At 44.5% G+C, this 108720-nt stretch overlaps 4 protein-coding genes across 7 annotated transcripts; 3 read left to right on the top strand and 1 right to left on the bottom strand.

Annotated features, from left to right (window-relative positions):
• The first annotated feature begins 28610 nt into the window (after window positions 1-28610).
• LOC135911290 (degenerin-like protein unc-105) lies at window positions 28611-64703 on the top strand. Of its 3 annotated transcripts, XR_010567268.1 has the most exons (14): window positions 28611-28906; window positions 29752-29848; window positions 35100-35201; window positions 37050-37204; window positions 38084-38190; window positions 39419-39576; window positions 42375-42479; window positions 44759-44879; window positions 45223-45295; window positions 52082-52133; window positions 53547-53581; window positions 54086-54115; window positions 60420-60501; window positions 61743-61774. XR_010567268.1 is itself a non-coding variant. In XM_065443486.2 (13 exons), the coding sequence occupies exons 1-13, from the start codon at window positions 28644-28646 to the stop codon at window positions 61998-62000; spliced, it is 1608 nt and encodes a 535-aa protein (XP_065299558.1). In that variant the 5' UTR covers window positions 28611-28643; the 3' UTR covers window positions 62001-64703. The 3 variants fall into 3 exon arrangements, 1 of the variants encoding a protein (XP_065299558.1); XM_065443486.2 differs by lacking the exon at window positions 54086-54115 and having other exon boundaries at window positions 61743-64703; XR_011511356.1 differs by lacking the exons at window positions 52082-52133; window positions 54086-54115 and having other exon boundaries at window positions 61743-61804.
• A 1839-nt stretch (window positions 64704-66542) lies between these two features.
• LOC135911291 (uncharacterized) lies at window positions 66543-69228 on the bottom strand. Its single transcript, XM_065443487.2, has 2 exons — window positions 68807-69228; window positions 66543-68318 (listed from the first exon to the last, which is right to left on the bottom strand). The coding sequence occupies exons 1-2, from the start codon at window positions 69060-69062 to the stop codon at window positions 67075-67077; spliced, it is 1500 nt and encodes a 499-aa protein (XP_065299559.1). The 5' UTR covers window positions 69063-69228; the 3' UTR covers window positions 66543-67074.
• A 324-nt stretch (window positions 69229-69552) lies between these two features.
• On the top strand, window positions 69553-100681 carry ssp6 (short spindle 6). Of its 2 annotated transcripts, none has more exons than XM_065443484.2 (6): window positions 69553-69850; window positions 77083-77202; window positions 79466-79568; window positions 85068-85228; window positions 91369-91670; window positions 96981-100681. In XM_065443484.2, the coding sequence occupies exons 1-6, from the start codon at window positions 69725-69727 to the stop codon at window positions 97369-97371; spliced, it is 1203 nt and encodes a 400-aa protein (XP_065299556.1). In that variant the 5' UTR covers window positions 69553-69724; the 3' UTR covers window positions 97372-100681. The 2 variants fall into 2 exon arrangements, with proteins under 2 accessions (XP_065299556.1, XP_065299557.1); XM_065443485.2 differs by lacking the exon at window positions 96981-100681 and adding an exon at window positions 94171-94468 and having other exon boundaries at window positions 69554-69850.
• A 5527-nt stretch (window positions 100682-106208) lies between these two features.
• LOC135911272 (4-hydroxy-2-oxoglutarate aldolase, mitochondrial-like) lies at window positions 106209-108227 on the top strand. The gene has a single exon (XM_065443470.2). The coding sequence runs from the start codon at window positions 107155-107157 to the stop codon at window positions 108148-108150; it is 996 nt and encodes a 331-aa protein (XP_065299542.2). The 5' UTR covers window positions 106209-107154; the 3' UTR covers window positions 108151-108227.
• Window positions 108228-108720: the final 493 nt, after the last annotated feature.

The raw sequence follows: 108720 nt of genomic DNA, 5'->3' as shown, positions 1-108720 counted from the left end.
GCCGCGAGAGCAACTGCCCCGGAGGCGGACTCCGTGGACGCGACAAGCGGCGGCAGCTTGCGAGATGATGCTTTGCGCCTCTTTCTTCCCTGCCTGTGTGTGTCTTTGCCGGCCTCCTTTCATAGTGCCATCGCGACGGCGCATTTTATTTGATCGCTTCTGTAGCCAGAGGGTATATATATATAGATACATATATATATTAGCTCCTAGGATCTGGACTTTTGCCTGGAGACTGGGCTCAGGCTGTTACGTGTGGGCATTGAATGCAGAGAGTGAGAGATCGGCATGCAAAGTGTAGTTGGTTTTCGGAGCATGCAGAATCATTTATTTTAAAACGTATGGATCGATATACTGTGCTAGCTGGTTCCTCGCTAAAGCTCCCGTGACTCCCGTGATTTCCTGTATGTCAGACATCGCGCCAACGACAACAACAACTTAGGCGCGTGTATTTGACGATAACATTATTTGAGGGTATAGGGGGGGGGTTCATTCTTCATGTTTCAATGAGCAGGGTAATTCTTCGAATCGATGAGTTCCCTCTGATGGCTTGGATGGAAAAGTGCGAGAAGCGTCAATAACGGTTTCACTTTGTCGATTTATACCGTTTAAATCACATATCGACATACCTACATTCCAAAAAAATTTGCACCCTTTGGGGTGTATATTTGCCTCACAACGATAATCCTCATCTGTCTTGCCCGCCTTCCCTTTCTTTAACGCTGCGAGCACGATACTACCAAGTCACGAAGGGTCCGCGCTTTATCAGCATGACAGAGCATTCTTGACAAGAACGTAACGAGCGCGGCGTTTTCAAGAAAAGAAACGCAAGCGAGGCAGATTGCGATTATTGTTGCGAGCCAAATGTACACCCCAAAGGGTACAATTGTTTTAAAACTGTACAGGAGGCCCGCATGAGGGTTACGATCTTGACGAGGACTTGGTGCTCTTCTATAGGGAAAGGTCGGTCCGAACTCACGTGCACGTAAGTAAAGCTGTCCACACGCACGCACGAGCGCGCGCGAGCGAGCGCACGCATAATGTAGGAGAGTGAACCGTCATACAACCACGTTATTAACCCCAGTGCGCCGTGCTTCAATGATTATAATGACAACTGTGTCGCGACACTGCACTGTGAAACCACTGCAGAAAAATTCCTCATCATCATCATCATTTATTATACTCTAAAGCTCTCCTCGCGGGGTATACTACATAAGGGAAGGGCAATGTTCGAAGATACTTGCATTTATTGGTCGGGGGATTTATTACATAATATGATAGTTTGAATGAACATGCTCTGACACAGTAAACAAAAAAGTGCAAAAAGCACGAAATGGAAGAGTTGAAAATAGAAATAGGTTGACCTGTTTGAAATAGGTTGATCTTTTATTACTTTTTCTACTATTTTCAAGAGGGCTTTCTTACTTTTTGGACCTAGTTCATTAATCAGCCTAACGGGAACCTCGTCTAGCCCTGTGGCTGTGCGCCTCAGCATTTTCTCTTCGGCTTTCTTCCAGTTGAATTTTCTCAGCACCAGCTCCTTTTCCGTCTGGCTCTCTTTCATGCTCTTTTTTCTTCAAGTAAATCTTCGTCATTGCCTTGGAAAGACTCGGCTGTTACTTCTCGGATGCAATACACTGCAACCTCTAAAGCTGCAATGTAACACTGCAACATTTAAAGAAACCACCTATGAGGAGCATTCTACCCCGAACTTTTTTTCGTAAATCGTTTGCCAAAAGAGAATACAGACGCAAATTAAACGTTTCAAAGGTGTGAAACCAGCGTGCGCAAGTGTGATTTCATCCTCTTCCTTGTTTCATGTTGGAGCCAAGAGCGCAGGTCACACTTACGTCATGAACCCCGCCTCAATCTCTTTTTCTTTCTTTATGTTTATTTCTGTCACGCGGTGAATTTTCGGTGGCATCTTTGTACGCTCAACATTTCATGAGAATTTCCATCCTCGCGTGGGTGCTGGCTGCTCGGGCGCTGCTGGAAATTTGCGTATTGTAGTTGGCGAGATTTGTGACGTCGTCGGTTGCTGGCGGAGACACTGACTGTCCTTAAATAGCATCGGCGCGGGGTACTCTGCCTTTACATTCAGCTGGTCTCGCCGCGGACGTGCAAACGCAATCGCCACCGCGTGACCTACACACCGGGTTTGCTTGATCTCTATGCCTGAAAAACATGAACAGCCTTTTAAAGCAACGACAAAACATGTGCGTTCTCATGGTATGTGCGCACATCTTGCGGGGGCGTGAACGTGAGCAGAAACGGCGCAAAATAAGGACGCGAGGATAAGACAACGGCGCTGACTGTCAGCGCCGTTGCGTGCCCGTTTCTCACGTTCTGTTATTTTGAGCTGTATCTGCTCAAGTCATGAACCAACCAGCGCGAATGCGCACCCTTCACAGTGGCAGTCAAAGAGTGTTCACTGTGTGTTTTTCTACCATGAAGCCTTAACTTACTGATTGAAACATGCTGTTTGTCTCTGTACACTTTGTTAATGTAGGGTATAACTTGCGTAGCAGATATACTCCCCATATCTTTGGTTAATATACTAGCTCAGCCAACAATGTTTGCGCATGACAGACTGTACCTCCACGTCCACATGCTTAATTGTACGAATGTTATTCGAAGCTTAAACGACAGGCGAAAAAGAAATCACCACCCAAGCACTTCGTACAGACGTTTAACCAGCGAAGCTGAAACGTGCGGCCCCAGTGTCTGTCACTGCACGAATCTCGACGGTTCATTAAACGACGCCTTTGTAGGCTGCCGGATCCTCGGTACGCAGTTGCTTCTTGCGCTTGGCTGCACGGGCCTGTTCTTGTGCCCGGGCTGCATCATCAGCACGGCGTAGACGAGCTCGCTCCCGGTTCTGCCCATGGCGTTGCTGATCGAAAGCTGCCTGCTCCCAGGAGTACGCATGACGCGTGGCCTACCATTTCGGAGCTGCAGGAGAGAAACTGCTGCGCGCGGGCTCGGTTGCGACGGAAAGTAATGACATCGCTACTGGTGCAGCTAATCCAACGCCCCCTAGATAGCACAAGGCCTTTTCACTCCGATCCATGACGCTATGTTACCTGGCCCGACTGCCATAGTTAAAGGGAAGCTGAAGAGTCTGTCGAATTCAATAAGACGCTCATATACGGATGCGGGAACCTTATAAACCATGTAGGTAAAATTTGGGGGGTTTTTTTTCAATTAGGAGCGACGTAATCGTCGGTTGAAATTGCGCTTTAGCTCCGCCCACCTTTGAGTGAACAAGCGGAGCGGAGACCGGAAACCGCGGTTTTGTGACGTCAACTCTGCTTCGTTCCTTCGCAGTGTCCGCGACCGTGCCTGACCGGGCTTGTTTCTGCGTGCGTGCCATCGTAATCTGCTTCGATCGACCCTGCATTCCTTTGTTGGTGCGTCTGCGTGTATGTAGAGTGGTAGTCAACGTGCATGGTAGTCAACGTGAGTGGTAATCATCGTGAGTGGTAGTCAACATGAGTGGTAGTCAACAGATGAAGGTCACTACACGTACTGAATGAACCGGGAAGCTTTTCACGCGTTTAAACCGTCTTTGTAGATTGCCAACAGCTTTGGACAGCGCACAAATGCTGACGATCGCATCCCCGCTTACGTTCCACGAGGAGGCATGCAGGAACACAACACTACAGTTGTTTGACCGGAAACGAGCTCACTAGATCGACGAAAGATCGGCGAGATCACTAGATCGCTTTGCAAAAAACTTACTCACCAAAGAGCATTTCCAACACGAGCAGATCCCAAGACTTTGCTTTCATTCGCGTCGAAAGCACCGCTCGCACCAGCACCGTTTGCATCTTCGAGAGGCCGGCTCTTCGCAATCGGCTCGTACATGTAGGGAGTAACGCCGAAGTCCTCAGAAAAACGCGGTCTCTCTAAATTTTCCATTACCGTCTCAGAAAAACAGCACCAAACTACCTGGCACCGCGCTTCATGTGTAGCGGCAGCGGTCGGCAGCGGCAGAGTTGACGTCACGAAGCGCACCGACCAATCACAGGTGGAAACGAGACGCGCGAGCTGGGCGTGTCCGCTACTGCACTTTTAGTCAAAATAAAATATATTTGCGCTTTTTTTCGCTCAATTTCAATACGATATTCGAATTCGGAGGGTTGAAAACCATTATGTACAGATGTTCACTCATTTTTTCTGGAAAACCTTTCAGCTTCCCTTTAATGCGGATGCTCCCGAGTAGGCAACAGTAATTTTGACGTCATCGCTTTCATCACGCCAGCCTTGTCAAAGGAAATTTCGGGCCAGGTAGACTGACGTCGTGGATCGGAGTAAACAGGCCTTGTGCTATCTAGGTCATCATCATCAGCCTGGTTACGCCCACTGCAGGGCAAAGGCCTCTCCCATATTTCTCCAACAACCCCGGTCATGTACTAATTGTGGCCATGCCGTCCCTGCAAACTTCTTAATATCATCCGCCCACCTAACGTTCTGCCGTCCCCTGCTACGCTTCCCTTCCCTTAGAATCCAGTCCGTAACCCTTAATGACCATCGGTTATCTTCCCTCCTCATTACATGTCCTGCCCATGCCCATTTCTTTTTCTTGATTTCAACTAAGATATCATTAACTCGTGTTTGTTCCCTCACCCAATCTGCTCTTTTCTTATCCCTTAACGTTACACCTATCATTCTTCTTTCCATAGCTCGTTGCGTCGTCCTCAATTTAAGTAGAACCCTTTTCGTAAGCCTCCAGGTTTCTGCCCCGTACGTGAGTACTGGTAAGACACAGCTGTTATAAACTTTCCTCTTGAGGGATAATGGCAATCTGCTGTTCATGATCTGAGAATGCCTGCCAAACGCACCCCAGCCCATTCTTATTCTTCTGATTATTTCAGTCTCATGATCCGGATCCGCAGTCACTACCTGCCCTAAGTAGATGTATTCCCTTACCACTTCCAGTGCCTCACTACCTATCGTAAACTGCTGTTCTCTTCCGAGACTGTTAAACATTACTTTAGTTTTCAGCAGATTAATTTTTAGACCCACTCTTCAGCTTTGCCTCTCCAGGTCAGTGAGCATGCATGCATTGCAGTTGGTCCCCTGAGTTACTAAGCAAGGCAATATCATCAGCGAATCGCAAGTTACTAAGGTATTCTCCATTAACTCTTATCCCCATTTCTTCCCAATCCAGGTCTCTGAATACCTCGTGTAAACACGCTGTGAATAGCATTGGAGGGATCGTATCGCCCTGCCTGACGCCTTTCTTTATTGGGATTTTGTTGCTTTCTTTATGGAGGACTACGGTGGCTGTGGAGCCGCTATAGATATCTTTCAGTATTTTTACATACGGCTCGTCTACACCCTGATTCCGTAATGCCTCCATGACTGCTGAACATCTAGGTGGTGTTGGCTAATCGCGCGCCTCTCTTTCTCTTCTTTTTTTTCGCGCATGCGCATGGGGTTATGCCGGGGGAGTTTTCAGCGTACACGCGACCGACAGACGGACGGACGAACGGAGGGACGAACCACCTAGCCATGTACAGCTTCACTGTAAAAAGTAGTATCGCAAAACAAATATCATCTTACGCCAACGCAGAACTCTGTGCATGTTATACCATGCCATTCTTGGCGAGAAGAGGAGCACAAGTCACCTGGATGTTTATCTGTGACTGGTGTACAAACGTGCTTAGTGCCAGCTTTTATGAGTTATTTCAAGCAGCGGAAAGTGATGATGTAGCTTCACAAGAAGTGTTCCTCGTGTACTTTTACGTGAAGGAGCTATCCGATGCTGTATTTTACGGTACGGCGCGCTACTGTACGGTACGGCACGAGGTAGGATGCAGGGAGTCTAGATGAGCATCGAGGACGTGTATCTGAACTTCCAGCAATCGTATGCGGTTGCTTTTGCATCCTAACTAATCGGAATACGCACTTAAGGAACTCTGCGCAGAAGACACAGGAAGTTGTATGTCGTATGTCGCCCACAAAGAAGAACGCCAACATGAAGGGTGTCTTCACTCGCAAAGGGGGTGCTTTAATTCTGCTGTTTAGGTGCTGATAAAGTGAAAAATTCAAGAGGAGAGCAGTGCGTTCCGCTTGGTAATCGAGCTCGCAACCTCCTCCTGTAGTCCTGCAGTGCTCTACAAATTGCGCTACCAGCGCGGTTGTCCGCACCCTTTGAAAGGGCCCTGTGAACGCCATGCGTATACACTGCATGCTATTCCCTTTCTTCCCTGGTCTAAATAAAAACATAGCACCGTCGTCCTGAAATTCGAACACAATTGTCATGTGGTTTGCTCTCTCCTGGTCTCTATGGTAGTTTTTTTTTTTTCGTTTTTCCTGGTAACCACAGGAGATGGTGAGTCGGCGGGCCCCAGCTCTTCTCGAGCCAACGAGTGCCGACAGCGGGCGTGCGCCGGGATTCCTTGGCGCTGCGCACAGTGATCGATGTTTCTTTCTCTCAGGCGTCCCGCGCACGGAGGCTGCACCACACGACGTCGTTGTGATTCCGCCCGTCGCCCGGCGCACCGCTCAACCGGCAGCGCAGATAGAGAAGGGGGCAACAAGCGAGCAACCAGGAACAGGGCCAAGTTTCCGCGTCTAGTCGAGCTGCTCCACAAAGGGGAAGCGCGCGGCGGCTTTGTCTGCCAAGCTGTTGCCGATGATTCGCGTCGCTGAACAGCGCGGCGCCCAATTCTCCAGGGACGGGAGGCCGATGGCGCATCCGCAAGCGCGCCCATTCGGGTGGTACGGAGACGCAGTTTTTCTGGTAATGTTGACCACGCATTATTCCGGTGGACGTAACCTCTACAATACAGGACCTGCAGGGTAGGCTGCATGCTCTGTTAACAGGACGTTTCGGCGAACGATTGCTTTTGACAGACAAGCGGATGTGAATTATCGCGTTTGCGCCTAACGATAATAGAAAAAGAGGACAATACAAAGAAGGGTCGAAAGGGCATGCCTCTGGCCAGCTCCGAGAAAGATATCAGAGATGGCGAAGAACTGCTACAAAGGGCGTCAGTTATCCTTCCAATAGGCAACCTGCGCACTGTAACATTCGGTTCGTGTACACCTGCACGAAACTAGTGTACCGAGACATGTCGCATGCAATAGCAGTTTCGCACTTGCAAGTTCCGGTTCTAGAAAATATTGACGATGATACACATCAATGAGTGTCCAGTGCTTGATATGTACAGGACATTCATATAGTATACTTGCACGGCGAGCGAGCGCAACTATGTTCGTTGCAGAGAGAATACGTCAAGCTCGGTGATTGTGTAGCCTGTATGTAACCTGTTCGTACACATATCCATCACGTGTGTCAGATCCAAGTGTCCGAGCCTGAACGTCTTATTTTTAGCGTTATTGTTGGCATCGTCGAACGCATACAGTATCACATCACTTTCATATCTTTACTCAACCCTAAAGAAGCGTCAATGTTAACCTAACAGTATAACTAAGCCAATCAAGGGAATGAAACGCGAAGTGCCGTAACATCACTCAGGCCACACGAAGCCCACCACTTTCGAGTACCCCAAAGCAGATATTACCCGAAATCTTGTCACCGCGCTGGCGCTTGCCATTATAATTCTAAAATAATCGTCATCTAAGTTTTACATTGCCTATATTTTACAAACGTGTCAGCGTACGATCTCACTGGAGGAATGGAAGCTGCCCACATCCACGTTAGGCAACTGTGTTTTAGCAGATCGTCACTGCTAAATCATCAGCAAGATTTCGATTACCATTCGGCAGCCACACTCCACTTTCTTTCCGCAAACAATGTCGCGGCATCTCCCACCTTGTACGTAATTCGTTAGAGAAAAACAGTAAATGCGTGTGTTTGGCGCGGGCTGAACGCACCTTCTTTGCATCACTGAACAAATAAACGATTCGCGACAATAGCAAAAAGCATAACAGAGACAGAAGCTGTGTTCCTGTTATCTAATCTTTTTTTTTTTCGTTCATCCTTAAAAATCCCTATACGAAATCCTACACGTTATGTCGCATGGGTGTAATCTTTACGGCCATGACCAACCAATTTTAAAACACCGCTAAGAACGCTCTCGAAAGAAGGCGTCAATGAGAGTTGGCACGAAAGATGGATTTGGTCAATATCGTTAAGCGCTGACGTGTATCCACATACCGCAGAGGAGACGCCCAGAAGAGCCGTAAGAAGAAAGTAAACTAATTTATGAAAGGACAAAGTTCCCATCAACATAAGCCAAGGGGACCTTTAGAAGTTCAAATGCAAATTTCTTGGTACTAAAGAATCAGCGCCACGTGTCCTGCAGAGAAATAAAAGAAGGGCCCTCTAATCAGCGTGTCGTAACAGGGTGCAATTGCAGAGCAAGTATATGGGTTCAAATTAGCACCTAACTTATTGGAACCCGATTTTCGCAAGTTCGGACCAAACGACGTCTGTCGGAACGACTTCGCCTTCGAGACCTTCGAAGGAAAGCACGTAGCAAATGGTAAGCCAAAGCCCGCCAAGCTGGAAGGACAAAGACAAATTCGTTGAAGAAAGTTCCCAGAGTCGAGAAACCTACACCCAGGAAGCAACGGCGTATCTTTGTTTCTTTCTCCTCGCTTGGCTTTTCCGCGAGAACTATCGGCAATGGCCGAGCGTCGAAAGGCCGAGAGAGCCTCCACAGGAGCCAAACCACTCGTCGCCAGCTTCTTGATTGCCTTGTCGGAAACGAGTTTAATTGAAATTGGGAACCGGAGAGAATTGGATTTCTCTCTCCTGCTGCGCGTCCATTCGTCAAGCTGCCCTTCAACGCTCCTACTCTCGCATTTATATATATTTTTTCTTCGACGAAGCTACAATCGCGAAACGTTATTTATCGCCAGACACGCTAATTACGTTGACGTTATACCTTTATGTCATTTTTTTTCTCCTTTCTTTCTTTTTGATGACCTCTACACGCTTGATAAATTGCAATGCCATAGAGTGAGTCGTATTGCCATACGGGTTACGAAGGAGTGCGTCTTTCACCCACGAAGAGCTATTCTGCAGCGTAGCTTTTTGACACACAATCCATCGCCTATTAACCTGAAACGATAAAGTGGCCCTCCATGATTCTTGGAACGACCCTTCGCTTTTATGTTCAGGTACACTTTCACCGACGAGCTACATTCTTTTCTTCCTTTCACTTGAGTAACTAAATGCATGGTGGAGTTTTCTCATTTCGTTTGCTCACATTACTTCAGCCTTAACTTCTCTCACTTGGGCTTTTTGTAAACATTCAACGCGAACGTAACTTTTCAGGGCATGCGAGACCTGTATTCATTTTTTTTTTTTGGCAGAGTAGTAACCCCGTTTTTGTAAATACACATGTGAGTGTCTTGGAAACGAACTACTTTCTGCCTGCTTTCTGCGGTGGCACGAGAGGTGGTCTGAATACTCCACCACTGGCTGTTGCTTGTAAACGCTACAGGCGCACCACTAACTTGGATGGCTCTTGTGAGGGCCTCAGCAAGCTGGCCTTCGCTTTCTGTGCCATACGATCAAGGTAAAGGCTCATAAAAGTTTAATATTTCCCTTTACTTTCACTTTATATGGAATTCTTCATGCTGTCATGCTTTTCGATGAGGGGTCGTTCGGCGGCGCAACTTGTACTGGTATACAAGACCAGATTTAACAAGAACGCTTTACAATACATAACGCAAAGAAAGAGGGCAGAAATAACGGAATCTAATGATTGTTGGTCCTTTACCGTTCATAATTTCATTCGAGTTTGCCCAGACAGTCGACGTAGGTATCACCATGGCGAAACCGCAACATGAAATTTACCGTGTAGCAATGCGCAAGTTACATCCGTACAATAATCTGTACCGAAAAAGCTTAAGTGGGGGAACCGAAGTCAAGCCAAATAAAAGGACCAAGTAAAACACTCGGTAAAGCTTTTCATATCCCTGCTGCTTCCGTCAGAATTATTCGAACGACCGATGTGTCACCTGAAAAGGTGTGTATTAAAAAAAAGAAACCTAAAGTCTTGCGAGCCCGAGGCACAAGTGTCTTTTGAACGTGCCTAATCACTACACCGATTTTATTTTTTTTAGCCGCAACGTGTTAATCCGTCGGGCAAATTTTCCGCGGGAGGTTCTCCTGTAGAGGAGACCACCGTCTGCACCATCAGCGACACGTGCAAGCACACACTCAAAGGCTTGTCATGGCTTGTCAAAGGCCCTCCATAAGACCGCCCTCATACGCGAGGGCTCCACGGTGGCGGTAGCGCTTTCGCCATCCACCCGCACTTTGGCTTAATTAACGAAGCGTGAATGTCCGCGACCCGGCAGTCCGACATGTCCCTTGCGCGAGAGCTCCGCACACAGCGCCTGCCTTCGCCGAGAGACGGAGATCGTGTGTGCGCGTCGCCCGTTGAGCCTCGCCGAAGGGCCGGCAAGCGTTGGTCGACAGCCGATTTCTGCTCACTAAGCTCATTTTAATACCAGTCCACCTCAAGACGACGGTAGGCTGGCAGTTTTGGCCACCGCAGCTGGAACGACATCGGTGGTCGTGCATACGCGTCACTAGTCTTGGGATAAAAGCAATCTTCCAGTGTTCGTTCAGCTATTAGAATTAAAGAAATAAAGGGGAAGGATGGTAGGTCACGTGACGCTGTATATTATCTAAATTCAACCCGTGTTTTTTTTTTTATGAGGCCAAAGTACTTACTGTGAGCATTCAAGTCTGCTCAGAATGTCAACCGCAACGCGACAATCTTCACCCCTCACACTTCTCCTGCCCACCGCAACGCGACCGTTCGACATAGGCGGCCGACAACCACTCCTGTACTTAGTCAAAACATCCGCGCAAGACAGGCCTGCGAAACGTCGACGAGCGATTTCTGGTCACTGAGCTCATTTTAATTCCGATCAATCTCAATATGTTGATCATCAGCCGCCTTAGTCGCAATGGACGGAGTGATGGATCGATGGGGCCCCAATCTCGTTAGATCACTTTTGAGAATCTCATTCAGTGCACGCTGATTGGCTAAGCCAGAGAATGGGGCGCCCGTTGCTCAAGTGAGGCGCCGCGCAGGGCGTTACGTCACGAAAAAGTGAAAGTACGCCGAAAGCGACCGACCTAAAATAGGAACCGAGATGTTCTCGACGCAGAATCTACGGAAGCCCAGATGCGCGGACTGCTGTACTTGATTTTGTTGTCGACACTAAGCGTTGCACGTATGCCAAGTCCTCAACAAATTGAAAACTTAAGGTTTCATTTGTGTCACAAACGGACGATGTCATTCTCCTAGTTTTCTCAGGTGTGAAAAGAAAAAAAGAAAGCCAGGGGTTCCACCAAGTAATGCTTGGCCGTTCGTACAAGCTTTTAAGCGTCAAGAGCCCATCGATCCCATTCGTGCACTGGAGACGGGAAACTGTTTCAGATTTCCTCTCACATCTGTCATAATTAGCAGTCTGTGTTTGGCTCATGGCCAAATATTCGTCCGAACTGTCCTCGGGCACTATACCGGAAGGCTATAAGATCAATTTAATTATCTTCTACAAGTGAGATTACGGACTCAGCTTGATAATACCAGCGTTAACGCATGAACAGCTGAAGAGAAATGTGTCCAAAGTACAAGGCTGTATACTGACGCCGCTGAACATCGGATGCAACGACGCGAAAAGATACCCACCCGGCCGTGGCGTTCTTTTAAAAGGGCAATAAAGCATAGTGATAAACCAGCAGAATGTTTAAAGTATTCTTTCAAAACTCCGCATTTATATGGCGCCGGAGGGGGCATACAAACTAAGAAAATAAAGTCCAAAGTTTCGCTTTCCCGTACTCCACGCCCACACCGGAGCGTTATAAGTTGTTGTGACGCCAGGAATTTCAATGTACGAACGCGCATTCCCTTCTTTGCGGTCGTTTCTAGTGTACAAAATGTTCTCATAGCTGGTTAGGGTCTAGTCTTTGATTCTTTCGAAATGAAGCGTAATCCTTGTTTATCAACAAACGATTAGCTATATTTCCCAGGAAGAGCTGTTGAAATGTTTGACATCACGAAAGGCTCATGCGGGAACTTCAATGCGGTGCCGAGAAGCATCTTTCATTTATGCGTCACTTTCTTGACACACCGAGCCTCGCACACATCGTAAGAGTGACTTTTCCGACATTTCGCAAGCGTTATTTACTAATCCTGTTTAGCCTCACAGTTCTCATTAGTGTTCTTTTAATTACTGAGCCACCTTCCTGGCCCTTACTGGAAAAGGCCGCGTCAACAGACACAGGAGTGATCTTCGTACGTGATGGTTTTCACAGAGCAGGCCGAACTCGTTGCCGGCTTTCAAGGCTAAAAGAAAAAAAATTAAAAGGATCTTGGGCGGTTAAACTTTCTACGAAAGGCATCACTGTAATGTATCCCGTTAAATTTGGTGCTTCTTATGCTTCTTTGGAGACTTCTGGGCAGATCTTCTCCACATGGGTAAGCACCATAATCAAGTTCGTAACGACCAAAGGCGAGAACAAGGAACTTTCCGCCTCCTTAGCACCTTCCATCTTCCTCCCAGCCTCCGTTCCTTGGTCAAGGTATATCTTGCGCACCGGGTGATTCGCGCAGCGACTTCCCTTATCCGTCGGCCCGGAACGGCGTGGGATCAATAATAACGGACGCATCGACGGGCAGAAGCCCGCGGCGAATGCCGCTGGGAATCTACCCGGATGTTCCCATGGTCAAAAAGCCGTAAAGAAAGCCGAAGACAATGCCTTATTCCACCACAGCAAGGCAAAGAAACGAGAAAGCACTAGAATTTGGGCAAATGATAAAGGGGGAAAAGAGGAATGGCTCAACGCGGGAACCAACACCGTGTTTAAGACCAACCAGATGAGTGAGCCTTCTTGTAATTACAGGTCCGGGACGTGCGAAACGCTGGAGGATGAGTCGTTGGCTGATATTGCGCTGCAGCGGAGAGAAGCTCGCCTTTCCTTTCGTCTCACTTCGCCGTCTGGGTTCAGAGGCGTAAGCCGGTTGCGGAAATTAAAGACGACACGTCTGAGCTCCTGAGGTTTGAGGATCATGGTCGTAAATCAGAGGCCACGTATTTCATTGTAATGATATCGATGAAGCACGACCTTGCGCGCCGTTCCTTTGCGTATTACAGAGGTCCAGCTCGGCTGCTGTTGATGCGAGTGGTCCGTACTGCTGTAGAAGGTTTAATCGCTCAAGCAAGAGTTTCTAATTAACGCTTCCAACTATTTTTCATTGACACGAAACTCTTAACCTAGGTGGTTTACCGAATTAGAGCCATTTCAGTAGCAATGTACGTTTCAAAATAGAGAAGGAACATATTTGATTTCGGCCGGAGCACATTTGTTTAATTTCGGCTTCCCAGACAATAGAAAACATCCAAGGTGCCTTCAAGTGGTCATAACGTGCGAGTTTCGTAGATGACGTACTCAGTACGTCCCCAGCAAGAACTTAAACTTTAGTCCAGAAAATTATAAATTAGACGTCTTTAAAAAATCACTAATAAGGCATCTTTTTCCATATTGTATTCTACTGCGGCGATGAAATTTTTAACTGTAGTACCGGTATGTTGCGCCGCATATTTACGTGAATATGTAATTCCTGAAACTTGTCCAACGTTCCCACTTTCTAGCAAATGAGCATGTTTTACCCACTGGCTTCGATCCCTTCTTCAATTACAACATGCCCCGAAATTTCGTTAAAAAAATTATTGAATATTTTTTCTTTATGCATGCAATGAGTTATGCCAAATTCTGCAAGGAAGAGGAAGTTTCAAGGAAGAAAAATAATATTGCCCGTCCAAGAGTAGCACGAAGCTACAAAGCCAACCCATTCGGGTTTCTTCGAAAGAAAAAAAAAAATTCGCGGTTGAAGGTAGAGTCGTCCTGGCCTAGGCAGGAATGATTTTGAAAGCGGACGTCATGAATCAGCGCTGCACATCAACAACACTGATTATTACCACGCAAAGTAACGCAGTTAGTTCCAGTTATACTTTTCGTTATAGTAAAGCACACTATTTCAGTGCTATTTCTTGCGCCTATAGGTCGCGATAACAACAGCTGTCGTGAAGACTCCCCCTATCAAGTTGGAGTAAGTCAAGCCTCCTACTTTGTTGTAGGAGGCTTGACAGGGGCCCACAAAGGCGCATTAGACAAACACACAGCGTTGTGTCTTTGTCTAATATGCCTTTTTATGTCCCTGTCGTTCTGCTCGCGCTACAACAAAGTAGAAGATGTCTAACCGACAAGGGGGCGGGGGGAGGGGGGGGGGGGGGCATGTAGCTACCCTTAAAAGTCAAGTCTCCAAGTCTGAAGAAGCATCGCACGCCTTTCTCTAGCTTTACCGTGGTTTATCCATTGTCATCACTTACCACACTTCCTCCGCCTTGATTAAGTTATCCCCGATTGGCACGCTCTTGCAGAGCTTACTGCAACACAAGGCCATTTTGCATATCATCTTATGTCCGGCAGCGTAAATTCTCAACCCTGCGATAGCAATGAGTAGTGTTTGTGGGGCACTTCGGATGCGTCAGCTTAAGACTCCGGTGAGAGGAGACTGGGAATATCGCCACGTGAAAAGCTCCTAAGCAAGAAATGGTAAATTAGAAATTAAATTTTGAGGTTTTACGTACTACGACCTGATTATACTGAACGCTGCAGTCGGAGACTCCGGAATAATTTTGACCACCTGGTATTCTTTAACGGGCACCCAATACGCGGTACACGGAGGTTTTTGCATTTCTCCCCCATCGAAATGCGGCCGCTGTGGCCAGGATGTGATCCCACGAAACTGTATCCATACAGAAGCACTCTGATGTAGACGACGTCTCGTATTTCTGTGAGAAGCATGGGCAATTCACTTCGGCCGCTCTCACATCTCGGTTACGGCAGTCGTGCGCGTCTTCCGTCACCGCCACCACTTTGTTACATCGCACCCATGATCGGAAATAGCATTGTTGAGGTGAGTAGGAAGTACAGCTGGAGGGAAGTACTGCCACTGTGGTATTGCAGAACGTAATGATACACAGATTTCAGAGATAAGCAGGCACTGTTGTCATGGTCTCCAAAAGTGCACTAATGCCAACGGGATAAGGTTTACGATACTGAACACTCTTTAATGAAGTGCGTAGATTCCAACGATAAGCAAAAACTGCCTTCATGGTCCCGGAAAGTGTACCTATGCCCACGTGATCAGGTTTACGAGAGTGAACACTTTTTAATAAAGCACGTGAATGTAAATTATAGACATGAACATGTGCTGTTTCATTTGTGTTGCCTGCCTAGATTCAGCTTGAGGATTCAGCCTGGGAAGACCTGAGGATGCAGACACGTCCCCAATTGCACGTGATGTGTACTAGCCCAAGCTATCATTGCTTTGTCTGTGCTTTACCACGAACGCCGCTATCTCCATGAATGAACGTTTAGCAACAGGTGGTAACGTGCTTTTAAAGTTTTGAACGAAACTGGGATGTTTAGTTCTTTGTTTTATTCGATAATAATTTTCATAATACCATTTGGTCACTATGTCACGCAGTCTTTCCGTTGTTGCTTCTTACTTACCTCTATATTGTGCACCTCCGTTTAACTTTCCTTCTGCAGAAATCACTGCTAATTGAATTTCCGCTCAATTGTGCTCCCATTTCACGGGAACTGGTGTTTGAATGTACACAGAACACGTTTTCATGTGCGCGGCATTTGCTGAGACTTGCATATACAGAGATATTTGGAGCGCAGGCTGAATGACAAGATGAGACGTCTCAATCAGCCAAATATTTGCGGCACGGGCCAAAATAAAGCGCTTTAATTGTATTTTTTTTCCATGATCCGCCATTCAATCTTTCAAATTTTTTGTCAACGGTCCACGTTTCATAAATGGATGTAAGAAAGGAGAATTTTAATATTAATACACAATGCGCACAGGTCTTGCGAATTTTCTTTCTTTTTCTTTCATTACTTCTTTGTTTGTTTGTTTCTTTCTTTCTTTCTTTCCAGCCGTTTTACACTAGGAAAATTCAAACCTTGAGCACCCATTCGCGTAAATAGGTCCAGATATGTCTGCTAATACCAAACCCGTCAACTGAGCGAATTACGCCTTTGGTCTTCAGTGTTTACGAAGCATTAACTCGCCCCACAAGCACGGGGGAAGGAAAAACTGCCCACAGCCGCTTGGGTCAAAGCCGCGCGGCACTTCGGGTGCTTCGGAGCCAGCAGTGTCGCTGCGCCATCTCCGCCTCTTTGCCCCAACAAGCCTCTAGCTCCTCCGATCACCAAAGCCAGATGGCGCTCCGGGTGCTTCCAAACTCGCTTCGAAATGGGGATTGAAGGGCACGTTGGGCGGTCTTCCTTATTCTACCAGCCACAGTCAGCACACTGTGTTTCACGAGATTGGCGTAGAACACGGAAGTGTATACTGTCGAATAAGTTCTAGTGGACTTACGTGCCACAGCAGCGCATGCTCTAGTACCACACATGTGAGTCATACAGGAAGGAATGTTGGTGGAGAACTTGCCCTTAATTGAAAGCGGTAAATGTTAGATAAAATTAAGTGGTGAGAAAAATGCTTCGTTTCGGACAAACGCTACCAAGAAATGCTGAATTCCCGCCCAGCACTCACTAGGGGAAACGAATCAAGGTCATTAAAAACAACTCAGGGGGAAAATATGTGTGAATCGGGCGCGATGCATGCGGGATATTATTTTGATGCATTCAAAAGAAGCTACATTCCTTGTAAGTGAGCATAATTAAATCCTATCTCTTTCTTTTCAAAACACAGAGATGTAGGAATGCTCGATAGTATCTGGCACAGATGCTGGTTCGGCTTAGTGCACGCCATGTTTTCAGATATCAAATTTTTCGGCTCGGGAACATGTATCTTCAGACTTCAGTGAACATTCTCTCTCTCTCTCTCTCTCTCTCTCTCTCTCTCTCTCTCTCTATATATATATATATATATATATATATATATATATATATATATATATATATATTACGAATTACTATAGGGACCTATTTATATCACACATGGTGAACCTTGCAGGCCCGCAAAATGATCTGAATTTGCATTTATCTCTTGCAATTATATAACACCTCAAGATGATATATGGACAAAAGGCAATAAGTGCCCGACAGGGGTCCTGGATCCCGTCCAGTAACAGCAGCACAGCGCACATGAAAAATGCATATTTGCTACAAAGAATTTGAATAATTAAACAAAGCATTGTACTTGCTGTGTAAGTCTACAGCATAAATGTATCACTAGTTTAGGTAATAGCGACCGGTGTACTTGTTTGTCTTTATCGGGTGACACGTTTCATCGCCTAACAAATGTTATCGCACAGCGCAGGACGCGCCTGCATGTATCGAAAGTTTCTGGAATGTTACCTATGGTTCCATCCTCTGTCTGCGACCGAACCTTGTTTGTGTGCGCGACGTGAATAATGTAGAACTTTGTGGAAGGCACGCGGGTCTCAGCGATTACTCTGGAACATTCGACGACTGATGTATAAAAGTCGACGCGCTTGACCCGCTGATCAGATTTACGGCGATCGCCGACTGTGTTCGCCGCTGTCGCCGTTCTTTGAATGTAGCCTGTTCTTGAGGGCCACAAGTTCGTCCAATAAAACGCTAGTTTCATCTTTCCCAGTTTGTCTGATCTCTTCACCGTCACTACCACGCGACAACAGTATTGCCGAGTTATATACATTGACGTACAATCAACATAAATCACTTGCAATATTCAGACAAAAAAAAGTTGGCTCGCCATCCCAGCCCTGCTACAACGTATGTCCAGCAAATCTGTTGAAAACCACCACTACAAATGCTGAGGGGGGTATGCAATGCTTTATTGCATTATAACGCCGTCCCCCTCCTCCTCAATTTCCGCTAGATTTGATATCTTTTGAGTTCACAGTTGTTCGAGGGCAACGGGATAAATTCTGGTTCGCAAAACTTATTCCGGATAGCTTACATACGTAATTTACTACAAATGTCATATTCAGTCCTCTATCTTTGAATTTACCTATACATTGCCCATAACGTGCACTTTATTGTCGCCAAGTATAAAGAAAATTACTTGTTCAGTTCACCGAGGACATCTCTGAAACTAAGATGGAACGTGTTATGAAGCCTGAAAATAGGGAAAGGAAGACAACGGTGCATTAATTATTTGCAAAGCCTTTAAAAGGACTAGGAACATAAAAAGAATTGTCGCACATTGAACTTCCCAAGCCTCCCCTCTCATTTCCACAAAATATAAACCTGTTGTAAACTACAGCTATGTCGGGACATATATAGCGTCCATATATCACACAGTCTAACACTTGGATGAGAACTTTTTTTACAAACGATGTGTTTGATCCAAGCGCGTTTCGCGATCTTCGCTAAATTCTGTTTTGGCGACCTGTATTGTTCTGCCAGGACAGCGGGCTCAGTTCCTCCCCGCTCGTTAGACACGCTTAAACACTCTGGAGCGCTTGCATACATACTTTATTGCGGAAGCCCCACTTACCCATTTAATTTGAACTTAACCTCCACAACACCCATTAACTTGTCCTTACAGTCACAAAATATAACGAAATTGGCTCCTTCAGTTCAGTGAAGACACCAGGCGAAACTAATGCACAACGCATGAAAAGCAAAAAAAAGAAAAGATGAGGGTTGAATAGTTATTCATAATGCTTCTAAATAAGGCAAAAAGGTTAGAAGTACGCGACAAATTGCGCTTTATGTTGCCGATTCTTTTAAAGCATAACGTATCCGAAACGCAGAGTTCTCTTGGGACATTGGGAAACCTAGCTGATAGCAGTAGCGTGACGCTTTCGAACACTTGCTTAGAATTTTTTAACACTGTATTTTATCAACACGTATTTACCATAGCACAAAAACTTGGCGTATTGTTCCCCTTACGTTCGCAAAACTTGAACTCAGTTGTGGTAATTATGCCAGCGCAGCCGTCTTAGTCTTACACCGCCCGTAAAACAGGCTAATAATGCTATGGACCGCTTGCATACGTATTCTACGGGAAAAAGAGCATTTAAACCACCCATTTCGAACATTGCCTACATCTGTTCCATACCGTCCTCCTAATTTTCCCTAGATATAAACAAGATGCCTTGTTCAGCTCACCGAGGACACCGGAGAAACAAACTACGAATGTCGTAATATCCTTTTCAATCACGGCATCATGTTTGTGAACGCGACTTATTTTTGTCATTCCTGCGCAGTGGTAAAGAAACGTAGCATGACTGACAGTACAATAAATTAATATTAAATTACTTTGTAATTAAGATGGGTCACTATAAAATGCACGAGGTCACCTTGACTTGCTTTCTATATGGAGTCTCCAGTCACCTTGGGATAAAATTATTTAAATTTCACACATGTATAGACAGTCGATCGCAATCCATGACTGAAGGTATTTTACGAAAATACATGAAAAAACGAAGGTTTAGTAATAATCTGCGACACTTGCATTTAAAGCAGGAAAGCGAAAGCCTCGCAATGCATGGCGCTTAAAATTTTCCTATTTTCGCGGAATTTCACGTCCGTATCTTGTGCACTGTTTTAGCAGTCTAGGAAACCTGTATATCAGCGGCAGTACGGTACCCTGGAACGCTTCAATAAGTAACTTTCTACAAAGGCTGTGATGAACCTACACAGAATAAACTGATATTGCTCGCCACTCGGAACATTGTGTCGTACGTCGAATAAATATGAACACCGTGCCCCGCATATTTTACCGAGGATACCCGGGGAAACAAACCAAATGTCGTGGGGTAAAGCGACAAGTCACTTACTGTTTTCAGAGTACATAAAGCAACCTACACAGTGTAAATTTCGATACACATCTCCAAGAAGTAGCCCTCATTTTTTTTAAAATACGAAATATGTACTGAGTTTGTTCATGCAAGGAAGTAAGTAATAGTGTAGCTCTCATTTAGAAACAACCTAAAAATGAAATTCTCAGTCAAAAGTGACAAATGTCACTTCTGACTTCTGGCCGGTATTGAAATGGCTCTGCGAGTTCAACCAAGGTCATTTTCACGAGCATATCTACGATAAGTCATGATTACACAATGTAATTCGACCGGTATACCTGTAAGAGACTTGATTAGATTTCTGATCGGGATAAGACACTTCGACTGCAACGCTGCAACAGACAGATATTAAACAGCTCCAGCATTTGATAATCTTACGATTTCATGCCGTAGTGAACACCAGTCGTAGAGCGCGGCTGATTATGTGACTTTATCCAGACTTCCCCTCCCCCGCAGATTAAATGTAACAAGCTGATTGCGTTCTAGGATACGGATGTAGCGGTCCCAACTGGACATGATATAAGTTGCCCAAGTTGGCAGTTCGTTAGGGCGGGAACTGCCCAGGGCCAGGCGTTATCCGCAACGCGAGCATGTATGGCGAATCCCGCGCGTCGTCCGCTAAAGGGCGTCCCGAGAAGGGAAAAAAGACAATCGTCGTGTAGAACCGGGTATATGCGTAGTAAAAAAAAAGCATCACTTATGGGGTCACTCTACTAAGACAGAAAATTTAGCTTTAGCTTTAATTTTGATGGACTTTCCAAAGTCCAGCCGAAAGTTCCAGTGCCCGCTTTCAAAAGGGGGGGGACAATTGCCACCACCACCCCACTTTTGACAGTGGGGAAGCAAGTGCAGCCCTTGCCCCGCCCCCCAACCCGGTAGATACGCCTATGTTTTTAGACATCATACCGACAATTATAATAGCACTCCGCCGATTTAAACTACTACCGATGGAACTTTGAAGTTGTCGCCGGCCCTACATCGACTGCGTATAAAGGCTCCACTTTACAGTCGACGTCCACTGGCACACTGGAAGGTAAGACACCATTTAACTGACTGGCGAGAACCTAGGCAATAAAATGAAGGGAGGAGCGATAGTAAGCTTTACTGAAGTCGTCCCTTAGGTGGGAGCTCTACGGGAGCCATATCTGGTGCTACGATGAAAGCAGAACGCACCCTTAGTCAAAGTGAACCTTTGCTTGCTTTAGTGCAAGGCACATGCAAATATCACTGACATTGAACTATATTTGTGGCCGCAAAGCGAAGACATGTGCTTGCTGTGCTTCAAGAAGCGTTGAACCTGAGGCCGCTGACGTAAAAAGCATCTTATTCCTGTGCATTTTTAACTCCTGCGCAGCAGCAGTAATGTTTGTTTGTTAAGTTCTCTTTATGTTGGCAAAACGAAGGATTTATGACTATTTGATTTGTGATCGAACCAAACTAGGTTACCGTAGAAGTGGCGGGCGCTGAATGCCATAGGAACAGTGAAAGTAATAAAAGATAGGTTTGCAGGTATAGTGGCAAGGAAATGTATATTAGAGATGGAAAAACACTACGACGTGCCCAATAATCATATCGTGGTTTCAGCACCTAAAGCCTCAAAATATTTTTTTAGTAAGTACAATGCTAGAGAGCGTGAACATGAAGTAATAAGATGTTTATTTAGGCAAAGAAGTGTTTGTATTATCATTTGTTCATTGAACAAGTATCAATAACGCAATCACATGCCTTGGAGAAGAAATTAACGATATATATAGTTATTGAGCAGCTGCTAACAGCGCCTCCTGAACCAAGCAGGCAGGCTCATCACATATGCTACTGAATCACATAATGAAGTTTAGTCGCGAGAAGCGCAGTCGCTTAAATGGCGGAAAAGGAAACGTTGGTTCCACTTCGACGTTTCCCTTATTCGCCCATAGTAAATCGCTTCCAACCTCCAATTAAATAGAAACTTTGTAGGCGAACCCTCCCTGACTCGGCTGACAATGGCGGAGGCGACGTATGTGCAGCCCTTCCTGTACTGCCGCTACAGAAGTGTCCGATGTTTTTTTTTTTTTTCTGAGGAAAAGTTTTTCTTTGGACCAGATCGCTTAGGGGCCATGGGATCTGAGTTTCTGGCCACTTACGTCTACTAAATTAGAGGAATCTAGGCCTTCTAGTTCACGTAGGGCTACAAAATGGAAGTAAAAATTAAGCCTGCAAGAAAGAAGACGCTCCAAATGGCTAGCGTAGAGCTGTGTATACGGAACAGTAATGTGTAATTAGCGCAGAGAGGCTGAAATCAAACACAGGTGGGTCCGATGGGCCGATGCCGGAGATAGTGCACTCTGAGCAAACCACATGGTTGACCTAATGCGGCCTTAGAAAACCTAATCTATCTTCGATATCAACCTCTGTTGAGTCGCCTTTTTCTCTACGGAATTTCGCAGTGAAACAACGAACGGTACCTAAATATCCAGAGTGCAACGAGTAGACGCCTTCAAGCGCATAATTCCTGTTTATTATAACAAAGTTGTTTTTTATGCCTTCCTTCACGGGTTTAGGGGGTCTGCTCGGTCGGCTTCTTGCTGAGTAAAGGGTCCTGGAGATAACGCTGTAGTATACTGGGCTGCTCCAACAACATCCACGAGGTGTTGGCTGATCACGGAGATGGACATGGCGAAAAGCGGGCCGAACCTGGAGACAATGCAAATTGTGGATGCGTGGATCAAGTGGGTCACGTGATGGGGTGCTTCTGCGTCTTGCTTATTGCCGGGAAGGCACGTAATATCTGTTCCGCTAAGCGGGTTGCAGAAGATGAACATTTGATGAACCAAACCCCTTCATAAAAGCTTCATATCACATAGAATCAAAAATGTGCATTGTATCTGCATTTCCTTTCTGCGACCCATCTGCCTTGTTTGGCCATCACTTGCAATTAGTAATTGTGGACATAGCCACTGACGACTCTTTTGTGCGAGTAAGTCGACCTGGTTTACACTAAAGTAAGCGCGCAATGTGAAGCAGCAAAACAGCAAGTTTAAGAGATCCAGTTTTCGAACTTTTTTTGCAAAAAGAAAACATCTACGCGAAGAAATTAGCTCTAAATCTATCATCTTGAAATTTGTCCAGGCCCAGCGTATGCAAATTTTTCTACTGCCGTTTTAGAGAGGCCGTGTATTGATCCCACGACAAAAAACACGCGCATCGATTTTCCTCGGTGACAGGGAATGGCTGTTCTGTACAGAACTAAAAGTAAAAGGTACGGGGCCTCTATCATGTTGCAGCTTATATGCAGCTTTTCGGAGAGCATTAGCCGCTGCCTGCTTAAATGTTCCGAACCACGCCCACACAGCCAAAAGCAAAATTCAAGGCTACTTCCTGACCTACCACATTTACACGTGCACAAAGCAAGACTTTGCCATCAAGTTTTCAACAAAATAACAGCATAATATGCCGATAGCTGCTACATGCAAATGAACCGCTGGCCATTGGAGAAAGGGTAGAAGGCACGCCTCTACGTCCTCCTGCATGAATGTTTATCGATCTGGAACGGTGGTAACGATACCGGCGGTTTCGCACTTTTCGAACTTTGCCAGAGCTCGCACTTCATCGCATCAAACGAGGTTCATCGCTGCTATTGACTGTCAAGGCAAGTTTTCACGTAATCAGCTGCGCTTATTATTATTGCCGAGATAATAATTAAGTTCAAGGGCTTTGCTTGCTAAACCCAACATATTTTGCGGGGAGATCTACAGAAAAGGGGGTTTCTTTAGACCATGTGCAAGGAGACTGAAAATGGGGTGGCAACAACAACAAAAGTGGCAGACTATAGAACTCACTTCGTCCTCCTCGTACGTGCTCTACACTTCAGCATCTTCTTCTACGTCCGTAGGACAAATGGCCCCATGACAATATGGCAATGAGGCACACTGTAGTGGGTGACTCCGAGTTCATTTTGACCACCTCATGGGTTAGTAAACGTAAACCCAACGCACAGTATCCGAGCGTTCTTGCATTCCATCCCTGTGGTGGTGGCCGCTGCAGCCGGGATCGGACTCATGACCTTGGGCTCAACAGCGCAACGCCATAGAATTCCGAGACATGATTAGACCAGTGTCACTGCATGTGCGCTGTTCTTTCGCTTTTACATCGTGAATATTTGGCAAGCAAGTGGTTTGTGTTCCATATGACCGCAAGTTTTTACAGAAAAGCTGTTTACCTCTAGCCCCCGTATTCATACCCCGCGTGCGTTCCCAGGAAGGGGAGAGGGGGGGGGGGCTGCCCTGGCCGGCTTACATCCGTATCATGGCGTGTGGAGAGGAATGCGTGAGCTGATCCCGGAGATAGTTGCAATACATGGCACGCGTTCTCGGAGGGGGACGTACCCTGGCCGGCTCACGTCCATGTCACGCCGCGCGACTGGCCTCTCGAGGCATTTTGCGCGTATTGCGGGCTTCTTTCACATTCGGAAAAACACTTTCATGTAGCACGTATTGAGGAACAAAAAGCTGTATGGGGAGTTTTTCATGTCGCTCGACAATTTTCTCACTAGCACTTTTCATCTACTTAAAATATTTGAGAAGTTGATTGAATAATTAAGCCTAATTACCTAATTAGACGGAATTAAAAAAATTGTTTGTTTCTCCAAGCGACGGCAAACAACATTACTCTCGTACTGTCCAGCTACGTGGCATCTGCACATTTTTAAACTCTGGCTAAAGGCAGCTGGGACACCCTGTATATATATATATATATATATATATATATACATATATGCTTAGTGTAGCAAGTTGACCTTCATGCTCTTTATATGTGTTATCACCTGTGTGACGAACAATGACAAGGGGGAAGAGTGCGGCGACGGCGCCTGCGCACGTGGCCTGCGCTTCTGTGGTTATAAAGTCAGCAGCATCGGAGGTGCGGGCGCGGCTACAGCAGCGGTTGCGGCAGATTCATGGGAGGTGCGGTGAACGCGGTGGTGCATGTGTTGGCGTAATGTGGCGCCGTATGAAAAAAATGCACGATGTCATAATGTGTGCAGCCCACGTATGCAGCCTAAACAGCTTCGCTGGTAATCCGGCCCCACGAATTTTTTGAACTGCTTCTTCGGTATACTCGTTTACTTGGTCCCAATTACCTGTCATTTAAACGGTTGGTAGTTACCCCTTATCCACCTTTTTTGCCCTTTCTTTCACGTTCTTCGTGTCGCGCCTAAAAGAAGAACGTGCATCAAACCTAAACACCAACTTGCTTAAGATCGAGTTCTGAACGGGAGAGATATGCTGTCGGCAATAGGTTCCATTAGCTCGCTGTGCTCTCTCCCTTGTCTTGTAGATTATTATTGTATGCGTTACCAACTCTGGTAAATACTGTACTTCAGCCTCATTTTTCTTTATTTTTTAATGAGCCAAATCTGCTTTAGGCAGAATGGAACAAAACGCGATTATTTGCTACAGACGATATGGTCGAGCCTACATCAAAAGTTTTTTGTCAGAGCACACGTGCTCATGTTATCAATGCATCTCAAAACTTCAACGCAGTTTAAAGTGTAGATAGCCTACTATAATCGGTATTAAAGAGTGAAATTAGGATTTGGCACTCGTACATGTGTCGCGCAGTAACTGACGCATTTGGATTGGAACATTCGATTAGGGCTTGGCTTGGCTACGCAGGAAAAGTCTAAATGGCAGCGCACGAACGATTTCGCATTACATTTCGACAGCCTTGACACCCTAGAAGTTATTTCCTAGTTACCGTCCTCTGCTGCATGTAAGAAGAGTGGCGAGTGTGTGTAGCAATGACGACGACTAGATGTATAGAGCGGGTGCTTCTTCCTGGCACAAGGTGCACTCTTCTCGATAGTCGGCAGTGTTTTCTTAGTTTTGTAGCTCTATTGAAAGCCTCTGACGAGGTGTTCACGGATCAGACCGATTGGTTAAGCGGATCTCGGTCAATTTGATTCAGCAGTTGTCTCATGCTTTATACTAAACAGTTTTTTTAGTCGGCCTTCCAATCCATGAATGACCCAGTATGATTAAAAATGTATTTATTAGGAAAGAGACCTAAGGTGGTGCTTTAGGCTCCTGTCAAAGTTAGCCCAGTTTCGGTTTCTGGATATGGCTCTTTTAGTAAAAAAAAAAACTTGTCGCTTGTGCTCAGGAACCATGAAAACAGATGGAAAAAACTCACTATCGCCTATTCAGTTCAAGGTTATTGGCACTTCACAAATCTCTTGTTAGAGCATAGCGATCAGTTTAACAAAAAAGGTATCAATCACTAACATGACAACGTAGGCAATCAGGAAGAAACCGCAAGCAAGGCGCTTTAGCAACACAAATAGTATCGCTTTAAATGTAGTAAGGTGATTCCGATTTCTACACTTTATATGTGCGAGTGCGAGGAACCTTGAAAGCATGAGTGTCAAAACTTTCTTTTAATGTTACTTGTTTCTTTCAAAGAGTAATTGTTGAGCTTTTGTAAGTGGAATATTCGCTCTCTTCCTTTTCATCGTACACTGGCATGTGACAACAAATGGCAAGGCGAGAGTGAGGCACAACGGTTGTAGTTATTCTGCTGCTGGCTGTGGTTGTGAAGGGATGGTCGTCTCTGCCCAAAAATTTAGAACATTGTACACGCTTGGTCCAGGAACTAGACCTTAAATTCATGTGAGCGAGGAACACTGTTATCACTGCGGGCTTCTCGGGCATGTTTGACCGCATTTAGAACATATTTTTATTATTATTATTGATATGACATAACGAGATGTTGAAGCACAATTTAAGGCACCGGCTACTCCTTAGCTCTTGAATGGGTCTAACCTACAACATACAGGGTTCTAGATTACATATCAAACAACCTTTTCATACAAGCACCAAATCTTCTCAAGCAACGTTTTCACAGTAACACTATGACGTAAAATATACATGGTACATACAATATACAAGTTAAATAACTCCACAGCACTGTGGAAGAAAGTCTCAAAAATACAATTGTTACTGACTATCCCCCCCCCCCCCCTGCCAAAAAACATGCACCCGGAACATAGCAAAGACAGGAGGCATAAACGAGCCGAAGCATTAAAAATTAGATTCGGTAATATCCCGGAACATGAGGTGGCCTATGTAGACGCGGCGGGAGGTAGCGGCAGTTTTACGGTGGCAACGGCCGTCAGCGGCCGGGGTATTCCCGTGACCGCTGCCACTCTGCGCGGGCGCAACATAGAAGTTGCCGAGGAAATTGCGATCGCATTAGCTTGCGCTGGAACGGACGCGAAATTTGTGATCAGTGACAGCAAAACTGCCATACAAAATTTTAGCAAGGGAAGGATCTCGGCCTTAGCGGCCAGAATCCTAGGCCAGAAAAAGCTAAATAGAAAAATTCAAATAATTTGGACTCCGGCGCACGAAGCCGTCCCCGGCAACGAGGTGGCCCACGAGCTGGCTCGAGATCTCTACCGCCGAGCCGCTACGGGGCCCCTCGATGACCGAGGGAGTGGAGAGCGCATGCTAAAATATGGGGAGATCACGCAGCATTACAGATTGGCTCGTAGACTGGTATCCCCGCCTGACCCAAAATTAAACAACAGACAAGCAGTCGCGTGGAGACGACTCCAAACTTATACATATCCGCACCCGGTTATGGCGAACCACATGTTCCCCGAGGCCAGGAGCGATAAATGTAATCTTTGTGGGGCGAGAGGGACCCTCGACCACATAATATGGGAATGTCCGTACTCTCCCAGGGGAACGCACAAAATAGATAGTAGAGACACCTGGGAGACCCTGCTGCGCAGCTCGGACTCTGAGCTCCAGCTCCGGCTCGTCCAACTGGCTGAAGAGGCTGCTGGGACCCAAGACCTCCCAGCCTGCATCTGAGGCGGTGGCACTCGCCCCCTGACCTGCGTGTCGGGGGGGTGGGTGGATCGCCTTTTCTGTTGGACATTAAAGTTTATTCTATCTCTATCTACTGTCGCCTGATAATTCAGTCTCTAATCATCGGTTGGTGCATACATCGTGGAAATGCAAATAATACTGTCACCTAATAAAACAGTCACTAGTCGGTGGGTGGTGCAGGCATTGTGTGAATGCATTATCACATAGTCAGAACAGAACAGTCAATATACGACACTCCACAAACACAAACATATATACAGCGATATTGAAATAAAAGGAACATTAAAAGTGTCAAATAACGGCAAAAGGAAAATAATACTGTCACCTAACAATACAATAATCTTTCGTCCTTCCAACGTCTTCTCCTGTTGAATATGGGGTTTACTAGCGATGCTGTACGATGGGTGTTCCGCTCGCATGTTTATCCTCACTTCGACGGAGTATGCCCTCGTTCCGTTAAGAACAAGGTCCCTGATAAGACAGGTGAGTCGGGGACAGCCCTGCTGTTTTCGTTCTCTTAGCTCCTGTGACCACAGTGCAGTTGTTTAGATGCTAACAGTCTTGTCATACTGTGGTTATTGTTCTTACCTTCCTCTTTTTGCTATTTTTACATTTCTGTGTTTTTATTTGTTCCTTAATGAAGAGTAGGCAGGCGTTCTACACCGTTCGGTGGCAGCTGTGAGCCTGATACTTCCGTTCTCGCTTTTTTTTTTCTTTGTTTTACTTGATATACGGAGACGATTGCGCAAAAATACGGCGGCGGCTACTCCTTGGCTCTCTAACAGATGGTACAGTTACGTATATAATATTGTCTACTGTTGGCGACCAAGTTTTATAGAAGAATGTCCAAATAGTAATTATGCACACAAAGCGACGTTATTCCACGGCAGTTAAAACAACAGCGCAAAATTACGAATAAATACCTTTCTTTTTCTCGCTGTTAATTGTGTGGATGCTTGCAGACCAAACAACACTAGGTCGCGCTACGTTGACCAGATGACCACTCGGACACAGCGGGTGGATGCCTTGTTGGCCCAGGCCCTCGAGTCTTCGGGTGCCCGAGCTCGTGGGGGCGGTGGCGAGAATCAGAGCACGGGCATGCAGGTGCTGCTGCGACTGCGACCCATGTTTGCCAAGTCGGCCATCCCCGGCCTGCGCGTCATCCTCGGCTTGTCTCACCCGATGCGACGGCTCGCCTGGACGGCAGCCCTGGCGGCGCTAGTGTGCATAGGTCTCAACGACCTGTACATCGTGTTCAGGTATCTCTCCTCTTTCAGAGACATATTGAGCAATTACTTTGCGGACGGATGCGCAGTAGCGTATCGGTGACCACCGAAAAGTACAGACTGAGCTACCCAATGCATTTCCCGTATTCGGCCACGTCTCCGCGGCAGCAGCTATACCTTCGGCAAAGTTTAAAGTGACATTTTGGGCAATTAGCGCGCCTACTACTAGATGAATATTGACTGAAAACGTACATTCTGTTCGCCGCACACAGCTCCGATGCCAGGAGATTTTTCTTGTGTGTGTGTGTGTGTGTGTGTGTGTGTGTGTGTGTGTGTGTGTGTGTGTGTGTGTGTGTGTGTGTGTGTGTGTGTGTGTGTGTGTGTGTGTGTGTGTGTGTGTGTGTGTGTGTGTGTGTGTGTGTGTGTGTGTGTGTGTGTGTGTGTGTGTGTGTGTGTGTGTGTGTGTGTGTGTGTGTGTGTGTGTGTGTGTGTGTGTGTGTGTGTGTTTGTGTGTGTGTGTGTGGTGTGAACCTTTTCCACGCGGCATCGAAGTTAATATGACATCGCGTATCACAGTCCTGACTTTAATAATAATATTTGGGGTTTTACGTGCCAAAACCACTTTCTGATTATGAGGAACGCCGTAGTGGAGGACTCCGGAAATTTTGACCACCTGGGGTTCTTTAACGTGCACCTAAATCTAAGCACACGGGTGTTTTCGCATTTCGCCCCCATCGAAATGCGGCCGCCGTGGCCGGGATTCGATCCCGCGACCTCGTGCTCAGTAGCCCAACACCATAGCCACTGAGCAACCACGGCGGGTTATCACAGTCCTGACTTTATGTTCATGCTACAACTAATTTGCACTTCTCTCACAGAGAGTATTTCGAGTATGCCGACACGGTCGACGTCAAGTGGGCAAGATCGCCGGAAGGAATGGCGCTGCCAGCCGTTACATTCTGCAACTTGAATCAGGTGTGTGTCAGCGATATCTTTCATGGAGCTTCGACGTGATGTATATAACTGGCTGTACGGCCATAAAAATGCGTTAGTTTAATATTGATTCTGTTTTTCCCATTATATTTGCAGACTTATACATGTTATGACAAGTAACTTCGCATTGTATTTCAATTCTGTCAAATAATAGGATATTTAGGAAGCATAGAAAAACACACAAAAAATATCACTGATAGCATTCTGCTACGCGCTTGCACCTCGTGGAACTTTACTCTTAATGTCTTACATATTGAAACATGTGCAGGAAGCTTCAAGGATTTCTCGTGCAAACTGTTGCAAAATTGAATTACTCAAGTGTCCGATGGCAGTAATTAACGATTACTTCCTCAACACCAGGGCCTTCAATACGGGCAGTCGCATGCACCAGCGTAAAACATATATCCTCTGCGTCCGATAGCAATCTGTCATGGGAAGTTCCGCATGTATGCTGCAGGCTGGTATTGTTTTTTTTTTCTCTTGGCTTACCGTTGTGCACAATGAGCACAGAAAATCTCAATTTGAATTTTAGTCAATAGTAATGAAAGGTATCCTTGTTGCATAAGTTGAAGGATATCACTGTCGCAGACGCGACTTCAGCAACGCGATTTAAAAAATGAAATTATCGGGTTTAACGTGCCACAACCACTTTGGGATTACGAGGCACGCCTTAGCGGAGGGCTCCGGAAATTTAAACCTCCTGGGGTTCTTTACTGTGCACCTAAATCTGAGTTCACGGGTGTTTTCGCATTTCACCCCCATCGAAATGCGGCCGCCGTGGCCGGGATTCGATCGCGCGACCTCGTGCTCAGCAGCCCAACACGATAGCCACTGAGCAACCATGCCGGGTAGAAACGCGATTTCTGTTCCATAGCTATATGGTCAATGCAACAACGCAAACTGTCAAGTGCTTTATTCCGACAAAAAGTGTGACCGCTTATAATAAAACATCCACACCAACCCTCTGAATTTAGTATTACTACCGCTCGACGCCTGGCAATTACATTTCGTTCCTCACACAGTGAAATTCAAGTGAGCTTAAGCTGCATAACCAGTGATCACAAACTGACTGCCTATTCAGTGCGCTGAAATTATGGTAAGCACGAAACGGTGGTAACTGCAGTAACACACCCGGCCTCTTCCCCCGTCTTCCTGTGATGTTACCAAGATGTTGACGCGGAAGTGGGTTTTCAAGGTAGCCAGCGGACACGGCAGTGTCACGCTTGCCTCAAATATGGGTGGAAATACCTTCTGGAAAAAAGCTACGACATCAATTGCCGGGGGTGTTACATTCTCAACATTGTCGAATTCCGCCATGTTGTCAAATTCGCTATATCTGGTCAGATTGGCTGCGAGAGCTGCTGTGGTCTCTCTGGTTGGCTCAAAATGCCGCCATTACAATACTTCATAAATATGGCAGAGTTTCACGAGATCCAGATTAACACCCCGGGTCCCTACTTAATCCACCTCCAGTTAAGCCCCCCCCCCCCCCCCCACACACACACACACAAGTTGCCTGCTCCCTCCACTGCTAGTTGTTATCGACGCCGCCTGACTTCCGCTTAGAGAAGTGTTGAGTCACTCGCCTCTGGATACTTCACGTTCACTGCTGGGATGTTTTTTATTTTAACTTCTTTGCAATTTTCAACTGCCGTGGGGTTTAGAAGCTCGTTCTAACATATTCTGGCCCCGGAGAGACGATATTCGGAAAAGCACTGTGTGCGCGATCACGATGTCCTGATTCCATTTTTTGTTTACGTTGTGTTGTTACCTGATTATCGACGATGAGCGGTATTTGAGGCATCGGTGGAATCAGCTACATCGACGAGGTTCTGTGAGACCGGTGATACTTGGTGAAGCTCCATGAGCCCGGTCATCACGCATCGACAAGCACTACACCTGTAGAAGGTGACACCCTGCAAGAGCTATTGTAGCTGTTGGTTCGCCTTAGATAATGACTGTTGATGCGTGAAGCCCTGAGTATTTATTCAATGCGATATACTTAGTGAGTTAACCTTATTATCTAGTCCCTGATGGCAGGTCAAAATGAGACTATAGAATAAAGTAGATACTTTTCAGAGATACTGGAAACGTTTTGTAGAAAACAATGGAAAAAGAACTGTCGGCGGAAATATAAAAACATGAAATAATCGAAGTATTTGCAGGGTATTGCAAAGTATTTGCACAAAGCTTCAAATTATAGCCGTGAACACATACAAATCAAATCAGAATAAAACTGCAGAAATTGCATGACACCGCACCGCATCTGTTGTTAAAACTTGATAGGTATGCCTCCGCTACGGTATGGACAATAAGCTAAGAGTACACCGTGCAGTTCTCTAAGCGCCTCTTAAAGTAATGAAATTAATATTCAGGACTATGGCTATAAGAAGCGGAATAAAGATTTTGTGCGCACACTTTGCCCGCTTATAGCTGAAATCATCTACCACCCAAATTGCACGTTGAAGACTGCGTCACAAAAAACAGAAATATTTAATTGATGGGTTAATCAATGCGGAGCGGAGGAGGAGGAGCGATCACACGAGCATTGCGTGCCGCAGGAACGAAATATTACGCAGGGTCGCGTAGGGACGACGACGACGACGACGACGACGACGACGATGATGATGATGATGATGATGATGATGATGATGATGATGATGATGATGATGATAAAGCCTCAATTAATGGCGCAAACCCACTATGGGGGATGGGCCACGAATCAGGTGCTAATATGACTGCAAAATAAAATAAATTAGTTTATAAATAAATAACACAAAAAAGGGAAGTAAATTAATAACCCAAGATGAAAAATAAACTGTTAATACATCAGATATTGTCATGTCATGTATCTAACACTTCATTCCCATCAAAACAAAAAAGAAAAATACTAAAATTCCTTGGATGAACCGAGATATACTACATCTTTCACGTCGTGTTCGCAGGCTTCGACGCTTGAAGGACTCCCATAACCCCGTACACACTGCTAGGTTAGCTAAGGCGAAGGAGGATCTTTGTACAAAAACCAAATCAGCCAAAGATTTTTTTTATAGCGTGCAGCTACCGCTTCTGTTGAAAAGTAACCCGCGTAAATTCTGGGGATCCATTCTTCCTCGTGACACCTCTTGTACATCCTTATGTGTGAAGAACGAAATGACTAGTGATTCACTATTAATCTCGAACGCCTTCAACGCATACTTTAAGTCCGTTTTTACTTGCGATAATCATGTTGTTCCTCCTTTTCCAAACATTCATCCGACTTGCCCCATTAATGATGTCTTGGTTAGCGCAGAAGGTGTCTTAAACCTCATACTAAATCTTGATACAAAGAAAAGTGAAGGGCCTGATGGAATCCCGAATTTGTTTCTCGTTCGGTATGCCTTATGGACTTCACGATACCTCACTCTTATCTTCAATAAATCGCTAACTTCCGGCATAGTACCTTCATCATGGAAGATGGCTAAGGTGCTTCCGTTACATAAGTCAGGTAGTAAGCAGCATCTTTCTAACTACCGGCCAATATCTTTAACACCATATTCATGCAAAATACTAGAGCATATAATATACAAACACATCATGGAATTCCTTGAATCAAATAACATTCTCTCTAATGTGCAACATGGATTCAGACGCGGTTTTAGCACCATAACACAACTTGTCGAGTTCACGCATGACATAGCTTCTAACCTGGATAAGGGATTTCAAATTGACGCTATATTCATAGATTTTTCCAAAGCTTTCGATACCGTACTTCACTCAAAACTACTGTCCAAACTAAATGCCATTCTTAACAACCCTCAATTAGTGAACTGGATAGAAAGTTTTTTGTCTCACCGCACTCAATTCGTAAGCTTTAACTCCATTAATTCTTCGGTGGTGGATGTGTCATCGGGCGTCCCGCAAGGCTCGGTCCTAGGACCTCTACTTTTCTTACTATTTATTAATGATTTGCCACACGAGATATCATCTAAAATTCGAATGTATGCAGATGACTGCGTATTGTATGACATCATTTCATCTCCCTCTGAGCATGTTCGCCTTAGTGAATCATTCCTCAGATTTGCTAAATGGTGTGAAACATGGCAAATGAATATTAACTTCCGTAAGACTGTCGTTATGTCCTTCTCTAATAAAGCTAACCCGTTCCTTTTCAGCTACGGATTTAATGATAATTTAATTCAACGGGTTTCTGAATATAAATATCTTGGTCTCACGCTCACCACTAACCTGTCCTGGTCAAAGCACATTGATTCCATTACGACTAAAGCTCTACAAAAACTCGGTTATTTACGTCGTACTCTGTCTAATTCTCCGCGCGACACTAAATTACTGTTATATAAAACTATTGTTCGCCCTATACTTGAGTATGGTAGTATCGTTTGGAATCCCTACAAGCAGTACGAAATAGACAGAGTTGAGGCCATACAAAGGAAAGCGATCAGATTTGTCTACCGACGTTATGACCACCAGTTCTCGCCATCGTCAGTCATGTCTTCACTCAACCTGACATCTCTCGCCGAACAGCGACACGTTCATTCCTTAAAATTTTTTCATGGCATTATTCACTCATCTTGTCGCCTCTCCAGTAATGAATATATCACCTTTGCAAAAATCTCTTCTAGTAGGAGACATCACGCGCTTAACATTACACCATTTTTTGCACGCACTAATACTTTTAAGTATAGCTTTTTCCCTAAAACAATTGAAGCCTGGAATTCGCTACCAGGAACCAACTGTTCTCTCCCATTAAATGAATTCTTGTCTGTACTCCCTCAACACTGCGCCTAAACTTTCTTTGTTGCCTATTGTATTTCTTTCATGTATTGTATTATCCACTCCTGCTATAGCCCCAGCAGGGGCTGCAGTATGTGTAAATAAATAAATAAAAAATAAAGCAGTGATCACTACGATAGTCGCCTTGCATTGATAGGAATGCTAACAAAAACTTGTTACTGTAATAGCTAAAGTAAAGGATATACTTAGACATTAGCAAGTTAAATTTTGATTAATAATATTATTAAGATAATAACTATGAATTTGTGTTCTATACTTTTTAAATTTTCTAAATTGAGGTAGAAGTAAATCAATTGTAAAAACTGCGACATATATAGATAAGGGAGCGGAGGGACAGTAAAAGAGCTTCGCTGTCCTACGTTTCTTTTCTTTCTTGCTTTTTTTATTTCTGTCTTCCTATTTTCATGAACTTCCTGCGTTTCTGTTGCTCTCTCCGTAGGTGCGGAAGAACGTCTTCTGTGGAGATATAGAGCTCAACCGAAGCACCGCTACCGAATGGCAGCAGAGAATTTGCGGGGGCAATTCGATACTGCCCATTTGGGTGAGCTTATGACTGCACCCCCTTTTATTTATTGCTCGCACCTAAAAGGGGCCTCATGCTGTAGCTTGTGCAATAAGATAAAGCAGATGCTTCACAAAACATTTATGCAGTATTAATTTTTGTGCAGAGCTACAACTGCTCGTATTGTATGCTCGTTTATGTATGTCTGCAAGTGTCTTTTCATCCATGTTCGTGTGCGTCTACGCTAGCAGTAATGCAAACGCATCTGAAAAAGTCTTAATGAAGACCAATTAAGTGGTTGTTGTTGTTGTTGTTGTTGTTGTCGTTGTCGTTGTTGTTGTTGTTGTTGTTGTTGTTGTTGTTGTTGTTGTTGTTGTTGTTGTTGTTGTTGTTGTTGTTGTTGTTGTTGTTGTTGTTGTTGTTGTTGTTGTTGTTGTTGTTGTTGTTGTTGTTGTTGTTGTTGTTGTTGTTGTTGTTGTTGTTGTTGTTGTTGTTGTTGTTGTTGTTGTTGTTGTTGTTGTTGTTGTTGTTAAATTTGTTGTTGTTGTTGTTGTTGTTGTTTGTGCTCATATTGGGGTTTCTTATTGCATGTAAGCGAAGTAAAACTTTATCGCTTGGGTGGAGTGCAACTGTAATGACAGCTAATGTGACGAACGCTGAGCCCTCTCGTATTGTAACTATCAAAACGATTAAAATTAGCGCCTGTCAGCTTTTTACTTATCTACATCTCGCCGAAGAAGGCGGAACCGCAGACGACGCTACAGTCCAGCACCCCGCTCTCATATGCTTTCTTCCGAAAAGGCTTAGAATTGTTTAGTGTTGACAAAGCAAATGACTCTCATGACGTAAATCGAGACACCACGCTCATTAAAAACAAAAGATGACAATTCCAACCATTTCATAACCACTTTGATGACCTTTAGTAATATGACTGAATGTGCTTGATGCAATGGCATTATTTCGTGTGTCGCACGTCATTTGATATTATTTCCAAACGTCAAAGCCGTCGAACCAGAAGGCAGTTTTCCTTCTGCGTCAACTTACTCCAATAAGGCTGATTTCAAGGAGGATCTTTAAATAATTACATTACCATTGAAATCATCTAATCATTCCTACGTTCGCGGAAACATCAAATGTACCCCGCAATTTTGGCTGGAGGTAAGCAGAACAGTTGCTCTTTTTTTTCTGCTATCTGCCACATCGCCCTGATTTTTCGCAATTAACGGGCTTCAATGCTATGATAAAGCAGCTTATAGTTGACTAAAGATGTCGATTAGGAAATAAATTATTGAATTAAACATGCACGTCAAATTTTCATCGACCCCGATTACAGTGCCTCCCGACCGTTTTAATGTTTAATGTTTTCAATAATACTCTAGAACTCCGTACCAGATAACCATTTATCACTGGCGGTTACAGACACAAGGCATCATCAAGCAAACATGAAATCCCCTAATAAATTTCAGTAATTTTTGAAGGCTCTTGTACATATATGCATAGCTCACAAATGCGCATTACTGCACCATGTCACTGCGCAAATAAATAGATGTAGTATTCGTTCAATCATTTATTAGAATTACTCAATGTCGACTCTAATAAACAAAATCTTAAGTACGCATTACAATGTGTGGCATTGTATGGCGTTGGTTCTTTTGTACACCAGCGGTTAGCCTTCAGTAATATTAGTTGAATAATTGTTTTTTGATCATGCGTGTAGTGTTCATTTACCATAATTGGAATGCGCCTGACGTTCCTATGGTAAAGGATCTGCTGCTGAAGATAACCATATGAGATTGGGAAATATGGTATGGCCTGCCTGCTGCTAGGATAGCGTCCCGGTTGTGGGATCATTAAGCAACACATCTATCTCTCCACGTGGATCCGTAGTTGCGCGAGAACGACGCCGCGCGGCGCGATGAGTTCCACAAGTGGATCACCGAACTGCAACGGCGAAACGAGACCACGGCCAAGTTCCTGGGTCACCAGTGGGAAGACATGGTGCAAATCTGCCTCGTCAATGGGAAAGACTGCAAAACCCCCGAGTAAGGGACTCTATTCTGCCCGCTTTCGTTTCCCCATCACCAGATGCACCTATCAGGATTACTCCAAACCGGAAATCCAGTCCCGCTATAAAAATGCCTGTGAACTGAGGCTACAGGTCAACTCGATTTGCCTGTAGTGTTCTCAGATGAGTTCAGGAGCCTTTGCACTTCTCTGTTCGTTTCATCACATACAACGCTGCGGCACCAGTCACCAGTCATTTGTTTCGCACAATGCAATCTCCATGAACAGCGACTTCGGAGTATCCGCTGCTCTTACACGGGAGAAAGAGAGAGAGAGAGAGAGCAGGTTTTCACGATCAGAAAATTTGCACTGAAGTAAGCTTTGCAGAATAGAAGCAGTACAGGGCGACTCAGGTGAGCCTTATACGCTTTATGCAAGCGAAAAGCACATATCTGAGCTGAAGAGAACGACGACGCACATGACCTGTTCACGGATAGTGTAATGTATATAGCCTCGGCCGCAACCAACTAGCCTATATATATTTAGCCTTACCGCTTGCGCAGTTTCCATTGGCGTGCGCATGCGCGCATCTTATGGTGGCCGATCCACGCACGTGTAATGCCTCTGGGCCTGTACTATATATATACCCACCACTTCTAAGATGGATTCCAGTTTTGTGGTAACTTTTGATTGCTTTGCGGACCCATTCGCCTTGCTACGAGTCTTAGCAGGTGCATCAGCAGGCGGACGTAAACATATGGCTTTTCGCGTAACTACATAAGGTGATGGGGAAGAAAGTGACCTTTTTCGACTTCACTGTACTGTCTTCATATATTTTGAAATATAGTCAACCTGATTCTTTCGCGTTGTGACTGTCCTGTTGCACTTGGCTTTTCCTTTTTTTTTCTTCTTTAAAGGCATCTCCAAGTGAATGTTTACGGTCGCTACGGCAACTGCTTTTGTCTGGGCTGCAATCTCAGTGCAGAAAGAGAGAAGATACAGACGGCCTACAGCCCTAACCAAGGTATCCTGTTAATCATATGCACTACAAGGACGCACTACAATAGTTCGGGAGGGTGGCTGATGAACTGTCAGCCACCATCAACGAAATCGGCAATAATCAAACTCAGCTTGCAAGGCAAAAAGAAATTTCCGGTACTGGAACACCTTGTGGGGGCTTGGGTGATCAGAAAACATAACAGCTTAATGCAGTGTGTGAGAAGCCGACCGTTGTGTGTGTAGCGCTAAGGTAACAGGCGCGTCGCGTAGTCAAAATTAGCTTAGTAGCAGCGTTGCGTCTAAGTTACAGTGAAAACAGGAAGGCATTGCCATGCACATGACAGTGCAGTGAAACATATTGACAGAAGGGACTAAAAGTACTGCAAAACACTAAGCATTCGCGCAATGACCTCAGGCGTAGAACGTACTGCCTCCGTCGTGCTTAACACAAGCACGCTTGTAATGCCCTTTCGCTTCCCCGACGAGCAGTGACGAAAATTTCTGCTTAGGTGCCTTGAAGCTGCTACCTTCGTCCAAAGCAATCAATAGTTCCACCTTTCAGCCTGCGCTTGCTAAAATAAAGCCACTGGAGATGCGTCCTGAGTTAAGTCTGACGGCGGCTGTACGTACCAAAATACACTGAACGCGCGTAAGCCGTATTTTTATATGATGCCTCGCCAAGAAGGATCTGACTGACTTGTATCAAATTGGACATGGTTTTAGTTGTCTGTTTTGTTTAAGCCACGTACAAAACCCGATGTCCACATTTTTCCGCCCCAGTTCTCTTTGTTGTCTGATTTTTTCTTTCTGTGCTTCCTCTACGGAGTCCGTCCTCTCAATTAAATTAATATTCATCTAGCGCTTGGTTGTCTATTCATTCACAGCTGCATTTGTATTCATTGCACCGTTTGGCCCATCTTCAAAGTAATATTCAATGAAATCGCTGACGAACGCGTAATAATCCACCTAAGTAGTCATCTCAACGTCCTTGGTATGTTGCGTTACGAACCCTCTGGGTGCCATTTTTCTTTTGCATTTCTTTCGTGACCGTATGCATCTCGATAGCAGCTATTTTGCATGTTCCTATAGACATCTTCCTTCGCACTTACGAAGCCGAACGTCATGTTGGTCATTATCCTTTTTTCCCAGCACAGCCTATCCAAACGAATATAAGCCTTTCTTAAAATCCGTGTCGTTGCTTTACAATGCTCGTCTTCCTTGTGTTCCCTCTCGTTAAAAACTACGTCCCAAAGGAGTCCGCCTGCTACTGGACCTGGAGATCCACCAATACATGTCTCACTCGACAGAAGCGGGCTTCGTCGTCAACGTCCACCAGCCAGGAGTGCAGGTGGATTTTCGCGACAGCATCTTTCTGCTGCCTCGTCGAACGACGATGATCAGCGTTATGCAGGTTGAGTTTGATGTTTCATTGCTTGCAATTTCCCGTAATCGTATCCTGCACGGGCCTTGATGAGCGTGCAGCGTCTTCGGAGTGATAGAGGCTATGCTAATATATTTTGATAATTGTTAACAGTCAGAAACGCTGCGAAGCTGTAAAAAGATAACTGGATCTTTTTGTAAAACGCTTCCAGGACTCGTCCTCAGAAAAAAAAAAAATCATTCTTTTTCGTAAGTGCTGTTTGCCATTGGCAGGCCGCCTTTGTATGTACGATATCGTGATCAGAGTTCCCCGAAGTGGAGCCTTCCATTTCATTCCCACTCCATACCGGAGAGTGAAAATCGCTCGTTAATTCCACTAAATTTAATTAGCTAATCGGAATGGTGAGAGTTGTACCATTCCTACTATTTATTTATTTATTTATTTATTTATTTATTTATTTATTTATTTATTTATTTATTTATTTATTTATTTATTGTACCAAGTAAGTTATACAGCATTGTAGAGGAGAGGGGCATAGAAAGAACACTTAGAAATTTGATAGGAGCACATTACATAAAACAGAAAATCAGAAAAAGCAACAAAAATATTGTAAAAGATAATAACATGTCCTAAGGTACGCGGAATGACAAAGATAGTGACACACAGGTACTTAATTGCGCTATGCACGCATGCACACTCAGAAGAAAAATGGCCAGGCTTAGCTTGGTTAAGCCAAGAATGCGTTGTATATTGCGCGAGTTGGGGCCCAGCTTTTCCTCCGGCTGTCGTGACGTCACGTCACGTGGTTGCTCTAAAGGTCAGTGGTGGCTGCCCGGCCGCGCCCAAGGGCTGAACTGAGTGATTGCAATATGCAACGCATAAAAATAGAAGCAACTTAATAACAAACATAGCAAACTTAAAAGAGAATAGACCCACATATGAGACGCGCAGCAATGAACAATGGCTCATACCCTCAATGGTGGCTGCCCGGCCACGCCCAAGGGCTGAACTGAGTGATTTCAAAATGCACCGCATAAAACTCAGTGCCCTTACACTCTGTGAAGAAGGATGACCAGCGAAGCTGTGTATGCGGGCCCCTTAATGGCGAATTGCACAACCACCGCGGGTCGGCTCGGCATTGCACTGTCTTCGGGAGCGGCCCACTTATGGGGAGTTATCGGAATTCACAGGTTAGAAGCCGCAGATATGATTCCTAAATATATTAAGTTGTTGCGACCAAATATCTCCAAAACATGCCCATTTGTGGGGACAGCCGGAATGACAGTCCCCTTTTCGAAGCCCCTGCTTTCTTAAATCAAATTAAGCATAGAGACAGATCAAAGGCTCACTCACTAGGCTTCTTCAAAGCCATAATTTCGATGTTGCTCTGTAATAATGGAGAACATCATAAGTTAACTTACGTTTCGTCATGTTTACTCGGTTTTTATTCAATTTAGGACTAACCCAAACACGGCACTAATTTCTGACATCATGGTGCACTAGTTCTACAAATACTGTACTGTACAGCTGCCAGCTTGTCACCGCGTAAGCTAGCTTCGCTTTAGTTGCGCATACGTTAGGCGGTTCTCGACCACATAGCAAGCTGCGACACAGGCGAGGCTAGCGTTTTAAATATGATCCACAATTTCCAAAAATCTGTAATCCACCCAAAACGCATTCGCTTGAAGCAAAGGAGAAAATGGTCTTGCATAGAAGTGTATGTCACGCATCCAGCTAAAGTATTCTGTCACTTTGAGCACTAACATGAAGGCGAAACGCATCGATATGTTTTGTAGAGTGATCTTTTTTTGTTTAGCCTCTACGGGTGTATTAAGGGCACAATACTTTTTTTTTCAGAACACCTCTTTGACCTTTTGTTATTGCGCTTTCTCTATACTCTGCTGTGTACCAAGAAATATGACCGGTATTCTAAATCACCGCAAATTTTTGTAGGGTACAATCGTTTGCAACGTCATTTTTTAGCCTTCATCATTGTGTTTTAGGTCAAGCGTGACCTTACTAAACCGAATCATATTTCTTGGCATGTAGAAATTGCTGTAAATAAACGTGCTTCATTCTTTTAAGGCAGAAAGGTTTTCACGTCTTCAGAAGTGTAGAATTTGCAGAACATAGCGTCTATAATTACGGCTCCAGAGGTAGTCACATATAGGTTGATAGTCAAAGAATCGGTATACTACAATATATTGGCCAAATCAAGTTTAGTCGGAATGACCCAATTAGCGGTTTGATTTTCTCGCTCAAAATCAACAATTAGCATTACTTGACTTTTGCTCATTTCATTTCCATTCCATCTGTGCGACTGATGTAATCATGCAATTCCCATGCCATTGAATGTGTTTAAAAATATGGAATGATTCCTGAACAATTTAACTCCGAAGTTTCCACTCCACAAATCTGGTCGTGATTGGCTGGCACATCTTAGAAACAGCCTTAACGTGAAAAGTTTTTGAATTACAGCACTGAATTCGGGCATTGAATTGGCCGCGAAACAGAGCATCTCATATCGTCCCCTTAGGGGTCTCCAAGATAGGTTTGGTACATCTGTAATTGTGCATCTATTGTCACCCAGTTTTTCTACGTTATATGAATAGCCATTGGAGGCAATTCAAGCGCCGCATTTCGCCACACAGCACCACGTTTTTCCGTACAATGCATCGCGAAAGTGTTATATTACCTTGATTGCAAAGATCCCCTACAATGACAGAGTAGATGGCTGAAAATAGTCTCATCAACATGTACTGCCGCTGTTCGCGGAAAGAACAGTAGTTGACTTTTCTTTTTTTTTTTCGCTCCTACTGTGCTCACAGTCTACTTACTTTCGGCTGGAGCCGCCGTACAGGAACCCATGCCAGCGGGATTTCCCAGAGAAATACCGCGATCACATTTCTCCGGATCGAGTGTATACAAGGAAGGTGAGCTGCACAAGTCGCTGCTTTCACTTTCTTTATCTTCTTCTTTATTTTCTTCTTTATTCTTTATTTCTTTATTTTTTCTTTATTTGATGCGTACAAGTCATTCTTCAGATTTGCCCTTCGCATGTGTAACACATTAAACCTTTTCAAGTCAAACAAGGAATGGCGTTTCCTTACTTATGAGGTCTACTCAAGAAAACATCAGCAGTCAGAGCAATGCAGGGTGGTGTCCATAATACTTTATTTATTTCGCTTTTATAAATCACGCTCCATTGGCCTCAATTAACAGACCACTGCTAAATCATTATGGTCAGCCAGCGAAGCTAGCTCTACACGTTCACTCGCGGCTAACAGCCACTGCTGTAGCCTACGTAATGAACGAGGCAAGAAACGGTAGTAGTAATGTTTGCGTATACCTTCACGCCGTCTTCAGTGCTACCAAGAATGAACAAAATATGTCATCAGTCTTTAGCAACAAGGGAGGCACAGTTGGGAGCAATATGAAAGGGAGCGTAGAATTTATTTTAACGGAGATTATTAGGACGTGTGGATTAATACGTATCACCTGTATATATGTTCGATTCCCGGCTCAAACATTTTTTTCGTACAACACTTTTATGTGTGGCCCTAACTTGAAGTCACTGTGTAATATCTATCTGAATGTAACTCTACTTTTTCTACTTGTGCTCGCCGGCGTATATAGCTGAGACGTGCAGGCCGTTAGGTGCAAGAGCATAAATCAGATTTAGGGTATGAAGCTTGCGGTGATCCACAACAAGGCCTGAGAATTTGGCAGCGTACTGCTAGTGGGAGCCGCACTCGCAACCCTCTCATGGCCGCGTGTGGCCCGAAAAATGGCCTGAGCTTAACAAAGTCATGAACACGGCTTACAGGTGTCGTGGTTTTCTGCACATGACTTACACACTGTAAAAAATAATATAGTACAGGCAACTTCCTTGTAGATTAACTGTCCAGAGTTCATTTTTACCTTCATTTCAAAATTTCTTGAAATGAATTTTAAGGTTTCTGGTTCTCTATGGGAAAGTACGTTTACTCTCCTTGCGAAGCACCGAGGTGAACGTGTACTGTACTGAGCGACTAAAATGCGAACAACGCATTTCGTAGTTATTGCACCGCTCGTGACATATCGCAGTATATCGTAGATCTCCGGCCCCATCGCTTATCGCGAGGCTACGCAAAAAAGCGGGCACTCCGTTGATCGCATTTCAATAGGTTCGTGTAATGTAACCCGCGGAGGAGGACGAGAATTCTCAAAATTGAATTCGAAATGGATCAAGTAGTTTACTAGGAACAGTGTACTGCCCTATACATCCCCTCTCTCACCACCCAGTTCCCCCGCAGCTTATTCCTAGCGTCAAGTTTCTGATCTCGTCCTGCCCTCTAAGAATGTTGTTTTCCCACCTTAAAGACTCGTTCAATTACATGTTGCCAAAACTTCAGAACCAGGAGTAGTAATGAGACAAAAAATCTGGCTGCAGTCCTTGTAGGCTGGAGGAGATCTCAAATCCTTACTAAAAAGTTCCTCCTACTCAGCCGTCTCCTGCAGCCAACTACGTCATGAGGACTACTCTGTGGACCACCACTCACTATATTTGAGGCCTGTGGGCTCTGGTGCGACTGCCCTCGCACTGGTATCGAGCACAAATGCCGGCTTTCCCCTTCGATATATGTGTTATTCCTTCTACTCTTGCATTTTAATTTTCTTCGTTGTTCTACCTCCTGTCCACGGTTTGAAAGGAAATGACCGCAGGTGCTGGAAGAGCTTTACTATGTATTAACATGTTAAGTCACGTCTGGGAAAACCAGGCGCTCTGTCCGGAGACCCTAGTGAATCACAGGAAAACCCACCTTTTATCGGCCGCGGCGGCAGTTGGCCTCGAAATCAGCTGCTGCCTCATACGGAGCACCTGCTCCTTAGCTATAGGCTATTGCTGTCCTTTCTGCGTCTCTTACGAGAAGACAAGAATACCAGCAGGACAGAGCCTAAATAAGGGAACACAAGTATAACGAACGTATAGTTGGCGGCTCGCAGACCCAGAATTTCATGAAATCTCACTGCGGTAATGTCGCACGCGCCAACCTGCGCAGGCTCTGTGCTTCCTTGATTCCTGATTATTTCAAAGAGAGGGAGAGCAGGGCTACCGTGCGGCAAAAAGCACGTTACTGCTGACTGTCTTAGAATTCTAGACTTCTTTTCGCCATAACTTTCTCCTGCCTGTTGGTCAATACTGTTACAACCGGTTCCTTCTTTTCGTTAGGCCTGCAGGCACATTTGTGCCCAACTGCACGTCATCGCCGCCTGCGGATGCCAGTCGCATGATTACGACACAGTCGACAGGTCTCTGGCCGAAATATGCAACGAAGACGACGAGGAACTCAGTAAGCGAAACCGACAGCCCCCGATGACGCGAAAGAAGAACTATAAATGCAATACAAGGAGCTGCCCACAGCGCATAGGATACTATAAATGACAAAACAATATTAAATACAGACTAAAATAAATATATTATGAGGCGCTGACTGAGTTAACGACTTATCCATTGCAACTGTTCGAGATAGAACACGGTGAGAAGCGATGATGATGTGTATATAAACAGGACAACAATGGAGTGCGCTCATAGGACTCACGATGAAACAGCTATATATCCAAGTAGAAATAATATTTCAATCTTGAATCTAACTAAGACCCATTGTTGACCTCATTTACGAATTGCCCTTTCAGATAACTGCATTGCAGAAGTGGCTGAGAAGATCGATGGAGGGCAAGTTGACTGTCCGTGTTTAGAAAGCTGCACGTAAGTTCACTGTGGTTTTATGGCGCTAAGTAAACAAACTTGTTATTTCCGCATGTTTTTTTTTCTTTTCTCTTCTTTTTTTGTCTTTCTTTTACAAAGGAACTGGCTCACGCGATGAACTCCTGTTGAAGGTTGCAACATCGCATTGCACAGCATCTGGAATTTTGCTTTCAAGTAAACTATATTACAGAAAAAGTTGTGAAGTTATAAGGACATAATTCGTGAGGTACTTAAATACCGCGACAGGCTGCGTTAGGTTGGTCAGGTACAAACAGCGGTGGGCACTATCGAAGATACATGTATCTCAGATACTATATCTTAGATACTCTTTGGGTATCTTGTATCTGTATCATGATACGTCTGGCAAGGCGTGTATCAGTATTAGGGCCAAACAATGAAAACCTCCTTTCCTCAGTAAGGAAGCCTTCATTGCGGTGAGGCCACCTTATGTCACTTTGAAAGCTTCCTAACTGAGGCGCCCTCGGTGAAGGCTTCCTTGGTACTTCCTCAGCATAAGCAGCCAAACAATGAAATCTTCCTTTACCTCACTAAGGAAGCCTTCATTGCGGTGAGGCTACCTTATGTCACTCTGAAAGCTTCCTTACTGAGAGGCCCTCGGTAAAGGCTTCATTGGTGCTTCCTCAGCGTAAGGTAGCTCCAAAGCTACCTTCATGCGTCCTTACGCCGCTCCTGACCCTGAACGAGCGCTTCACCTCACTGCTTAACCACGTGGCATTCGCTTGCGCATGCGCACTGTCGCCCACCTGCGGAGAAGCGCGAGCACAGTACGTCTTGCCAGGCATGTTCGTTTCAGTCACGCGTGCGGCATGAAAGCATTGCTAGGCGTTGCTAGGCGTTGCAAGACGCCGGCGTGCCAGCGTTGCTGGAGCACATCAAGTTTTGCACTGTAATGCTCAACTTTTTTTTAACTTTAGAAAAAACTAGAAGAAAGCGTCCACGTTTCTCTATATTAGCTATTCAATTTAAAGATTGTGCGACGATGCAACATTTTTAATAGAATAATGGTGTTCGCGGAAAGATTTGAAGAAATAATCTCGAACCCAGGCACGCGGCAACCGCTCCTTAGGTGAGGACGGGTGAAGGGAGCTTTCAGAGCACGCTTGCTTCCTCCATCGGTCCTTCGCTGTAAGGAGGCCTCACATAAGGTTAGGAAGCGCTCGAAGGAAAGGAACGTTTTATTGTTTGGGACAAGCTACCTTCATGGGTCCTTACGCCACTCCTGGCCCTGAACGAGCGCTTCGCCTCACTGCTTAACCACGTGACGTTTGCTTGCGCATGCGCGCTGTCGCCCACCTTCGGAGAAGTGCGAGCACGGTACGTTTCGCCAGGCACATTCGTTTCAGTCACGCGTGCGGCATGGAAGCGTTGCTAGGTGGCGTTGCACGACGCCGGCGTGCCAGCGTTGCTGCAGCACATCAAGTTTTGCACTGTAATGCGCTACTTCTTTAGGTTTAGTAAACAAAATTAGAAAAAAGCGTCCACGCTTCTCTATATTCGCTCATCAACTTAAAGATTGTGCGACGATACAACCTTTTTTATTGAATAATGGTGTTCGGGTGTTCGCCTAAAGCTTTTAAGAGATAATCTCGAACCCAGGCGTGGCGGCAACCGCTCCTTACGTGAGGACGGGTGAAGGGAGCTATCAGAGTATGCTTGCTTCCTCCATCGGTCCTTCGCTGCAAGGAGGCCTCACGTAAGGTTAGGAAGCGCTCGAAGGAAAGGAACGTTTCATTGTTTGGGCCTTAGTATTTCAGATACATGAAATAATGTATAGTGTATCTTAAGATGCAAGATACTGCTATCGCAACATCACCGTGTGAAAGTATGAGCGTTGGCACTCCGCTTCTCAAGTTGATACTGCTGCCACTAAGCCACCTAAATAAATCTAAAGGCAGCGACATTCTTTTATCTTTTCGCCAGAGCCCTCCAGCAAGGACAGGCGATGAGATCAGCGCGTCCTTATTGGTGGAACAGTTACGTGGCAGAGTTATTGCAAATTTATGCGCTTTATACACGATGCGCCAAAAAAATTTCGCTACCAGCGTTGTTGCGGCTGTACACCTGCCCGGCGATCGTGTATGCGTAAACGGTAATATGTTTACGGACAAGGTAAACTCCACAGCGGTGTTTTAGCCGTCGTGCAGAGGCTTCTTATTGACGTTCTTGTAATTAGTCAGCGATCGGCTAGCTGATCGGCAAGCAAAGTAGCGGCTCTCATCAATTATAAAAGGGACAAGCAAAAACCGCTGACAGCGCAGCGTATAAATATATATAGCTTTCACGTTAAGCAGCTAAAGCAACCCCAAAAAATTGTTTCGGAATGAAAATATCATACCTTGAGCACATTATACCTACTGCTGCTAAGTCAAACCACTTAAAATCATGGATATTAGGCACAGAGGCATCTCTAAAGGAGGAAGAGTATGGGCGCTATAACGTAAAACTATTCCAAACTTTTCTATTCCAATTCTGCTATCAGCCCTCCGCGATTCGTCAAAAACTTTTTTCGACCACCCCCCATTTCACCTGTCTGTCACGCGATGTTACAAAAACCGCACTACCTCCCCATCTGATATGATGCGTGCACACTGATTATGCATGATTTCAAAGAAAAGAAGAAAAACAGTTATTTCTGATTCGACCCCTTTTCGCCATTAGCCCTCGGCTATTGGTAATATGTTTTCGGGCTGCACCCACTTCACCTGCCTGTCACGCAACGTCACAAAACCGCCCGAACTCACCGCGTCAAAGTGACGTGTACGCGACAAAGATGCATTAGTATGCCGAACAAAACTGAATTTTTTTCGGAATAGTCGCAGGCTGCCCCGTTCCGAAAGGAATAAAAGATAGCTGCCGCCGATCGCTGAGACGCTGGCTACTCGCACCTGCCGGAGAGCATGGGTGTATTTGCGTATAATAAAACTGCTTGCGTGACCGTGTAATGTTTTTAAGCACTTTCGACACGTTTACTACCTCATTCTGCCCACTTTTCTTTGCTGAGGGTCAATTTTAGCGTCATTCTTAAGCTTCCGTTGCATGCCGCCGCGATTTTCGACCAGCCACCACAAGCTAAGTAAGGGAAAGCCGACCAATCGCAGACGCCGGCACCACCGTCTTCATCCGGTTATCGGTTTTCAGTGCACTGGCTCTGCCCTAGTGAATCCCTCTCCACTTGAGCGTTCTCCTCGCCTCTTGTCAGCCAATTAGATACAACAAGCCGCTCAGTGTAGGCAATGTTATTCGTTTTTCAAGCAAACAAAAGGGACCTCCTATGAACGAGGAGAGCGTTTGATTGGTCTGTTCAGACAACCCTATGGGTGATCGCCCGGTGCTTGCGCCGGTGGTTACGCAAATTTGACGTCAGGACATTGGAATAGAAACATATTGGAATAGTTTTACGTTATAGGGCCCTATATTTCTTCCTGCAACCCCATCGACCCCTCGTCCCACTGTGTTTGACAACTCTGTAGTGGCGTGTGATGGGGTACCCTACTGACTGCCCCTCAACAAAAACGGAGAATCATGTTTGATCCCTAACTGAAAAAAAAAGAAAACCTTCGTCATAACGGTATAGGAAAACGAGATTCGAACATAAATTTGAGGCCGTTCCGTGACGATCAGCTCGGATATGTCAATAATCTTCGCGTTAGGCATGCAGAGTAGTAAAGAGCGCGACTCGCTTCTGTTGCCTCTCATGTCTTTCTGTGAATGTCCATAGTTTCGCGCCAGAAAGCCATATCACCATGTCGTGACATCTACCACACCTTGACTTGCACAGCCTTCTTTTGGATCCATCCTAAGCCTGCATTCTCTTTGTTATTTTTTTTTTCGGGGAATTTTCTACATATGCCTTGCGTGCGTTCTCAGTCGACTGTCTTCTAGTTTCGTTTTGTTCTTTTATTTTTTTATCGCTACCTTAAAAAAAAAAAACAAATTGCTTCCGATGTACCGTCACCGCTTTCACGCTAGTAACAACGCTGTGCTCTTCGATTGGCCGCCGAACCATGTCCAGACGTCACGGCGCCAACCTACGCACGGGGCTCTCACGTGGTCAGTGCGTATGCACACTTCCAGCACGGACACGAAGGCGGTGGCTGGCAGACCGAAAAACAGGAAGCAATCTGTCTCAGGGGAGAAAAAAATAGATCGATTCGGCAGCGCACGCTCTCCTGCTGACCATCACTCGGGAGGCTTTGGTAGAACTAGCTGTGGTTGGTCGTTTGCACGAAACCGCAGGCGTTTCCTCGGCGAGGCGTGATTTACCGATATCTTTGACCTATGTTTAACCTTTGTCGGGCTTAGGGCTTGCAGTTTTAATGATTAAATCTACCTACGGTAATTGTTGAATTCCGCTGAGTCTCGAATATCCATCGATCGATCTGTCCATCAAAATGGCTCCTGAATTTCATTGCTTCGAAAACTATACGCATTAGAGTTTAAAATTTCTTGGAACGATTGCCAATACAGACAGTGATATACAACCTTACTGGCAAGTTGTAATGGTAAATACTGCGATAACAGTTAGGCGATTCATACGTACTTACGCCACAGCGCATCTGCAGCGCAGGTGTATGCGTGTGTCTTAAACAGATACTTATGAGAAGCACTAAAGTCCGATTGGCATTGTAAAGTATTCCTTAAGAACATCGTTGTCGTTAATTTTACGGGAACAGGTTGAATAATAGAAGAGGAAGTAAAGGACAGACTTCTAATTTTTTTTTTAATTTAGCCTTTACCCCAGTGCCAATATACGTCAGTGTGACCCCACAAATTTCAAATTATCTTATTGTGTGTATTTGGGTCGTTATGGCGCAGCAAGATTTCTCGGACTTACCAAGTTTTTTCGCTGGCTTGTTCAGAATACAAAGTAGTCCATATTTACCTATAAGCAATTAATGAGACCCTAGTAACTGTCAAAATTCATAACACCACATGGAGCTTGTGCGGCAACTTCGAGGCTGTGTCACAACCTGTCTTTCGTTTACAGGATTTATTTCTCTCTTTTTTTTTCGGCTTACGAAGCCTCCTGCCACGGCAAAAGTGTTTATTTGGCTGTCGCAAAAGAGTAATTCATTAATACGGCTTCACATGTTTTTTTCTTTGTTCTCCGTTTAAAGTCTATATTAAGACTACCTCGTCCCGGCGGAATCGGTAGACATCAGTCGCATAACAGTAATCAAGGTATCTAATGTGAAGCTTCAATAGTGATAAAGACTTAGCCTTATCTTCCTTTCTTTTACCCATTTCACCAAGTAAGCATTGAGCGAACTATTAAACATATTATTCTGATCTGATCTATTGTTCTACGCTTATCATTCGCACGCCTGCATACCGCATGGCACATGCATACAACATGCTGGAGCGTATATGGTCTGAAAAGCGAACAATGTAGTGGAGGTAGTGGGTAAAGGGACGGTATAATGTTAGGGTTCCTTTAGGTCGTCTTTTTATCTTCTTTTTTTTTATCATCCACCGTTCACAACCAGCCGAACACGGTGATAACTTAGGCGGAGCTCCGCTCGGACCACTGACGAACCGCAAAAAGGAATAGTAGTGGAATAGAATCGTTAGACTATACCGGCCGAGCTTCCTTTTTTTTCCTTCCCCTCCCCTTTTTTTCGCTTCAAGGTGACTGTGAAGCTAAGAATGAGAACGTGACCTGATGATGATTACTACGGCTATGGTGTTCTGGAAGGGCACTATACTACGGCCGCCTTCGTCGGTGTTGTAATTGAAAGAACTAACGGGTCGACGTTGCGAAGCCTCTTTCGAGCTTTTAACCGATATCGCGGCAAAATGTGCACCATAACCAAACGTTGCTGCCTGCAACGTGAGTTGCAAGAAAATCGCTTTTTTTTTTTCTGGTCATCGCCCACCCAGTCCTTCCCATGCTCCGCATTTCTTTACAAACAATGAATGAGCACTGTTCGAGTTAATGCTGCCCAAGGCGATTTTAGCGTGAAGAAAAATTTCGGTTTATTTTTCTCTCGCAGAATTTCTTTTTTCCCTAAGGTAAGTGGGTTGTAGTTGCCTTCTTAATTCGACTTACCTCCTGCGCAACTACCATTGACGGCCCACTTAGGTTAACGCGAACTAGGTTTTATTGCAGCACACAATTACGTTTGAGGTTCAATTTTAAGCTGCTAATGGACAGGTGTTGCCTAAACGCAACGAACGAAAACAAAACATTTCTTATTGCTTTGTTTCTGTTTTGAGTGCGGAGTTTTTGGCTAGATGTCTTTGGCCAACACTGAATGACAGATAGCCAGCGTCATTTATTTGATTAAAGCAGGAACAGAAGACAAGGAAGATGTTCGTTGCGCGACTCGCTTTCGTTTTGAAATCACGACAGAGGAGAAAGACCGATGAAAAATGTTTTGGCTGCAGTGGTATCACACAGGTAACGCAGAGGAAGTGCAATGTACACCTCTGTTTCACACGCGACGAAAACTGTCTGTATAAGCTGCACACGAAGCCATAGGTGGCATGGGGACTTTCAGTATTATCCCAGCTGTTGCCGGAAAGCAAAAAAAAGAACCTATCGCTGAAAAAATTTAAGCAGAAATATTTTGATTTCCTTTCGTTGAATATCCTCATTTTCGACGTATTTTGCACATTTCGATGATAAATAAACATTTGCTTCGGGTAATTTTTACGCCTCGTCCTTAAAGGGTTAAACTTTTGCCATCACGTGTCTTAATTCTGTGAGCGATCTTTGTTGTTGCGCCCTTGGCGTCGTCGTGCACATACTTCTCTGTCATGCAGGGTGGTGGAGTACTCGTGGCAAGCATCCTCTCTGAAGTGGACAAAAAAAATTGTGAGACACATTATATTCTAATTGCAAACGTGCGCATAGGGTTGTTGTACAGCCGTGAACATATAGCGCTGCGTCTGCGGGACCAAAAATTGCCGAGGCAGGGAACGCCCAAGAGCGTAAAACAAAGCCCGAAGTAAAAGCTCTGACGCCGGACAGTTTATATTTTACACTCAGTGTGTGTGTGTGTGTGTGTGCGCGTGTGCGTGTGTGCGTGCGTGCGTGCGTGTGTGTGTGTGTGTGTGTGTGTGTGTGTGTGTGTGTGTGTGTGTGTGTGTGTGTGTGTGTGTGTGTGTGTGTGTGTGTGTGTGTGTGTGTGTGTGTGTGGCATCAGCTGCTTTAATATAAGAAGCGGACATTACCTGCACGACAAACCAGAGTTTGAGGTTAGCTAATTACAACTTTTATAATTCACTTGTAAACCAATTTATCGTGTCGTAAGGACGAAGAGAGTTTCTTCGAGCATTATGCTGTCCTGCGCAACATCTCGCGGTCGCTTAAGATGACTTTCCGTCATTTAAGTCTACGTATCGGACACTTAAAGGCTAATTGGAGTGAAATTTTCACACCCGCAAACAACTTAATTGCTACACTCCTAAATTCAACATCTAAAGGCCTCTCTCTCTCTCTCTCTCTCTCTCTCTCTCTCTCTCTCTCCTTTTTTTTTTATCTCGCGCCGAAATCCATGCGCCGGTAGTCAGTAAGGCGTCATGGATTTCAAAGTTATTTTATTTTAAGTCTCTGGGCCATTTGCGCCTGAGTAAAAGTTCTCAAAACTTGCTAAGTTCAGTCTTTGCCAGCTTTAGAATGCGAAGCAGTCCCGTCTTATATCGATAAAAAAAAATAGGTTCGAGCTAACGCCTTTAAAATCCATGTCATCACCACCGCGCTAATGCGGGAAGCGTGTGTTCTGACTTACCAGGCGTCCTCTCACGATGGGAGTGCCATTTTTTTAGTGCTGTGCAGTCTAGAGCCTCCACAACGAACGCCTCTACAACGGAATGACCTGCATAACGAAGGAATAATTTTGTCTCGGTTCTATTGCGAGCTGCGCGACCTTTACAGCGAAGTGATCTGTATAGCGAATTATTTCGGAGGTACCAAGAATTTCAGTATAATGGCGTTCGACTGTATAAGGGCAACTTACCAATATAGCTCAACATGTTTTTTCTGTTTAGTGTCTTTTTTATCTAACGCCGTGTGCTGTGTAAAGACTTCACATAAAGTGCGAGTTTTTTACAATAGTCACAGTATGCGGCGCACAGGTAGGATTACACGCGTTGTGGCAACAGTCGACAAAGACTGTTCGTGTGCATCATGTATGTACTGATGTTTCAAGTTGCAAATGTTTTAGTTCCCTACCCAGCGAAGCTATAAAGAACATACTGAGATTTCTTTTATTGCAATTTCATGCAGCTGGATGAACAAGCCGGGTATGAACGCAACGGAAGGTGAGTGCACCTGCAGCCTCGGTAGCAGAGTACGAGGTGGATTGCCATGCACAGTGTCTACTTGCCACACGACAAAGCTTCAAAACATGACTGAAGCTGGGTGCCTCTACTGTGATTGTAGAGAAACACGAAAGTAGTAACTCTGGAAACAGGCCGGTCGTCGCCACTTATTGCGCGCTAAATGCAGACTTCAATCGCTACGATCCTACGAGAAGAACCAAGAACTGAATAAAACAGTGGAGTGCGCACGGGTCACAGATTACAGTGTAATAAATAAATGTGAAAAGTAACATCAAGGACGACGACGGAAATTTTATATTTTTACTATAGAATATGTCTTTCTGTGGAAGAAATATATTATTTATTTATTTTTTCAATATTCTGTTTATGGTCAGATACAGAATTTTTTCTTTATACGGAATTGGTGCCTGTACAGTAAAGTGGAAAATTTGTCATCATTACTGTGAAGGAACTGAGATTTGTTCGTCTTTTTACCATCCTCAGCTAACATTTGTGTGCATCCTCACTAGCCACGTAAGTATACGCCACTAGATCTCGTATGCGCGAGCGAATCGGTCCTATAGTTTCGAATAAGATAGAGCTGCAGTCAAGGCAAGCAATGCCCCTCAGACTCGTAGAGTGGATACTAGGTTGTGTCGCGTAGTGCCGGATGTCTTGGCACTGGTTATATTGGCACTAGGTGTCTTGTCAGTGGTCATGTGTTCTACGTAGTCTGCTTATCTGTACATGTGTAATCCGCTACTACCGCATCCAAGCATTTGACTCCTTCGTCTTGCTTGAAAGGTGCAGTCAAGAGCTAGTAAAAGTTACTCCTTTAATGAAATAAACAGTCCGAAAAACAATAAATAGAATATTTTGGAGAAATCACAGAAAATACAAGAGCACAGAAATGATATTACGAAAATTGCCACACCTTTTTTGTTTTTCTTTTATCACTTTTTTTAATGCGTAAGCATTTCTATGCTTATCCAACAAGACAAACTTCCGCCCGTCCCTCTAATACGATCGCTCTCAAGATAAAGCCCGCAGTAGCGAGCCACTTAAATTTCATGCTGCCTGTCACTTCAACGCGAACGAAGCTCTCAGCATAAGCCGCACCCTGCCCATTTCGTAGGTCGCTTTCAAGATGTGGGCGTCTCTCAACACGAAGTGGCGAAAGCACAACGCGCGGAGCTATCAGCAGTCGGCACACTCTGTCTGCATCGCAGATTGCTTTCAAGATACAGTCCGCGCGGCCGTTCGATATACGCAGCCGTCGTCGGTCTACGTTTCATCGCGGTTCAAAATGGTTCGATCGATCCGGATGGATACGGCGCTAAAGAGCGATAACGGCTTATAATAATCGAACCGTCATCAGCGCATTTGGCTCCGCCACCTGCAGTACGTTGCTCGCGTTATCAATGCACCTTGCGCCGCCGTCCGCACCACTTCGTATCACCGCAGCGCTGTCGTTTGTAGTGACCGGATTAAGTTTAATAAAATTGATGCGAACACAGTATTACGTGGAGACGAGCAAGTGGCACAATGCTTATGCATACTTAGACAACTCAAGGGAGGAATTCCTGCGAGAATTTTTTTAGTGTACGGATAAGTAAACACTGTCAACATGCGAAGCCCGGATAACACAATTTCGAGTGTTCAACAAGATGGGTACACAGCTGTTGCTGTTAATGAAAGCATAATAACATCTCAACATACTTGTATTTTAGGCCAGTGGTCCCACATTCACATATATTTCGGTTTTGTGTAACCGCGTGGCGACGTCATCAGCGTACCGGTAAATGTCGATCGAAGCTCACTGGAGTGAGGAAATAAAAGGTTCTCCATTATACAAATAAACTTCGCCTTAGTACCTAAATACGTGCTCACACGAGCTCAGACACAATTAAGTTGCTTGATGTTTTAGAAAACAGTTCATATTTGAACGCGATGTAGCATAAAGTCCCTCGGTAAATTGGCGAGTAATGAAAGGGCCCCCGAAACGGTTCGGACAAATTTTGTAGACGTGTAGGGTACAACTTAAGTTAATCATTTGCACCACAATTTGTCTCATATTAAGAGAGCTATGGACGATTACAAGTTACCCTCCTTCATAGTCATGCATTTTCTCCTCAACTAGTTCGCCGAGTGATCGGGGTTAAGCCAACACCTCCTCTCTAGAAGGCGTTCTCTAGAGGGTGTTGGTCAAGCTCCACCTTCACTGGCTCTGCGTCATGATGGCACGCCGTGTCGTCGACTTCAGGTTCTCTAGGAGCGAGCGCGCGAAGTCTGCAAACTCTCCGCCACCTGCTTGGCACTCGACCCCAAGCGAGAGCTATCGAAGCAGTGTGCGCTACGGGCATTCTGTCACAGCGCCGAACATGTCTGGTATTCCGGTAACCACAGGTGAACTGGGAGTTTCGACGTATGCGTGGAGGCATAAACTCAAGTTGATGAAGGAAGTTTAGCGTAAACGTACGTACGTCAGCGGCCTGATCGGTCTGCACCGTCCAGCCGCCTGTTGGCGCAGAGCTTAACCAGCCAAACAAAGCGCTAATATTGCTCTAAGCAAGTGTAAACCATTTTCAACATTTACAAAAACAATGTATTAACGATTACACTCCTGCGAAAAATTTGCACCAACAGTAAAGCAGAATACATTGCGTCACTGCTCGCCGAGCATGTAGAGGAACATAAATTATTCCCACCCACCCTCTTTGGCTTTCGGCCAGCTGTGTCCACGCAAGACATCATGTGGATGCTCAAAAGGGACGTTGTGGATGCCAGAATCCCGGGGGCAGTGCGCACGATCCTAGGGCTCGATGTGCACAAGGCGTTCGATAACATCAGACACGAGGCCATACTCGGAAACCTATCGGACATGAATGTTGGGGCACGGGCGCACAGATACATCATTGCCTTTCTTCGCGACCGGACAGCCACCTTCAAGATTGGAAATATCAACAGCCCTCAGATCAATCTCGGCGCTAGGGGTACACCCGAGGGTGCAGTACTATCTCCTTTTCTTTTCAACTGTGCTATGCCATCTATGCGGACGATGTTACCATTTGGACGACGCAAGGCAATGCCGGGGCCGTCAAGCAGGCATTGCAAACAGCAGCCGACACGGTACAAGCCTACGTGGCCGGCAACGGCCTCAAATGCTCCTCTACCAAGTCAGAACTGTTTATTGCTGGCAAAACAACGCAGGCAATCAAAACTACGCTCCAAATAGTAGTCAATAAAGGAGTAGTACCCCAGGTCGCCGCCATCAGAGTACTGGGGCTCTTCCTAGAGGAAAATAACTCGTGCAAAGAAACTATGAAGAGACTGGCGAGCACCTCTCGCCAGATAATCGGGCTGCTGCGACGTATTACTGGCCGCAAGTTTGGACTCCAAGAGAAAGAGGCATGCAGGCTAAACCAGGCTTACTTCGTCTGCAGGATAGCATACACATGTCCTTTTCTTCAACTACGAAAGATCGACATCGCAAAGATCGACACTTTACTGCGTTCAGTCTACAGAGTAGCCGCCGGACTTCCTACATGATCAAGGAACGAAAGACTGATGCAATTAGGGCTCCATAACACCGTCACTGAAATCGTGGAAGCGCAGAGAGCGGCGCAGTGGTGAAGGCTGTCATGCACACAGCAAGGGCATGAGATCCTACAACTCCTGAATCTCCCTCCGTTTACAGGAACAACCTAGAGAGTGAAAATTCCGAGAGACATTAGGAACCAGCTGGTCATTCCACCACTCCCGAAGAACATGGGAGAACACAACAAGGGACGCAAACGCGCACGCGGGGAATCCCTTCAGAATACTCTAGCAGACAAACCGGCCCTATATGTGGACGCCTCACCTATGGGGAACGGCACATATGCGATAGCGGCTGTGGACGGAACGGGGCGGATCCTCCGAACCGAGGAAATTGCAGCAAGGTCTATCCTGGAAGCGGAAGAGGCCGCCATTGCTAGTGCGACAGCAGTCGCAGGGACGCTCTTCATAGTGTCAGACTCAATGTCAGCGATCAAAAGCTTCAGATCGGGCCAACTAAGCCAAACCGCGGCAGAAAGACTACAGAGGCCGGAAATAAGCATCAGGCTTCTCTGGGTCCCTAGCCACGAGGGAAACACCGGTAACGAAGCTGCCCACCTCACAGCCCGCACAACTACTAACCGTGCTGAGGGGCAGCCTCCTCCAGAAAACCCTGAAACCTTTTCACTAAGTTACGGAGATCGCCTCTGTCGGCAAAGAGAGGAACAACAGATTTACCTGACTCCATGCGGCGGCCTAAACAGACAACAGGCCGTGACCCTGCGCCGAGCTCAAACGCGCAGTGTGCTCAGCCCCAGGAGAGTAGCAGCCATACTGAAGGATGACAGCGTCTCAGCATGTACGTTTTGCGGCCTAGCACAGGCTGGACAAGATCACATTCTATGGGGATGCGACCGCCATCCGGCCCCAAAAGAGCTCCTTTAGCTAGCCCCCTCACCTGAGGAATGGGAGAAAGCGCTGAGAAATGTCGACCAAGAATCACAGTCCAGGCTGGCGGAATAGACGGCGACAGCTGCGGCCCCCTGGGCCCCGACCTAGCCTCCCCCCCATGACCTGGCTCCCCCTTCCCCTTCCCTTACTATTAAATAAAGTTTCCTCCTCCTCCGCTTCTGCTCATCCCATGAAACGGCACGGTCAAACGGCCAGGCCCTGTCTCTTTGTGCTTACCCGAATGCTGGAATCGCGAAACACTAGTGTGGTAGTAATCCTCCGGTGTAAGGCGACAGCCGCAAATGCGCAAATTCTGACACCGATCGAATAGCGATATTCCGATGCGCTGCAGCCAGTCCGCTCGTCTGCTGCCTTTCAGAGGGACACGATGTCGTTGCAGCTTGATGTATTGCCAGTCGCTACATTTGCAGCTCACAACGCAACAAAGTCAAAGCATCGTGCACGCGAAAAGACCGAGACCAACTCTGACCGCTGGGCTCTCATCAAAATGGAGCACTTTCTAACACAAGCAGACGACACTTGCTCCTATGTAAATACGTGTAAAAGAATTCGTTTCTCTCGGGAACCACTTCACCAAATTTGACGATGTTTCGTGCATTTAAAAAGAAAACTTTAACTCTAGTGACTGTCGGTTTCGAATTGTTTATTTAGGTTGTCATTTTTTTATTCAAAATTAGAAAAAATCGAAAATTTTCAGAAATTGATATTAAGTTTACAACTTTTTTACTCAGAAAGGAAAAGCGATGTCACAATTCTGTGAATTGCATTTTATAGCACATCTAAAGCGGACAAAATTGGTATGTTACATATGAATCTAAAAAAATTCAGTAACATGAAAATACACCTTTGCAGAACTCTTGTACACAACGTAAGAAATTCACATAACATATAAATTTACCTATCGAATTTGTCCGCTTTGAATGATCTAATGGATGCAGTTTGCAGAACCGCGATATCCGTTCTTGATGCAGAGCTATTAATTTGTATACTTCATCCTTCTATTTTATTCACTTTCGAATTTTTGAATTTTTTTTTTACATTCAGGCCCGAAATCGAAATTTTGCTCCCAATAGTCCCTAGAATTTAACCTTCTCTCTCAAATGCAACAAACTTCATTGAAACTCGTCCAGGGGAGAAAAGCGTTTTTGCATTTTACACGTATTTGAATAGGCAGTGTCGGAGCTGGGCCCGAGCTAAAGCTTCCTCTTAATTGTAGCGAAAAATTGTTCTTGTGCATTCTCTTTCTCATACTTTCTTTTTATAGAAACAAATTAACATTCCAACGATTACGAACAACATTTGTTCACCATATAGTTGGAAAAGTTGTTGACGCCCCCTGGGCAGCTAATTGGGTAGCTCGCCCTACTAACGTCATTGGGGCAAATGACGTCAAATGGGTAGGGGCGGCTTGAAATTCAGCCGAGCGATGTGCTGCGATTGGCAGCAATGTACATTTTTAAAACCTTATAATAAATTACATGCTTTACGCAGAGCACTTAGATGCGTCAATTAATGACCAGAGGGACCTACTTTAACCACTCGTTATGTTTGTACAAACTCGTCAAAATCATTTCAGGGTCCCTTTTGACCATAATTACGATCAACATTGAAATATTTAAAAAATATTTATTTACAAATAGCGACTATTTGATCCAAAGACCGAATCGAATAGTTACTATTACTAAATGCGCATGTTTTTAGAACGTATTTCGAGTATTTCTAAATGTCAACTGCCCTTAATGAAACATAAAATTGGAGCAAGAGTACAGTAAATTTTCACTGTTGCGAGCACAGTATACACATAAAACATTGACTTGCGTAGTGGAGCAGGCAAGTCACACATTCCCTCCTTTCGTTGCATTCATACCACTTACGTAGTCATACTTTACAGGCAGTACAGCTATCATTTGCATCCTCTGAAGAGCTCTGTGCATCCAAAGAAACTACTTGTTCACTTCTAATGCTCCATTTGTGCTTTTAACAAGCACTTCATAATGTACTATGCAATGACAGAAACTTGCCAACTTTAAGAATGTGAGCATTGTTTTATATTAATTGTGGTAACGGCTGTTCACTATTCGAAAAATACTCCATATTTGATTCGATCTGCTTCTGGCATTATTCAATCCGTATTCGATTCGGTCTCAAATATCACTTTTTGTACACCAGTATTGATAAGTGATGACCTTAGTGCCTGCATAAGATATTTGCATTGCTGCAGCATCAAGAATATCGGTAACATATATAGACTAAGAAACATGACACAGATGCCATGAAGCTGCTCCCGCGAATGGAAGCCAGTTCATAATCCATATTCTCCCCTATGCAGAAGTTCCAAAGAACTGACGGAAGTCGTCGTCTACTTGGCGAGTGCACAAGGATACCGCAGAAGAAATGACCCCAAAGTGACGGCAAGTATATATCGACTTGCGCACTTTAGCACCGCACATATTTGAGCAGCTCTGCGCAGCATAAAGATCTCGCTCTCCTTTCTGTCAGTGTTTTTCTCAATTATTTTTTCATCGATAAGTACTTACTAAACGTACTCCTAGAGTGCGCGGCACTCCATCGCCGTTGATTTTGGCTCAGAATGAAGTCTTTCAGTCTCATGAATTCACGCAAACCATCGCGTGTTGAAAATGTCGATGCATAAGAAATGATAGGCCGAGCGCTCGACCTATCGTTTCTTACTTGCCCAACTAAGTCTTTAGTTTCCTTTTGGCGCAACAATGTATTCATTAGATCTCAACCAATTCATCCAGCAACAAGTTCTACACGACTATATGATGTCTTTAAAGACCCCGTGTTGCGCAGAGATGTTACAGCCCGTACTTGAATTTTAAAATATAGAAACGTACATGCAATTTCGTCAGACTTCAAGCATGAATCCACCTATTTGGATAGTGAAAAGATACACCTGCACACCTACCACTAACAGCAACAGCTAGCCAGCTGGAGAATGCTTGCTGCGGTGTGTAATATTACGATTCACTGCTGTCGCCTTATTAGTCGCATATAGCACTAATTTTCCTGTCTATCCGTAACGTCTGCCCCATGTGGAGCTATTTCAGGACACTGCCACAGCTCTGTAAAACTGTATTCACATAGGCTTGGCAGTAGTCTTTATTTTATGTATTTATTTATATTTCTTTTAGTCGGGAGGGGGTGGGGTTGGAAGACACAATCTCATGTGCGCTAGAAGTTACGCTTCGAGTGTACGCAACGGAATATCGGCCCTTCACCCCTATCACCCTGAATTTCACACATAGAAATACAGCAATCTCTGCCACTGGGCGACTACGCTTCGCAGAAAAGCCAACACATCCCTAACCCAATGCATGGTTTTATTAATAATGCTGCTCGTACAAGCAACAATTCCAGAGCCGCCAAATGCTCCTCCGCTTCGTTACAGGACTTGTGGTCGCATGGTAAAAGTTCTATTGCGTAATCAAGCACATGTCCTTATTTCTGGAAACATCTGAATAACACTTGTGTTGGAGTTAGCTGTCCCGAGTATATGGTTGCTATGATTTCCAGCACATACAATTACACAAGGCACACACAAGGCACACAACCAGTCTGAGCCAGCTGTCTAGTCACACTGCACGTCAGGCAGAACAAATACAAACTTGGAATACTATATCTGCTGCAGGTCCCCCGTCTTGTCAGCAGCATGGGAAGCATCATGGGGATGTACGTGGGCATGTCCTTCCTGTTGATTTTCAATGTGTTCGACATCATCGCTCGAGCCTTAATTGCCTCCTACAGGCAATTCCAGAGAGTGCAAGAATGCCGTGCAACACTTCAAGGTATACCTTGGAACCCACATCACCACCTGCCAGGCTACAAGTTCTTCTCGAATTGGCGTGGCCTTGCACCTTACCTGAATAAAGCTGCTGGCCATCATTAGAGATGTGAATTGTTGAAAAAAAAAACTACATATTGTGGCAAAGGTATTTTCATGGCTTTTCTTTCCCCAAGCACCTGAACAATTGGGCAAAATTTATAGCCTCCCAAATTAACACAAAATGTAAATAAAACTATGTGCAGAAAGAGGACCCAGAGATGAAACTGAAACCGTGCTACTGAACTGACCCTCGCTCGAACGAAAGAGGGCACCTGCGCCACATAGCTTGAGTGTGAAAGCTCCAAAGTGCACGCTGCCATTTTATTGTGCCATTTTCTTGTGCACGTGTTGACTGTGGCAGATCTGCTTACCTAATCTTATTTCTTGTCATGTGAATAATATATTGAGGATGTTCATATTTTTTACCTTTATTAGCGTACAGAATATCCCCACTACAAATAATTGTAGTGGACAGTGTGAAACATAGTTAAAAACTATTGAATTAAGATATTGAGTCAAAAATAGTGAAAGAAATTTAAAAAATACTTTTTCAGGCCATTCAAAATTTTTTAAAATTTCGCATCTATACCGTTATTGGACACTTGACTTCTGCACAAGAACAAGGCAGACTGTGCACAGTGGTGAATACAGTGAGTTGTTGCAAGCCTCATAAAAACGGAACAAGTGCAACATGAAGCACGTTGCTGGAGGGACAATAGAATGGTGCATGTGCCATTTTAATTTTGCACAGTGTTCAGCTAAAACAAAAAACCTAACCACATATAGCCCTGTCTCTCGGCTTCGTAGCGCAGACATGCTGCTTGCTTGGAGACCAGTCTTTCTCCTTCAAATTGGAAGCAGTAAAAAAACACTTTAGAAAGCTTGCTCCAGAAGAACAGCCTTACAACAGCTGCTGATGTATCACAAGCACTGAATACACAAAAAAAAAATATTTTTAATATGATCGAACTAAGACAATTAAACTGTATTAGTAAAGTACAATTTCACAAGAGCATATTGGATGCTGTTACTGAGAGGAAGCTGGGCAAACCAAATTGCAGAAACGAGATGGATGTTTAAGTCACCCGGGGTTCCCACGCCAGCTCGACACAACATTGTGGATTTTGTCAACATCTGCCTAAGGCTAGGTAATACCACCTAAGACCTCATACACAACACTTGAAAGAAACTATGCTTAACCTAGCAAGTTTCTAAAGCTTTTCCTATGAACAAAACCCAAAATAATTCTTCTGATATATTCTGCTATTTTGTTGCATGCTTTTCCTCACGTTTCTTTAAAGCTGTTCAGTGCTTTACGTCCATAAATAATTAATTTCACTGCATAAGATAATTTCCTTGACAACTGAGTATCCATGTCACTAAATTAAATGCGGGTTTGTATTTAGCACTTGTTTAATTTTTAATACTCTAAACAATTATTTTTATCAATTGCAATGGCATGAAATATGTTGATAAATATAGATAATAGAGCGAAATCTTTCCCTCTTGCACACCCAATTGGAGCAAGCACACCTAAGCTCAACCCTCGTTGTTAACTGTTGGCGCACCACTAAGTTTGACGACGGTGCAGCCCATGATCAAGCCATGACAAGAAGATACGACTGCTGGCGACCGTGTGATAAGAACAGGCCAACTATTATCGCAGTTGTTCTTTCATTCTTTCTGCCAGCTCTCGCAGTCCGTGGCAAAGATAGCTGCCCCTGCAAATTCTGGCCTATAGGCTAAATGAAAATTATTGCCACACAACGAACTTGAAATTAAAAAGTTTCAGAAATGTTATAGGTACCCACATCATTCACAGGATTCGTACAGATCATTCAACTGAAAATTCAAGGACACTTAAAGGATTTTAAGGGTGCTAAAGGCAAAAATTCAAGGCAAGGGAAACATACAAAAAATGGCTGTGGCTTAGCTAAGGTTAAGCCCAGGATGCGAAGCATACTAGCCTTTATTTTAGTTGTTGAACCACTGTTTAGCCTGGTGAACTGCTGTTGCTTGGCTATATTTGGTTCGGCTAGACGAAGAAACAACTCATGCAGGCGAGCGCACGAGCTGAGACCTGGCTATGTAGCTACACGGCCGCAAGCGAGCGCACGAGTTGAGCCTCCACTTTTGCAGCTGTTATGACGTCATATGGTAGCTACGCGGCAGCACGCGGCGCAGCAAGGAAGAGCGTGGTTGTGCGGCTAGTATGCTTCGCATAAAAATAGATTCGCCTTCCTAGCAGCAACTTTTTACAGCTAAGCAGCTGCTGAATTGGATATGTGCTTCAACCTTTTCTGGTGGCTCTTCAATGTTGACTGTGAAACTTACTTTCCAACATGCATTTCTAGAACCTGAGGCTTTAACATAAAGCCATGACGGCTGTGGCGTGAACCACCTAGCAAAGCAACAAATACTAGGGGTGCGGGTTTGAGAACAAGTCCGCCGTCGATGGCTGTGGACACACCACATTGCATTGCTTAGGACCTCTAAAGATTGACTCGCCATCCTGACCCTGCAAAAGTGGATGTCCAGCGAAGCTATTAGAAAACCACTCAAATGCCATCGATGGATATGAAATGTTTGTTTTGTTCTCCCTACTCTTAGCACGACACCGTTGTCGAGCTTTACGATTTTGCTTCAACACTCATCATATTCACGTTGCCCTTAAGGAGTCCTTGCATGGTCTACCCACAGCGGTCTTGGAATCAACTGAATTAGTTGCTAGGCAGGTCTCCCTTTTATACATATATGAAGTTTGGCAATGTCACTCTCTGATACATATGCTGCTGCTGTCCCTATCCCACCGGAGCAGCTTATGCAACCATAATCATAACCATAACCACAAAACACATATGGGGTGAAGAAACATGCCTCGCATTATTCACAAGCACCATATCATCCATCATGCAGTTTCGACTCGTTTTGTGCTTTTCTTTATTGAAATGAATACTGAGCTGCGAGTTTTACACCCGATTCCAAAGAAGAAATGCATTCTTTTTTTCAGTTCAATTTCTTCTTTTGCTGACGGACAAAAACTCCAGATTAACTGGAGGCCAACTATTTTTCAAAAATAACCCAGGCATTTCGACAACATAATTATTGCCCCCTATTGCCTCCTTGGCGCCAAAAGTCCAGATTCAAAGGCATGGATATAGTCTGGGATTACAAGCATGCCAAGCAGCTGCAGGCAAAGTTGGTTACATCATGCCGGCAATGTCAGAATTGCTGAAAATTTGCCCTCTGCATAGTTCAGTGCAAAAAATGTGGCCTGCAGCATCGTCCAATCGGCTGTTGTCGTAGCGCATGTGTACAAGTGCACTGTGAGCAAGAGCTTCCTCATTTGGCAAAGGTGCAAATTCGGCACTCTCTCTTCTGCGCACCTAAACTGTAGGTCAGCATGATGCCGCCCAGCCAAGTTACCTAACATGTGATGCACTCCAGTGTAGGAGATCTGACATGCGATAGGACATGTTCTATGTCTGTACTAGCCGCATCAAAGCACTCCTAATGACACGGGTCAAACTGGCTGCATCGTGGCACTAGACAGTAGAGCATCTACTTTTCGACAGCATAGCGTAATTGCACTGCACGGGGCACATGCCCGCGTCACGCGGGACCATATCCACGATTTAGGCAGCAATTTTTAACACCTAGGGTAGCAGATTCAGCCACAGCATTCAACAGCTCTAACCTTTACCAAGTGTTGAAACAATCCAAACACATAAATTGCTTTCCTGCAGTACTGAAGCAGAACATGGTCATTCTGCTCTGTCATCATCTCTTGGGAAACTCTAGCTCTGCTCATAAACTAGCCAATACCACAATTCCTTTAAATTTCATGCAGGCCTGTCATCTTGAGTTGTGCAAGCATGCTTTCTCCTATATCTCCTCATTCACGAGAGGGAAGTGCAAGAACTAACGTATCCAAAAAGAAAGTGATCCACATCCCTACCTCACGGTTTGAGCACTGCACAGCCCTTTCCCAAGAGCAAATGTTTGAGCCACACAAGATTCTCTACAGCAGGGGCTTAGTTGCCAAGCCTTTCGTTCTGCATTTCCTTCACTGTAGTGCACAGATTGCTGCTCACGATAGAGAAAAGAGGTTCACCCGAAACTATGCCACAATAATCCCTCTCCTAATTCCGTAGGTAATTACCTGAAAGGCAGTACACAAATGGTAAAAAATATTGCACAGCATACACACTGCCTTCCATCTAAGGTAAAAGCTATTTGACGCTTGGATAACCCATGTCACACAGTACACAAAGAACATGTTTGCGTGCAGCATATTGCAGGTCACCAGTATGTCATGGCATCCCTGGATAAAGCAAGAATCCCTTACTTGCACCGATTCTTTAAAAAAAAATATGCCTGAACAGTGCAGGAAAGATTTGCACATATCTGCTGCTGCACAGCAGGCATATATCCAGCTGACTGGTAGCCGACAATGCATCAAATGATTTAAGTAAATGCCCAGAGTCTTTGCTTAGAACGAATAGAGGCAAACATACATTCATATGAAAAAGCACCTTGGTACCAGAGCAGGTGCATTCCCTATAATCATTAGTGCGGTGTGAGCTAACAACAAACAGAAAACAATTGTTTTCAGGAAGCAACTATATTTTACAGTCAAAGGAACAAAAATGCGGCATAAATGAAGGAGAGGTAGAAAAGAAGAAAGAAACTTGCAGCGATAAGTTGCATTCCTAGCAACTTAATAGTTCAAAAGCTATTGATACACTGCAACTCAACATATATATTGCATATCACTTTGATCTACCGGTTGAATGTACAATCTGGAACTACTCCAGCTTGAAACACAGGACATACTTCACTAAAAGTGTGCAGGCTGCTGCACACATGACCAGAGCTGAAATTTATCCAAGTTATTGCGCACAACTGTGATTCTGAAAAGCTAGTGCCGTGAAGGGCAATACTTGCAAACTTTAAGGACATGGTAGCAAAGGTACTGCATTAGGAGAACTACTGTACAGCTTAAAGGTAGCTCTGCTTCCACAAGCTTGAAACAGGATTTACATCTTGATAAGGTATCTCTCGACTCAATGTCAGCAACTCCTCCAATGCAACACTTGGTAAAGGCAGCTGTGCACCCCCCAGCAATGCACTCCATTCATTCACTCTGCTTTGAATATAGATGGTCCTGCCTATGCATCTTGCTCTTCTTCTCTGTGACAACTGCACTTTGGCACTCCGATGAGTCCTGGCATCGGGGCTCCGCACCAGCACTATCAAAACGAACTTCTTCCATTGCACCACAGTCCACAGACTCCCTACTAACCATGCCAAAGTCAAGAAAATGGGTGAGGCCCCGGATCTCCATTTCCAGGCGGTTTAACTTGTCATCACTTCCAGAATACATGTTGATCTTTTTGTGCAGCTCACAGATTGCTTCCAAGACACTCTTCTTTGCCTGGCTAACTGGTCCTGAATGGTTACCACTAGTAGAGTCACTAATTGAGCAAAGCCTCCTCACTGATTCAAAGTCCCTTGTGACATCGCACTTCAACAGGCTCTGCTGAGTGCTGCTTCCTCTTGCTTCACTACCTCTAACAGAAGGAAATATCAAGTTTTTCCTGCTTTGCTCAGTGGTTCCAGGATTGCTCAAAATGAAGACACCATTCTGAGAAGTGGGAACCAGGGACGTGAATACCAATGGTGCACCATTCTGCTGGCTGAAGACAAGAGGTGCCAATGGAAGCTGGCTGCCGCTCTGGAAGGCAATAGTGGGAAGACCAACAACATTTTCATTTCCTGCAGAAGCATGGTTGGAGGACTCGCCTATGCCTTCATCCACATCATATGAACAACTACTGGATGATTCGGATGGCGGTTCTAGCTTCATGTCTTTTGTGCATGGTGTAACAGGTCCCTCTTTCTGAAGCCGGGCCAATGTAGTTCCAAGGTCACGCCTGGCAATATTGTTGAGGTCCTTCCGGGTGATCAGGTGTATCTTCTGAAGCTCCCTCCCAAGAGTTTTCTTCACATTCTTGAGCACAGTCTCACTAGGTAGGCCTTGAGCAAGTTGCTGTGCAATGACTTGCTTCTCCTCTTTGTTCAACCGCAAGTGGCCTAGGTCTATGTCATGCCCATAATGTTGCTTCTGGTAGACAATAGAGACAACGCCTGTTTGGGTGTCCTGAATGGCGGTAATTGTTGCCATGCAATGTGCATTAATTTTGCAGCTACCTTGAGACTTCAGCCGCCTCCGGCCTTTGCCTCTTGGAATGTAAATGCCAGACCGATGGCACACATACCATCGTTTGATGCGACCACCGTACATTGGTTTCCCACTAGAGCTTGCGACAAAGCACACTTTCTCCCTCTTCTCTTCATTCTGCTTCCAGCGAAAGAAATCTGAAAAACAGATTGTTATCAAATCCTTGATCAATATATTATGACAATGCAGAGTCAATCAGCGAAAACATTTGCATAAATTGAATATTACAGGAATAATATAAATAAAAGGGCAAGGAGAGAAATGTATGATGGGAAAGTCCTATTGACAAGGCCCTTTACCATGGAAGAGAGAGGGTGCCTGGTTAGTTGCAATGACTGATCGTTCAGTTGACTGACTGTCAGTTAAATTGTAAGGATTTGTTTCGCCAGAAATAATAAACACTTAACTATAAGCGTAACTCTTGCAATGAATATTCCTAGTACATCAAAGAGAAAGCACACCTTCGCCAGCTGCAAAACCCTACAGTTAGACCACCCTGAAGGGTAATTGCATCCTCCAGCTTGTATTTTGGTCAAAAGCACTCTGTCGCTTCCAACAAACAATTTATTGCTTAACCATGAACCGCGTTGAATGAAAGAACAGTTCCCTCCCAAGAATTTCTTACCCTGCAAGGAGCGAAACCGTCGTTGTTCGTACTTGTACTCAAATTTGTGCACCTCGATTAGGTGTCTGAGAAGCTGTTCGCGTTGATTATATCTGACATTATGACACTGGTCACATTTGAAGCTACCCCAAGACATTGGTATAGAATGAACTTCACTGTTGTGACGCGCCAGGCTGCACCTCCTTATGAACGCCTTGTTGCACGTTTCACAAGTGTAACGCGGACACGTCACTTGATTTGGGCTCATATTTTCCATCTGTTCAAAACCGCACACTTCCCGTCGAATAAACAATGCGCGTTTGGCTAGTTTGGCCGTAGGTGTCGACCCTTTTCTGCGTTATAACCCGCGTTATCACGTCGCACGCCTCCATGTCGCAGGCAATGTTGCTGATACCACTGATAGGCTACCACTGACACCTGCTGTTTTGAGCGGTGTGACCGAGATGTGGCCAATATGTTTCAAGCTTAGGCTATGTTCGTATTTTTTCTTGGAATATTTATCAAAATTATTCATATTTCCGTCCAAGAAAACCATATATTAAAAAAAACAAATAGCTACACAAAGTTAGCACAAATAACCCACAAAAAGTGAATGAAAAACAATTTTATAAATATAAACGTAAGCACTTATAAAAAATTTAATGTAAAACTTAAACAAATTTTATTATTACAAATTTTAAAAAAATGAAGCTTCTTGACATCGCCACTTGTGGCGCTCTATGCGAAAGCTGCGTGCATAAACGCATAAACATTCGCTCTATGATTCGCTCATCAAAGAGCCGTATGGAGCTGTATCGCTCAGGCGGCCGTGTTTGGTGTAGCTAGGCGACAGCCGACGGGCGTCGGAAACATATTGGGGGTTGGGATGACGCTGTGCGAAGCAATGTCATATACGTTGGGTTGCTAAACGCGCGCACAATGCTTGTTGGCGGCGGTATGTCGTCGCCTAAAGTGAGCAAGAAACATGGCAAGCGTCACCACCACCATCGGCGACACCACCATCACGGGCACAGCAGTGTGCTCGCCAGCCTTGAAACGTCTCAGGTAAGTGCGGCAAAAGGGGAGGCGTAAACACATCACTTGTTTCGTTTAATTCTCTAAGCACTGCTTAGCGAAGTTCTTGAAAGTCTTTGACGCCTTAGCGTTCGTAAACTCGCTCGTCCGATCGTGAAAGAATCGATCATTTCCCTTTTACAGGAATCTGTCCGAGGTGATTGTACCCTGAATTTGCGAATCTTACGTGGTAGTTTATTGTGTTCTATCATTTCCGAAATATACTGATGAAAGGACCACTTAATATTTGACGCGTTCTCAGGTCGGCCCAAAGCCGTGTCACCACCATAGTGAGTTTGCATGGTATTGGTTTACCGCAGTTTCTCGGCGTTGTCGGCGCTACATCAACATCTGCTCTTATAACGCACAGAAACGGCATATTTCGGCCGAATGACGTGGAGCTTCTTCACAGCCAAACTGTTGCGAGCGGCCGCTGTCCGTTTTTTTTTTTTTTATTTGTCACACTGGGGCAAAAACGCTGTTCGTCGTTCCTCACGCTTCGCTTGCGTCCAAGGCCGCATCTCGACCAGAGTGGTTTCAATACGCGCGCATTCGCGTGCAGGCGAAAATGACTGCAGAGACAAAAAGCGCTTGGCTATCCGCCAAAAAAAGCGCTGCTGCTTGGGCTAATCGCTGGCGCGCTGGAGATAATTAGGTAGGCGGCGAGCGTGGATGGGGCAATCGCGAAGCAAGAGCTCTGCACGACAACGCACTGGCGGATTGAGCGTTGCACCTTGACCTGGCCGCTTGCGAGTCGTCGTTATGGTGTCCCAAGTAGCACATGCACAGGTATACCTAGAAACTTACTGGGTTCTTTGCCCGCTACAGTAGCGCGTGCGTTTGGGGGGTCGTCTTGAGCGGCTGACGCACGCGCGCGATAGCGCTGTCGTAATCCGATCCCCCCGAAGTTGGCGTGGTATCGCTGTGGAATTACGTTGTATACAGGCAGTGTTGCCTGGCTGATAGGAAGGGTAAGGGAGTGCGTCTTTGTTGGCAGTAAGTTGTGTGGCCCTGGCATCAAGACGCTGGAGAATAGCCAGTGAGAACTGGCCTTGCGTTGTGGTCATGTGCCGAGAATCTGTTTCCACTATTAGCACTTGCCTCTAGAGCTAGCTTCCTGATGCGATTTTGCATTCAATGAATGTGCGGCCGGCAGAAAGTGAGCGCGGGGCATAATTTTTGCTTGTGTGCCACCTCAGCTTACACTCGCCAAGGTCCGTAACAAAAATGCACCAAGGTTAATTTCACTGAACCTTGGCAGGCTTTACAAGGCCTTGCGAAGATTTTTGTGCTACATGTAAAAGCTTTTGCATTGCTTACGGAATATTCAGTAGCTGTACTACACCGGCCGTTCCCTTAGCTTGTCCTGAATACATTACAGCTGACAGCAGTTGCCAGCTAGACATCGACAACAATAAAGAAACGTAAATGTTCACTTAAGCTTCTGACAGTGTTAGTTATGTAGCCATCTTGACAGTTTCGGGCACATTCAGTGGCCATATACTTGCACAAGCATGCACTGCATAGAGTTTCTAAATAAATACCCTAGAAGGAAATGTGGCTCTAGTGTCTACGGAGGGGGCTCTCATGAGTGTTGCCTCAACCTACATGGGAATGATGCGAAGTATAGGCGTCCGATTGACTTCGATCTTTAGACTAGTGGCGTTTGCTTGCGGCGCAGTAAACGAAGCTATACTCAAATATTATAGCGTAAAATCTAATTTTATTTCTGCAGTATGTTATACAATGTACAACACTTTACATAAACTTTGTATGACTTTGAGATGGAAGCATGCTTTACTATCGTTTATCACCAGGCAATGCATTCTTGTGTGATTCTGTTCCCAATTTAACGCCAGAGAATAATTATTTATTTATTTTTGCAACAGCAATAACAACTGTGCATGTACTCATATAAATATACTCGTCAAGTATTTATGGAAGTAGAAATGTTGTATTGTGAGGTAGTGTTGCGCCCTTGAGAGTAATGTTACAAGTGTCATCAACTACGACGCCTGCTCGCTGCAAAGGCGAGACTTTTCTCGCAGACGACAGGTACTTATGAATTCTCTCACTTTTTCGAAAGGCTGCGTATGCTGTCACGATTGCTTAACGTCTTCAAGTACATTTAAGTACATCTGCTGCAGTGCTAGCTAGGACGCTTGTGGCCTCCTACGAGTATGCTTCATTATATTTTATATTGACGTACTGCTTTCGAGGCATTATGGCATGGCTTTACACTTACCCATTTTACGCCGCTAGACTACAGCCATGAAGCAGCAACTTTTCCTACCACAAGTTAGTTTGTGTTCTCAAAGTCCTAGAACATGCATTTCAATGAGCACTTAAACGAGCAATGCACAATGAATCCCTCAATAAAATTTGATTGTCAAGCCACTAGAAGTACAACTGTATATGCCTTATTTCAGTAGTGCCTTCTTTTTCCTTTTCTGAAGTTTCATAATGCACATAACGCTACAGCGGCAACCTAACAGACTTAACAAACCAAAGTCCAAATGATCAAAACATGTTCTTTCAACATTTACGATGCTGTCGCTTTCTCGTCAGGGCTTTTACACCACACTGCGACACAAACATTGGCCCAGCGCACTATCGCCACTTCGAGCAACATAACAAAGGCAAAGAGCTTTGCGTTGCGCTGTCCCACTGCAGGTTATAGCAATTGCGCTTGGAATAAAACCAAACCTGCCAAAAAATACTTGTAGACTAGTTCACCACTCAACAGAATGCCAATCCAAAGCCTGCACTTCCCATCATTTCCATGATGGTTGAACGATCACAGCGCCACATTTCCCTCTAGTTATACTAATATGAATCTCTATGGTGCACTGCATTTGCGGCATGGTGTTCTTACTACGATTAGGCTGCTTAGTTTTGTACAGGGTCAGTTAACCGTGAATGAACAACACACTTGGTAACAAACTCCTTAAGCGGATCTAGACGATCTCAGCTCGTTGCAAGTGATCATCACTTGAGCCTACCTCATCGTGTGTGTTTCACCTCGTCCGCGATAGCCTGTGATGCGTGCAGGATGACAGTTTCTTTTTATTAAAGCGAAGCTTGCTATGTGTTACTGATTCGTCTGTGAGCGCCGAAAAGGCACTGCAGGAAAGCCAACTTACACATCTGCTTAGTACACTACAGCTTACATTCGCAGTACTGCGCCAGCATCGACTGGCCGGCTGGTCAGTGCCTGATAACGGCGCGAAGCGACGAGCTCAGCAAGAGTAGCACATGTGCACAAAGTTCACTGGAAGCGCAAGTTGCATCTGCTAGGTATGACCCTATTGTGATTAACTGAGCTTCCCTGCTTATCGGCGACAGCAAGTGCATGTGAAGACAGGCTCGTCTTAGGATCTGGAAAATACAATCCTAAACAAGCAATGAAATCGCATATGCATAGTATTGGGTCGCTCAGCATTTCTTGGGTTCGTTCTGTGGTCGTTGGCTTTAGACTTTGACTTTGATTCAGTTTGCATTAGGGGAAAGCTTTGCGTTCAACCATCTTTCTTTAAGAAAGGGGCTTTGGTTTTTTTTCTTTCATGACATAGCTGACATAGACATTCTGTCATCACTTTTATCTATTAAGATTTTCTAGACGAGATAGTGGTAAGCGTTCCTTGTAGGCTGGAGTCATCCTATCAGCATTAAATTTGCTTGCTGTCAAAACAAACATGACATCTTCCATACAATGTGAAACTAGGCTACGACCCGCCATAGTGGTTTAGTGGCTATGGGCTTGTGCTGCTAAGCACTAGGTTGCGGGAACAAATCCTGGCTGCGGCGACCACATTTCGATGGGGGTCAAATGCAAAAACACCTGCGTCCTGTTCATTGGGTACATGTTAAAGATCCCCTGGTGATCAAAATTAATCCAGAGTCCTTCACTATATCATGCCTCACAACCAGATTGTGGTTTTGACACATAAAACCTCAGAATTCAATACAAAGTAGGCCACGTTACTATCTGTGAGATGATTATAGTCAAAGTTACAAAGATATTCAGTATTCATCGCGCTAATAACTAAACCTGAATAGTTTTCATCGCAATGAAACTATGCATGACAGTGAGTGAGAATGCCATTGTCGTGAGCACTACCACACTGGGCCATGATTTTGTAGTGATACCTCTTCTTTATGCTAAAGCCTGCAGGTGCTTTTCACATTCATAAAGGCTCAAGCGACATGTCTGTCTTTCTTTTTTTCATCTTCTTTGCACTGCCCCCAACCATGAAGAATGCTTATTATTTAAGGGCATGGATCACCCAGTTCCATACTTAGAATATTGTGGGAAAAAAAAATTGGAGGACGCTTAAGCTTCGCCTTCAAGAGTGGAACGCGACAGCGTTCCTGTCGACACGCCAAGGTGTGTAAGACAATGGGCTACGGCGCAGCGACTACGCGCCCCGCATCGGACGCAGGGAGTGTCGAGCAACGCAGCGTTCGGCGCGGCAATGAAATGTGCGCCTGAGCAAGCGACGCACGCCTGAGCGTTAGAAACAGCTCGTTTCTAAGGCAACACCGCATTCACTAGAGGCGCTTTTGTACCGCTTTGAAGCATCGAATTCGTGGCTCAGTGGTAGCGTCTCCGTCTCACACACCGGAGACCCTGGTTCGAGTCCCACCCAGCAAATCTTGCAAGTTGTTTTTTATTCATGAAGTGCCTGCTGGTATTTATCGCTCACGGCCAACGCCGCCGACAACGACGCCGACGACACCGGCTTTTCTGCGACACGAGCTCCTTAACGCTGTCGCGTTAATACATCATTGTTTTGAATGACAGTAGTAAAAGTCGTAGTATTCCCTTATGCTCTGCCCTGGGCAGAGCATTGAATGCCACCACTCAAGAATGCAAAAAGGGCTGAAAGGCATAGCTACAATATAGGGTGTTGTGCCACACTACGTGCACCACGCGGCTACTACAAGGCGACGGGAGCTGCGATACTACATGCACCACGTGCATATCAGCGAGGTGATGGGAGCTCCCCCTTCTCTGTGATGAATCAAGAATTTGACACAGGAGGCGACTTCGAGAAGCGTCCAGCCATCTCTGTGATGAATTGGGAATTCGACGCGCGCAATGTCATCACCCTGCCCCACCTGGTTCCTGCCGACGCGAAGTCGCCAAACTGGTTCCTACCCACGAGGGGTCGCCAAAGGAATTTAATGGAAAACCGGCCCATTGTAAAGAGAGAGTCGCCCCCAGTCGGTCTGATGTGTTCTTGCAGCTACATATGTGCTATCAGCCACTATCTGCAAATATTGTATAAAGTTTTTAGTTTCTTCTTCGTCTGCGGAAAGAGTCAGTTTTTCGTCCTCCACCCCGAAGTCACAACATGGGGCCCTGCCATTAGACTCCAGTAGCTTGTGCGACAGCTTTGAGAGAATACAACTTTTGCCACTGTCACTCAGAACAATGGTGCTTTTTTTTTTCCCCCACAATATTCCAAGTATGGAAGTGGGTGATCCATGCCCATAAATAAATAGTGTTTTTCATGGTTGGAGGCAGTGCAAAGAAAGATGAAAAAAGCGAAACGACAGACATGGGGTGCAGGGGGAAGGGTAGATGAACTTGCAACTAAAGGTTTATGGTGGAAAAATATATATATATATAACATAACATGATTCCTATTCCAAATAATCAGCAGGAAAAAAAACTGCAAGAAAAGCAATGGCTGACTTTCTCTCCTTGAACTACACAAAACAAGTAGACAAGTACAATTGCAGGCTAAATAGGCACATCTATCTGATTAGTACTAATTATACACACGTGTGCCATCAATCAAATCTTGCAGATCAAAGTTCAAAGAGAAGATATTGTTGTCAGCCATTGCTTTGCTTGCCACTTTTTGAAGCTGATTATTTTACTTTCAGTTGCTATTTCGTCATGTTTGACATTTTGCTTTCTTCATCTTTGTCCCTTGCACTGCCCCCAACCATGAATCTAAAGCAACTTTCTCAATTCTCTGCTCTACAAATTCAATATTTTTTGCCGTGCAAGATTTCAAGTCATATTTCTGGATTCTGAGCATGTTATTGAAGTATTTTATGCCATAAATGAGCAACAGTGGCATTTCTTTTTTAGCAAGCCCCTAGGTTACTAACTTTATAAGATGCCCAGCCAAGTAATCTGATGGTGAGAAGCATAGCTATAGACAAGCTGTGGTTTCCTTGGTCAATTGGAGAAATGCAGGTGAATAAATGAACAAAAATTGTATTTTCATTATGTCCACTGTTGGGAAATGAAACTATCTTGTTTTGTGGAAGGTTATCAAGTGTGAGCATGGCTGCTTAAAAAGGCCAATGTTTCGATGCAGGCATTTGTGCCTGAGCCATGCTGCGTAGATGCTGTGACATTTTGTGCACTGACATGTTCATGCTGTCTAATAATATCTTCTGATTACCTTTATGATGACTGATGCATGACAGCAGGCAGACTCTATTCTGCAAAATACCATGGGAAAGTTATAATGATCAAACCTGAAGTCCACATGTTCTTTTAATCGAAATTCCAGATGTGTGCATTTGACTCTTATTTTCAGCTATTTTGAGTGACTGTGGTGCACAAGTAATTGAGGGCTGTGGAATGTCTTTGAGAAAGAACTAGTGGATGTGATATTTTACATCTGGCTGACAGTGCATGCTGTTAATACAAAGGTGCCACTGCCATGCTGTATAGCTGCAGGCTCAGCTCTTCCACGGCCTGTTCCACTGCTACTTTTCCAGAAACTTCATCCTTATTTTTATGTCAACACTTTTGCACTTTTCACACAAAGAATCTTGCTTGATTTAATTGACTTCGATGTCTATGGAGCCCCTTCATTATATTGAAAGCACTGAAGGCATAGTTCTACTTGTAGTTGGTTTATGTATACCTGAGTAATTAAACAAACGGTATGAACATTGTAGTGTAAAGAAAACGACAAATACTCATTTGTAATTTGATTTGTCCTGCTGTAAGCACTGTCTCTTTTTTTTAATTGCCCAAGTTGGCTTAACCTATGCACAGCTCCATGACACGGAACGAGCATAAGTTGCAAAACATAAGAGTGCACATCCATACATGGTGCTTGTTACCTCCAAAACTATCCTATCTCTCGGCCTTTGTATTTTCACTGGTTTCTTGACTTTAGTATATTCCACTTGCATTTTCCTACTTGCTCGCGCTAGCACTTAAAAAACAAATGGCCTCAACATTTCAGCACCAAATCCTGGAGAGGGTGAAAAATGACAGGGTGATAGTGACCGGCCCGGACGAAGACCGTCGCCGGAGAACCATCATCGTGGAAAGACGCAAGGGCTCCTTTGGATTTACACTGCAGGTCGGACTTCTTGTATTATGCCATCTTCATAAAAAAGTATTTGGCTTTGTGAGTTTGGTGCATATGGCAGAATTTATATGGACCTGTCATTGAAGAGAGTGAATTAACTACAGCCTTTACATAAATTCAGAATATTTTTAATGCATGTCTGCTCTTGTACAGCTTTATGCTAGTGTAAATTAGTTGTCTACAGAACTTGTCATATGCAGGTCACATTGTGTCCGCATCATTTTTGACACCTTTGTTCTGAGAACTAGCTAATCTCCCTGTCTTTCCGTCTGTTCCTCCTGATACCTTTGCACTCATGATTTGCAGAAAGTTCGCAGATTGTGGTTTTGTAAGCAGCATATGAAGAAAAGACTACTGTACCCGTATTGTGCATTGGTCACATTGTGATATCTTTAGATACTATATGGTTACAAAAAGCGTAGAAGACATCCTTTTTTTTTTACATTCGCCTAACAATTTTTCAGCAAACATTGACTAACTTTCCAGCATGTGGCAACCTGCCTGCGTACCTTGGCAGTGCTATTTGCAGGCAAGTCGCAAAAACACTAAATGTACTCATGCCTGACACCTGTAGAGGTGAAGTGGCATTTGAAGTGTGCCACTCACTAGCACACACAGTATGTAGTATTAAAATCTAGAACCCCTCTATTCACTGGTTGAAAAGCATGAAAAAATAAAGGGGGGGGGGCAGTGTCATATTTGCGATGACACCAAGCATTGTTCATGCTTCGATGAAGCAAAAAGGAGACAAAGGCTCAATAGTTTGCAGAAAGGCAGTTTTCTATATTTGTGAGACACGATTAGATCCTTTGCAGCCAGATTGTCACGCAAGCTGTGCTACTATGGAATGCAGGGTGGTTGCTACCTTTTCATTTAAGTAAGGCAAATTTGTGGTTAAAACAAAGGTATAGAACAATCTTGTGATGTGCAGCACGCAATGTGTGCAAGATTTTGTTTGAAATTACTGATATAGGAAAATGAAATCAAAAGCAATTTGACAGAAATTTTCTTAAATTTTCATCCAGAAAAAGAAAGTGGTTGGAAAATGGAATACTTCTTCTAATAAAAGCAGCAATGTTAGATGTTAGATTATTTCGTACCTACAAACACGACTTAGGAAATCGTTTCCCATTAAGTAACTTCAACCTTCTTGCACAAGCTATTTTCATTGGAATACAATATTCAGGGGAAATTGAGGCGACACCAAGCATTGCACTGAAAATGTCAGTTAGCAGCAGTGTGCACCTTTGTCATTTCCTCTTCTCTTTCTCAGTTTGTGTGCAAGGAGGTTTAAATTGCCCCATAAAGATAAAGCAGTTACAATTCATATCTTGATGTTCAAAACTGGCAGCGTGTGTGTTTATTGTTCAAAATCTATGTATACAGTAGTACGTTACAGCGACATTCCATCCTATTACTGTGACAATGGCCTGTGCATTTCTACAGTCGGACGAGTGAGGAGGCCTCAGCACTGATGTAGCCAAGTTCCCTAGTTAAAACAAATTCACGCCTAGGCTTCTTCCATTTGCTAGGTTAATCAAGTCTCAATCTTCATGTGAGCCCCCCCCCCCCCCTTTTCTTATTTTGTAAATTTAAAAGATGCTGTGCCATCTGTAAAAAATAAAGCGCACTTTAAGAGATTTGTTACAGAGATCCCATCCCCTTTTGTGCTGTTTTTTGGAACTGTTTTATGAGTTATCTTTTGTGCGTTAATTGCACTTGCACTATATATTTGCACTATATGTGTGCACATATGTTTATGTTCAGTCTTGGGAAAAGGGTTTGACAGTTGTCTGTTAAGGCACATCCACATTAACGGGAAAAACTTGCAGGCCCAGTCAGAATGGTGTGAGTGGCAAATTTTACATAAAGTGGCAGGAACGCTCAGCAACTGCTTGAAAGGATATGAGACCCATTTTTGCGGTAGCCACAAAACAAACACCCAATCATAAGCGAGTCACAAAGTTGTGTGACCCACAACAGGGTGATCTATGTTTACTGCTCTCAAGACACCAAGGAAGGCCAAGTGGGTAAAAGCATGCACTTTCTGAAGAAGTCTTGAAGGGAACGAGGGACATTGCGCGGTACCACATGGCTGCCATGTCCCACAAAACGGGGATCAGTGCGACCTTCACGGCTAGTGTATGCCTCATGTGAACTCCCTGAGAGTGCTGCATGTGTTTTTCCGACTAATGTGAATATGTCTTTAGTAAAGTTACAGCATTGGTGACATGAACAATATTGCCCGTTGCAGACGTATGGCATCCACCACAAGCGAGATGGAGAAATTGAACTCATCACATATGTTGACTATGTCGAGTATGATGGGCCAGCCTTCCGTGCAGGGATGCGTCCAGGTGAGAGTTCCAATTTTCACTTTGGTATTAGTCAAACTATGCTATATTAAACAACCACCCATGATCGAAAAAGTTCCCAACTCCCGGTATTAAGTAATATTCAGCTGTTTCCTGACCTGCCAATTTATAGCAGTCTGCTTCAAGTGTGCAACAACACACAAAGCGCCCAAGCGGACTTCTCAAATGTACTGTGCCCTTCCCTAAGTGTGTGAGGGTTTGAAGTTTTCCAAATTGGAAGACACGTATGTGTTTTCAGCAAAGAAAAGGAAGTGGTAATGGTTTACAGCCAACCTTTGTGTTTTTTTTCAGTCATAGGTTGGTGTGCTTTCATTGGGTAGAATCTAATTTCTCTTAGTGGCATGCTCGATGAATCCTGGCAAAATCTATTAAGTGTCGAGTTGCTGTTATCGGACTTTAAAGGGGCACTAAAAGTTACCAGAAAGTCAAGTTAAAGTGATAAAGCAATGCTCTAGAACGTCTAAGGCGTTAATATAATCATGAACAGAGCTTTAGTAACTGAGAAATTGAGGTAAATGCACGACACGATTTGAGACCCCCCAGCGACATTCCGGTACTAGCCCAATGACGAAAGCACTCCTCATCATAATTTATGTCGCTAGTACTCAACTACTCGTATTAAAAAGATCATTTCATTAGATTATAAGACGGAAGAAAATGCTACTTGTCTACTTCAATTCGATTCTAAGAAAAAAAATAACATTTTGACGTTACCCTTGAGTAGTATGGGTGATCAAAAGGCTTCGTTTTCACTCGACTCTGCACGCTCGACTTTGCGCCGCGCGTGCTTCGGAGTTTCAGTTGTTTTTTTATTGCATCGTGCTGCGTTGGTCCTGCTGGCTCGCGAAACTCGCATTTGGAACAAGCAGAGAGAATGGCACGTCCATGTGATGCCGTGGGATGCGCGAATTGTCCACGGAACTTGGCCAAGGGTAGTTGCAGTGGCGAATCCAACGTTACTTATCACTGTGTGCCAACGAGTGAACCTTTCCGTTCAATGTGGTTAAGTGCCGTACCTCTGCCACAGTGCGCTGGCAAAGAGCCGACAAATCTCATAGTGTGCTAGCTGCACTTTCGTCCAGAGGATTATGAGTTCAACGCCGACTTAGTGAAGTCGTGTGAAGTGCCTTTCAAAGCAGGCCGTCGTCGTAGTAGTGCGCAACGACGGCGGCAGCGCGAGCCCTCAACAGCAGGTCATGTTCATCAGTGCTTAAATCACTGAACTCGAGCCCAGCATCGCAAGCTAGTGTGTCGTTGTCAGGATCATCTATTACAACGAGCGTCGAAGTTGGCGTCATAAAATAAAGAACCAGCTTATCGTGGTGCGCTTTCCCTTCCGCTAGCCACCATAGTTCCGCTTTCGCGCTGCTGTCAGCTCTGTCTCGGCTCTGTTTCTGGCCGCGCGTTCATGTTACCCAGATAAGTCCTCGACAACGAAAGCTACTGAAGAGGCTCTTCCATGTCAGCATTGTGGAAAGACTTTGATAAGCTCATCAACCAGCAGCAATTTTCACTTGTTAGTGGCAGTAATTTTCACTGTCACAAGCACAGGTTGATACCTGCCGCTACTGGACACTATAGTGCAGGCACGTACCCAAGATATTTTTTCGGGGGGGGCCCACCACCTCCATCATCATCATCATAATCATCATCATCACATTCATCATCATCCTGTTTTATGTCCACTGCAGGACGAAGGCCTCTCCCTGCGATCTCCATTTACCCCTATCCTGCGCCAACCGATTCCAACTAGCGCCCGCGAATTTCCTAATTTCATCGCTCCACTTAGTGTTTTGTCGTACTCGATTGCGTTTTGCTTCTCTTGGTACCCATTCTGTAACCCTAATGGTCCAGCGGTTATCTAACCGGCGCATTACATGACCTGCCCAGCTGCATTTTTTCCTCTTGATGTCAATTAGAATATCGTCTATGCCCGTTCGCTCTCTGATCCAAACCGCTCTCTTTCTCTCTCTTTGCGCGGTCCTTAACTCATTCTCAAGTCTCTGCCCCATATGTCCGCACTGGCAAAATGCACTGATTGCACACCTTACTTTTCAATAATAATGGTAAGCTTCCAGTCAGGAGCTGGCAATGTCTGCCGTATGCGATCCAACCTATTTTTATTCTTCTGTGAATTTCCTGCTCATAATCAGGGTTCCATGTGATTAATTGACCTAGGTAAACGTACTCCTTCACAGTCTCTAGTGGCCGACTAGCGATCCTGATCTCTTGTTCCTTTGCCTGGCTATTTATCATTATCGTCATCTTCTGCATATTAATATTCAACCCCACTCTTACACTCTCTCTGTTAAGGTCTCCAATCATTTGTTGTAACTCGTCTGCATTGTTGTTGAATAGAACAATGTCATCGGCAAACCGAAGGTTGCTGAGATATTTGCCGTCGATCTTTACTCCTAAGCCTTCCCAGTTTAATAGCTTGACTTCTTCTAAGCACGCAGTGAATAGCTTTGGAGAAATTGTGTCTCCCTGTCTGACCCATTTCCCTATAGGTATCTCCCTGCTTTTCTTGTGTAGAATTAAGGTAGCTGTAGAACCTCTGTATATATTCTTAAGCGAAGGACGAGCCAGTAAGACGAGAAACTATTTACAGATTATATTTACAACAACGGTTGCAGCGCTGACCGGTTAGATTCACAGCGCGAGCACAGTTCGTTCTTCCTCCTCTTTTCTGGAGTGATGGCGCCCACGCACCTCGTTCAAACAAACAAATACCAAACACATGTAGCAATATTTTTCAAGCTTTTTACGTAAGCGTTCTGTAGTCCTTGATTACGTAGTGCCTCTAGACTGCTGGTATCTCTACTGAATCATATGAATTTTCGTAATCTATATAAGCCACATAGAGAGGCTTATTGTACTCTGCAGATTTCGCGATAACCTAATTGATGACATGGATGTGATCCATTGTAAGGTATCTCTTCCTGAAGCCAGCCTGTTCGCTTGGTTGACAAAATCCAGTGTTGCCCTTATTCTATTGGACATTATTTTGGTAAATATCTTATATAATACTGGGAGCAAGCTAATGGTCCTATTTTTTCCATTCTTTAACGTCGCCTTTTTTGTGGATTAGTAAAATGTCTGCATTCTTCTAGTTTTCTGGGACCCTTGCAGTCGGTATACACTTCGTATAAAGAGCCGCCAGTTTTCTAAGCAATATGTCTCCTCCATGTTTGATTCAATGGACTGTTATTCCACCTTCTCCTCCCGCTCTTCATCGTTCCATGTCTTGCAGGGCCCTTCTGACTTCATCGCTAGTTATAGGAGAGTTTCCGTATCCTGTTCATTACTGTTTTCAAGTGAGGTATCGGGACTCCTCTGGGTACTGTATACAGGTCAGCTTTGAATTTTTCCGCTGCTTTTACTGTATCTTCGAGATTCCTTATGATATTATCCCTCTTATCTTTTAGTGCATACGTCATGGTTTGTCGTATGCCAGGTTTCTTTTTTACTGATGTCAGGCCGCGTTCATTTTTTTACGGCTTCTTCAGTCTTTCACAAGTTATAGTTTCGAATATCAGTTATTTTCGTCATGTGAATCAGTTTGACAGTTCCACGAATTGCGTAACGCTCTGCGGCCGCCAGTCCCATACAAACGCGTAGAGCGCAGGACTCTGCGATTCTAGACGTACTGCGCTCACCGAGAAAGGTTAGAAAAACACCCACATAAGCACAGCAGAGAAGTGGCTGCGTGAGGCGGTTCGACAGATAACTGTAGAAGCGTCATTCAAAGCAAGTAATTTTTCTCCACTTCCGACGGCGTTTTCTCTACTTCCTTTTTAAATAAAAAGATGTTGATCCATAAATATTCTCATAAACAACGGTTAACATTTTTATTATTCGCTTTTGCTTGCAGTTTGGTTGTTGCGCGTTGGCTCTCTCCCTTAGTAGATCGCTTAATTTCTCCAACTCCTTGCGATTTTTATTTCCGGTTTCCAATTTTGCACGAAAAGTACTATACAATTAAGAAAAAAAAAGACGAGGTAACTGGCGACAGTCATCTTGCTTATGGGTTTAAGGGTTATTGGGTTATTGCAGGGTTTCATGATGGACGCTCTTTCACATCATTTTATTTCCCACCTTATCTAACCCGTATCACGTGTATATGGTTCCGGGCATCTGCCAGCGTCGCGGCAAGCCGTAACTCAAGGAAATAATGAAGCAAAGGGAAAAGTTAAACGCAATTGGTGTTTTCTCCGGCCGCAACTCGTTCCATGAGAGTACATACCAGCTGAGTAACAGCCGCATCCCTCTCCTGGTCCCAGGATCAGCCTAAACAAAGAAGGTTGATCTAACAAAAGCAACAGCTATGCGCGTGACGGTTGAATAGATGGTGACAACTGAGCGCATCTCGAGTTAATCGCGCGGGTGCGGAATCTATGAGAAAACTGTCCTTCACATTACAAGAAATGCCGATAACTACCGCCATCTAAAAGGAGTGAAAAAGGCAGCATAATGCTGACCGATGAACAGCTGCCAAGTCTCAACATTAATCTGGCGGTGCTTTAGGAATGTGTGAGGAGTGGTGGCGTGGGCGGGGAAGGGGGGGGGGGGGGGGGTATGTCACTTGATTTCGGGGGGGGCCCGGGCCCCCCCGGGCCCCCCCCTGGGTACGTGCCTGCTATAGTGTATCCAGTGAACAGCTCTTTTCGTTGTCGGAAAAATTGTGAAATGCAGGAGGGTGGTTGCTGCTCCTCGAGCATGTCAAGCAGCTATCCTTCCTTCATGACATTAAATAACTGCAGTTATGGTGCTGTCAAGTAAAAGTGTTGTACTGGAGAATTAGTATTTCAAAAAAGCTTTTGTTTTTGCAAAACCAATAGTGTTTGTATTTGAAGAATATTCAGTTGGATTCACATTTGGCTTTCATTATTTGAATTGGCATTGAAATTGAAGACTTGATATTTGCCCCCTTCTACGTCTTAAGTATATTATTTGGCCTTGGTTCTCGATTTTTTTTTTTTTTGCTGGCATAATGAATATTCCAGTTAAATGTAGCAATGCCCATTGAGGAGTGTCAAATTACTGTGCAGTATAAGAGCAAGAAAAGGTAACAATAAAATATTTTTTTTACTCTGCAAGTACACATCACATGCACTGCTGAGTAACGGAAGCATTGCTACACTGTCAGAATTGGCACCAGCAAGAACAATTAAACTATATTTAAGTACCAGGGTATCCAAATATCCATGCATATAAGGCGAAAGACACTGCTGCTGTAGCGTGTTGTGGCCACCTGTGTATTCAGAGTGCTGATGACTGCTTTTCTCCCACAAAATAGTTCAGAAGGCTTTTGCCTCAGGTCTGTGGCAATAATTGTTCCTCTTCTACACACATGTTGAACAGCCGTACACCTCACTGCTTCAGCTGTTGGCCTGTCTTTGTGGCTTTACCAAGTGAGCACTGCCTTGTCTGTTCATAATGTGCAGTGCTGCAGTATAACATAGGATGGTGTGTGTGCAGGAGACGTGATCCTTTCGATAAACGGGCATGACATGGAGCATGTGGATCACAAGAGCCTCGTGCGCTTCATCCAAGGTTGTGCCTCCACCATGCGTATGGTAGTGCTCTTTGAAGACTGCGTGCACAAGGTGGAGCTGCACATCCGTTACCTGCGCCTGCAAGTATGTATCATTGGTTGCCAGAAGCTGGGGGCTCTGTCAAGAGGAATTTCCTGTCACTTCACTTGTTCATAAATGTTTCACAAGGGGAACCAGACTAGGAGGGGAGGAATGATGTTCCGTGTTAACAGCTATGAAGTCTTCAAATCGGATGAGAATGAAGCGCCAAGGTTACTCCTGGGTGGAGCGAAATGTAGTAGAGATCCTTAGCGACATTAGAGTTGTTCAGTAGTTCTTACTCATTTGGGAACGTGATGTGAGTTTCTTAGTGCCGAAGACTGCCACCATAAGTTTGGTACCTAAAGTAAGATAATGGCATTTTCATTTATTTATTTATTTATTTATTTATTTATTTATTTATTTATTTACCCGCCGTGGTTGCTCAGTGGCTATGGTGTGTCTCATCAGAGACGTGCGCGTCTCTGATGAGACACACTTGTTCTGTGGACACACCACTTACAGAATAGTGACCTAAACTAAAAAGAGAAAAATTGTAGATCCTACATCAAGTGATTATGATGATGGTGATGACCAAAAATTTAGAAGTGGCGTCCCCTGGAGTGTTTTGTCAGCCAAGGAAGTACATGCATGGCCTTCGAGACTGGAGGATGACACGCACTCTCTATTGATAGCATGCACCTTCCAGATTTGGACGTTATCAAGTAGGCCTCTGGAAGCCTGGCCAAGCCAGTAGAAAATCCAACATGATAGTTTTTGTGGTCAGGTAGTCTTCCAGGATGAACAATTTAGTCCGGATATTCAAACTTTGGGGCCTAAATTCAACCAAAAGACCGGTTGAGAAAATGCAGTAGCTCTATGGGAACCCTCGCAGTACACTTATCAAGTCTGGAATATTCAACGTCTGAATTTTTGGAGTCCGAAAAATCTGTCGGCGGCTGTATGTAGATTCTCCCTTCAGTACGCACAAGAATTAATTACACTGGAGCTAGCGTCAGCAGTTACAATTTGAAACCACTTTGCTCTGAAAATCTTTTCATTATCTTCAGTTTTGTTCCCGGCTTTTTCCCACATAGAGCTGCAAGCATCTGTTAAAAACGTCATCTAATGAATAAATTGTGCTGTGAAAAATCTTTCAAAACAGTGCCTGGCAGGTTCCGATCACCTGCCATTTCTAAACTGTACGAGCGCAGCCGCCAGCTTGTGATACGTTTTTCTATCATTGGGGCACAAGTAGATTCTGCATACGATAACAAAGCATTCTACAGTCAACAACCGATGTTCATGATGCCAGATTTTTCAGACATGCCCGATAATTCAGATGCCTTCGTGGCACCGCCACAGTGCCCTTTAGGACTACTCAATCTATATGAATGGCTGAAATTTCAGATGCAAAAACCCTTCACCGTCCGATTTTACAGACTTTTTTTGTCATGACCACAGGTCCAAAACTGCATTTATCAAAACCACCACCACCACCATTTTGAGTATCTCACGGCCTCGAACAGGTGCTACGCATGCAGATCCACTGGCAGCCTTGGCCACCACCGTGGCAATGCCAGGCCTACCTACTTCGATGTTTGCTACCAAGGTTCTTGCTGTTCTGTGCCATATTTTGTATTGGAACAAATTGCTGCTGTTAGCAGTGGCGCCAACTCCGCTTTTTTAATCCTCGCCAATGGCTTCGAAGCTCGGAAAGCGCGCAACACCTTGCAGAATGCCAGGTTCCGAAAGTCAGTTTCACCTCCATACACCATTGTTATGCGGTGAAGCACACGAAGAATGAAAAGAGGCAATTGTCACTGGACGCAGTATGTATTCCTTAGTTACACACGCTTGCACCTGCCATCCCCTGTCACAATATGAGCACCGCTATGCCTATTAGATCTACTGGTAGACCTTCAGAGCTATTTCGGACATGCCTGTGAAGATTTGAGCCCTTGTGGGCAGTAAAAGGTATGCATTTGTTTGAGACTGCCCTATTTTTCTATGTTTTCGTGGCCTCGAGGGAATCTGAAAAATCTGATGTTGACTATAGTCAGCTGAAAGCACATACTACCTCAGCATGCTGACATTCTTGTAGAGGTCCTGTGGTTACAGCTGCAGCATCAGCCATACACGCACTGAAAGTCACAAAGTTGCGTTTTCTATGTAGTGTTGGCTGAAAAAGTATGAAGTTCCAAGGATGGAACACCATCACAATCCGTGGTCTCTCGATAATGCCATAATAACCGCCAAAACTTTGTAACTTTGCATCGCAGTGATGCGTCGGGGTGCATTCTCACAGACACCGACTGCATGTATATCAACAGCCACAATAAGACGGCAACCTGTGAGCTGTCACGAGTCAAAATAGGCATAATGCATGCGTTTCAATGTGGTGCCGCATGTAAAACTGTACAGTAACAAGACTGTGCGCCAGCTTTCTCAGAGGCTGCTGCCGCCATAATGCCTATCCCTGAAGCACGCTGGAAACATGCCTTGAAATCGTGGTTACCCTAGCATAGTTGAAAGAAAGTGACTTTCGTCGCGCTTTCTGAAGTCTGCGTGTGGCTCTAGCTCATCTTGCTGGTCGTATCTTCGTCAGGGTTGGTCTGGAGCACCCAGTCCCTGCAAAAAAAGTTCCAGTGCCTGCAAAAATCAGTGATTGGTGCAATTGTTGGATGCCAACATAAAAAGAAAGAAGGAGGGGAGAAGATTCGTCGACACTGTGCTGAAAGCTATTTCATGGTTTGTTTATGGAGGTTGTTGGGAAATGTCTGTCCAACAAATCTGGAAAACTACAACTAGTTGAGTGGAGCCATGGATTGCGCAAGCAGCATATACCATCTGCACCGACACATGAACAAGGCAGATAAAGACTCGTAGGTCAGATTTGATTCTGTGATTTCTACGCGTTTGTTGACACGTACGTTGGTAATCAAATGAATTTTTTAAAATTATTTTTTCCGTTGGTTTTAGGTGCTGTAATACATACTTTTGTATGCCTTTCAGTTATTTACACATGCTGCAAGTTGTAAACACTACAAGGTGACCCTCAAGAGAAGACATGGCCTTTGGACGTTGTCGCAGTTTCGTGGTTTTTTGCATACATGCTACTCATGATGCAATAAAACGCAGCATTTGTAGCAGCATATGTTTTTATGGACGGAGAAATTTAAAGCATATGCAACTACTGTGAAATGCCTTGTCAAGGAGCTATGATACGACAGCATGGTATCCGACATGTCGCACCATACGTACGATCATTAGTTCGCAGTCCGTTTGTGCCGGCTGTCACACATATTTTTCTCAGTGAATTAAGTGTCTTATTTCAAGGTTTCTTTCTTCTGCTGCAAAACGTGTTTGCTTATCAGGCTTTAAATATGCTTATCAGCATATTTAAGACTTTGACTAGGAATTGACTAGGAATAAACTGCATTGTCAATTTGTTTTCAAGGCGTTACTGCACGATAAGCATCATTTAAACAGTTTGTCTTTCTTTATGTATAATTTTTTTCCTGCACAGAAAAGTCAGTGTAAGTAAGTAAGGAAGTGTCATGTAACTTGCAAGATACACGAAGATGGAGTGGCATTTGTCTATCTGAATCTTTTTTGTTGCATTGGGAGATGCAGCTGCTTTCTGATTTATTCCATGATATGATTTAATGGCATGTGTATGCAGACTGCCCAAAATTTTACTCAGCCAGGATCGCACAAACTTAGCCTCACGGTTTGGTCCAAGTCTGAGTGAGCTGATTCTTGAGTGAGTTTGCCAACCATGTTTACTGTGCATGACGTTGAAGTCGTGACTTGTGTGGTGCACAAGGCAAGCAAACATTGCATAGGAGTCCATGTCGCATTGGATGAAAATAAGGACAATTGTAAACATTGCAGTTTGTTTACAAAATTTAATTGATCGTTGCATGAAAACTTTGATTCTTGTTGATTCCAACAAGCACATTAGATCTGCGTCATATTTTTTGCCGATACTGCTGGCTACTTCGGCCATTATTGGGTGGCCACATTTCGAACATTTCAACACAAAGTTGAATAAATGACTGTAGTGCAATACATTTTTAAAAAATGGCTACAAAACTGCAAGTACAACAATCGGAACACGATACAAACACATGCGCATTACAGTATGCATACGAATGCTAAATATATGTACAGACGAAATCGCACCTCTGCCTTGTTGGCTGCCATCTTTTGAAAAATAAAGAAAGCACAGGCCAACACTGTAATTGGACCATGCAATGTCATGCCGCTTACCAGTTCCTTGAGCTATAGGAACAACATACATGGGACCTAGCAGTTACCACAAGGTAGCAGCTGCAGATGCTGGCGCACTCAGCAGCCAGTAACTCAACCACTCTAGACAAGTGTGTTCAGTTTTACTTGTATTTAGGCACACTTTTATTGTCTATATCTGAAAGCTTTAATGTGGTCTTCTCAAAGCGTTCACAGTATCTAGATCCTTACAAAGGTAAACAGTTTCATTCCATTGTTGTTCATGAAGAAATCTCGCATAAAAGCCTTTGTCACTATTCAGCACTTTCCCTCAGAACACTAGGTAGTATGCTAGCGATGTTCATGCAGCTTTTCATCAGCAGGAAAACAGAATGTCTCCTCTGTTTTGAGCTTTGCGTTAATGCAGGCAATTCAAGCAGACATAAAGCTTTGCTAATACATTTCGTTTGGGAATATCACATTGCATTTACCTTGAGGCTTCACTTGAACTTTCTTATTTTGGTCAATTAATGTAGTTTGAATTGGATCCTATTAGCTTGCTCTAACATTAGTCTATTACAGGTTAAATACATGACTAGATTAACAGATTGGGATGCTTGCTTTAATTTCCAGTGAAGGAATCATAACATCTGTGCCAGTTTCATAGGTTTTTGGGGATCTGGGGTTTTCAGTCTGCCTTTAAGATAATATGCTGAAGCAGTTAGAAGCACATGCATGCCAACGAGATTGGCCGATAGTTCCGATAGCTTCCTACTTTACACTTGCCACTGTTAATACAAAATTGCCGTGGTCTGCTTTGTCATTAATGAAACAGATTTACTCCTAACAGTGTATTTCATGTTTCCCGTGGGGCTACATGACCGCACTGTGTACTGCAGCATATTGATTTAAGCTTAAGATTCATCGTACACTGACAGCATGAGCTGCAGGACGAGAAAGTAGATGACCGCCATGTATGTTATAACGCTATGATGCTACGTTCACAGGTGACTGCTGCTCCTAAAAAATTTTTGGTGTCAATGTAATATTCAGAGAGGACTTCTGTACATAATTACAGCACATGCACTCCGATGGGCAAACAAGACTAGTGCTAAGATTGAAGTTCACAACACAAATGCCATTCCATGTTCAATAATCGCACACAGGTCATTTATCGCTTCCTTCAGGGGCAGACGTTGGTTTCGGTTGGTGCTTGCTGCTGCATTCTGCGAAGGCTAGGAGCAGGCACCACTTATGCACAGTGTAGAGCCATGTAACGCATCATTTCTTTAGAAGGTGACGCTAGGTACGGATAGTGCTAGGGTCTTGCTGCATTGATGTGACAACTTTGCTGCAGTCGGAATTTTCAATACTGCATATGCAACGAGGATAGCTATATGGGTTTGTTGATAGATCATCTTGTAATTTGTTGTAGCACAGGCAGAATGCAATGAACATAGAAGGTATGCGAGGCAACACGCAGCACTGAACAACCAGCTGTGGACTTGCGCCATGTCTCCTCGCACTGAACTTCAGGAACTGCTGTTGCACACTCCAAAGCAAATTTAAACTTCAAAGTATTTTTAAATTACAAAACATGCATATTATTTGCTCTTCTTAAAGACAGGTTGATAATATCATAACACGCACGTCTCCTTCATTGCGTATGAAAAATTATGCGGCATGTGGCACAAAACCTTGCAGCAAGCAACCCTGGGTGTCGCACCAGCTGCATTGTTGAAATTGCAATTGTGTGAAATGAGCCCTCTGAAAATCACATTGCGATGCGTGCCACCGCACTGATCTTTTTCTGCTCCAGCCGCAGCATGTGAAACAGGCTTTACCTCCATTGTTACAATAGGCAGCCCTGTGTAAGCCGCTTGTTTCCTTCTAGCAACAATGCCAGTAAAAATGAATGTGGACGTTCATTGTGATGATGTGATTATTGCTAAGTGTTCTTGCACATTTTGCAGAGAGTCCTCCAGGATAAACTCACGGAGCTGAAAGGACTCTGCGAAAAAGAGCAGCGGCTGCTGGACAGCTGGCGTGAGAGGGGCATTCATGTGCCGGCAGTTGCGACCTGCAATGGCACGCAGCAGCCAAGAGACACCAGTGGTCAACCTGCACCTCATTCATCTTGGCAGCATGAAGACGATGCTCTTACATCAGCCACCCGCATTTTGTCTTCATCTCTATGGAACAGACACAGCTTCAAGATCTCTTCCATGCGCTCTGACCGCAGTTTCAATCAGCTGGCTCCCGCTGCTACAGAAGGGTAAGCACAATGGTGTCGCTGACTTCTTGCTCGTAGGGGTTCTACCGACTTGGCAGTCAAGCCATGCTAGAGTGATGCATTTCGACCTTTGAAATTTCTTGGCATGTGTTTTTAATGTTCTCATTTATCATGAGCTCCATGTAATAGTATGAAGTCCATTGCAATCACTAGGTTATGGCTCTAGCTTGGTGTTTATTTTTCCCTGCACTGTTTTATTCGTGAGGGTCCCTGGTTGCCTCGAGCGTACTACATGGTGTCTATCTAGGCTAAATTTTGAAAACAAGTGTTCTACGTTGTCCCGTTTTGCGACAAGCTTCAACGAAATTTCTGCACTTTACCCAGGATATGCTTAATTATGACTTATGACCATGTGCATTCTGTGCCGATTCATCTTCCCAATTGACTACTGCGGTTGCAGCAGCCTAATTGTCGATAACATCTCTGCTGTTCATGCTCTTCCATATTCCTTGCACAGCACTACTATTAAGCCTTGTTCATTGGGGATTCATACGAACAGAAAAAAAAAGTTGAAGCTACAGTAAAACCTCGGTAATACAGTCAATGATCGATTTTCCAGGCGGCTGATTTTTTGGACATGTCCGATAATTTGGATGGCTTCGCAGCACCACCACAGAGTCAATGTATAAGAACGTCTAAAATGTCTGACTCGAGAGCCCTTCACCGTCTGACTTTCCGGGCATTTTGACATGGTCGCAGGTCCAAAATGGCATTAATCAAAGCCACCACCGCCACCATATTGATTATCTCGCCCCCTCGAACCGGTGCTCTCACACGCAAATCCGCTGGCAGTTGTAGCCACTACTGTGGCAACCCTAGGCCTAGCTGCTTCGACGTTCACTATTAAGCTTCTTGACATTCAGTGCTGTGTTTTTGTTGAAAGAATTAGCCACTTTCGGCAATGGCGTCGACTCCACCTTTGTAATCCTCGGGACTGGCTTCAAAGCTCGGAATGCACAGTGCGTTGCTTGATACCGGTTCCCCAAAACTCAGCTTCGTCTCAATGTGGAAATGTTACGCGGTGAAGCATACGCATAGTATTGCGGTGAAGCTTGGCAAGTGTAGGAAGGGCAATTGTCACGGGGCACGGTATGTATTTCTTAATTTTACAAACGTGCACGCGCCGTCTCCTGACGCACTACGAGCACCAATATGCCTAATAAGTGCAATGGCACACTTTCAGAGCTTTTTCTGAAGTGCCTGTGGTGATTTGAGCCTCTAATGGCACTAAAAAACTGGCATTAATTTTTTCCGGACTGCCTGTTTTTCTGACGTCTTCGCGGCCCATAGGGTATCCGAAACACCTGACGTTGACTGTGCGTATTCACTTGACCTGTTGAGGGTCGATTTTTTTCGCCATATGTGACCGCCCAGAGTCGTTTCTTTTGCAGATTCCAATTCTTCTTAGGGACTTGTTTTTTTTTTAAATCAACCATAATTTTTCTAGGGTGACTGTAAAGGGAGAAAAAAATATTTTGCATTCGTATATATGTACTCTTCATTCATAAATAACAACAATTAAAAATGAGATAAACTTATAAGAATGAAAAATTTGATGCATTGTTATACAATAGTTCAAGGCTTTTGAAAATGCGCACATGAGAATATTTCGCAAGACTCAAATGTTCCTGCTCTTACACTAATATTTACGTCTATAGCGTAATCGAACTGCGTAGGTGAGCGCACTGAAAAGTTGTGTGCTTGTCAAAAAAGCAAGACGTATTACCAACTTCTGCTAATAATCTTATAGCCAACCAGAGGCAATTAGTTTTCACGAGTCTTCAAAAAAAGAAAGGCATGCATGGTGGCATCTTTCCTATGCGCATCCCTGTGAGCACCAAATGAGCAAGAAACAGGCAGTCGCCCTTTGAGCAATTAGTAATGAGATAGCTATCAGTTTTACAAGCTCAAGAATCCAAAACCACCCGTGGAACAAAATCCAAACTGCTGCCAGCCCATGTGTGCGTTGATGCGCGAGCAGTAGTATATAGACATGCCGGAGCAAACTAGCTCTAAAACAAACTGCAACGAAAACCGAGAGAAGGGGCACGAGAAAAAAATTTCCTGTATTCCCACATAGTGGTAGCACATGCCAGGAAATAAAAGGTTGGGAAATTGGAACGCTTTTTACACGTACAGACAGCACCGTAAATATACAACATCGACCATTTTGGACTTGTTCTCAGCGCCATTTATTTACGTCATTGACCCTGGAAGGGTTAAAGTCATCTATTCCTAGCATGCAGGCATAATACAGCGCTTTTTGCTGCACAATATCACCTCTAAGGGTGATTTTCTTGGGCCACGTCTCCATGAACTAGGTGTAAATGGCCTTGAGCACAGGCTGAGTCACTTTTTGGACTTTGCTGACATCCCATGAAGCTAGCGTTTTGGCTATAGCATCCTTGCTCTTCAGTGCTGTGGAAAGGTAACTCACCGGAATTTCAAATTTTTTCGCAATGACTGATTTTTTTCTTTCTAGCTTCAACCTGGATGATGACTCAAGCCTTTTAGCGGCAAAAACTTGCGTTTCTTTGTCAACTTCGACATGCTTCAGCTGACGATCCAACAGCTTCGCGAGACAAGGACCAAACGGCGTGCAATTGTTCCTTGTCAAGCGTGCGTCGCCTAAACGCTTTGTCGCACCCTACCAGGATTTGACCTTGCAACCGCTACTTCACATAGTAATTGGTGTTGTACACAGGAGCCATTTTCATGAAACTTTGTAGAAAATGAATACTTAGATATACTATAAAAATAAAGTTATTGTGCGTATGTTATTTGTACGTGCACCATTTTTCTAACCAACATGACCCAAAATGTTCCCTTAGAGCTCAGATGCTCCTCCATAAGAGCGTGTTGCATCGTCATCACCAGTGCGGCATGGCGGCTTTCTGTTTTGTTTAGGTTGCATCATGGCCCGAGCAGCTCCAGTTTGTGTGTTTTTTTATATGCTATCAAAGTCGATTGTTTGTCAAGGCATGAAAAAACAGTTTTAGGGGTTTTGATGAGCTACAGCTCACATTTCTCACATCTGCTTTGTGAAAACTTCATTGAAGTGAAAATGTGTCTGCGAACCAGTTCATTTTGGAGGGAATTTCAATGCGTTATGTTTTATGGGACATTAACAAGGAATGAAAAGATCTTCGTTGTGGCAAAAATTTCGTGGAAGTGGACTTCAATGTGCCGAGGTTCAGCTATACGCCCTGTAGGAAAGGGAGTGAAATTGTTTAATTGTATAGTGCTTGCAGGAGTTCGTGACAGATGACATTGTCACATTGTACATCCACAAAGATGAAAAACGTAAAGTTAAAAACATATCGCCAGGCGGCTCATGACTGTAGACCAGAACGGCCATTCTCTGATGGCTTGCTGTTCCCATCAACACACTGCAGGATCAATGGACTTATGACAACGAGATTCAAAGCAACAGGAGTAGTGAAAGGAGGTTAAAAAGAATGGAGGTAAAAAAAAGGTGTGTAATTGCTGTGGAGGCTGATGCAAGCATTTCTTGCTAGTACATCTGTTTCCAGGCCAAGTTGTGTGTTGCCACTTTTATTCTCTCTCTGCCTTTTGCCATGAGCATATGTGCATGCTTCTCTAAAAATTTTCATCATAGCGACTTGTTTGTGCTGTCACACAGAGGTGAAAACATTGCACTCTGTGCAGATGGAACTTCTGTAGGAAACGTACGACTTAAAGTTCCTTGTGCCGAAATACTTTTCGGGAGAAAGCACAGTTGTTGGAAGCAGAAATAAAGCTTTGCAGGCCTGAAAAAAAAAAAAAATCCAGCAGCCTTGTGGAACCTTACAGATTCACAGCTTAATTTCCAGTCAAGCTGTTTCCTTGGTATGATTACAACAAGATTTTCAGTTGCCTGTAAATAAATAACCTGCTTTAAAATGTTGCCCATATATAACTGATCCACACGAAACATTTGGCCACATATAACACCTTTGAGCAAGCACTTAAGTAATTTTTACAAATGCAGTAATTCATCCATACACATTTTACTTTTGCCAGAACATTGGCTGATGGGTCCACGCATCCCCCCTTTTTCTTTTTCGCTAAATTTGATCTCGGTTGCATTCACAGTTCTACCAGAACAGCGGGATAAATTCAAGTTGTTCGCAAAACACAACTGCAGCGCTCGGGAATGCTTATGCACGTAATTTACTTCTAATGCTGTAATTAGTCTACACATTTTGAACCTTGCTTACACATTTCCTCTGGCCTGCTTCTAACTTATTTAATCTAAACAAGGTAATCTGTTGAGTCCACAGAGGACAGCAGGAAGTCTACTACGAACTTCGTATAATGCTTAAAATAGAAAACAAGGGTTCAGTAGTTAGTTGCAACATTTCCAATAAGTGCCAAGAACTCTATAAACTTTTGCCACACAGTGCACTTAACATGACTCCCATTGCGACAAAATACAAACTTTATGTAACGTAACGTTATATCCGGACATTGGCAAGCATAGCTAAATACGCCTGTATGACAATTTCACACACTTGATGCAGAATATTTTTGCAATAGCTGTGGTTGATCCACACGCATTTAATTTCACACAGTCTTTCACTAGCATTGCCCTAATTTTCACTAAGTTTGATATCGGTGGCATTTGTTGTTCTACTAGGGCTATACCGGCGATGCGGATACTGGCGATATGATACTGTGGAATGCTTGACTAAGTAAACTCCTATAAAGGCTGTAATTAACCTACACATTAAACATTTAACATTTGTAACCTGCAACATGTTTCCTTCAACTAAATCTGAACACTGTGCTTCGCATATTTCACCGAGGAGCCTGAGAAAAAGCAACTATACGTGCCTCAGATAAAGCGTAAAAATTGGGTGAAGACCAGTATTCAGTAACTATTTTGAAAGCACATTTAAGGCACACTATTCAAGCTTTCATTTGATAGACGATAGACAAAACTTTCACCGTCTATAGTTCAGAATTCCAAAAGCTACCAAGAATTTCCGAGTGATAGAGAGAGAGAGAGAGAGAGTGATAGAAAAGTGTGCCATTTGCCATAAGATGTCTATATCTTGCAAAAACATCTGTAAACACCTCTTTCTAAGTACCCTCGTCTGCTGTCATTATTACTTCCATATAGTAAAAAAAAAATGTTATGATGTTTTTCCAGTGTTTCGAATATTTTCGAGAAAAAAAACTGTTTTTTTCTCTTTTTCATTGTTTCATGGCTTCAAAATTCCCAGAAATTTTTCATCACTTTACATGGATGCAATGGTGATGGCATACATTTCATTACGGCTCTTGCAGGGCAAGTTCAGCAACTTCTACAACGCACGCATCGCCTGTCTCGCAGCAGAAGCAGTTTGCGACGCTCCCCAAGGCCTCTTCGGCTGCTGCTCGCCGGCAGGCATCGCGTAGTCTTCCGGCCAGCACGGTCCCCACGCCCAAGGGGTCATGGGATGGGCTCGAATCGCGTTGCAGCACCGATTTCTCACGCTGCACGGGCCTGTCGGAAAGCACGGATTTCTCCGAAGCCGGTAGTGTCGAGTCACGTCTTTCACCTTCCCACCTCTCGGATCATGAGGAGAAAATTCCTCTCTCCGGTCCACCTCTGCCTCCCACGTCCACCTCAGCCAGTGCTAATTCAGTGCCACCCAGAGCAGATGGCTTAGATCGTGATGAAGTAACGAGGCTGTGAATTTAATTCTCCATACTTTAATTTGACTAAAACTGCTGCTGTCTTGTGCAGTGTTTTGACAGCAGTAGAGTCATTTCAGCAGGGCTGTGGTGTTCCAGCCTCTGCAGCAATTGTTTTAGCATTCATTTTTCCTGCAGTTTTATTCTCTGTTTCGAATCAATGATGATGAATTTGTACTGCACCTTGGCTTCTATATATAGCGGCTCATAACGTAAGATGTCATGAGAATGCTGAGCGTGCAAAGACACTGTAACACTGTATGTCAGTCAGAATTGGAGATGGCTGGTTATGCTGTGGATGTGACCACATTTTTAGTCTTTTCACATGTACTCGCTAATATGTTATCAGTCCAACCACTGGTACTTACCTAATCATTGTTTATTTATTAGCTTTATGGGAGATCATTGTGATAAATAGAAACTGCATTGAAACTGGGTACTGGTCCCAAGTCCTTTCAGTAGGTGCTTAATCAAGTTGCAGTTGCAATATCAAAACTTAAGGCTTAACCTTGATGACATTGCAAAGTTTGATCCTTTAGTCTCTCCAGTAATATTAAATCAAACACGAAGAAGTTTTTTTTTTTAGAACACAGGGAATGTTTAGAACTTTCAACCATACTTTTTCTAGTTCAGCCTAGTCTGGTAACATGCTTATATATTTTGTACATTTATATATCCTTTTCTTTCTGTCCAACAGACCTATTGAATATGAACAAAATAGTGTGTGCTGTATGAATTTTGACCACAAACTTAATTAATGTAATGACTTTGCACCCATACAACAAAGTGCAGTCTCTTTTATGCCTCTCTTATAGTGTACTTCAGTGCACTATCTGTACATAGTTTAAAGTTGCCAACATATTCCAGTAGCTTGTTGATATTAAAGTATACCACTATATATAGCATGACTGATGCCACTTCCATTTATTCATTTTATGCTCCATTGTGGAGATAGATGACTACATTGTTCACATTTAACCATGCAGTTGTCTGTGAATTTTTTCTTATAATGAACAGTGCAAGGTAATTTTTGAAAAATACAAACTCTCATACTAGGCACCAAGATCTCAAATGAACACAAAAATCAAATGTGTGATGTTGTCGTGTATGTTTGTTTACCCTTATTGCATAAATATGCCGATCTCTTATCAGTACTACTCACTGGCATCACTGCACCTTGCAGAGTATTTACAGTTTTAGAAGCAATCATTCTTGAATTTTCTTCATCCTGCATACTTCAGTGCTTATCGAGTAAAAGCTTCCTTTCTTTTTCTTGCTTCTGAAGCAGCTCTGCTGCTCTTTTATAATGATATGATTGCTGTTTGCCTGCTTTGTCCTTAACTTCTTCTATGTTTTCTCACGAGTACTGATCAGCACTTGACGACGCTGCTTGTTTTTGTTTCAGTTTTAGTCAGAATGACACTTATTGTGGTTGTTTGCTCACATTATCAATGCATTGCCAGCTCCAAGTCACAGTGTGTGTTATTTTACCACCTACCTTGAGTCATGCTTTGCAAGGAATTGTTGAGTTTATTGAATGCCACTATATACTGCAAGATTTACATCTACAAACAATTGTGATGTCACAGAAATTGCAATGATCTAGTTGCCATGTGCTAGCGGTTAGAGTTCAGCATGTAAATGGCACGTCTTTCAGTGAAAGTTTGTTGGCACCTCGCCATATTATGCACATCACTTCTGCACTGTTTGGATTAAACCAGTGCTAGTGTGTTGATGGAAATGGGGTTGGCAGTTCACTGCCAGAGTGGCATTAATTCTTTGCATTCAGCTTGTTTTTAAGCATGCACAACCTTTTCTTTCACCTGGTGCTAGCTGGTAAAAGAAGCCCCACACAGTCGTGTTTGGTGGCACTATGGCCAACTTGGCAGCATGTCATTCATTGGAGCATTCTTAAGCTCTGCTAGCTTGTCATCAATCTCGCACCATTACGTTTGTCATGTTTTGTTTATCAAATCTCATCACATTACAGTGCACTTTGATTAAATGCACTCTGCGCACAACTTGGGTGTTCAGTTTCTGAACATTTTCTTAACATTAACCTAATTTTTACTTCAAGGTAGCTGCTCCCATGTTAGTTGGATATTGCAAGATTTGCAACAGTTACTCTTGTCACGAATCAAAATGTGTGAACTTGGTGACTTTTTTGCTTAGTTCATATTGTACTTTGGCTAGTGTCTCTCATGAAATTGGATAATGTGCACGTCCCTGCAATGTCATCAGAGTTCTGTGTTGCGCCCAGCTCTTTTTTTCTATAAGAGTGGTGAATGTATGCTTGCTAGAGAGATTAACGTGTGCTTAGGTTTTTATCATTTTCTCCCATGTGATATGAAACGTATACATATCTATTTACATTTGAGTTCATATTTATATTAGGATTTTTTAAAGTAGCTTATTTTGTGTATCATCTTGTCACGTCCTATTGGCCACAGTTTTCTGCATGATCTTGTTTGTACTGTGTTGTGACAAGCTGGTGTGGTTTTCCTGGGATTGTCCTGGGCCAGTGCAAGTTAAGATGATTCCTGTTCAATCTACTTGCTTCATTATTTGTACTTTCACGCATTCGATTTACTGCTTGATACTTAATTTTCATGGCTCTGTATACTACTGCTAAAGCGTATTGTTAGTCTTTTTTTTGTTTTCTACATTTTTTTTCTCGCATTTGTATGTGCAAAAAGTATCTAGTCTTGCATTGCCATTAATGTTTTGCTTCTAAAGCTAGAAGCATTCTTGGCTGTTGTTACATTAATATTACCTTAATGTAATGCTGTGTCCAAAAGTTTGAACTGGTGTGGGTTCTGTGCAAAACCTAAATTTCTATGCATTTTGTACCTGCAGCTCGGTAAAGCACTTCCCATGCTGCGCACCTGGGCTACAGAAATTCGCAGCTCTTGGCAAGATCCCACACTCCGTAAACTTTTGATTTCAGTAGCACATGACAACAGACAGAACAGCTGTTTATCGGTGCTATTTTCTTCAATACCCATTCCAAAGACGGAATGTTAAAGCTGGTCTGAGGTTGTTGGAGATAGTATCTCACTCAAAGCAAATGCAAAGAGGGAAACAAGGAAATGGCCCCATGTGATGCAAGTGCTTGTTTCATTACTGGCATTCAGAACCCAAGTAGGACACCGTGGCTGCTTATTGCCGCTGTCTTTGATGTTGAAGTCTGGATGTGTTATCTCTGATGGAAATAAGGTCACAGATAAGGTATAGTACTTGCAATGTGTACTGATGCTGAGCACATTTTTTTAGTTTTGTTAATACCTATTAATAAACAATACTGGAAACGAGTGGCTGTTTCTTTTCCTTGACTTGACTAATGTTGCTTATTGTGTGTAAATGTTATTTAATTTGCTTTTTTTCTGTGGGAAAAATATTTTTTGCCAACAAGCGTTCTGTTCAGCCAATGAATTGCCATTCTGTTGAACATTCTGCTGGAGTGCAGAAGGGCATGTAGAAATGCCAGTGGGAACAGTGAGCAGTGTGTAGAAGGCAGAAATAAATACTTGTACGAGACAATTACAAATCCAAACAGACAATGTTGATTTAATGCAGCTGACTTTAGGGCCTCTATGCAAGACAAAAACTAGGTGCTTAAAGGGGCCCTGAACCACGTTTTATCGATGTGGAGAAAGGCATATGGAGTGCAAAATCGGCTGTTTCGGAAATACTTTGCCACAAAAAGTACTTAAATGTGTTCAGCTAAAGTGGAGTTACTGGCAGTCAAACACGGCTTCCACTGTGCTCCCGTTCCTTCAATGCCTTGCACTGCGAAGGCTACGGCACAGTGGGGCGCGCCCATAAGGCTCCGCCTTGCAAATGTCACCGTGGCGAGCAGTTAAAATCTCATTTTGGATGTTAACGTAGATGCCACAACTTCCTCCTTTGGTGCCTACGACACGCTAAACATAGGCCAAACGCAGTTGTCCTCAGCGAGCCGCAGTGCACTTAGCCAGTGGACTCGTGGTGGCACGCTGCAGCGGCTGCGGTATCTACGCCAGGTAGCCAACTGCAGCTAGATGTCAGTTATTGGCCAATAGCAGCCGTCTAAGGGAATGACAAAATAGTGCGTCCGATGATGAAATAGTGCATATAGAAGAGAGTGAGGACAGAGCCTTCTGTTGAAAGTGTTTGAGAGAAAGGTGACTCCGTGATATGCTTGCGAGCTCCATGCACCGTGTATGAAAGCAAAACTTGGCCAAGATATTCACAGCAGCATATGCTTCCCGTGGACTATGCTATTTCACCAAGCCTGAGGGGTGGTTCAGGGCCACTTTAACAGTGTAGCTATCCTTTCCTATAAAATGAAATGGTTCAAATCTTGTTATGGCTACACTTGTTCAATCTACAGCCAAGCTTGCTCTGCTCAGAAGTACCAGGAGTATTTGAGTACTGTAAGAAAGCTATGGAATCCAACTTTTACAAGCAATGCAATCATTTCAAGGTGACTGCCACATGCTCGGGTGTCCTATTCACGTACGCTATACCGGAATTTAACAAAAAAAAACAGTTATGCATGTGCACTATACCCCATTGTAAGCTATGTGAAGCAAAGCTTTCATGGAGCAGTTAAATTTTTTTGAGACTGTATGTTATGCATACCAGCATCTTTATTGTCATCCTGTACAATGTGTAATGCCATCAAATGCTTGCATTTGTACACACAGGTCACAATTTTAATGTTGTCCGAAGTTTGTTTATGCTCTACACCATTCACATCATTATCATCAGCCTGGCTACGCCCAGTGCAGGGCAAAGGCCTCTCACCCATACTTCTCCAACTACCCCGGTCATGTGCTAATCGTGGCCATGTTGTCACTGCAAAGTTCTGCACCATTCATGCAAACTGCACCATTCACAAGCTATTCTGAAATGCAAGCAGCAGTCCATGCACATTCTAGTGCTGATCACAATGTTGCTGGTTCAATTTCCTGCCACAGCAGCCACATTACACTGGAAATAGGGTGAGAAAATGTCATTGTACTCTTTTTTGCCCGTGTACAGTGGAACGTTGCACATACATTCTGATAAAAAAAAAACGAGAAAAAATGTACTAACCGGGGAAGCGTACGATCTGAAGTGACAAAAAAATTTGGCATACTCAACCGTAGTGGACAGTACGCAATGTGAAGTGTTGCGCTAATCGTCGCAGCACGAGACGCGCGTTGTGCTTTTTCCGCTTTGGCAAGCTTTACGCTTGCGCTAATCGAATTCGGCCTGGGTCAGCAGTTTCTTCGAGCGAGGCAATTTGGCGGGATGTTTTGACGTGCCCACTGGGCGCGAATCGTTGCGGCAAGAGACGGCGACTTGCGTCGAGCTGGTGGGGCTTGGGCCGTGGGCTTGGGCGACCCGAGACGCACGTTGCCGTTTCCCTATTGTGTCGCGACGGGAAACCGAAACGAAATCGAGCTGGTGGGTGACGCCGGCCTACGGTGCCGCCACAGCGAAACGTGACTCGCTTCGAGCCGCCTGCAGCACGGAATGGCGGCGCGTTTGCGTTATCGCTTATTAATGAAAAGCGTGCAGTACGCAGCAGTATGCTCGAGTCGGCACTGAGCCCCACGCGCTGTGAAACGTAGGTAAAGATGCTGGCCGCCATAGTTCTGAATGCGGCGTGCGACGACCCGGGAGGAGATTTGCTGGTGCTGGAATAGAAATGGTGCGCGCCTGCGTTCTCGCGTGAGACGGGCGAGCCCAAATTAGCTTGTCCGGTATTCGGGTAAATGCACGTGGATGAGGCGTTGGACGGAGGCGTAAACGAGAGCGTTCTGCACGGTGCAGCAAGCTGGTGGCGCAGAGCTCAAACAGACCAAACACAGTTAATATTGCCTTAATAAGGTGTATTCTACTTGGCTGCTGGTGTAAATTTTTGGCACTGGCGTAATTGTGTTGCCGCGAAAATTTGCACCCGCAGCAAAGTAAAATACACTTGGTTACTGCAAAATTAGCCGTGTTTGTGTGGTTGAGCTCGGCGCCACCAGGTGGCTGCACCGTGACGGACGCTCCTAAAGGACGCTCCCGTTTACGCTTCCGCCCCGTCCGCCTGCATTTACCCGAATACCGGACAAGCTAAACACCTCTCTAGTATTGCGGGGAAGCTGCTGCCGAAGGCGGCTACGTTTGTCGATCGCGGGCGCCTCGCGCCCCTTGTTTGCATGTGATCAAGCGGCAGGAAAGGTTATCATACGATCGAAGTTTGGCGATGTACTGAGCGTTGGTGCCGAATTATCGTGTATTTCTGGAACGTATGAGCCGGAAAAATGGTAATTGTATAGGGTAATTTTTTTATGTTCTCGGTCGCCATCGTTGATGCCGAGAAATCGCACGCAGTGGGGTCGTATCAACGAGGTTCTACTGTATCAGTGTAGCAAATTTGGCGGAGCAACCACAAGTGCTTGTTTTTGTCCATCCTTCTCTTCTGCACTGATATGCAGCCAATATGTATCACCAAACAGGAAATGGAAATATGATAGAGGAAGTTGCAAAGGTGATGCATATATAGGTAAGGCAATGCAGATACCCCTACTAATACATGACCGAAATCTGCCCGACAACACTCTAAAGGCTTCCCAATTGATTTTATTTATTTATTTATTTATTTATTTATTTATTTATTTATTTATTTATTTATTTATTACAATACCCTCAGGGCCAACAGGGGCGTTACAGAGAGGGTGGGTTAAAAAAAAGTACAAGCAAAAATCATAATGCAGATGCATGTTCAATTATATGTTTGGTGATGGCTGTATTGAAGGACGGCGTGTCTTCAATGCAGACAATAAGAGACGGAAGGTGGTCCCACTCTGCTCTAGTCTAGGGTAAGAAAAAAATTAAAAAGCACATTCGTTTTGCAGCTATATGGGATGGCGACTTCATGCGGATGATCAACACGAAATGACATATATGATGGGATTGAAGAGAAAATTCCTGTATTATTGTCTGGCTATGAAAGAAGATGCTCTGGAAAAGACTAAGGCGTGCAATTTTTCTACGAACTGCAAGATTAGTTAAACCAAGTTTTAGGTTTCATTAAAGATACACTAGCTGCGCGAGAATAATTCGAAAGGATGAAGCGAGCTGAACGATTCTGAACAGATTCTATACCCTCTATTGAAGCAAGTTGTACGGGGTTCCATATTAATGATGCATATTCTAGCTTAGGCCATATTAGTGTTTGCTACAAAAGTAACTTCAGATGGAATGGAGCCTGAAGGAAGTTTCTGCGCATGTAGCCAAGGGCGCGGTCCGAATTGTTAGCGACATAATCGATGTGCATGCGCCAGGATAGGTTGTTAGTAATGTTAACATTAAAGGGCCCCTGAAACGGTTCGGACAAATTTTGTAGGCGCGTAGGGTACAGCTTAAGTAGAACATTCGCACCACAATTTAAGTGAAGCGTTACGTATTAATGGAGCTGCAAGCGATTAGAATTTACCCTCCTCCCTAGCAATGCTTTTCCTCCTCAACTCGCTCGCCGAGCGAGCGGTGCTAAGCTCCGCCTTCACCGGTTCAGCATCACGATGCAACGTCACATCGTTCACTTCCGGTTGTTTAGGAGCACGCCCCCTCCCGCGCGAGACCTCTCCGCTAGCCGCTTGGCCGTCGACCGAGAGCTATCGAAGCAGCGTGCGTTGCGAGCATTCGGTCGTAGCGCCGAACGTGTCCGGTACTCCGCTAAAAACAGGCAAGCTGGTCATTTCGGCAAATGACTAGAGGAACTCAAGCTGATGAAGGAACTTCAGCGTAGACGTACGTGAGCAGCCTGATCGGTCTGCACGGTCCAGACACTTGCTGGCGCAGCGCTTAACCAGTCAAACAAAGCGCTAATATTGCTCTAACCAAGTGTAAAGCATTTTAAACATTTATAAATCAACGTGTTGATGATTACACTCCTGCGAAAAATACACACCAGCAGCAAAGAATACACTTCGTTGCTGCTACTGTGTATGGTTGAGCTCTGTGCCACCAGGTGGCTGCACCGTGCAGACCGTTCACATTTGCCCTTCTGCTCATCTCGTGGCTCATCCCGGCACAGTCAAGCGGCCAGACCCTGTCCCCTTGCGCTTGTGTTTGCCCTAATACTGGACTCGCGGTTTGCAGGTCGCTAGGTTTGCAGTCCACAAGGCAACAAAGTCGAATCATAGTGCTCGCGAAAAGACTGAGACCGACTCTGACCGCGGAGCTCTCGTCAAAATGGAGTACGTTGTAACACAAGCAGACGACGCTTGCTGTGTGCCGGAAGTGCTGAAGTGTACTAAAAAACTATTCTTGTGTATTCTCTTTAAGTTATTTTCTTTTTACAAAAACAAAGTAACTAACATTCCAACTATTACGAGCATCTTTTGTTCCCCATAAAGTTGGAAAAATTATCGACCACGCGCCCTGGTCAGCCAATCAGATAGCTCGCCCATGTGACGTAATATGGGTTATTTGCATCATATGGGTAGGGGCGGCTTAAAATTCCGCCGAGCAGTGCGCTGCGATCGGCAGCGATGTGTATTTTTAAAACCTTATAATAAATTACACGCTTTACGCAGAGCACTTAGATGCATCAATTAATGATCGGAAGAACCTACTCTAACGACTCAGTACGTTTGTAGAAAATCGCCAAAATCGTTTCAGGGTCCCTTTAATATGCTTATAAGATAGGACGCTCTCTAGTGAAACTCCGTTAATCTTGTAATCGAACGTCCTGGACGGATTAGATTGGCGTGAGATGGACATAACTTTACACTTAGACGGGTTAAGAACCACACACCATCACTCACACCAAAACGTTGTCAAGATCATACTGAAGGGCGCAACTATGGCTAGGGTCATTTATTGCACGAAAAAGAACACAGTCATCAGCAAGAAGCTTAAGGGAAGAATTAATTCCAATTGGAAGGTCAATAATATAAATAAGAAAGAGTAAAGGACCCAAAACAAAACCTTGAGAACACCATACGTTATGGTGCATGGTGATGATAACGAGTCGTTAGCTGATACACACTGAGAGCGGTCTTTTTTTCTTTGTGCCTTCAATAAATTTTCTCCCTTTCCTGCATGTTTCCATTTCCTTCGTGCTTTTATATGTTTAGTGTGCAGTGCTTCAATTGGTACTATGTATTTGTGCCGTTTCATTGTGGAATTGTGTTGTCTTTGAGCGAGTCGCTGCAGGGCAACAATTTTCGAAGATTTCTGCTGAGCAAGAGGTCTCGAGTTCAATTCGCAACCGCTGCCGCCGCGTTCCGATGGGACGAATGCAAAAACGCCAGATTACCGCGAACTTTGGGCTCAAGGACTTTCAGCTGGTCAAAAAATTATTTCTGACTAAGCGCCATTTTCTTGCTCACACTTAACTGCGCTGCTTGTTGTGTCGTGCCGCACATATATTGCTACACAAAACCGACTACACAGTCCAGCGTCACAAGTCGCCTTGTGGCCTATACTTTTACGGAGTCGCGGCAGTCGTCGACGGGAAATAAGTTCTCAAAGAAGCGTGCGTCAAAAGATAGGCTTATCTGGCACCATTTTACGCCACACGGTGCCAAATTACACTGATATTCATTACAGGAGGGGAGCCGAGCAAGGAGTTCATTCCTACTTCAGCGCCTCCTCTCGGACGCTATATCTAGTATCCAAGTCGTGAAGCGGTGTACATGGGGCCCTGAGGGGCACTAGTGATAGCCGGAGAAGCCACAAGTCGTGTCCCCTACTCGGCAAGTTTCTCACTGCGCGCACAAAACTTTAGTCGTGTAGTAGGTGCCCACCGTGCAGCACCATGCTCGCCAAATTTTCGCGCTCTGTGCATTTGTGTTTTGTTCGATCGCTTGACGGGTTTCGTGTCAACGCGCTGCGGCGAGCGTCTCACGGAAAGTGTCTCGACATCTCTGGCATTTACCCGCCGATTACGACTCCCTTCGATACCAGGTCGGGTCGCGTCTCATACGAGAAGCTCGAGCAGAACTTGAAGCGCTGGTCTTCAGTGCCGTTTCGCGGTCTTGTCGTGCACGGTTCTACTGGCGAGTGCGTACTCCTCACGGTCGACGAACGACTCGAGATCGTCCGCCGAGTGAAATCTTCGCTGCCCGACGACAAGCTCCTCATCGTGGGCGCGGGTCAGGAGTCTACGCAGGCGACGATCGAATTTGCGGCGCATTCCGCGAAGGCTGGCGCGTCTGCCGTGCTTGTCGTTACGCCCTGTTTCTACAAAGGACGCATGACAGCCGATGCCCTCGAGAAGCACTTCGCCCGGGTGGCCGACGAGAGTCCGGTGCCCGTGATTCTCTACAGCGTGCCCGGTAACACGGGTGTCGACCTGCCTGCCGACGTGGCGATACGTTTGTCGGCTCACCCGAACGTGATCGGCATGAAAGACAGCGGAGGAGAGATCGCCAAAATCGGCTACATAGTGCACAAAACCGGACAGTGCAACTTTCAAGTGTTGGCTGGCTCCGCTGGCTTCCTGCTGCCGTCGCTACAAGTCGGCGCTGTCGGCGGTGTGTGCGCTCTGGCCAACACACTCGGCGCCGAGGTCTGCCGCCTGCAGGAGTTGCACGAAAGGGGAGGCGGGACGGAGGCGCGTAACTTGCAGCACCGACTGATTGCGCCCAACACCGCCGTGACAAAGCGGTTCGGCATTGCGGGAGTGAAGACGTCCATGGAATGGTTTGGGTTCTACGGAGGCCCGGTTAGGTCGCCCCTTTTACCCCTAACCGAAGGCGAACGGTCTGAACTGAGGAATATATTCAGGGAAGAAGGATTTCTGAACCCGTAGACAGTGCGTGTTGCAGTGCGGAATGCGCCGGCTCGTGTGAAATGTCGCGAAGACTGCTATCGTTGTTACGTTGCAAGCATAAATATAAATTTGTCGATTTATATTCTGCGCTTGAGAAGAAATATGTGAAAATATTTTGGATAGATAAAACGGAACCAGCAGCCTTAATAAGGCATGAATGCATTTAATATATTATGTAAGTTGAGGTTTTACGTCCCAATGTCACCATAGGAATGGTGCCACCGCGACCCGTAATGGGGCTATATTTAAAGAAAGGCACAGGTACTGCGTAGTAGCTTGTGTCTTAAGGAGATGACATAATATAGACAGGGAAATGAGCATTTGGCTACTCTCCCGACACTGATAGCAATCATAGAGGTATTTCGCATATGACAATCTTGAGCTGGCAGGTTGAAACGGAGTGAAATTAAGGTAACAAAATAAGGACATAGTGTAATTAATCCGAAAACAGACAAAATATAGAGATCTGGTCACGTCGCCGGCTTTTATAAGTGTTCTAGATATAGTTACAAGACTATGCCAAGTGTAAAGTCAGTAGTAGGTTAGGTA

This window comes from Dermacentor albipictus, chromosome 1 (genome assembly GCF_038994185.2).
Source record: "Dermacentor albipictus isolate Rhodes 1998 colony chromosome 1, USDA_Dalb.pri_finalv2, whole genome shotgun sequence".
NCBI lineage: Eukaryota > Metazoa > Arthropoda > Arachnida > Ixodida > Ixodidae > Dermacentor > Dermacentor albipictus.
The sequence above is the reverse complement of the archived record's forward strand: the minus strand, read 5'-3'. Positions and strand labels throughout refer to the sequence as shown.

Coding starts and splice junctions, on each gene's coding strand:
- LOC135911291 (XM_065443487.2), bottom strand. CDS start 69,062: ATGGAAAATATGAGCCCAAATCAAGTGACGTGTCCGCGTTACACTTGT. Junction 68,319..68,806: donor ACGGTTTCGCTCCTTGCAGG/GTAAGAAATTCT, acceptor TCTGTTTTTCAG/ATTTCTTTCGCTGGAAGCAG.
- LOC135911272 (XM_065443470.2), top strand. CDS start 107,155: ATGCTCGCCAAATTTTCGCGCTCTGTGCATTTGTGTTTTGTTCGATCG.
- LOC135911290 (XM_065443486.2), top strand. CDS start 28,644: ATGACCACTCGGACACAGCGGGTGGATGCCTTGTTGGCCCAGGCCCTC. Junction 35,202..37,049: donor ATTCGATACTGCCCATTTGG/GTGAGCTTATGA, acceptor GTGGATCCGTAG/TTGCGCGAGAACGACGCCGC. Junction 53,582..60,419: donor GGGTATGAACGCAACGGAAG/GTGAGTGCACCT, acceptor TCCCCTATGCAG/AAGTTCCAAAGAACTGACGG.
- ssp6 (XM_065443484.2), top strand. CDS start 69,725: ATGCTTGTTGGCGGCGGTATGTCGTCGCCTAAAGTGAGCAAGAAACAT. Junction 69,851..77,082: donor CCAGCCTTGAAACGTCTCAG/GTAAGTGCGGCA, acceptor TCAACATTTCAG/CACCAAATCCTGGAGAGGGT. Junction 91,671..96,980: donor GCTCCCGCTGCTACAGAAGG/GTAAGCACAATG, acceptor CGGCTCTTGCAG/GGCAAGTTCAGCAACTTCTA.